Source organism: Cervus elaphus, chromosome 18 (genome assembly GCF_910594005.1).
Source record: "Cervus elaphus chromosome 18, mCerEla1.1, whole genome shotgun sequence".
Lineage (NCBI taxonomy): Eukaryota > Metazoa > Chordata > Mammalia > Artiodactyla > Cervidae > Cervus > Cervus elaphus.
The window spans coordinates 110,561,129-110,705,307 of record NC_057832.1 but is presented as its reverse complement, the minus strand read 5'-3'; the positions used below and the strand labels follow the sequence as shown (position 1 = coordinate 110,705,307).

Below are 144,179 nucleotides of genomic sequence, written 5' to 3'. Positions count from 1 at the left end.
GTGAAAAATTTTGCACCCTACAATTGATGAGATAGACTAAACAAAATCTTAACAGGGGCCAACTCAGTGGTAAGATGATAAAGCAAAAATACTTTAATGTATCTTATAGACATTGTATTTTTATATATTATAAATATGTAATATAGATACGTTTTATGTAATGTGTTTTACATAATGTAGGCATATTGGTATTTGGAAAAGTAAAGTAATTTCATTTAAAATTTGAGATATGTGGGATTCTAGGGGAACTCATTAAAAAATTTAACATTGGGACTTCCCTGGTGGTCTAGTGACTAAGACTCCATGTTTCCACTGCAGAGGGTGTGGCTTCAGTCCCTGGTTAGGGAATGAAGATTTTGTATGCTGTGTGGCTGAGTGCCAAAGGATTGATGCTTTCAAACTGTAGTGCTAGAGAAGACTCTTAAGAGTCCCTTGGACAGCAGGAGATCAAACCAGTCAATCCTAAAGGAAATTAACCCTGAATATTCATTGGAAGGACTGATGCTGAAGCTGAAGCTCCAATACTTGGCTACCTGATGTGGGAAGCCAACTTATTAGAGAAGACCCTGATGTTGGGAAAGATTAAGGGCAAGAGGAGAAGGGGGTGACAGAAGATGAAATGGGTGAATGGCATCACCGACTCAATGGACATGAGCTTGAGCAAACTCCAGGAGATAGTGAAGGACAAGGAAGCCTGGCATGCTGTAATCCATGGAGTCATAAAGAGTCGGACATGACTTAGAGGCTGAACAGTGACAACGATGCTACGTGGCGTCACCAGAAAATAAAATAAATTTAACATTATCCTCAGGTCTCTGAATGTGACAGATCTTTATTTCTTCTTGTCTTTAACACTAGTTTCTCAGCAGTTCTATTCCAATAGCTAAGTTCAATTAGTTCCCTTCCTATCATCTTGTGAAATTCAATAGACACAGAAAAGATAAATCTGAAGGTCAGGTACAGAGCCTCTTTCATACTGTGAATGTATTAAGCAGGGTGTCATCAGCATCATTAAGATTTTTGAGTTCTATGTGCAAGATATTAGATTAAGCCTGGTGGGAGGGGCAAGTTGTACAGAGGCTTAAGTCTCTATTTCCATTCATTTACTTAGTTGACAAATATTTGTTGAGCACCCATTATGCAGGGCTTCCCTGGTGGCTCAGTGGTAAAGAACCAATGCAGGAGATGCAGGTTCGATCCCTGGGTGGGGAAGATCCCCTGGAGAAGGAAATGGCAACCCACTCCAGTATTCTTGCCTGGGAAATCCCATGGACAGAGGAGCCTGGCAGACTACAGCCCATGGGGTCGCAAAAAGTCAGACGTGACTGAGCACTCACAGGTCTTAAGAAGGACATGATGGCTGGTGAGCTAGACCTCCTGCTTAAATGAAGATTGGAAAAGCTGCTGGATTTAGGGTGTGAACATTTTGGTTTTCTGTTTATACAGAAAATCAACTGGGATGGAGATTATGAGTTTATTTCCTGGTATATATACACAACTTGAGGGTATTAAAACTAGGGGATTCTGGGTGGGGTGAGTCCACACAAAATAACAGAATAAGGAAGTCCCTCCAGGGGGGAAATAAGAAAGTCAGACTAAAGCTGATGGCTTTGGGAATGGATTAAAGATATTCTATGAACCCCCATTTTCTATTTAGAAGTAACATTTTGAATGCCTAAACCCTTGGGGTAAATCTGGTGGTTATGTCATCAGAGGAGGTGGGAAAAATAGGAATAGTCATTAAAATAACGAGAAAGAATGAGATGAGGAGAGAGACTTGTTCAGACACCCAGAAGCCAGAAACTTGTTCAGGCTTCAGGACAGCCCGGGGTTTTTGCTTGCCCTCAGGACCCAGTGGATTTGTTTACTAGTTGTTACCCCGGGGGTGTTGATGAAGGGTCATATTTATGAGCCAGAAGGGCAGTGATAACACGATCTAAACCCTCTTCCCAAGGAGATCATCAGTGATAACCCAAGGCTGCTGCTTCCAGACCAAAATTCAGAACAAGACAGAATCCAGGCAGTATTCTACCCTAAAGAATAGGGACTGCTTTCCTCATGGCGATTATTTAGTTCAATCTCTCCCCCGCCCCCCGCACCTCCCCCTCTCCTCCAAGGGCAAGTAAGTGACCATCCACCACTCTCTGTAGAGACTAAGTCACTGCAATGGATGGCGCCCCAAGCAGGGTCCAGGAAGACCAGCGTCAGGCACTCTCCAGCCTATTCAAGGGCACACCGACAGGGTGATACACACACAACTGCTCCAGGCCGGACACCAAAGCCCACGGCTTCAGGGGATCAGGCCACATCCCAAGTGCAAACAACGCGGGCAGCCGCGCCTCCCCTTTTCGGCTTCACTCGCAGCACGGCGGGAGCTCTGGCCGCACTTCGGGGGTTATGTAACACCTATCTCTCACGGTCTGCATGTCCAGGGACTTTCAAATTAATGGTGGCGAGTAACAATTCACGGTGGTACGGTCATCCCACGGAATCCTAGGTGAGAAGGCACAGGTAGACAGATGCAAGTGGCTGCGCGTCCCGGTCACCGCACTTTTCCCCATCTCGGAGCGCGCAGATGCATCCGTGAAATCTCAAACCCGGCACGCAGTTCCGCGAAGCCGGTAGAGAGGACGCCTCCTCGGGCGGGATCCGCACTCAGCCGAGCGGGGTGGGAGGGCGCTGGGCGCTGGGCGCGGGGCGGGGCGGGGCGGCCGGGGCAGGTGCCGGCCTGGGGCGGCGGCGGCGGCGCAGCGGGTGCGCGGAGGCCCGGGCGGCGGCGGCGACGGCGGCGGCCGGCAGCCCGCCCGGCGAGGGGAGTTCCCGCAGCCCGCCCCTGCGCCCGCCCCTCGCCGCCCGCGGCTCCTCCTCGCCGCCGCGCCGCGCCTCGCCTCGCCATGGTGGAGCGCGGAGACGCGGCGCCGCTGCTGCGCTGGGCCGAGGGCCCCGCCGTCTCCCCGCCGCGGGCCCCGGTCCCGCAGGCTGGAGGCCGGGGCTGGGGCGGCGGTGGGGGCGGCTGGGCGGCCGCGGAGCCGCCGAGGAGGCGGGAGCCCGAGGAGCTGCGGCAACCGGGGCGCCTCGAGCTGGGCGACGTGGAGGAGGACCAGGTGGTGGCCGTGTTCGTGGTCACCTTCGATCCCCGCTCGGGTGAGAGCCGCCCCGGGACCGGGGCGAGGGTCGCCCCCCAACCTGGCCTCGGGGACGGCGGGGGAAGGGCTCGCTGCGCGCGCACCCGCACACCTGCACCCCTCTCCCCGCCGGCCGGGGCCCCGCCGGGGAGGTCAGGGGTGCCTCAGCGGGGTGGGGGCGTGGGGCTTTGTTCCCTGCGCCCCCGGGCCCCCTCTCCCGTTCCTTCCCGCCTCCCGGCGGGTCCCCAGCTGGCGCCCCAGTCCCCACAGTCTTGTTTGCACTTCTCGGGTGATAGAGGATCCTGTTCGTGGCCACGGGCACGCTAGCTTTTGTTTTCTTTTCGGGCTCGGCTAATCGGTTTCTCCTGTGAAGAGGAGGAACGCCCCTCCACCCCTCCAGGTGAATTCCTTCGGAAACAGACCGTCCTAAACCTCCAGGTTCTCTGCTTCCCGCCCTCGCTCCCCATCCCTCTCCGCCTGGTAACTTTGTGAGCGCCCAAGTTCAGTCTCTCTGACGGCCTGATTTTGAGGAATTAACGCCTGGAGCATTAAGGGATGGCACGGAGGGATTAAGCTGGAGACGGATTAAAAGAGAAACCTCCTCGGTAGGCTCTTTGCGGGTGTGTTCGGAGAGTTAAAGGGTGATCTCGCCTAATCCTTAGCCTAACCATCGGGTAAGGAAGTGTGCGTTTTACTGGTGAGCGAATTCCTGGGGTTCAAAAGTGAAGGCGTTAACTTGTTGTTCAGTCGCTAATACCTCCCTCGGAGAGCCTCAGGTGGTCGGGGAAAGGCTCTGCTCCCAGGAGTGGAGAGAGGAGAGCTCATGGGTCTGAAAAGTGTTAGTCGCTCAGTGGTGTAGGACTCTTCGCAACCCCACGGACCTGAGCCTGCCAGGCTCCTCTGTCCATGGAACTGGGGTTAAGAAAACCCAGATGTGCCTTTCTGTTCTCAGTCCACTGAAGTTGCTGGAATGTGGAGTGTCTAATTATGTGGACTGTCAGCTTTTTCCTCGAGTTCCCTAACTGGTCCTCCAAGGATGAGCTGTAGAAACCTTTCTGAATAACTTGATAGGGTGCGATGGAGTGAAAGGAAACGGAAAAGGGGTGAGGATCTTGGGATGTCAGAAGATGGGCAGGATTAGAACCCAGCAAGGCCCAGGAAGAAATAGGAACAGCTGTGGGGAGACTAGACCTTTCTGACTCCTGGCGATTCCTTGGCCCCTTCCCTGTGGCTTTCAAACTTTTTTGACTGTGACCCAACATATGAAATTCATTGTACATACCAATCAGTTTGCTCCATACATACATATGTAACTGAAATTGAAGTTTCATCAAACAGAATTAATCCCTTTTACATGTAGTACATACTGTCATTTTCTATTTTTTGTTTTTTAATGTTCACCACATCGGCTGCTTAACTGACATATGGTTGGGACTCCCAGACAGGAAAACTGTTCTTTTTTGACTGAAGTAACCTTTATCGCTAAAGAAAAACATACTATTTTGTAACTCATAATATTCCTTATTCCTGCAGTAAATAGATGTGCGCATCAGATTCTTTCTGAAAAGCGTTTACGAGTAACTAGAAGAAATGGAGAGGGAGCATTCACAGGGTCTGACTTAGCAGTGGTCACACTGGTGGTAGAGATGAGAGGGGAAGATGAGGAAAAAAAAGAAACTTCTGGGCTAACCACAGGTGGAGTTAATCATACTGAAAAGCACCTCAGAGCTGGGCCCCGCCCCCTACCTCGTTAGTCACAGCTGGTGACGTGGTTTTGTGGGTATGTGTGTAAGTATTTGTGTGTGCAGACAGGTACACGAATGTGTATTTGTAATGGCTTTCAGATTAAGATTAGTGTAGAAAGAAGGGATTTAACAGGCATTTGGACACTTGCTTTGTGTAGGCGTTTTACATTTCATTCTCACCACCATTCTAATTGGATGATCATTTATACCCCATTTATACATGAGCAAACAGAACAAAGATGATTAATTTGGAAATATTAACTAGCTGATAAATAGGTGGCTGTGAGTCTGGTTGTCTTTAAAGTATATACAACATGACCTGAACATCTGCCCTGGTAACTTTTTGTCTTAACTGTGTGCAGAGAGGGGAAAGGATGGGAAGGAGTTGGGTGGGCAGGAGACAGAGTGTGTTTTTAATTATGATTGATGGTTTTGGTTTTGTTTTTTTGGAAAGCTGCTGTTTCCTGCCCATAATTCTCTTTCCTCATCTTCCTAGTTCCAAATGGCACTTTACTTTCTTTAAAAAGAAAAAAAAGAAGAAGAAAATTCTGATAGTATCTGTATTGAGTAAAAATTGTGTGATGAAGCACCTAAAAGTAAAAGATGGGATGAATGAATGCTTGTGGGGTTTCCGGGACCACAAAGGTCAACACTGGGGTGAGGGCCTCAGAGAGCCTGTGGCGGGTCCCTTGTGTGAGGGTTGGGGGAGTCTCGGTCTGAAGAGGTGACACTTGGGCCCTCGGATGCCCGGGGAGTGGCCGACGTCACTGGGGCCAGGCTTCTGTCTCCCACTTTTAGTTGAGTGTCTCAACCTTTATCCTGCTATGGAGGCAGGTCTGCTCTGTGTTGCTGTTTAATCTTGGTCCACCAAGACTTTTGCCTTCCTAAACCTATGATGCCCAAAGTAGTAAAGTGAATACTGGCTTCCTTACCCAAATCAGAACATATCACAGAAGTTCTTACATAGGAGGAACTGTCGTCTCTATGACTGCCCATCTGCGCCCCATGTCTCCCACTGTGTCCTCAGCATCCTCCCCTCAGAGCTTCCTCCCTTGTCCCCAGACTTCCCCAGGCGCTTACTGCCCAGGCCGTGGGTATTTCATTCATCTTCCCTTCTGCTGCAGGTAACAACACGTTGGTGCATGTGCCTGCGAGAGTACAAGAGGGGATGGGCAGGAGAGAATCTACCCCTGTGGGTCATCTGTCAGGGCCTGAGTGGTCTGTGTGCTGAAAGGGAATCAGAGGGAGGAGTGGACCCTGGTTACACGTGGGCAAACACACACACACATACACTTGGACAGATGAGAGGGAGGAGGGGACTCTGGTTACACACACACACACACTCTCTTGGACAGAGAATGCTCAGTGATTCTCAGACTGCTATGTGGGAATAAGAGAGTATATACTTTTGGATACAGGTTTGGGGTTGAGCATCTATAGGAAGAATCAGAGAAGAGGATAGGGGCATAAAGAATGTTACTTTCATTGGAGCTTCAGTTTGAAGATTATGGTTGTTGGGTCCGTAGATGATGTGAGGACCAGGGCTTCAGGGTCAGGAGAGGTAGAGGCTCCCTGTCTCTGACATGCACTCTAGCTGCCTCCTCTTTGTCTCTCTCACACACACTCACTCGCTGACACACTCAGTCTTTATCTGGAGCAGGGAGTCCCTGGGATGGTGGTGGTGCCGGCCATCTGGGCTACAAAGCTGCTATTGAAAGCAGGCCCAGATGCTGACTCTGCGAGCTGGGTGGGAGAGATTGGCAGCCAGAATATTGCTTTTTTATTGTGTCCAACCCATCATTTAGAGCTTTGACTCTGTTCTTTGGGTCTCTAGGAACTAAATTTTCTTCCTCTGCCTAATTAAGGGAAAAGGTAAGGTCATGCTTGGAAATCAGCCTCCCCCCTCCCCAACCCTCTCTATGAAGGTGACATAGCAGTCTCGCCGTGCAACTGAGGGCTTGTGTATGGGCCTGAGGCAGGTAGAGCTTTGAACCTATGGTGGATGATACCTGTGATTCAGCTTTGCTGGACTGTTTGTTTATAAGAGATCCACTTTCAACAGCTCCATTTTCCACAGAGTTATTTTGTGGGTGTCCAGGGGAAGTTCGTGTGTGTGTGTGTGTGTGTGTGTGTGTGTGTGTGTGTGTGTGTGTGTGTGTGTGTGTGTGTGTGTGTGTGTGTGTGTGTGTGTGTGTGTGTGTGTGTGTGTGTGTGTGTGTGTGTGTGTGTGTGGCTGAGGGGTAGCACACCTGCCGTGTCCAGGGGAAGTTCGTGTGTGTGTGTGTGTGGCTGAGGGGTAGCACACCTGCCGTGTCCAGGGGAAGTTCGTGTGTGTGTGTGTGTGTGTCTGAGGGGTAGCGTCTGAGGCATAACTTGGGCTGCCCAGGTCATCTGACTCGTGCAAATAATAAATGGCTCCAGCCACTGGTGGGAAAGTGACAGAGGAGAATGAGAGTGGAAAATTTGGAGTGCAGTTTTGAAACAGGAAGAACAGTCCTAAGGATGGCCGGCTCATAGAGGCCAAGAGAAGGCTGCTCCTGATAGCCAAAGCAAGCAAGCCTCTTCTAGTGATGTAATTTGGCCATGGCCTTTTTCTCTACTTTCGATCAGAAGTCAGTGGATTACAACTGGTAGATTTCTTTAGTTCCCATATTGGCAGACTCTTTCCCAGGCTGTTGGTGATTCACCTACTTGCGGTTTTCAGGGAAAAGTCAGTTGGTGACCATCTGCTGTGACTTCTGTTTCTTCTCTTGAAAGCTGGTGGAGACTCGAGTAGGAGGGGAAGTCATAACACCCACCGTTTACCAAGTGCCCACCGTGGACCAGGAATTATCTGATCCCTTCAGCAGCATTCGCAGTCATGAGGCAGACAGAGGCACGGGGCCGTGAGGTCATCTTAAGTCACAGATCAGCGGTGGGGGCAGAGCCCAGAGGCCAGCTGGCTCTGCCTGCATCCAATGTCTGTGGTCCTTCCCACATCACACCACACCACTGCCTGGTGCAAAACGATACGGCGTTCGTGAAATGGAAAGTTTCTTCCATGTAAAATTAATGCATTGGAATTCAGCCATGGATGGGCATATGGCTGACTTGAAATCACCAGGATTAATTTCTTCCTGCCTCAGGTTTCTTTATCCTGACTCTTTCTTCCTTGGCTCTGATAGACTCTTATCCTAGGTGATGTTATGACAATTCAAAGCTACGTAAGACCCAGTCGAATGATATGGGCTGTTGACATTGCTGGTGTTAGAATCCGAACACTGTAAACTTCTGAGGTTTCGTCCATTTGGGATTGGGGGCCTACTGCAGAAGTGCGGACCATGAGCACTCCTGGATTCTTGCCTTTTTTTCGTGAGACGGGATTTCTTTGTACCTCTGGACTGGAATGAGGGCCAGGAATGTGTATGCTGATGGGTGGAAGCTGAAGGAAAGACTGAAAATCAAGGCACATTTCTTCTGAGAGGGGAGAATTGGTACAGAGCTCCCCGCTTGAGGTCAAAGGTCAATAGGACCTTTGAGTCAGCCACTGATTATGAAATCAAGAGCTCGGGAGGAAATTGTTGGTTGGGGACTGCCCAGCAAGGAGGGAGAAGAGGAGGAAGGAAAGTCATGTATTTCCCATTAGAAAGAGATTGTTTTGGTTCAAGACCATTGCTTTCTCCGCTGTCGGTTTTTTGAGATCAGCTTTCTCAGAGGCAGCAACAGTGGCAGCTGATGTCTCTTCCCTCTGGAGAAATGGTGGTTGATGAAGTCCAAATATGCTGGGGCGAGGGATGGTCACTCCACATTTTGACCGAAAGAGAAGATAGAGGCAGCCCTGTTTGTAGGAGATAAGACAGAGTACATCTCACCTAGCGCAGGAGCTTATGAAACATGAGCCCTGGGAGGCCCCAGCCCACCAGGCCATGAGGTTCAGACCGTCTCTGCATCCACAACCAGGCTCAGCATTGTCCTCTAGCTTCCCTGGGTTAAGTGAGCTGCCAACTCAGTAATCTGTTAGTGCAAGTTCCTTGGCCCCAGCCTAGCATCTGGCAGCAGGCTGCCAAGTTATGTTCCACCAATATTTATTGAATGACTGGCTGAAGGTACACAAAGCAGATTGCCATGTCTGTTCTTCGTGCTGTTATGTCCATCCCTCCACAGAAGTTGTCTTAGCAGCTGGAGCCTAGGCAGGGCCCGTGGGTACCTGTGATGGGCCCAAGGCAAGGGGGGACTTGGGGATGGAAGGAGAGCAAGTTGGGAAATAAGGCACCTATTCATGTTGATCGCCCCCTCTCTTTGATTGCTTAGCCCTGGGATCAGTCCTTCTGTTCAATCCTGCCAGGCCTCACCTCCCTGGGTGGGTTCCTGAAGTGTGGTGAGGAGATTTGGAAAACCGAGTGGCTTTGCACGTGAGGGCTGAGCCTGCGGTAGGTAGCATTCTGTGTGAGGTTTTTTCTGGCCCTGCATGGCTCACCACAGGATTGTTATTTTTGCAAAATCACTTTCCTTTAGGCCTATACAAGTTTCTTATATAAATGGGTTTCTAATTTTTGAGCATCGTATTTTCTTTCTGTTAAAGAATGACCTTTAGCCATCATGCTGCTTCATCCCCCTAAATATAACTCATTGTCTCAATTATTTTTTGTTTTTGCAGAGTCCTTTATGCTTAGCTTATGGTTTTCCCCACCTCTGTTATTTCAGTTATGATCCTTTATTCATAGGATATGTTTTTTAATTTTTCTTTTGTACTGGGGTATAGTTGATTTGCAGTGTTGTTTCAGATGTACAGCAAAGTGTTTCTGTTATGCATAGACATATATCCATTCTTTTTCAGATTCTTTCCTCATATAGGTTATTATAGAATATTGAGTTCCCTGTGCTATACAGTAGGTCCCTATTGATTGTTTTATACATAGTAGTTTGTATATGTTAATACCTAACTCCTAATTTATCTTACCTCCTCACCTTTCCCCTTTGGTACCATAAATTTGTTTTCAAAGCCTGTGAGTCTGTCTCTGTTTTGTAAATAAGTTCATTTGTATCATCTTCTTAGATTCCACATACAAATATATGGCATTTGTCTTTCTCTGACTTAATCCACTTGGTGTGATAATCTCTAGGTCCATTCATGTTGCAGCAAGTGGCATTATTTCATTCTTTTTTATGACTAATATTTAATTGTATCTATTGATACATACCACACCTTCTTTAGCCATTCATCTGTCTGTGGACATTTGGGTTGTCTTGGCTATTGTAAATAGTAAATAGGGCTACAGTGAACATTGGTGTGCATGTATCTTTTTGAATTATAGTTTTCTCCAGATACATGCCCAGAACTCGGATTGCTAGATCATATGGTAGGTATTTTTTAAGGAACCTCTATACTGTTGTCCATGCTTCCCGTGTGGCTCAGCTGGTAAAGAATCTGCCTGCAATGCGGAAGACCTGGGTTCGATCCCTGGGTTGGGAAGATCCCCTGGAGAAGGGAAAGGCTACCACTCCTGTATTCTGGCCTGGAGAATTCCATGGACTGTATAGTCTTCAGTCCATGGGGTCACAAAGAGTCAGACATGACTGAGTGACTTTCACACATACTGTTGTCCATCATGGATGTACCAGTTTACCTTCTTGTCAACAATATAGAAGGGTTCCTTTTTCTCCACACCCTCTCCAGCATTTATTTGTAGACTTTTTGATGTTGGCCATTCTGACTGATGTGAGGTGGTGCCTCATTGTAGTTTTGATATGCATTTCTCTAATGATTAGTGATCTTGAGCATCTTTTTGTATGCCTATTGGCCATCTGTAGATCTTCTTTGGAGAAATGCATAGTTAGATCTTCCACCCACTTCTTTGGAGAAGGAAATGGAAACCCACTCTACAGTTCTTGCCTGGAAAATCCCATGGACAGAGGAGTCTGGCAGGCTGCAGTTCATGGGTAGCAAAGAGTCAGACATGACTGAGCAACTGAGCACCCACTTCTTGATTGGGCTGTTGGTTTTTTAATGTTGAGTTGCATGAGCTGTTTGTATATTTTGGAGATTAATTCCTTGTCAGTCACTTTGTTTGCAAATATTTTCTCCCATTGTGTGGGTTCTCTTTTCAGTTTGTTTATGATTCCCTTGCTGTGCAAAAGCTTTTTAGGTTTAATTAGGTTCCATTTGTTTATTTTTGTTTTTACTTTCATTACTCTCAGAGGTGGATCCAAAAAGATATTACTGTAATTTATGTCAAAGAGTGTTCTGCCTATGTTTTCCTCTAAGAGTTTTATAGTATCTGGCCTTACCTGTAGGTCTTTAATCAATTTTGAGTTTATTTTTGTGTATGGTGTTAGAGAATGTTCTAACATGTAGCTGGCCAGTTTTCCCAGCACCACTTATTGAAGAGACTGCTTTTTCTCCATTGTACCTTCTTGCCTTCTTTGTCCTAGATTAATTGACCATAGGTGTGTGGGTTTATTTCTGGGCTTCCTGTTCCATTGATGTATGTTTCTGTGTTTGTGCCAGTACCATACTGTTTTATTAGCATAGCTTTGTGGTTTAAAGTCAGGGAGCCAGCTCCATTTGTCTTTCTCAGGATTGCTTTGGCTATTCAGGGCCTTCTGTATTTTCATACAAATTAAAAAAAAAAAAAAAGCTTGTTTGTTGAAAAATGCCATTGGTAATTTGATAGGGATTATATTGAATCTATAGATTGCCTTAGATAGTATAAGCATCCTAATAGTGTTGATTCTTCCAATCCAAGAACATGGCATATCTTTGCATCTGCTTGTGTTATCTTAAGTTTCTTTCATTAGCATCTTACAGTGTTTTAGAGTACAGATCTTTTCCCTCAGGTAGGTTTATTCCTAGGTATTTTATTTTTTTGATGCAATTGTAAGTGGAATTATTTCCTTATTTTCTCTTTCTAATCTTTTGTTGTTAGTGTATAGAAATGCAGGAAATTTCTGTATTAGTTTTGTATCTTGTAACCTTACTGAATTTGTTGATGAACTCTAGTAGTTTTCTGGTATTACTAGCATCTTTAGGATCTTCCATGTATGGTATCATGTCATTTGAAAACAGTGACAGTTTAACTTCTTTTCCAGTTTGGATTCCTTTTATTTCTTTTTTTCCTGTTTGCCATGGCTAGGACTTCCAAAGCTACGTTGAATTAAAGTGGCAAGAGTAGACATCCATGTCTTGTTCCTGATCTTAGAGGAAATGCTTTCATGTTTTCACCATTGAGTATGATGTTAGCTGTGGGTTTGTCATTTATGGCCTTTATTATGTTGAGGTAGGTTCCCTCTGTGTCTACTTTCTGGAGAGAGTTTTTTTTTTTTTTTTAAATTCATAAACTGGTGTTGAATTTTGTCAAAAGCTTTTTCTGCATCTATTGAGATGATCATATGGTTTTTATTCTTCAGTTTGTTAATGTGGTATATCACAATAATTGTTTTGTGGATATTGAAAAATCCTTGCATTCTTGGGATAAATCCCACTTGATCATGGTGTATGATCTTTTTAATGTATTGTTGGATTTGGTTTGCTAGTATTTTGTTGAAGGTTTTTGCATTTGTATTCATCAGTTATGTTGGCCTGTAATTTTCTTTTTTTGTGTTGGTTTTGCCTGGTTTTGGTATCAGGGTGATGGTGGCCTAATAGAATGAGTTTGGGAGTGTTCCTTTCTCCTTAGTTTTTTGGAAGAGTTTCATAAGGATAGGTGTTAACTCATCTCTAAATGTTTGATAGAATTCACCTGTGAAGTCATTAGCCTTGGACTTCTGTAGTTGGAAGTTTTTAAATCACAGTTTCAATTTCAGTACTTGTGATTAGTCTGTTCATATTTGCTATTTCTTCCTGGTTTATCCTTGGAAGAGCATCTCGTTGCGACTTTTTTTTTGTCTTTGGATATAGAGTATCTTTTTTGATAGGTTCCAGTCTTTTTTTTTGTTGATAGTTGTTGAGCAGGTAGTTGTGATTTTGGTGTTTTTGTGAGAGGAGGTAAGCTCAAGTCCTTCTACTCTGTCATCTTGTCTTCCTCTCATATGTTGAATTTTTTTACACCTTAGGAAAATTTAAAAACCTGTATATCCCTCACTTAGGTATACCCTTCACTCCCCGTTTGTTGACATTTTGCCATATTTGCTTTATCCTTGTAAAGTCAGTTCCACCATGTGAAATATGCATTTCTAAAAACCACTGTGCTAAGCAAATCCTGCAGTAAAAACCACAGGGCTTGTGGGGAAGGTGGGGTGACGGGCACAACACTTAAAAACCTTGTGAGTAACACTTTAAAGATGGGAATGTAATAAAAAGTGGTAGGATGGCTGTACATATATTAAATAGTTAAGAAATACATCACTACTTTAAATATGGCACTCTACTTTAAAAAAAAAAGATGTGTGGTTTGCTTACAAAGGTGGTTGTTGGAAGGGTGGAGCTTGTGAGTTATTATGAAGCAGTGGAAAAGGGCTTTGTGAAATTGGATAGAAGGTCGTAACACTAGAGGAGTTAAATGTGGCTCAGAATACACATGGTGAACCGAGGTAGCAGGCAGGGGTTTGAGTGATGTGTTGGAATTCATCTTGTGTATTTCTGCAGCTGGGTGCAGTTTTCTGTATGTACATTGTAATCCTTGAGATCAAAATCATGTATCAGCACACATCAAATTCTCTGTGATCAAACTGTTAATATGTCAACTGCTTTGGAACAAATTCAGCCAGCATTATAGCAGAACTGAGGATGTGTAGATCTACTTTTTTTCTGAACTGTTTGAAAGTAACTTGCAGGCATCATGGCATTTCATTTCTAAATACTTAAGTATAAATCTCCTAAGAAAAAGGCCATTATCCTGCCTAACCACAATATCATTTCTACCCCCAGGATAATTAACCTAGGTTAGTTCATTTATTAGCTTTTTTAATTAATACATTTTATTTTTAACAGTTTTAGGTTTATAGGAAAATTAAGCAGAAAATACAGAATTTCCATATCATATACCTTCTTCCCTTACCCACCCACCTACATTACCTGTTATTGACATCTGGCATTAGTGTGGCGTATTTGTTGAACATATGTGTGTGCATATTGTTGAACCAATATTCATACATTATTATCAACTGAAGTTCATAGTTTCATTAGGGTTCATTCTTTGTGTTGTACTTTCTATGGGTTTTGAAAAATGCACAGTGTTAGTTTATCTACCATAACAGTATCATACAGAATAATTTTACTGCCCTAAAAATCCTCTGTGCTCTGGTTATTCATCCCTGATTACCCCCAGATCTTTTTTTTTTTTTTTTTTTTTTTTTACTGTATGTCGTTTTTCCTTTCCAAAATGTCATATAGTTAGGATTATACAGAGTATATCTTTTTCAGACTGGCTTCTTTCACTTAGCAATATGCTTTTAAGAAGTTCCCTGCATGCCTTTGTGTGGCTTGATGGCTCATTTCCTTTTGTTGTTGAATAGTGTTTTGTTGACACGGATGGTTAAGAATCTGCCTGCAATGTGGGAGATCTGGGTTCGATTCCTGGGTTGGGAAGAACCCCTGGAGGAGGGCATGGCAACCTACTCCAGTATTCTTGCCTGGAGAATCCCATGGACAGAGGAGCCTGGCGGGCTAAGGTTCATGGGGTCGCAAAGAGTTGGACACGACTGAGTGACTAAGCCCAGCGCAGTGTGTTCTATATGGATAGCCCACAGTTTTTTAATCCATTCACCTTTTTGAAGGACATGTTGGTTGCTTCCAGTTGTTGGCAATTGTACGTAAAACTGTTGTAAACATCAATGTACAGGCTTTTGTGTGGACATAAGTTTTCAACTCATTGGATAAATACAAAGGAGCATGGTTGCTGGCTTTAATTTTGTAAACTAAACTGTCAAACTGTCGTTTGAAGTGGCTGTACCATTTTGCACCCCCACCAGCAGTGGACGAGGTTTCCTGTGGATCCGCATCCTCGTCAGTGTTTGGTGTTTTCAGCGTTTTGAATTTTGACCATCCTGTGTATGCTTAGTCACTCAGTCGTGTCCAACTCTTTGCGACCCCAAGAACTGTAGCCCGCCAGGCTCCTTTGTCCATGGGGGTTCTCCAGGCAAGAATACCTGAGTGGACTGCCATTTCCTCCTCCAGGGGATCTTCCCAAGCCAGGGGTTGAACCCAGGTCTCCTGCATTGCAGTAGGATTCTTTACAGTCTGAGCCACCAGGGAAGAAGCCCTTGGACTTTGACCATTCTAATATGTGTATAATAGGATCTTGTTGTTTTAATTGGCAGTTCCTTGATGATGCGCTATTGAGCAGGTTTTCACGTGTGTGTTTGCCATCTGCCTATCTTCTTTGGTGAGAGGTCTATTTAGATCTTTTGTCCATTTTTTAAATTGAGTTGTTTTCTTATTGTTGAGTTGTAAGAGTTCTTTGGGTATTTGGATTTAAGCCTTTATCAGATATGTTTTTGCAGATATTTTGCCCCATCATTAGTTTGTCTTTTTATTCTCTTAATAGCATCTTTCACAGATGAGAAGTTTTTAATTTTAATGAAGGACAACTAACCAATTTTTTTTTCGTGGATGATACTTTTGGTGTTGTATCTAAAAATATTGCTAAACCCAAAGTCACCTAGATTTTATCCAATATTCTAGAAGTTTTATAATTTTGCATTTTACATTTAAGCATACTATTCACATTGAGTTAATTTTTGTGTAAAGTGTAAGGTCTGTGTCTGGATTCATTTTTTTCATATGTATGTCCAGTTGTTCTAACACCACTTTTTGAAAAGACTGTCTTTTTTCCCATTTTATGACCTTAGCTCCTTTGGCAAAGATCAGTTGATTGTATTCATGTGGGTATATTTTGGGGCTGTCTGTTGTCTTCCATTGATCTTTTTGGGCCAATACCACATTTCTGGATTCCTGTAGCTTTATAGTCAGTCTTAGAATCAGGTAGTGTTAGTTCTCTTCAGCATCATGTTGGCTAATTTCAGCCTTGTGCCTTTCCATGTAAACTTTAGAATTAACTTGTCAATATCCACAAACAGCTTACTGGGGTTTTCATTGAGATCACATTGAATCTATTAGCATTAGCAGATGTGAAATTCCCTGTGGGCACATTATTCTCAATATATATCAACTGACACAAATTCAGGAAGCATTGTATCAGAACTTACTAAATGCGGATATAAACTCTTTTCCTCAACCATTTGAAACTAAATGCAGACATGACTTCACTCCTTTCAGTATAAACGTCCTGAGAAAAAGGGCATTTTTCTACCTAACTACAATATCTAGGACATCCCTCGTGATTCATTGGATAAGACGTCACCTTCCAGTGCAGCGGGTACAGATTCAATCTCTGGTTGGGGAGCTAAGACCACACATGCCTTGCGACCAAAAAACCAAAAACATAAAACAGAAGCAATATTGTAACATATTCAATAAAGACTTTAAAAACAGTCCCACGTTAAAAAACAAAAACGTTTTAAAAAACCACGCTATCATTACCACTAGCTTTTTAAAATCACGCTTGTCCTCAGTAAAGCTGGGTTTTTGTTTTAATGTTCATCCTGTCATATGCTAAGCACTGTGCTCTGTTGGGACATAAAGATAAACAAACAGAGTTCCTGCCTTTAAGAAGTCCAGTCTCCTGGGGAGACAGACATCTAAGACAGTGATTGTATTAGGCTGGGATGAGGGCCATAGTAGATTTATCTACTTTCCTTTCATTCAAGGAGTATGTCAGCAGAAATGTTCTTTCTGTGGGATAAAGAACTGTTCCCAGAGTGGTGTCCTGGAGTCCACACTCCATTCTGTGATTCAGCCTGACCGTGATGGACCTTCCTTCCCAACCAAGAGGGGCTTGCATCCATCTGGCAGTGAAGGATGAAAATAGCAGAGTGTCATTCCCTTCATCTGATTCTTTCAATTTCTGTATGAGAGTTGGCCAGGCACAGAAGAATAGGAAAGAAGCTATGAGAGCTAGGCTGAGGAATTGGGGGCTTTATTCTTCAGATCAGCTGTATTAAGCTGTATAAGCTACATTAATATATGTACTAACGTATATTAAGATATATGTTTGGCCATGAATACCAGAAGTGTACGTGCTCATTCGCTCATTCATGTCTGACTTTTTGCGACCCCATGGACTGTAGCCCGCCAGGTTTCTCTGTTCATGGGATTTCCCAGGCAAGAATACTGGAGTGGGTTGCCATTTCCTTCTCCAGGGGATCTCCCAACCCATGGATCGAACCCATGTCTTCTGCATTGGCAGGCAGATTCTTTACCACTGAGCCACCAGGAAAGATGAATACCAGAGACCCAAATTAACAGTGACTTAATCAAGATAAAAGTTTAGCTTTCACTTAACAGGAGATCAGTGGTCCAGGGCTGGAGTGCCGGCTCAGGTCCATGAGGTCATCCGGGGACCTAGACTCATGCTGGCTATCGCTCCATCATCCCCGCTGTGATATGTGGGCTGATGCCCTCACCTGTGTGATGCAAGATGGCTTGTCTCTACATCCACATGCCAGGCAATAGGATGGAAGAAGGGGGCAGCATGCGCCTTTCTTTTAAGGCATGTTTTAGAAAGACACACCTTATTTCTGTCTAGATCCCATTAGCCAGAATTTGCTTGTGTAGCCATACCTATTTACAAGAAGGTGCAGAGAAACATAGTCATCATTTGGAAGACCATATGCCATGCTAAGAATAAGTTTTATTCCCTATAAGAAAGGTGGAGTGATATGTACTAAGAGTCAACTTGCAGCCCCTTACATACTAGTACTTCTTTTATAAAAAAGAGCCTTCTGTAAGATTGAACCCTTCAGATGCTACTTAAAAATAGGTTTATCAGCAGAATAATTTTGGAATTTTAAGCATGGTATTGATCTCATAGATATTCATAATGCGGAATAGCATTAAAGGCTCTGAGAAGTTCTGCAGTAAAAGAACATGTCTGTCTTTGTTTAACCTGAAAAATCCCTTTGTATATATATATATATTTGCTGAAGCCCTTAGCTTTGGGAAACACTGCTTTGGGAATTATTGAAGTTTTTTCTTAGTTTGCAGCAATGCAAACATTTTTACAAGACTTTCACTCCCAGGGATTTTGTCAACAGAAACGTGTGCACATTGTGTCAGTCAAAATCAAGGTTTAGTCAAAGAAACAGAACCACTGGAGATAAATAAAGGGATTTATTGAACTTGTGCGTTTGTGGGAGCTGGGTAGATAGTCTGTGTAAGGCTGCTGTCTTTGTATCTGATTGCGGAGCTGGAGGTCTCTTGAGTAAAGCAGAAGAAATTGGAAAAGGAGAATAAGCTGCAGCTCATGAGAGTGGGTGGGAACGACAAGTCAGGCTGTCATTGCCTCCAGTTCTAATGACGTGGTGTCCTGACCCGATGACGCTGATGCCCTTCCTTGTGGAACTAAGCGTGTACCTGGGGAGTGAGTCAGAAGCCGAAAGAGGGTCCAGGGAAGGGAGATCCATCAGCAGCAGACCTGGTGCCCCTGCCCCACCAGGGTGTGATGAGCCTACACGATAAGCAACAACAGGTGTCAGCTTACCTGAAGCTCCCTCACTGACCTTCCCACAGAAACATAATATGGCTTCACTTCCCCTTCCCCGTCTCAACTGAAAACGTACAAAGAAGGGAATTCTGAGAAATGTGTATTAGCCCAGCCCGGTCATGCGTTACAAAGCTACTGCATGTGCAGTCACCAGATGACAAGTATGGAATTGTTTACAGCAGTGCTGTTTCTAATGGCTTCAAATAAGAAATAAGCTAAGTGTGCGTCAACAGTTAAGTAGATATGTAAGTTGTGTCACTAGCATAGGGTGGAAATAATAAATTAACAAAATGTTGCTATATGCATCCCCATGGATGAATCTTGCAAAAAATATGGAGCAAAAAAAAGACACGAATACAAATGATGATTGCATTTTTGTAAATTTCAAAAACAGCAAAGCTCATTTGTGGTGTTGGAAGTCAGGCTAATAGTTAGCCTTGAGAGAGGGCTAGTGACTCAGATGGGTTTCTGCTGTACTGATAATGTCCTGCTTCTTGGTCTGGGTTCTGCTCAGCCAGGTATGTTCACATTGGGAAAACTCACTGTGCCACACAGTTCTGATCTGTGCACTTTTCTAAACTTATCCTTCTGGACAACGTTTAGCTGCATTAATGTTTTAACAAGTCATTGAGTGCTCATGGACCTGCTGGATTAGAGGAAGGGAATTAAGTTAGAGCAAGTTGATCCCTCGTATGGAGTGGCATGGGGGCATGGAACAAGGCAGCAGATACTAGAAGAAGCAGATGTGAGAGGACAGGGTCTCCTAGAGGGTCACTGCAGGCTGTCCCTCTCTTCGGCTGGACATATGTTGCCATCATGAAGGGTTAGGACCCTGGGGACTTCCCTGGTGGTCCAGTGGCTAAGACTCTGTGCTCTCAATGCAGGGTGCCCAGGTTCGATCCCTGGTTGGGGAACTAGATCCCACATGCTGCAACTAGAGAGCCTGCATGCCACATCAAAGATCGAAGATCCTGTATGCTGCAACTAAGACCTGGTGCAGCCAAATAAATAAATAAATATTATTTTAAAAAAGAGTTGGGACTTTGTACACAGGAGGCTTATTAGCAGATGCAGCCACGTGGCACAGATCATAGATCTGGAGTAGATCGTGTAGATTTGGAGTGGGTCTCAGCACATTTGTAAGTTTCCTGGGTTTCCTGAGGTACAACGCAGGGTGGAAGCCACTGGACTTAAGAGACAGTAGACATGGATGCTAAGAGGAAAGAGAGGCATGTCGGGGGACCTTGGTGCTGGAAACCTTTCTCCCCATGCTTACCCCTGGTTCAGCATGCAGCATGCTTTTTCTTGTCTTTAACCCTGACAAATACGTTGGTCTAGCCTTTCTGTTGTGTGAAATCATAACTCCTTTTTCCACGCTTTTTGTTTTAGCTCATCATTGGGGTTTATGATTCCTCTCTTGAAAACACATTACTTGAAAGGGCTGTAGGCTGTGAATATAGAATAGGCTGAGTCCCTGTGATGTCCACCCGGTTCAGAGCCTGGGGTGTATACAGTTGGACCTCTGATGCCCTAAACAGTTATCTGAAAAGCATTGTTGTCTGGGATTATTAATGGTATTTCTGTTGCCTGGGAAATTAGGGTTTGCCATGTTGATGAGCAGTTTGTTCTAAAATGAAATCTTTACAAGTATCTTAATATTTTTATTTGGAAAAATTTTGAGTATGCTAGAAAACAGCAGGGCATATGCTGTAGTGTCCTCCCAAGCCTCTAGGAAACACTGGTCTTGTGAAATTCTCCGATTCTCTCAATCTGATGGAAGCTTGTCATTGTTGTATTCTAAAATCCCGTATTATACTCTGTCATGGAATTTAACATAACCTCCAGAACTGTAATCACCCGTCTCCTTGTTTATCTCTTTATCTAGCCCTGGAATCTAATCTGTTTGAGTTCAGGGACTATGTCTTATTTGACTTACAGCTCTAATGTCTGGCTCAGTAGAAACTCAGTAATTAGGGATAAGCGAATGAGCCCTTAAATTCTGAAAGCAAAGCACTGGTGTCTGGACCTTGGAGAAGAGCCTCATTTGAGGAGGGAGGAGAACTAGGGAAGGCAGCAGAGCTACACTGACCAGAAAGGAAGGAAAAGAACCAAGAGAGTGTTCTATCATGGAAGTCAAGGAAAAAATGGGAGAGACTTTTGAGGAATTATCAAATGCCACAATGAAACCAATGAAAATTTGAATTGAAAAGAGTTTGGGGGACTTCCCAGTGGTTCAGCAGATAAGACTGCACTCCCGGTGCAGGGGTGGGGCTCAGGTTTTACCCCCGGCTGGGCAACTAGATCCCTTTTGCTGTAACTAAAGATCCTGCATGCTGCAACTAAAACCTGGCGCGGCCAAATAAGTAAATTTTAGAAATAAATTTAAAAAAGAGTTTGGAGGTTTGTCAAAATCATTAGTGGCTATAGGAAAGCAAGATGGAAGCAGGATCTTGAGGGGTTAAGGAGAGAGTATGAGACCAGGAAATGGAGGTGGAGGGTCAAAACGTGTACCTAGATGTGAGGCTACAAAACAAAGGAGATGGGGAGGTGGCCAAGCAGAATGGCAGAAGCAAACCCAGCAGCCTCGCTAGGAAGAACTGTGTTCATTCAAAGGCAGAGATCAGAGGTGTCTTCAGTGCCCATCTCCCGGCCCGCAGGATGACTCAGGCACTCTGCCAGCCTGTGGCCAGTGGAGGGATGAGGCTGCATTTTGGTGGCTGAGTCAGCAGTTCATTTACTTGGAAGCCACATGCGCTCGGCCCTGCACTAAGCCCTTTGAATGATTTTTGTCTGTTTCAAACTTGTGTCTTCCCTTTCCTGCAGGAAACATGGTGGAATGGTGCTTACCCCAAGATATTGACCTTGAAGGCGTGGAGTTCAAGTCTATGGCCAGCGGATCCCATAAAATTCAGTCTGATTTCATGTAAGTGGTGCTGATTGCCAGTCTGCCCTGCATTGTTTTCTCTCCTCCTCTGCTTTCCCCAGAGAATAAGAGCTGTCATCAGGGCATCTTTAGGAAGTGTGTATAAGTGCCCTGAAAATATATGTACCGGTTTGTGTGTTTATATCAGTTTTGTAATAAGAAGCTCCCAAGCTTTTGTTAGGTTCTCATGACCCGAAAACGTTAAGAAGTCCTGCCATAGAGGTTCTTGCCTTTTCTAAGAGATGATTGATCCTCGCTTCAGGTTTGGCTTTAATGACCTCGCTTGAGGTTTTGGTTCCATTTGGGTTAACTCAAGACATGTATGTGCTAAAACTTGAAATTTCAGCTTTAAGTAAGGCTAGTTTGTAGTCCTGTGTGGTTAAGATTCTTGTGAGGAACAACTGGAACATATGGGTGACAGAGTAGCTTTCATCTTCTCATTGGGCTGAAACCGTGACAGGCACTTGTGAGAAAGGGGAAGGAAAACAAGTGACGGCTCTGGTCAAACGTTCTATTGAAAACATCAGAGACTCAGGAAGCGAGGAGAGCATCAACACGGTTTATGCTAATAAAACAGAGGTCACACATCAAGTCAGCTGTTATGCAGGAAAGGAAGGTCATGGTCAAAGGCAGTTGATCTGGGGTCAAGGGCAGCTGAACAGCAGGCTTTTCAGAGAGCAAGTCCTGGCTCCAGTGGGACAACCCTTAGTGAGTTCCAGTTTTTTTTTGAGCCTTGATTGTCCCATCTGTAAGGTTGAATGGCTTGGGCTCATTGTCCCCCTGAGATCCGCCCCCTTAAAAAAGGTTTTTCTCAGGCTGAACTTTCTCATGTAGAGCCCTGGACACAGTTATATCTTCTATTTGGGATGCCTCTCAAGGGACTTCCAGATGCTCCTGGTGGTAAAGAACCTGCCTGCCAATGCAGGAGACATAAGAGATGCAGGTTCCATCCCTGGGTGGCGAAGATCCCTTGGAGGAGGGCATGCAACCCACTCCAGTATCCTTGCCTGGAGAATCCCCATGGACAGAGGAGCCTGGTGGGCTACAGTCCATGGAGTCGCAAAGAGTTGGACACTGAAGTGACTTTAGCACACCTGTCAAGGGAAAAAACCAAAATTCCTGATTTTGAGCTATGCTACATGTTGGGTCTCTTTTAGCTATTTCCGGAAGGGGCCCTTCTTCGGCCTGGCCTGCTTCGCCAACATGCCGGTGGAAAGCGAGCTGGAGCGTGGTGCGCGGATGAAGTCCGTGGGCATCCTGTCTCCATCCTACACCCTGCTGTACCGGCACATGCACTTCCTGGAGAACCAAGTTCGGTGCGTGGGCCACGGGGCGGGAGGCGGCGGGCCGGCGGGTGATGGTGATGAGCCCTCGGGGTTAAAGGTCGTGCATCGATCAGAGCAGTAGGTGCCTCTCCGGGAACTTCCGTGGCCACGTTTCATGCCTCCGGCGGTGGGCTTTGTATTTCAGCCTGCGTCCTGCGTACTGATCCTTCACACTCGAGTGAAAGCTGGGGTCTATTTTGCTTTCAGTTTAACACTATCATCAGTTTTGTTTAATCAATTTGTTGACATGTACAGTGATCTTTACTTCCCCTCAACCACAATTAAACCTCCCTTCCAACTCCCACCCTCAACTCTTTTAAGACCTCATCATTTATTATTTGGAGTAATCGTTATCATGGGAGGGAATTAATAGGAAGGGAATTTTTAACAGAAGCTGCAAAACTGTTACTATTTCATATTTTTCCCCATCATGTGAGTAACCTAATTTTATTTCAGATTTTTGAGAAAGAAGTCTATCACTAATCCCTGAAGCATTGTTAAAATTTTAGCACATTTGCCTCTTTTCTGGTATGCGCGTGTGTGTGTACTTTAAAAAATTATTTATATACTTGGCACCATACACTATACATACTTTAACATCCCATCCTTTTAAAATGTATCATTATTTTAATTTTTTATATAACTGTCTTTCTTGATCAGCATCTTTGGAAGAATATGAAATGTAGTTTGCGGGGAAGATGTTTATTATTTAAAAATTAGTTAAAAGTACAAATGAACTTTTAAAATTCTCCCAAATCTTAGCACTTAGTAAGATGAAATATCCATTGTCAATATTCAGTGAATGTCATTCTAAAAAACATAATTTTCCAAAAGTAGAATTGGTTTAATGTATTTGTATATATCAGAGGAAAAGAGTAAGTGAAACTGAAGAAATTGTCAAACTTTGAGTATTTTTTTCACAGTAAGATGTATTATTTCTTGGAATATTCTGCCCAAGTTAAAGACAAGACTCTGAAAAACATGAAGATACAGTGTTATTCTTATTGAGAAATGGCATATATACAATAAAGTATACAAATCTTTGTGTAGGTGCCATTGGTGTTTTTAGGTTGTGTTTTAGGTGTAGACAGTCAGTTATGTTATACTTTTCCCCATAACTCCTCCCCTAATTTTTTTCTTAACTTTATATATTGTGAGGTTTATTACATTTAGCTCTGTAATCATAATTCCCATGATTCTTAAGTCTCATTTATGTGTTTACAACCACATCCCTGGCTTAACTGTGACTTACTGAGCTCCTGATACATTTCTTGGTTGGATTTTGCCATCAAGCACTTTTTTTTTGTCATAAAAGGATCGTGGGTGCTGCCTCCTCTGAAATCTTGCATGCTTAATGCTGTTGGTCTTTCCCCTTTACTCTTGGCTTGGGTATAAGATTCTTATATCTTTTCTCTTCTCTTCTCAGGATGCTGTAAATACTGTTCTGCTGTCTTCTGATATTGGTTATTTCAGAAAAGCCTCTGTTGTCTAGGTCCCTGTAGATGCTTTATCTGTGATGTTTCTGAACTTTTTTTGGTTTTTGTTTTTTGTTTTTTCTGGAATAGTTCTTCCTTTTTGATCCAGAGACATGATTTAATTTCAGGAACCTTTTCTTCTACCATGAAATACTCAACTTTTTCTCTGCATTTTTCCTTCTTCTTCAGGAACACCAGTTATGCTCAGGTTTTCTTGCCATTGTCCTGCATATTTTTCATTTTGATGGTTTAAAAAATTATTTATTCATCTTTGGCTGCACTGGGTCTTCTTTGCTGCGCGTGGGCTGTCTCTAGTTGTGGCGAGCAGGGGCTACTCTCTGGTTGGGGTCCACGGGCTTCTCACTGCAGTGGCTTCTCTTGTCGAGGAGCATAGGCTCTCGGGTGTGAGGGCTTTGGTCGTTGTGGCATGTGGGCACAGAAGCTGTGGCTCACAGGCTCTAGCACACAGGCTCTGTAGTCGTGGTCCACGGGCTTAGTTGTTCCACAGCATATGGGATCTTCCCGGAGCAGGGATCAAACCCGGGTCCCCTGCATTGGCAGGCGGATTCATAATGACTGGGCCACCAGGGAAGTCCCTGATGATTATTTTAATAGCTGTCGAATGTTAGAGCTGTCCCATTAATCCACTCCCTTATCCCCTGTGGTTGAGCAGTTGGCATGTTTCTAATTTTTTTTTTAACTGCTCCTCTACATTTTGGAGCTGTGATACATACTTTTCTGTATTTGAAATATTTCCTGAGTTTTGTGTCTCAGAAGTAATACTGAGAAAAAGAACATTTTTATTGGGATCTTGACACTTTAAAAAAATTATTACTCCTTTTGAAAAATTAATTTCCCAAGGAGGCAATACATTCTCATGGTTCAAAAGCTGAAAATTATAAGGAGGTATTATGTTAGTTAGAGTCCTGGCTAAATGGTGGTTAACAGAGGCCCTGAAATACGCTGGTTCAGATAAGACAGAAGATTCTTCTCCATGAAATGGCCTAGAAGTAGGCAGGTGTTCAGGGTGGGCAGCCTACGTTCCCACAATCATCCGGGGCCCACACTGTTCTCCTAGGAGAGATTTTTGTGTTCTCAGATGCCCTTCTCACCTGTTGAGAGCTGCTCACCACCACTAGATCTGCATTGCAGCCCACAGGTAGGAGGGAAAAGCCAGAGGTTCCATACATAACTTCTCATAACCCACGGTCAAGTCTTCAATCACAAAGACACAGCTGACAGCAAAGGACGCCAGGGAGGGTCGTCTCTGGCTGGGGGGCCTTGTGACCAGTTAACACGGGGTTAACTGTTCAGTATAGGAAGAAGAATGGTCTTAGGGGAAATTTTAGCAGCCTCTGCTTCAGTGTGCCCCCCTGGCAACCCAAGTATCTGTGTGTACTCTTCTTCCCACACACAGAGCACATTCCTTCCATCCTGAGACATCAGAGTCTCATCCAGTTAATGCTGGCAGTCTAAAATCTAAGGTATCTGTGTGATATGAGGCAATCAGGATATGGTTCCTCTTATTCTGAAAAGCTGTGAAGGAACAGTCAAGTCCTCCACTCCCCACCTCCCAAATGCAACATAGAAGATAGAGTAGGAGCCGTAATACAAACTCCTGTTTGAAAAAGAATGAGAAATACGAGCGGTCATTAGATCATAACGATAATGGAATTCTGCCCAGCAGGGATGGCAAAGACCTCCTGTAGTCACAGAGCAGGAGCTTCTGGCTACACTTTGGTTCTGCTCACTAGAATCCCCTTGTCCATTTTCCTCCCTGGCTCCCCACTTTGCCTTCTAGGGGATTCTTTATCTGTTTCCCACTGTAACTGCTTTTAAATTGAGCTTTGGAGAACTTTGGAGAAAGCTGCATAGCTTAAGAACATGTTTCCTGTGTGTGTAGGTCTGGAAGTCTAATGGTTTCTTTAAGGGACCAGAAAAGTCCCAGGCTTACACAAGGCCAAGCATGCGGCAGTCCAGACCCCTCAGAAACTCAGCAGGCTCCTGGGCTGTTTGCTTCCAGTCAGTTCCAGGTCAAAATACCCACTGCCAAACATCTCTCCTGGGTCTGAGCTTTTAAGTCAGCGCACTGTGGAGTAGTTCCTGCTCTTTGCTCGTGGCCAACCCATCTTTGCCTCATTTTAATGGCAACTGTCTTGAGACTGTAGCCTAAATCTGATCTTTATAAATGAACTTACCTTCATGTCTGGTGGAGAATAGTTAACTGGAGAATTTCTTGGAGGCTTTGAGAGAAAATCTTGGCCTCCTGCTTTTTGGGTCCAGAGAAATTGGTTTTTCCAGTCCCATTGAGTCCCAAATGTTTTGAGTCGCAACTAATTCATATTCTGGAACTCAGAATGTACACCCTTATGCTATATTTATTTCTGCTTGCACGCTGACCAGTTCTTGCTTGTTTTTATCTTAACTCTTGTAGTAGCTCATTAAAAACATTGAGGAGCCGTCAGTACCCTGTTTCTCACTGTTTGCCCTAAAGGCCCGAGTTCAGATGACACATGGCTTATCTTACAAGTTATTGACGCTCTAGTGAAGTTTTTTTGCTGCAGTAATAACAAGGATTACCAGCTTGTCAGTCTGCAATGTTTATTTTCTTACCATTTTCCCTTGCCAGCTGCTAAGCCAATGCACTATTGTTGATCATGGAAACTCATATCTACATATCATTTTCTACTTTAGCTGAGTCCAGGCTAAGTTGCTGTAAAAAAGAGACCCAAAATACAGAGACAGAAGTACAACTTTTCTGGCATGATAATTCCAGAGAGAGGGAAGTAGTCTGGTGTGGCAGACTTTGTTCCACTGGGTCATTTTGGGACCCAAGCCTTTCTGTTTTGTATCCTGCCATCTCCTAGAATATTGTCCTCACCCACATGGTAAAAACTGATTCACCGTTAGCAGGTCGTGTCCCAGGCTGCCAGAGGGGGGACATTGCAGGAATCCTAGAAATTGAACACGTAACTTCTGCCCACATTTCATTGGCCAGGTTTTAGTTACTAGCCCCACCTAGCAGCAAGACAGTTTAGGAAATGGGGTTTTTAACTGGCTGGTCATGTGGTCAGCTAAAATCTGAAAGGTTCTATTACTAAGGGAAGAAGAGAGTGGCAGTATCAACCACTGGCATTAAAAAGCAAAACATTCAGAGTTCCCACATCCATCCAGTAATCCTGGTCATCGCGCTCATTTCCCTTGCATCTTTCCTAAGCTCTTTGTTTATACATATACAAATACAAATGTACATTCTTATTTTCCCCCTTTCATACAAAAAGTAGCATATTATACACATTATCTGCACCTTGCCTTGTTCATTCAACCGTGTATCTGGGAGATCTTTTCATATTCATACACAGAGACCTTCTTCACTGTTTCTCACGGTTGTATTACAAAAGAACCTTGCTTGCTTTATCAGGTCTCTTCAGTTTAGTTCAGTCAGTACGTCATGTCCAACTTTTTGTGACCCCATGGACTGCAGCACGCCAGGCGTCCCTATCCATCACCAACTTCCAGAGCTTGCTCAAACTCATGTCCATTGAGTCAGTGATGCCATCCAGCCATCTCATCCTCTGTCGTCCCCTTCTCCACCTGCCTTCAATCTTTCCCAGCATCAGGGTCTTTTCCAATGAGTCAGTTCTTCACATCAGGTGGCCAAAGTACTGGAGCTTCAGCTTCAGCATCAGTCCTTCCAATGAATCTTCAGGACTGATTTCCTTTAGGATGGACTGGTTTGATCTCCTTGCAGTCCAAGGGACTCTCAAGAGTCTTCTCCAGCACCACAGTACAAAAGTATCAATTCTTTGGCACTCAGGTTTCTTACTGATAGACATTTGGTTGTTTGCAGTCTTTTTCTGTGGTGCTGCTGCACTGGATACCTGTGAGCAAGTATCCCTTCACACATGAGCAGTATATGTGTACATTAAGTTTTTAGAAATGAAATTGGTGATTCAAAGGGCATGTGTATTTCTAATTTTAATAGATACTTTCAAGTTGCTTTATACAGAGATTGTACCATTTCACATGCCCAGCAGTAGTGCAGGAGAATACTGTTTGCTCACAGCATTGCCCACACAAAAATACAACTTTGGATTTTTGGCATTCTGATGCATAAAGCACAGTTGTTGTTTCTGTTCTCTCGGTCATGTTTGACTCTTTTGTGACCCCATGGACTGTAGCCCACCAGGCTCCTCTCTGTCCATGGGATTTCCTAGGCAAGAGTACTGGAGTGGGTTGCCATTCCCTTCTCCAGGGTATCTTTCCGGACCAGGGATCGAACCCACATCTCCTGCATTGCAGGCAGATTCTTTGCCATCTGAGCCACCAGGGAAGCCATAAAACACATTATAAATTTACATTTTTCTTAGGAGTGAGGACAAGCACCTTTATATGTGCTTGAGGTATTTATATTTCTTTTTCCATGAACTGTTCCTAGCCTTTGCTACATTATATTTTGGTCATTGGTCTTTTCTTATTAATTTACAGTTCTTTGTATAGTATGGAGATTTATTCTTTGTGATATAAATGGAAAATATTTTTCCACTTTGTCATTTGTCTCTCTTAAAAAATTATTTGTTTATTTAGGCTGCGCTGGGTCTTTGTTGCTGCCTGGGCTTTTCTCTAGTTGCTGAGAGTGGGGGTCGCTGTCTGGTTGGGGTGCGCAGGCTTCTCACTGCAGTGGCTTCTCTTGTTGCAGAGAACAGGCCCGAGGGTGGGTGGCTTCAGCAGTTGCAGCTCCTGGACTCCAGAGCACAGGCTCCATATTTGTGGCACATGGGCTTTGGTGCTCCATGGTATGTGGGATCTTCCCAGATCAGGGACCAAACCCATGTCTCCTGCATTGACAGGCAGATTCTTTATCACTGAGCCAGCAGGGAAGCCCGCTGTCATTTGTCTTTCAACATTCCTTTTTGTTTGTTGTGCAGATTTTTCTTCATTTTCTTTTTTTCTTCACTGTATTCAGTACTTTTATATGGCTTAGAGATTTTGAATCATAACTAGAAAGGTTTTCCAGCTTGATGATTAAAGAGAGCTCAGGTAACATGAGAGAAGGACTTGCATGAGAGCGTATGAGGAAAGAACATAGTGATAGAAGCCCAGGTGTACCCAGGGATAATACATGATTGTAGCAGTGACTTCTATAAAAATTCACTAACTTGTTTTTTTAAAATACTGAATCTATGTTTTATATTTATTTTTACGTATGATACCCTAACCTTTTTTGTTAGTATTTCATCCACAACTCTTGACGTCTCTATCTCCCTAATTAGTCTTTCCTATGATTCTTTTTTATTAATCAGAATATATTGGAGAACTGTTTTATAATTTTAAAGGATTAGTCAGAAAAATGAAGAGGGCGTGTTATAAAATAAAAGGGACTTAAACACATAACCACATTTTTTATCTTGCTTAGATCATGATAGAAACTACCAACTGTAACATTTAGGGGACAGTTGATATAATTTGAAAGTGGACTGCGTATTAGTTTGTGTTAAAAGCATTATTATTTTGTTGGGTGAGATAATGGCATGGTAGTTACATTATTTTTTTAAAAGATTTTATTAAAGATGCATACTGATGTATTTATGGGTAAAATGTTATAAGGGATCTGCTTTATAACATTTCAGGAAAAAGAGTGATGGGCATTGGGAAGGATAAAGTATAGCTGTAACAACCATATTGATCAAATATTGACTGTTGTTGAAACTAAGTGGTGGATAACGGGGTCTATTATTCTCTTCTTTCTACTTTTTGTGTATGTTTGAAATTTTCCATATTGAAAAATTTAAAAAGACTAAATAGAAAATTAACATAGAGTTATTACAGAAAACTGAAAAATGGGCAAAGGCTAATGGGTTAAAAATGAACATGATCCCACCAGGCAGACCTATCTGCTGTTAACATTTATATCCTCCTGGTCTTTTCCCCATGTGTAAATATGTCCATACACATTAATTTTTTAGAAAAGAAGATTGAGGTCACTCAGTGTCTAAATATTCTAACTGAAAGATATTTAACCTTTTACTGTATCATGAACAAGAGTCCTTATCATCATTCTGGTGGTTTCCAAGCATTTGGGGAAGATCCCCTGGAGAAGGAAATGGCAACCACTCCAGCATTCTTGCCTGGAGAATCCCGTGGACAGAGGAGCCTGGCGGGCTATAGTCCACAGGGTCCCAAAGAGCTGGACACGACTGAGATGACAGAACACAGCACACAAGCATTTCAATATATAGATGTATCACAATTTAACTGTTTCACTGTTTTATTTGTAAGATTTTTTTTTTTTTTTGATGTGGACCATTTCTATAGTCTTTATTGAATTTGTTACGATATTCTCTTTTATGTTTTGGTTTTTTGGTGAGTCATGTGGGATCTGAGTTCCCCAACCAGGGATGGAGCCCACACCCTCTGCTCTGGCAGGTGAAGTCTTAACCCCTGGACTACCAGGGGAGTCCCTATTTCACTGTTTTTGTAGCTTTTAGGTGGTTCTTATTTTTCACCACCATGAACATGAATATCCTTACGAATAAATCATTGTTCGTATCCACATATAGATCCTTAGGCCTTGATCCTGAAAATGGAATCATTGGGTTGGAGGGTACATCCAGGGTATGCAGTTTTACACAAATGTCAAGTGACCTTTCCGAAAGACAGTACTGCACCAGTGATAAACGGGAATGCCTGTTTTTCTGTACTTGCAAGGCCAGAAGACAGAGTGGTTCAGACTGGTCATGAGTGTCAGAAGTGAAGAAGTGGCATTGCTGTGCAGAGGTATCCCTGATGCTTACACTGGGCGCGTGATGGCCCGGTGTGCTGGGGGAAGGCAGGGCTAGTCGTGGTGAGTGTCTGTGTGGCCGTACAGCTTACGTCATATTAGTGAAGGGGCTGTGGGCTTAAGCAGCAACCCAGTGTCTCTGGTTCTTGAGAAGAATCCTTGATGTGACTCAGATCAGTAGCACACACACTGCCAGTTACCCTCTCGTTTTTACGTTGTCATGGCTCGTGGGCGGTTCCTGTAGATGCTCAGCCTGTGCGTCTCCATCTCTGCCTTGTATGTATCACCCACCTGAATCATCTTTGAAACCCAGCTTATCTTCTAAACTCTCAGGCTTGTTTCAGTACTTTTTGGTTTATCTTGGTGTTACGGTTTGATAATCATTCTTGCTCAATTGCAAAATCTATATTGTGTTTAAATTTTGAGGCTTTCATAAAACGGCTGTGTAACACGTATCCGGGAACTGCCAATTTATATTTATGTCTGTGTCCGTGTCCATACTCCATGTCCCTGCTTCATTCTGTTCCATCAGCCAGTGGTATCTTAGGCTGTCAGAGGACAGGATTCTGAAACTACCTTTTAGTGTAAGAGATTCTAACTTTGTAGTGAGCTTTTCTTTAGACTCTTGGTTCAAGTATAGAGTTTGATGGAGTCAAACAGGTAAGACCATTAATTGAGAAGCAAATCAGCAAACAATGAACCTAGAAAATATAGCCAAGATGATAGTATTAAAAATACAATAAAATGCTTCCCACTGTTCCTTTTAAGGAAATTAGGTCTTAATAAAATTACCCTTGAACTTAATTGTCTACATGCTATTTTGTAGTAATAAAGCTTTTGTCCCTTTGACATATCCTTGAGGGTTGTCTAAAGTCTGCCATCTTCTCAGAATAGCTGGACACAGCTTAGCCCTCATGGGTTTCCTGTCTAGACTGTGAACATTTGTAAGAGTGAAAGAAAGGATTATAGGGACTTTCCTGGTGGTCCAGTGGTTAAGATTCCACACTTCCAATGCAGGAGGCGTGGGTTTGATCCCTGGCTGGGGAACTAGATCTGACATGCTGTGCAGCCCAATAAAAGAAAACCAGAAGTGATTATAAGCACACACACCCTCAGAGTCATTTATTATTACATCACACGGCTGCTTCCTTGTGCAGAGGTTAAAGTGTAGGAACCACCGAAGTAGAGAGCTGTCACTCAGAGAGGAGTTTATTTTAGTAATGATTTTTTGGGGTGTACTTGGTGATTTTTTGTTGTTGTTTGTTTTTAAAATGTAAATTTGCCCAAAGGTCTCTTCCAGGGCTTGCCCTGAATCTTCCCCTGTTTCCCTACTGTTTCTAAGCCTCCCCTGTGCGCCTGGCTAGATGCTGCCCATGTGCTAGGGAGGAAGGAACCTGGGGTTTTGTGTGCTGTGCTTCGCCCTTCAGCCGTGTCTGACTCTTTGCAACCCCATGGACTGTAGCCCGCCAAGCTCCTCTGTCCATGGGATTTTCTAGGCAAGAATATTGGAGTGGGTTGCCATTTCCTCCTCTAGGGCATCTTCCCACCCATCTTCAAACCCATGTCTCCTGCATTGGCAGGCGGATTCTTTACCACTGTGCCACCTGGGAAGCCCGCCAGGTATTCTATAAGAAGCTGAAATAGATCACAGACTGTCCTGGGCGCTTTTTCTACTCAGCTCCATTTTCACCTCACAATACTATTGCAGTGGTACTGTTATCTACGGGAAGAAAAGCAGATTTCGGAAAGTTCAGTACTGTCACTGAGCGCTCACAGGGAAGAAGTGGCAGCTTTAGCCTTGACATCAGGAGCCGTCGGTCCCTCTGGAGCAGGGATGGGTGGGGAGCAGCAAGGTACCTGGTGGACCGTGCAGATCTGGAATCTGAGCCTTGCGTGACGGTGTTTGGGCGAAGCCAGCAGTGACAGGCTGGGGGCATTGCCTTCCAGTTGTCATTGTGCCAGGGCCAGCTGTAATTAGGGGAGCCTCCCCTGGCTCAGAAAAACTCTATTTTGATTCTCTTTCATTGCAGTATGATGGAAATTGTAGAGTTCTAAGGCCATTTAAATGGACTAAAAAAGTTTTAGTTGTTTTTTTTTTTTTTTAATTTTTTCTTCTGTTCGTGTCCTAAGGCTGCTGTAACAAAGTACCACAAACTAAGTGATGATTGAGAACAACAGAAATGTATTGTCTTACAGTTCTGGAGGCTGGAAGTATAAAATCCAGGTGTCAGCAGGCTTGGTTTCTGCCCAGGGCTCTGAGAGAGAATCTAGTGGTTGCTCCTCTCCTGGCTTCCGACGATCTTGGCTGTTGCTGGCTTGTAGATTTATCACTCCGATCCTTCACTTGCACACAATGTTCTCGCGTGTGTCTGTGCTTCCAAATTCCCCCTCTTACAAAGATACCAGTTGGGACTTTGCTGGTGGTCCAGTAGTTAAGATGCCACACTTCCACTGAAGGGGGCACAGGTTTGATCCGTGGTCAGGGCGCTAAGATCCCGTATGCAGCGCAGTGTGGCCAAAAAATAAAAAACAAAGACACCAGTCATTCTAGATTATGACCTCATTTTAAATTCAGCCTCTGTTACACTTTCAGCAAACATAGTGCCAAAATGGTACCCATGGTCCTCCTGTGCTTGACCTGAAGGCAGGATTGGATTCTCCATTGACCAAATGGTCCAGGGCCTTAGTGTAGCTTTCTTGGCTTTGGGATCAGTTGACAGAATTGCCCACAGCCAAGTCTCTGCCACCTGTGCAGGATGGAGTGGGGGGAGAAAAGGTCCTGAGCTCTTTATTACTTGGTTCAAACATAAGCCCTTTGTGACCTCCAATAGTTGTTTTCCATTGTTTGAGACGAGCAAGAAGACAAACTTGCTCTCTAAACAAAGAGCAGCTTTTAAGCAGGGAATGTGTGGTCTTCCAAGTTTCCCCCTTCTCATCACCAACTGCCATTCTCTGGGAAGCATCCTTCACTCCAGAACAATGGACATTAGTTATAGTCTGTTAATTCCTCCTGTTTCCCACGAGAAGGAGCTTGTGTCCACAGCACTGTCAGGGAGTTTCAGAGCCTATCTTAGAGCTTTTGCTAAGGAACTTGTAACATCGAAGGAAGTGTCCTAGGCAACCTCTGGAAGGGAGGCTTTTAGTTTATCCAGGCTTTTGCCCTCCCCCACCCCAAGCATTGCTGCCCCTGGGGCCGGGCAGTGAGGGCAGGGCTGCGGTCAGAGCCGTTCTCACTGTGCATGTGTCTCGTGCAGACACCAGCTGGAGACCCCGGGTCATTACTCTCACCTGGCTGCCTTCTATGAGGACAAGAAGGGGGTGCTCCACGCCGGTCCGGGGAGAGGTGGCAGCCTGCCCCCCGTCTACTGGCTGCCTTCCATCCACCGATACATGTACCCCGAGATGAAGGTAGGTCAGCCAAAGCCTCACGCAGTCCCGGGCTTGGGTCTGGGGACAGTGGTTGCTGATAATTGTTTTCATGAATAAGGAAATTTGTGTCTTGGGCTAATGCCCAAAGTCTGCTTTTGATAGAATAGGATTGTAACTTCAGCATTTGGTTCTTATTTAAAACATAAGGCAAGTTATCTTAAACAATATGCTTTGTAATACTTCCATAATAGTGGTGCAAAGCCATATGGAGGGCCCAGTTGTGGTGGACTTCTGGGGGTGACGAGTGGATCTGATTCTTGTGATTGCTTCGGTTTTAAAGGCAGACATTTGAACTAAAAGTGAAGTGTTTGAACAGTTGAGATATTTCTTAGTTACCGTATTTTTAATATTACTTTATTGTATATTTTTTCTGAATTACTTTGCACTAGAATATGTTTATTTACCATTAAGAGAAGACCCAAGCAAGTGTTAGATGTTGGGAGGGTACAAAGAGCCTCCCCCTTTCCCTTCTCTGCCAGCTCTGCCCTCCCCATCCTCGTTCACTTCCTCCTCCTCCATCCCCCTCCTCATCCCCCTTGTCCTTCATCCCTCTCCTCCTCCTCTATCCCCCTCCTCATCCACCTCCCCTCCTCCATCCCCCTCCTCCCCCCGCAGCCTCCTCCTCCTCCATCCCCTTCCTCCTCCATCCTCCTTCTCGTCCACCTCCTCCTCCATCCCCCTACAATCCCCCTCCTCTTCTTCCATCCCTTCCTCCTTGTCCACCTCCTCCTCCATCCCCCTACTCGTCCAGCTCCCTCTCCTCCCCCCCTCCATCCCCCTCCTCCTCCCGCAGCCTCCTCCTCCCCCATCCCCTTCCTCCTCCATCCTCCTCCTTGTCCACCTCCTCCTCCATCCCACTACCATCCCCCTCCTCCTCTGTCCCCCTCCTCCTCTTCCATCCCTTCCTCCTTGTCCACCTCCTCCTCCATCCCCCTACTCATCCACCTCCCCTTCCTCCATCCCCCTCCCCTCCTCCATCCCCCTCCCCTCCTCCATCCCCCTCCTCCTCTTCCATCCTCCTCCTCCTCCATCTCCCTCCTCCTCTTCCTCCACCCCCCTCCTCCTCCTTCATCCCCTTCCTCCTCTTCCTCCATCCCTCTCCTCCATTTCCATGCCCCTCCTCCATTGTCCTCTTCCATCCCCTGCTCGTCCCCCTCCTCCATTCTCCATCCCCCTCCTCCATCCCCCTCCTCCTCCTCCATCCCCCTCCTCCATCCCCCTCCTCCTCTTCCTTCATCCCTCTCCTCCTTCTCCATGCCCCTCCTCCATTGCCCTCTTCCATCCCCCTGCTCATCCCCCTCCTCCATCCCCCTCCCCATCTTCCACCCCCTCTCCTTCTCTAACCCCCTCCCTCCTCCTCCACCCCGTCTTCCTCCTCCATCCCCTCTCCCCTCCCCTACAGGTGGCCACAAGATACTTCAGTGCAAATTTCAGGCTCCCTGGTAGAGAAATTATACCATGAGTTTGAGAGGACTCTGAGAAGGCATCTTGGAAGAGGCACTTAAGGTATTTAACGGGGGCAAAGTGAGGGATGCTAAGTCCAGGCTGAGGGAAGGCATGAGCCACAGTGGGGGCCATGGTCCAGCACTCTGCCAGCACCTTCTGTGCGTTAGACGTTCTGCGGACTCTCTCTGTGTCTGTGGCAACTCTCTTTAAAGTGGATTTTTTTTTTTTTTCAATCCATGTTTTAAAGGTTCAGTGACTTGCTTAAGGCCTTACAACTAGTAGGAGATAGAGCCAGGATATAAACACAGGCCTGGTGCCAAGGCCGGGGCTCAGTCCCTCCCACTCCATTGCCTTGTGGGGATGTGCGTGAGAAATCACAGGGCGAGTTCATGGGCGTGAGAAGACTGGTTTGACTGTGATGAATATCAGTGTCATCTGGCCAGGAGAAAAAAGTGGAAAAATAGGTTGCAGTCAGATTGGAAAGAACCTTAACTGTTAGACCATGGTATTTGAATCTGAATAAGTACTGGTTGGGGTCTCGTTAGGAAAACACAAACTATGCCAGGTATTTCAAACTGATTCAATACAGAGAATCGGTAATACAGGAGTTGGAAAACCAAAGGCACAGAGAGGTAACAAAATAACCTAAACACTAGAAATACAGACAGTGGCGACCACCCTATGTTGGTTACCTGTTGCTGCATCAGAAGTTGCCCTCAAATTAATGGTTTAAAATGAAAGTGAAAGTCACTCAGTCGGGTCTGATTCTCTGTGACCCCATGGACTACAGTCCATGGAATTCTCCAGGCCAGAATACTGGAGTGGGCAGCCTTTCCCTTCTCCAGGGGATCTTCCCAACCCAGGGATGGAACCCAGGTCTCCCGCATCGCAGGCGGATTCTTTACCAGCTGAGTCACATCTCTCCGTTTCTGTGAGTCAGGGATCCAGGCTTTGCTGGGCCCTCTGCAAGACTGCAGTCAAGGTGTCCCTCACGACTGGGGGCTTATCTGACAGCTCAGCTTGGAGAATATCCACTTGTGAGTTCACATAATTGTTGGGAGGATTGAGTTCCTTGAGGGCTGTTGAACTGAGAGCGTTGCTGACTGTTTAGTGCCCCCGACAATAAACAAACACGTTGGGTCTCTCCAACATGATGGCTTCCTTCATCAAAGCCAACCTGTGAAAAAGTCTGCAGGCAAGGTGGAAGTCCCAATCCGTTGTAGTCATTGTGGAAGTCACAACACTGTAGTGTTGCCATAGTCTGGTGGTTAAAAGCTGAGTTACTCAAGAGGAAAAGAGGATTGCATAGATAGGCAGTAGATAACCAGTGAGTGGGGGAGGGGTTGGTGGTATACCTGGGCTTTTTGAGGCTGCCTGCCATGCATCCCCAGGGCTGGAGTAAGAAAGAGGGGAAAGTGACAGGAAGTGACATCTGAACTGCAGGAACTCAGAGGAGGGGCTCGGCGGAGGTGGTTCTCAGACCGCTTAGGGAGGCCCAGTGCACCTGGGCCTGGTGTGGGCAGGGCTTGCCTAGGGCCGGGGATGCCAGGAATAGCTGGAGTCTAGAATGGAGGTGTCCTCTGCCCCTGGAGCGATACCAGCGGAAGCTGGACCCTGAAACTGGAAGCCTCCCCCCACCCTCCAGTCTCCAGGCACTGCCCCCCATTGGCAGAACCAGCCACCAGGCATGAGAGTCCGGCAAAGGTAGTTTGAAGATTTCCCGGGCGTGTGCTGCGAGGCAATAACTAAGAAGCTGTCAGAGGATCATTAGGGCAATTCCGGGCCTGTACTGATGAAAACCTACTTTCTTTCTCTTCACTCCTAACTCTGACCCTCTTTTTCCTTCTGAGTTCAAGGCTGTCTCCAAACCCACAGGGAGGTGACCAGCATCTGACCTGGGTGCCCTAGATTCTTCTCCCCAAGATGCCAAGAAGGGGACCAAAGGGAGAAAAAGTGAAATCACCTCTGTTTTTTGCCTTATTGTGGGCAGACATTGTTAAACCCTGGGAGATGCAGGGAAAAGGATACCTTAATAGGTTGCATGTAGAAATGTGAACAGTCTTCTTTAAAATAAAAACAATTTGTTAGTGCTTTATTAAAAATCAAAATATTCCACCCTTTGATCTGATAGTCCCACTCCTAGAGATCTGTCTTCTATCTGTAAACCACCAGAGTGTCATGATGTCTGTATGAACATGTTTAATTCAATATTGTTCAGAGTGGTAGACAAATAGAACACTCTGTACATTACATAGCCATTCAGAATAATGAAGTAGAGCATAACTAGTTGACAAGGGATGCTTTACTAGGAAGTATTGTGAGAGAATAGCAAAGAGCTGAAAACTATATATGATGTTATCACTTTTGTAAAATAATCACTGCCTTGGGTATGTACAAACATGTAGATATATCCATATACACACATGAACATATATACATATATGCATCCATGTCCACATACGCACATGAACATGGAAAAAAATATGGATGGGTGTGATATAGGTAATTAACACATATTATCTTGGGGTGAGGTGGCTTTGGAGGGACAATGCTTATATATGTAAAAGAGGAAAAGACCAGGGGAAAAAATGACAGTACTAATTAACATGGTATATTTGATAGTCTGTTCAAATATATCACACATGTGTACATATGAAGAAATTGTTATGTAACCTCTCTATTGAAATATAACATTTGTTGCAACTGGTTGAAAGCTGTAAGTTTACTATAGGTCAATGAATTTTTTACAAAGTGAACAGATATATAAAGAAAATCATAAAATAAACTTATAAAGTAGAGGTCAGATCTAAGCAGAGGGAAGGAAAAACCTGGAAGGTAAGAGGAAGGCAGGATGATGGAGACCTCTCTGAGCAGCCCAACAACAGCTAGTAAATGCTCCCCCAGGGAAATAAGGGAGTGAGAGAGAGAAGTCGGGGGACTGAGTCCCAGGAGTGGATGGATTTCCTAGGGGGATGAAGGTGAAAGGTGAGGGATGAAGTGTGAATCTGAGGGACCTACCAGCGACAGTTAGGGAGTAAGAAGAGGATGGGGTGCCTGACATGAAAAGCTGGAGGGAAACCTAACGGTAGGAACTGTGCAAGTCCAGAAGAGAAGGTTCTCTGTAAAAGCTCCAAGGCCCAGAGAAGGGAAATGTGTTGAGGTGAAAGCACAGGAGAAGTGTGTGGTATCATGCAGTCGGGGTGCAGCCTAGCACCGTGTCTCAGCAGAGAGAACGCCCCCTCGCTGGGCTGCTGCCCGTTTGCCCTGGCACAGGCCATGCCCAGCGCCCCAGCTACTTGTGGTTCCCAGAAAGCAGCTTGTTCTCATACCTCAGGGCCTTTGTACACTCTCCTGCCGCCCCCTGCCCCTCTTTCAACGCAGCTCTCATCAGGCTGGTGTGCCTGCTTCTTCCACTGGCTTGTAAACCACACACTTTGTCCTGGAAGTGACCTTCCAAAACATTCACAGAGCACTTGGCTTGAAGCCTGGTGTCTTGTCAGTGACAGTTGCGTCGTGTGGCTTTCCCATGTGCCAAGTGTTGCACACGAATTTTCTCAAGTGTTTCTTCTAGTCGTATGAGGGATGTGATGATATAGCCCCATTTTACAGGTAAAGAAAGTGAACCAGAAACGTGGGCTGGCTTTCCTGAGGTCTCCCTGTCAGTGAAGGGCAGAGCAGAACCCCGGTCTCCGACTTCCCCTGGGTCAGACAGAGCTCATGCAGTTGCTCCTGGAATATGTCCTGGCTCCTCTGCCCGCCTGGGAGGCAACCCTCAGGGTTGAGGGGTCCTGGCATCCAGCACTGAGAGGAGGTGGGGGTGGAGTTGGGACAAGGGGATGGAGTTAGGTATGGGGGTGGGGTTAGGTGCAGGGGGTGGAGTTAGGTGCAGAGGGTGGGGTTAGGTTCCAGGGAGTAGGGTTAGGTGCAGGAGGTGGGGTTAGGTGTAGGTGGGTGGGGTTAGGTGCAGGTGGGTGGGGCTAGGTGCAGGTGGGGTTAGGTTCAAGGGAGTAGGGTTAGGTGCAGGAGGTGGGGTTAGGTGTAGGTGGGTGGGGCTAGGTACAGGTGGGGTTAAGTGCAGGGGGTGGAGTTAGGTGCAGGGGGTGGGGTTAGGTGTGGAGGGTGAAGTTAGGTGCAGAGGGTGGGGTTAGATATAGGTGGGTGGAGTTAGGTGCAGGGTGGTGGAGTTAGGTGCAGAGGGTGGAGTTAGGTGCAGGGAGTGGGGTTAGGTGTGGAGGGTGGAGTTAGGTGCAGGGGGTGGAGTTAGGTGCGGAGGGTGGAGTTAGGTGCAGAGGGTGGGGTTAGGTATGGAGGGTGGAGTTAGGTGCAGAGGGTGGGATTAGATATAGGTGGGTGGGGTTAGGTGCAGGATGGTGGATTTAGGTGCAGGGGGTGAGGTTAGGTGCAGGGGGGTGGAGTTAGGTGCAGGGGGGGTGGAGTTAGGTGCCGGGGGTGGGGTTAGGTGCAGGGGGTGGGATTGGGTGCGAGGGTGAGGTTAGGTGCAGGGGGATGGAGTTAGGTGCCGGGGGTGGGGTTAGGTGTGGAGGGTGGAGTTAGGTACAGAGGATGGAGTTAGGTGCAGGGGGTGGGGTTAGGTGCGAGGGTGAGGTTAGGTGCAGGGGGGTGGAGTTAGGTGCAGAGGGTGGAGTTAGGTGCAGGGAGTGGGGTTAGGTGCGGAGGGTGGAGTTAGGTGCAGGGGGTGGAGTTAGGTGCGGAGGGTGGAGTTAGGTGCAGAGGGTGGGGTTAGGTATGGAGGGTGGAGTTAGGTGCAGAGGGTGGGGTTAGATATAGGTGGGTGGGGTTAGGTGCAGGATGGTGGATTTAGGTGCAGGGGGTGAGGTTAGGTGCAGGGGGGTGGAGTTAGGTGCCGGGGGTGGGGTTAGGTGCAGGGGGTGGGATTGGGTGCGAGGGTGAGGTTAGGTGCAGGGGGGTGGAGTTAGGTGCCGGGGGTGGGGTTAGGTGCGAGGGTGAGGTTAGGTGCAGGGGGGTGGAGTTAGGTGCCGGGGGTGGGGTTAGGTGCAGGGGGTGGGGTTAGGTGCCTGGGGTCCCTCTTCCAGCGGGGTAACCTGTAATCCGTTCCCACATGTCACCTTGCACGGGAGCTGGGTCCCTGTACGTTGGGGTGTCACCTCGGACAGGTGACTCATCCTTTCCTTCCTCCCTGTGCTTAGTCACGTTGGGAGCTGAACCGTCTCACTAAGGTGTCTGTCACCTGGGCGAGACTCAAATATTACAATCCAGTTTCTCTTCCTCTGCACCGCTTCCCCAGGTGAAGTAGTTAATGATCCTAAACACTCACTTCGGTGCATCCGGAGAGCTGCTGAATGATAGAATTCTGGTTTAAAGATAGGACTTTCAAAGTAAAAAATACTGTTTTATGTAGAAGTAACCATCCCTTAGTGTATCTTTTTAGTTATACCTTGGGGTTTTTTTTGTTTTTTTTTTTTGGTGGGAGGGGTGGTTAGCACACACTTGTATTGAATATTTTTCACAATATTTCTAACAAGCTTTTCTTCTCTCCCCCTCACCCACCTCTGTTAATTTTTTCAGATCACACACCCAGCTGGCTGCATGTCTCAGTTTATTAAGTTCTTTGGCGAACAGATCCTCATCCTTTGGAAATTTGCCTTACTTCGAAAGCGCATTTTGATATTTTCTCCCCCTCCAGTGGGCGTTGTGTGCTATAGAGGTAACTAGAAGCCAAGGTCAGGGACACTGCCCAAACTCCCTGGACAGAAACTGCTCCCATTCTTTCCATTGTTGACCAAGGTCAGAGGGATTGATCCGTATCAGGGGCTCACTGATTTGAAGCCCTGGAGGGCTGCGGTTGGATTGATAGCGTAGAATGTGGACTCTGGCAGTAGGGAAGATGGATCGGGTGGCAGATGAGTAGTCTGGAAAGAGACAAGGGCCTGGGTTAAAGCAGAGAGGATGGATTCCAGATATAAAGAGAGAAATCTGGCAGAGGCTGGTGTCAGATTGGGTTGTAAGGTTCTGGTGTGTGTGAGAGGTCAGGGCGGAAGAGTCTAGGATGCCAAGGACGGTAGGGCCACCAGCCGGGGAACTGAGGAGGAACAGATAGGGAGCGGTGTGATAGAGTCCACTTGGACACTATATGTGTGTGCAGCTCTGAGACTTTCTTGAGGTGGACGCTAGGCAGTAATCTAGTTGGGTCAGGACCTTGGGGGACAGGCCGGGCTGTCTGTGCTGTTACTTGGAGAGAGTGTGAATCAGGAGGGATGTGTCAGCGTGGAAGATGCTGGCCCGGGAGGTGAGCTGGAGGAGGAGGAAGACAGAGGAGGCCGAGGGGCGCAGTCAGGAGAAGGGAGGGGACCAGGAGAGGCACGGTTGTTGTGGGCAAGGGTTCTGAGAAGGGGAAGGTCACCAGTACCATGTCCTAAGCAAGATCTCCCGAGAGGAAGACTGACCCGTGTCTGAATGGAGCACTCTGACGATGCTGGCAGCTCAGAAGGCGGGGGGCAGGCTGGGAGGGGGGGACCCCGGGCGCCCTCACCTCCACTGTCCCGCCAGTGTACTGCTGCTGCTGCCTGGCCAACGTCTCCCTGCCTGGCATCGGGGGCACCGTGCCCGAGTCCAAGCCTTTCTTCTACGTGAACGTGGCCGACATCGAGAGCCTGGAGGTAGAGGTGTCTTATGTGGCCTGTGAGTACAGGGCCCGCCCCATCCTGCCCGTGCTTCCCCGGCAACCCTCCGGGGTCCCTGGTTCCCTGTAGGGCCACCCTGCGGAGGGTCCCCGCCTCCTGAACCCCGGCTCCCGCAGGCACCACGGAGAAGATTTTCGAGGAGAAGCGGGAGCTCTACGACGTCTACGTGGACAATCAGAACGTGAAGACGCACCACGACCACCTGCAGCCCCTGCTGAAGATCAACAGCGCCGACCGGGAGAAGTACCGGCGGCTCAACGAGCAGAGGTGGGGCTGGGGGAAGGGCGAAGGGGAGCTGCCCGTCCCCACACCCAAGGGGCTCTGGTCCAGCCCCCATGCCTGCCGCCCCTTCCCTCTGTGCACACTTTTGCCCATCGGCCCAGGGGTCAGGGGGTTGACGAAGCTCCCCAGCTATACTGATGGGTAGCAGGCATGCCTGAGCCGACTCCTTTCCGGTGGCCTCTAGGATCTGTGAAGCCCAAGGTAGCACCTTGGTATCAGTGGTGACGTAAATGGCTTCATGGCCTCCCCCCAATTGTATGACAATCAGGAAAGGCTGTCCCTCGTCCTCATTACCCAGGGCCAGGCCTAGCCCTGGACTCCAAGCCCTGTGCTTCCCCTTCTCTCCCTGCCTTTGGCCGGGGCAGGGATGGGGGTGTTGCCCTGGGTTTTCAGCCTTCTTCCTGGGAGGTAGTGGCCCATGCAAATGCCCGCCCAGTGACCTAGCCTGGGGCCTGAGGTCCTTGTAGCTGTGCCAGAAGCTGATGGTCGTCTCCTTCCCAACAGGCAGATGCTGTTATATTCCCAGGAGGTGGAAGAAGATTATAACCCTTGTGAAGAGGACCTCTTTGTGCTGTAAGTCAGCCTAGTGGTGGTCATGGGCCTCCCTGAGGGTCCCTTGGCGCTTGACGGCTTTAGCCTGGATCCCTCCTGTGTTGGGCTTCGCTGGTGGCTCAGCGGTAGAGAATCCGCTCGCCAGTGCAGGAGATGCGGGTTCGATCCCTAGGTCGGGAAGACCCCCTGGAGGAGAAGTGGCAACCCAACTCCAGTATCCTTGCCTGGGAAATCCCGTGGACAGAGGAGCCCGGCAGGCTACAGTCCACAGGGTCACAGAGAGTCAGACACAACTTAGTGACTCAACAACCACCACCTCCTGTGTTACATGCTGCAGTGCAAGGATGCCCTTCATTGCCCTTAGAGCCGGGTTCCACAATCAGCCTGAGCCCCGAAATGCTGTTGGGGGGCCCAGAAGAGTTCAAGAGCAGGGAAGGGTTATTAAGAGAAATGGGAGCCCCAGGAGTTGTCTTCCTGTTGGTCATTTACACCCAGATGTCCGCTGCATACAAGCTGTCTCTCAGGATGCAGGGGCTTGTCATCCATTGCTGCCTTTGAATAGAGCACTTTCTTATATGGAGTATTATGGGATTATCAGAAACTTAACTCTTGAATGACATTTCTTCCACCACCAGAGCAGCTGGTGGTTGGGGTCTGAGCTATGGCCTCCTCAAGGCATTGATTTCATTCATAAGTATCTGTGTGAAATAGTGCCAGGTGATAAGAACAGAAGTGTAATTGAACCGGAAACAATTCTGCCAGCCACCTGCTTGGTCTTCCTACTTGGGATGGGGAATAGCTCTTGCAGTTAGAACTGTTTCTGCCTTTGATATTGGCTTTGAGCATCTGCCTGCAATGTAGGAGACCTGAGTTCAATTCCTGGGCCGGGAAGTTCCCCTGGAGAAGGAAATGGCAACCCACTCCAGTATTCTTGCATGGAGAATCCCATGGACAGAGAAGCCTGGCAGGCTACAGTTCATGGGATCGCAAGAGTTGGACACAACTTAGCGCTGTCTTTTAATGTTGCAACAAAGGTGCAGTACTTTGATTCTGATCAAGTATACTTTCTAATGTGTACCTGCTGTTGAGATGTAAAAGTATCTGGAAGCTGAGCAGAGAGCCAGCAGTCTCGTCAAGGCTTTTGAATGTCTGTCTATTGAATCTGAAATCCCTGACTGCCCAAAGCTGCTTGGGGCACTGAGCACCTTGCTCTGTGGAATACAGATGAAAAGTCTAGACTGTTACGTTATCAGACTATATCTGAATACGGCACATATATTCATATAGTACTATAAGTCAGTGACACTCAGATATGCTCTGTGCAAATTAAAACAAAAAAAGCCATCAAAGTATTGATTTCTCACATAATTCCACAGTGGTAAGAGAACAGACTGTACGATTTCAATACCTTTAGACCATGAAATTTTTGCACCTTGTTTTATGTCCCTGGATATGTTCCAGTGTCTCCTGGTTTATAGTCTGTGGGAACTTGAAGTGAATTTGTATCCTACTGCCATGTGAAAATTGTGTAAATTTTAATTACGTTGAATTGGTTCTTAGCTTTTCTGGTCTACTATATTCTTGTACTTTTCTGTCCATTCTAGTAATTTTTGAGAGTTTGATACTGAAACTCCAACTAAAAATGTTAATTTATCTGCTTAAAAAAATAATCGTAATATATAGTAGAACTATATGTAAGTTCCACTTACATATAGTTACATATAGGACCTATATTTAAGTTCCACCATAGTGGAACTTTGTTCTGTGTTTTCTAGGTCTCCTATAAATGTTTATCATACTTTCATAATTTCAAAAAAGAAAAAGCCATCTGAGGAACACACCGTTATACACAGATGATGGTGCGCTGTGGAGATATCGGTCCCTCTGCCTGGCTCCCCCTTCTCCATCACTGCCTGCCCCCCAGGGCTGGCTTCTGACTCCCCAGTGCCTGCCCCAGTACCTCTGAGCTCCATCTTTTTTGCGTGGTTAGCTCAAAGGCTAGAGAGTCATTTTAAGAGTCAGAGTCCTTCCCTGCGTTGGGAAGCCTCGCCTCTTGTCACTGGCTTTAATTACCCACCCAGGGCTTTGAAGGTAGATTTCAGTTTCTCACATTAAGTCTTGACCTCAGAACTGCATTATCAGGTTTTTGCTTTGTTTTGTTTTTAATATTTCTCTTCCCTTTAGGACTAAGCAGAAAGAGAGGAACATAGTTCATGGGGCCTCTCTCTACAGCTGTGTTTAAACCTCTAGTAACCTTCCTGTAGATTTCTGGCAGGCAGGCCATCACTCACTCAGAGATATTGCTAATCATAGAATGGCTTAACACCAGTTCTTTGCTGACCTAAGAGGCACTTGAGTAACTCTTTTAACTTTTATCCTGTTTTCTTCTTTTAAAAGGCTTGTCTGACTTTTGAAACCATTTAAACGTATAGTGAGCAAAACAGTATAGTTTTGGTTCCCCATGTGTGGCTTACTTGGTAAACTTTTGTGCTTTTTCTGCCCTCCCTTTTCCATGTCTTGTCTTGTGAATGCAGGTTTTTCCTGGAGCAAAACAACCGGATATTTCAGACTTTGTTGGAGGTGTCCGCCAGTCAAGACAAAACTCTGACAGCTGAGCACGCCCGGGGCATGGGTTTAGACCCCCAAGGAGACCGGAGCTTTCTTATGGACTTGCTGGAGGCCTACGGCATCGATGTCATGTTGGTCATTGACAACCCCTGTTGCCCATAGGAAGGATGAGCCGCTATCACGTGGGGATGGCCTGATTTCTGATTGACACACAGGAGTATTTATACTTCCAACAAATGTAGTTTTTGCATCTCCTTTCTTCCCTTCTTCCCAAGAGGTAAGATCAGAGCGCCTTGATTTTGGAGGTTGCTGGAAGCTACCACTTTCCTAGCTGCTGCTGGGTTCAGTCTTGGGAGTTATCAAAGCAGATTCTCTCGTCTCCTCGTGATTGACTTGAGGTGAGGGGGGAAGGCCGCCTATCACCAGGAGCTCTGGACACCCTGGCTGGACTGTTGGGAAAGTCTGTCTGGTCTCTGTCATTTGATGTATCAAGAATGAGCCCACAGTCTGTCCAGCGTGGCCTTGCATATCCATCTGCCCAAAGCAGAAGCTAGACCAGATGGCCTTCCAAGGTTTTTATCAGTTCTGGGAGTCTTGTCTTGCGATCAAATTTCCTTTCTGGTTTATTAGAGTAAATCTGTGTTTTCTCTGTTCACATAGAGACTTCAGAGTGGGACAAAGGATGTTTTTGTCACCAGGTATGAAGCTTCTCTAGACAGAGGACAGGGAGTGGTGGCTTCTAAGTCAGCTGAAAACTAAAATTGTAAAAATGAAGCCTGGAAACCTTTCTCTTAAGTTAATGGTGGCCGCTCCACGTCATAGTTTTGTTTCTCTGAATTCCCTCCTGGGACGGGCTGGCACATTCCTCCAGGCCGATATCAGCAAGAATGTGTACCAGTTAGGAGCCTTCATAAACAAACTTCTTTTTAGCAGAGACAACATTCGTCGAGCTAGGCAACTGGGACCAGAAACGCACCAGACTCGTTAGAGGTGGCGTGCCGGCACCAGGGGCGCGGCTGGGAACCCCGTGTGTGAGATGAGTTTCTCTGCTGTGCTCGGACCTGGGATAGCTCCTGTTGGCCCTGCTTGTTCCCTTTGGCTGGGGTGTTCAGTGGACGTCAGCCGCAGTGAGACAACCACGGTTTGTTAGAGAAGCCTGCTCCTGTGAGTCGAGTAGAGGTCTTCTGGGCCAGTTCAGGATTTCGACTTGGGGTCCTGGGTTGTTTGTGACAAATAACTTCTTCCCCTTCACTGTTCCTACCTGACTGTGTTATTGGAATAGCTGTCTGTGTATCTGTGTCCGGGACCAAGTTCTAGCCAGGCTAGTGTCAGAGAGAAATAACTTTCAAATGGATGGATCATGTGTCTTGTCTCGAGACTAGCTTTGTAGGGCTTGTTGCTTTATTCAGAACCATTCTCACTGCAGCTCCCTGATACAGAATTCAAGATTAAAGAAGTTCACATGTGGAAATGCAGACATTGACTAATCAAGGGTAGTGTCTTTTATGTAAATATATAAATAAGTTTGGGCATTGAAATGTAAACTGTACGTTTTTCTTCTCTGTGGGTTTAGCCATCATTTCAGTAGTATATTTGTTTACAGAAGAAAAAAGGAATCCGTTTAGAAGCTGAAGCTTCACTGCCTTTTTCCTTGAAGAGTGGCCATCTCCTCTTATTCCTGGAGAAGGAGCAGCCTTTGTAACTTGGGTCAAGTAATGGTTACTGTTAGTATTATTGGAAGGTTCAAGGCTTTCTAAGTTGGGATGGGTGGTCAGAAGTAGGGGTGGGGTAAAAGGAAAGGTCAGGTTCTCTTGGAGGACAGAGGCAGGCCCTCATTCTGTGGAATCAGGGAATTTGTTGGGCAAATACTCTTTGTAAGCCCTTCTGTTCTAGAGGGCTTCTGCATGCGAATGCTTTTATTTCTGTGCGATTGTAACTCCAGGCTTAGATGTGCTGATGTACAGGTAATCAGATGAAAATGAGATTCCTGTATTTCTCTTTGAATGGCGGGCCCAGGGTGCCTCACCCCTTCTTGTAACTCCATGCACTTCTAGGCAGCCGTCCATCTGGCATCCCCTGGGCTGGGAGTGGCCCTGGGAGAGGGTGCACCCATGCGGCGGTGCCACGTCTGAAGTCGAAAGCAGCCTGTATTCGGCTGACTCCAGAGCAGAACCCCTCTGCTACCCCCCGCCAACCCGCCTCCCCAGCAGAGTCCTTTGAAGAGGGTACCCTAGCGCTGGTCCTTCCCTGCATCGCCAGCTTCCTGGTGAGGCCGGGAATCTAGCGCAGCGCCCTCTGCTGGGCTGCAGAGCACGCTGTTACCCTGTGTTACCCTCCTCACTGACATCCCGGAGAGGAGGATGGAGCCTCTAGGAGTTCACCTTTCGCAGTCTCCCTCCCCCGCTCCCCACCCCCACCTTCTTCCCCAATCCCTCGGGTGAGCAGCACGCTGGCATCACTTGCTGCCAGGTCTCTGCAAGGGGAATTTGTTGGCGAGGTACCAGGCAGGGCTCCCTGCACAAGGACAGCAGAAGCTAGGAGCCACCCAGACCTGCTTTTGTGTCAGAGAAACCATCTGCTTTTGTTTGGAAGTCACTGGAGAATGTCCTTCTCTGTCCTCTGTAGAAACAGGGCTTATTATAATACTACTGTGACCTTCGGGAGCTGGCTGGGAACCTCAGGTGTGGGTACATTGATTGATGGTGACCTTCTGTCCCTCTCAACTCTCAGACCTCCTCCTCCCAACTTTGTGCCAGCTGGCTTGGTCCTTCTGGGGAACTTTAAGTCTGATCTGATGCCAAGCTGTGCGTGTGTGTGTGTGTTCAGTCATGTCCGACTCTCGGCGACCCTGTGGCGTGTAGCCCGCCGGACTCCTGTGTCCATGGTATTTTTCAGGCAAGAATACTGGGGTGGGCTGCCATCCCTCCTCCAGGGGATCTTCCTGACCCAGGGATGGACCCCCCGGCTCTTGAGTCTCCTGCGTTGGCAGAAGCTGTGAGCCATGCCCTAAGCTGGAAACATTGCTACCTTGAGAAGTGGGGGCCACCGGGTCATCCTTGGATGAAGTTAAAAGAAATTCTAGGTGGTCAGAGTCCTTGTGGGCCTAGAATCCAGGCTTGGAGTTTGCTGATGTCTAGTCGGATATGACAAAGTTCTGACAAAATGCATTTTTTTTCACTTGTGCAGACTTGGCAGATGGTACTCTTCAGCCTTTGGGACAATGTCCAGTTGTCCTCTGGGTTAGGACTCTTCTAAAGGAGTCAGAAATGGTAGGACTTATCGTTCCCCAGACCAGAAAGTATGGGGCAAATAACAGTTCAGAATTGGCTTTGGCTTTTGCTAAGCATGAAGCACCCCTTAGGCCTGGCATAGATCCCTTCTAAGGTAAGTGCCCATACAGTCCTCAGTAAGTTATGATTGCTGTGGATTAGGAGGCTGCCTCCGTCAGTCATCATGGCATTGTGTCTTCCATTTGGCTGGAGAATGTAAGCTGAATTCATTGATACATTGATAGAAATCATTTAGCCTAGGAATTTGCATTTGTAACTTGTTTGTCCCACGTGAAAAAGATGGGAAATTTAAGTAGAGCACAGGGTGCAGATCATTCTCAATACCACATGTGAAGAGTCATTGATCAGTGTAACTACCTGTTTTAGCTAGAAGATAAAGGTAAAGATAAATGAAACCATAGCTGAACCACTTTTTCATTCTGGTGGTTATGAGGGCAAACTTGCTATTTGTCTTAATACACTGAAAGCCCTTCAAACAGAGTAAAAAAGATGAGCTTACTCACCTTTAAACCAAGGCCTTTGGGGAAGCTTTTGCAAAGGGCAGTGATGTGAAGTTTTCCTTAACCTTTTAAAGGCAGTACAACAACCCTCCAGGAAGAAGGGGATCTCAGGAACTTGTTTTTGTTTTGAAATGAAACTACCCAGGTGGTGCAAGTGGCAAAGAATCCACTTGCATCTCCTGCTAATGCGAGAGACATGGGTTTAATCCCTGGGTCGGGAAGATCCCCTGGAGAAGGAAATGGCAACCCACTCCGGTATTCTTGCCTAGAAAATCCCATGGACAGAGGAGCCTGGTAAGCTACAGTCCATGAGGTTGCAAAGAGTCAGCCCTGACTCTGGACTGCTAAGTCAAAGAAGGAAAAGAAACCAGAGAGCCCAGGGAATGAACTGAGGTGCTCTCTCCCATCCCAGGAGGATCGTACTCACAGAGGTACGGGAAGCGGGGGGTGCTGCTGAATAAGACAGTGTTCAGCTTGACCGTGAACTTGCCTTGGTGTGATGACAAGTTCTCCACCAGGCAGGAAAGTTAGTGATATGGGGACCAGTGTGTGTCAAATGGGCTTTCATCTCCCCACTAGGCTCCTGGCTCTGGGCCTGGACTCTGAACGGGCCAGCCCTCGGTCTCTCCTCTGCACTCCTGCGGTACCTGTATGTGGTGCCCTGTGGTGAGGCGCCTCAGCAGGCCAGCCCACCCCTCTCATTTCAGGAAAGCCCTTTTGTGATTCAGGTGTAGGGGAAGAGGAGCTCAGGGCTCCTTTTTACTCCTAAGTCATGGATGGATTTTTAATATTCCATTTGTATTACTAATATACCTCTGTTCCAGGAGCTACTGGAGGGCCGAGTGTGGTGGAAAAAGGCTAACTGTGAATTAAGTTACTGTTTTTCTGATAAGAAGTGGAAGTTTATTTTTATATTGATATGACTATGTGATGTATTGAGGATGCACATGTTGAAATGGAAGGAAATGTCAAAACAATAATCCTGGAAGAAATGGGCATATTGCAATTTGGAAGCAGCTGAGACCCCCCCCCCCCCTTTTTTTGTTTTTTTTTATTTAAATGTTCTGGTGAGTGAATAAGGACTGTCCTGTGAAATCTAACAGCCTTTTGAGGAGATAAAGTTTACAGTCCTATGGAGGATGACATACAGTCACCAACCTTAATAAGACTCTTTTATGAAAGTGGGTGAGTGTGATCAGGCTGATTGCTAGGCCTCTTAACTGGAGGGAGTCAGAGGTAGTTTTATAACTCACTTTAGCTCATTTTTTTGGAGCTGGAATACAGGGGCTGTTGGATGAAACTGCACATTTAGAAAGGAAATAATTTTCTAGTACTATACAGAGAACTGATGATGGAGAAGTAAAGCCCTGCTCTCATCTCTTTAGCATTTATTCTAGAAGCTCAGCACTGAATGGGCTTTTAGAGGTAATAGGATCTCAATTCAGGAAATGTATTTAATCACCATAAACAGATGGGTATGAACCACCTCTCTTTGCTCTAGAATGCTTCTTTACACTAACGGTACATCTATTTTGCTAAGGACAGTTGGGGGATGCGGAGGTGGGGTGTAGGGTTTTATGAACTAGCCAGAGATGATCCACAAAATGAAAAATCCACACACAGGTCACTGAGTTATCTGGTTGTCAACATATATCGTTGACATTGGAGTGAAAACTCCTTCCTTTGTCCAAATCAAACAAAGATTTTCAGTCTAGCCCTCCAAGACCAGTGAGTAAAGCTGTAGATTCTGTGCTTTTGAGGAGACTGGGTAGGAGACTTGAGGGGTGTGGGGTAGAGGAAAACAAAACGAACCTCCTTTGTACATCTCAGGCTTGTTGGCTAAAATTTTTTTTTTTTAATCGGTCTGACGAGTAAGTCTTTTCTGAAAAACTTGGGAGAAGTTCTGTGTTTTCCAAGTGTAAGATCAGCATAGCCTCCTCGTCGCCTTAAATGTCAAACCCCTATTTTGATTAATATCCCAGTGTAAAAGTCATAGCAATAAGAGAAACGGAATCTAGTTTTGTTTCAAGTCTTTAGCTCCTAGGATGAAATTAGTAAGACAGTTGATACATCTCCCTGAATGTCCTGCATCTGGCTCTGCTGTTCTCTCTCGTCGGTGGTAATCATTTAGAAGGCCTAAGGAAAGCTGGGGTTCATCCCAGCGGGTACATGTTTCTTGAACTGATTTTGTTCTGTGCTACAGATAACATCTGTGTATATCATATCTGTATATATCTGAACCAAGCTGTATGCAGAGAGGTTGATATAACTATATTTACAGAAAACTGTTTTTACGATTAAAATTCACATTTTAACACGAACATGTGTGCTGCACTCCTTCACCTGGCCCGAGGAAGGTGGTTTGTGATAGGAAGGAGCGGCAGCCGCAGGCGTGAGCAGAACGTATGGTGCTGACCTCCCTTAGGGTGACGGTGGAGGACACTGCAGAGGCTGGAGCCTGTCCTCCTTGAGGCTGAGGTCTGGATACACACTCTCCAGGTAAGGGAAACCAAAATTGGGAGTAACCATTCCCATTCCGTCCAAAAAGTCAAGACTGCGTGCTCTCAGGCACATCAGACGACTTCTGGAGGAGGACCCCCACCCAGACCAAGGCCTTTTTGTTTCACATCTTCTTCCTACTAAAGTTCACTTTAAAACATTATATACTGAGATGCACATACACACACACGTCTCATTTTTACCCTTTTGGGCAGTTACTTATTTTAAGGCAGTATAGAGTCAATTCCTAACACTGTTATCTCTCTGTTCTAAGCCAGGTTCCTACCTTCTAAGTGACGCGACCACATATTACCTAGCTCCTTGGGTGGTGAGAACACAGCTGATCAGTCGTATGTGTAAAGCACTGGCGCATAGTAATCACAACCGTGCATTCACACTGGCTGTGGGGTTAAGAAGACTTTATACTAAGCTATATTTAATATAACACATCTGCCCTGTTTTGAACAGAAATGCTGTTGGTTTTTCGGCGACGTCTGTCTGACATAAGGTTTGTACTAAATAGAAGGTGGGGGCGGGCTCAGGTTCTTATTGGATCCCTCTGCATTCAGGTCTGGCTGACTTGGGAGAGTCTGTCATAGTTGTGTTAAACATTCTTTACGTGGACCTTATACAGAAGGACAATGGCAAGAAGGCAGTAGATGATAAGGCAACTGTGTTCTCAGTTAAAAGTCTGAATCAAGAAAACACAATTTGAACTAGAACATATTTACATTTAAAAATGAATAAAAACACTAATCTGAATTAAATATCCTTCCCCAATCCTATGTTCCATTATTTCCATAGAAAAATTAGAATCACTAAATAAACACATACCTGCTGGTAGTCAAGATTCTGTGCTGGTCTTTGCACTCTATTATACAACCAGTATATGCCAGATTCTCTTGGCTCATGTAGAGACTGTATTTTCTCACACCACAGCACCCCCTCCCTGGCACATTTGGATCCGTCTGCTTTTTGTTTCATTAGTTTTTGCAAAAGTACAGCTTTTAACGCCACTCTAAAGAACACAGAGGTAAACAGGTAAGCATTATTTTATGGGCTTTTTAAGCTGCTTTTCATGGTCTTTTCGTAGCTGCTCTGTAATCCTTTAAGCATGTGGTCTTCCCTCTCCACAAGGTCCGTGGGTGCAAGTATATGCACTGTCCTAAAACTGATCTGCCTGAGAAGTCTGCCAATTCTTCTTCCCCTTTTCCCTTCCTTTTTTTTTTTTTTTAAAAAAAAAAAGTGCCTTAGGTCTCGTCCACCTTATTGCAGTGCATTGCCCTCTGGAGTATTTGATATAACAATGTCATGCAGTTCTTTGAGTTGCATAACAGAATCTTTCTATCCCATCTGCTTATTTATCTGTTTACATCTATAATGTTAAACACTGTCTCAGCTGTAAATAACATGCTTTTGGGAGGAGACAAGATGGCAGTGTAGAAAGGGCGTGAGGTCACCTCTTAAGGAAACACCGAATCACAACTAACTGCAGAACAGCCATCAACAACAGAACACACGCTGGAACCCACAAAAAAGATGTCCTACACCCGAAGAGGCCACAATCAAGATAGAATCAAATCCCACATGAACCGGGTGGAGACCCACAAACTGGAAAATAATTATACTGCAGAAGTTCTCCCCCAAGCGTGAATGTTCTGAGCCCCACAAAGGGCTCCCCAGCCTGCAGGTCTGGCGACAGGAGGAGGTGGCCTCAGAGAATCCAGCTTTGAAGACCAGTGGGGTTTGACTGTAAGAATTCCACTCTGGGAAGGTACAGAGTCTCACATACATGAGGATTCAGGGGAAAAAAGCAGTGACCTCATAAGAGATTAGGCCAGACTTACCTGCTAGGATTGGAGGTTCTCAGGCAGGGGGCAGGGACAAGGATACTGGTTGTGATAATTCTAGGGAACACTTATTGGTGTGAGCCCTCTTGGATGCCCCCATTTTCTCACCAAGACCTGGCCCCACCCAACAGCCAGTGCTAGGACACCTCAAGCCAACCAAGCAACAGAGCAGGAGCAGAGCTCCACTCAGCAACAGACAGCCTGCTCAAAATCCTGAGAAAACAGCTGCCCAATAAAAACAGTCCCTGACAGCCCTGCCCACCAGAGGGGCAAGACCCAGCTCCACCCACCTGTGGGCAAGTACCAGCTTCTCTCACCAGGAAGCCTGCGTAAGCCTCTTAGATAGCTGCACCTGGCAGGGGCAGACAGCAGAAGCAAGAACTACAACCCTACAGCCTGCAGAATGGAAGCCACAATCACGGAAAGTCAGACAAGATGAGATACCCCAGAAGAACAACAAGGTGAAGTAGACTGGCAATCTACCTGAAAGAGAATTCAGAGTAATATAGTAAAGATGAGCCAGGATCTCAGAAGGGGAAGGAGGCACAGATCAGGAAGATACAAGAAATAGTTAACAAAGACTTAGAAGATTTAAACAACAAAGATGAACAATACAATAACTGAAATGACAAATACACTAGAAGGAATCAATGGCAGAATAAATGAGCTGGAAGATGGAATGGTGGAAATCACTGCCGTGGATCAGAATAATGAAGACAAGAATGAGCAGAAGTGAGGACAATTTAAGAGATCTCTGGAACGTTAAATGCAAACAACATTCACATTATAGGGGTCCCATAGGAGAAGAGAAAGGACCCAATAAAATATTTAAAGAGATAATAGCTGAAAATTTCCCTAACATGGGAAAGGAAGCAGTCACTCATGTCTAGGAAGCACAGAGTGCCAGGCAGGATAAACCCAAGAAGGAACATGCCAAGACACATAGTAATCAAATTGACAAAAATTAAAGACAGGAAAATTAAAATCAACAAGGGAAATGTAACAACATACAAGGGAATTCCTATAAGGTTAGCAGCTGATTTCTCAGCAGAAACTCTTCAGGCCAAAGGGAATGACACAATATATTTAAAGTGATGAGAGGGAACCTACGACCAGGAATACTCTTCTCAGCAAAGCTCTTTATTCAGATTTGACAGAGAAATTGCCTACAGACAAGCAAAAGCTAAGAGAATTCAGCACCACCAAACCAGCTTTGCAACAAATGCCAAAGGAACTTCTCTAGGCAGAAAAGGCCACAACTAGAAACAAGAAAATTACAAATGGAAAAGCTTATCAGTAAAGGCAAACACAGTAAAGGTAGGAAATCATCTGTAAATGATTCAAATATTTCAAATATATCAAAACCAGAAATCGTGAGGAGAGCACAAATGCAGGATATTGGAAATGCATTAGAAATTAAAAGACTACCAACTTAAAACATATCATTTATATACAGACTGCTGTATCAAAACCTCATGGGAACGGCAAAAGGAAAACCTACAATAGATACCACACACAAAAAAGAAGGAAACCAAACTCAATACTAAAGTTAGTCATCAAATCACAAGAGAACAGAATAGGAAGGGAAGCCATAAAGTGCAAAGATAACCCACAAACTGGAAGAAAATACTTGCAGATGATGTGAACAAGAGATTAAGCTTCAAAATTTATAAACAGCTCATGTGACTCAAAAAATGGGGAGAAAACCTAAAAGACGACATGCAGATGACCAAGAAACACCTGAAAAGATGCTTAACATTGCTAATTATAGAGAAACGCAAATCAAAACTGTAATGAGACATCACGTCACACCAGTGATAATGGCCATCATCAAAAAGTCTACAAATAATAAATGCTGAAGAGGGTGTGGAGAAAAGGGAGCCCCCCTACACTGTCAATGGGGATGGAAATTGGTATAGCCACTGTGGAGAAGAGTATGGAGGGAGGTTCCTTAAGAAACTAGAGTTATCACATGATCCTACAATCCCATTCTTGGGTGTATATCTGGAGAAAAACGTGGTTGGAAAGGATACATGCAGCCCAATGTTCATTGCAGTGCTATTTACCATAGCCAAGACATGGAAGCAACCTAAATGTCTGTGGACAGATGAGTAGGTAAAAGAAGATGTGGTACATACAGTAGAATTATTACTCGTTAAAGAGAATGAAATAATACCATTTGCAGCAACATGGATGGACCTGGAGATTATCATACTAAGTGAAATAAGTCAAAGACAAAGATCATATGAAATAACTTAAAATACAAACTTACTTATATACAAAACACAGACCCACACAGTGAGAGAACATACTTACTGTCACCAGCAAGGTGGGTGGGGAGGATAGAGTAGGAGTTTGAGCTCAACATGTACACACTGCTCTATTTAAAATAGATAACCAACAAGGACCTAATGTTGGTTGGGAACTCTGCTCAACACCCTGTAATAACCTAATGGAAAAAGAATTGAAAAAAAAAAAAAAATACACATACATGCATAACGGAATCACTTCGCTATACACCTGAAACAATACTACTATATAAAATAAAAATATAACAACAAAAACTTGAGTTAAACCGAAAAAACAAAGGGGTTTTTCAATAAAATCAACTCAGGATAAAGAGTATTCTAATAAAATGTTAATTTTTAATTTTCAAAAATTTATATCAATTGCATTTCAATAATTTATAACATTTATTCTCGTGAGTTGACACTTGAACTAAAAAAAAGTTATTTCCATTTATACTTTTTGTTGGCAAGGTGATAGTTCCAATAAAAAAAATTTCAAGCATAAAAACATTACATTATGATAGCATTCTTTGCAGAAAGGGGTATGGAAATATACATATAAGAAAAATCGGCATTTTTCAATGACTAAACAACTTACTAGCTTATTTTTGTAAATGGATGATGAGTGTCAAACTGCTATGTATCTCAATTACACTGAAAATGTTCAAAAGAGTAATGTAACAGTTTTATTTTAAAATATCAATATTTACATGACACTAGAAGGTATGTACTTTGGCAACTAACTTCCCATGAAAAATTTTGGCTGTCAAAACTGCGAATGGTTACATGATCTTTCAAAATATTTTTAGGACGTACATGACCAGAATAACAATGTGTGTGGACCACTGCTTTACAGGACCGTCCCATTCAGTTCGGGGGATCTCTCCTAGTAGAACCACTTGGGGAGGGTGGCCGCCTTTTAAAACGTGCAGATTCCTGGGCTCGGCCCTCCAAACCGAGTTACTAGATTCGGGATGGGCCCCAACTAAGTCAATTTTCAACATGCACCCTAGGTGGTTCTCTTGCAAACTGACATTTCAGAAGCAGGACTGCAGGGTGGAGGGGTGGGGAAAGAGTATTTGACAGTATTTCAGCCATGGCTGAAGAGGGACACACCTCCCTCTATGCTTTTTGCTTGGGCGGAGTTGGAGCTCATCAAGTCGCAGCACCCGTGGAAGGGCCTGGGAGCGGGCGGAGTGGTGGGAAAGCAGGTGGCTTGCTTCCCAGGAAGACCCAGGACGGCCGCGGGACCCAGCGCAGAGGAGGATCCTGCTCCCCACCAGGGGGCGCTGTCGAGGTGGAGCCCTTCTCCGGCCACTGCGGGTGGGGATTTCCTGGAACTAGTCTTAGGAAAAGCGGTCTTCAGGAGGGGCCGGGCCATCATCACAGCGGAGTCGAGCATGCGCTTGCTGGGAAGCTGGCTGCAAAGCTGGGAAGCACTGAGAGGGGGGTTGGGGGGGGGGCGGTGCTACTTGCCGTGAACCGGCCCTTGGGGTCCTCTGACAACACTGCGGGGGACAGGGGAGGCCTCGGTTCCCTTTTGGTCCCGGGGTGGCTAAAGTGCAGTCTCGGGCGCCCACCTGCCGCCCGCTCACTGGGCCGGGCGCTGCAGCAGCTGCTCCCTCCTGCGAGGGTCACAGAAGAACTGCAGTTTCCTGGGGAGCAGCTTCACCTCCACGGGCATCGCTTCGTACTCCTCACTGTCGATGCTGAAGGCGCCCCCGGTGCCCTGTGCAGGGGGAGAAGACTCAGAACAGCTCGCGCCCACAGCTGGCTGGGATTCGTCACACTCTGAGCATCTGGGCAGGGTGTTAGGGAAAACCGCACCCTCTCTGAGGATTTAGCTTCATGTTCTTTAAAAAGAGATTTCTGTGCCTGTGTCAGACACAGGGCTGGTTATGGAAATAGGGGGGCTTCCCTCATAGCTTGGTTGGTAAAGAATCTGCCTGCAATGCAGGAGACCTGGATTCAGTCCTTGGGTTGGGAAGATCCCCTGGAGAACGGAAAGGCTTCCCACTCCAGTATTCTGGCCTGGAGAATTTCATGGACTGAATAGTCCATGGGGTCGCACAAAGTTGGACATGATTGAGTGACTTCCACTTCACCACCATGAAAAAGATTTAAGTGGCCTCTGCCTCCTCCCAGAGTATTTTGGGATTTGTGAAACAAGGTTATCATTTTCAAATGCTTATTGAAAGACAGGGTCCTGTCCTATCTTTAAGGAATTCACTTAAGATGTGTATGTCCTTCTCGGCCCTAATCTTGCCCAAATGAAAAGTGAGCAACACAGCCAGTTCTCTTGGGAAAGCCATTACAGCCCCTTGATTATTTTCATGGTTGTTCTTTAGGACTCGCTTACCTTTATACCAAAGGTATAGCACCATTAATATTAAAAATTCTAGAAAACCCTTCCATAACTCATGCGTGTAAGTCAACATTTGCTGTGTTGAAACTATGGTGCCAGCCACTGTGGGGACACCTTCTGTTTTACCTACAGTCCTTTTTGACCACCTTAGTTTAACAGTCAAGTCTTCAGAGGACATCTGTAGTTAACTTTTTTCCCCCACTTATAGGTTATTCCACATAGCTTGGCATTTCCCAGTACAGAAAAATTTACTGCCATCCTGAAAACGCTTCCAGATCATTTTTAAAAAACGTGAAGCTAGAATTCACTATGGACATTTGCAAACTGGAGAATTCTGTGGGTTGTTATAGTAACCATTCGCATAATTTACATTCAGAAAAATAAAAGCTCAGGAGACTGAAGGATCACTTTACAGAACCTTGGCTTGACAACACTGGAAGTCTTCAGGAGCCAAACTCTAAACTTTTGACTCAGAAGGGGCTTTTCTGCCATCTTTTCAGGTCTCCCTTAATATAACCCAGAGCCTGGCAAAGCACTCAGCATGTATGAGGTACCTAAGGAAGGGTCTGTTAATAGGAAAGAGGGAGGAAAAAAAACAGAAAGGAAGACCACAGAGGAGAAGACCACCAGCTGTGGGGCAGCTCACCCCTGCTCACCTCTGGAAGAAGCAAAGTGCAGCGGCTGGCCTGGAGACACTCGGTGCCCTCGACATGCAGCTTGGGATCGCTCACCTTTTTACTTCTGTTGGTACAGAAGAAAGCAACCTTGGAAACCAGTGCTGGCAACTGCACTCGGCTGCCAGAACAAAGCAGAAGTTCTGCGTGTCTTTGGGTAAAATCAAATACATGGACTCACAGTCTCTTGAACCATGGGGGTTCTGTGAATAATTTTCCCCCCAGTACTTCTTGCTTAGTGTTGAGATACATTCCAGATTGAGAAGGTTTATTTACTGAACAGAACTGTGCATGAAGACTGATTTTTCTCTCAACCGATCTTTAAGTGTTCCATGTATACCTAATTCTTGGGCTATTTAAAAATCCCAAGTTTAAAAATTGGAATGAAATGAAATACTTTAGAAAAAAGTACTAAACTTTTGATATTTGGTACTTCTTGTGAGTCTGTGACTTGAAAGAGAAAATTTTTTATTCTGATTTAAACTAGATGGATTTATATGAACAACCAACCTTAGCAGCTTTTGTATGGTTCTCCGTATTGATATAAACAGTCTACTTAGAATTTGGAATAAAACTATTAGCCTCTCTCTACACACACACACACACACACACACACACCCCTACCCACCCCCCACCCCCCATGTATATACACCCTGCAGCTAGTCAGAATCACTGGGAAATGGGTAAAAGCTAATCTATGGAAATCAGTCCATCTTCATCACTAATTGCTGGAGAAGGGATAGGTTACCCACTCCAGTATTCTTGGGCTTCCCTGGTGGCTCAGCTGATAAAGAATCCACCTGCAATGCGGGAGATGTGGGTTCAAACCCTGGCTTGGGAAGATCCCCTGGAGAAGGGAAAGGCTATCCACTCCAGTATTCTGGCCTGGAGAATTCCATGGACTGTACAGTAATTCCATGGACTATATAGTCCAAGGGGTTGCAAAGAGTCGGACACGACTGAGTGACTTTCACTTCACTTATCATTAATTAACAATAGTAATTCTTTTGATGAAACATCGTCAATTTTCTAAAGCAACTTTTCAGTGTTCTAATCAGATACTCAGAGGAAGCAGACACGCTTGATTTCGCTTCCTGTAGAGACCAAAAGGAAACTATGTTATTGCTGCTGCTGCAGATGATGACAGCAACCATGTGCACCATAATGACTTCGTCTAATTTAAGCAGTATCATCAGTTTTTCTTTCCAGTTTTGGATGTCAGCATTATAAAGGAGATTCGAATATAGCTGGTCCCACGGACTTGTGGGACACTGTGTAGCTTCTGGACCCTTCCTAGGAGAAGAAAGACTTTTTCCCTTTCTCCCTTTTACTATAGTTACAGCAAGTAAACCAAAGGCTGCAGAAGCAGCTATTCAGCATCTGAAGAACTGGTACCCAGGGCGAGAACAACACAAACTGAGCGAAGCCATTGTGCTGCGGTGCTGGCACAGAGAATGAGGCAGCCATGGAGACCCGGCCGCCGCAGCAGCAATGTCTAATCCTCACGTGGGCGCGAGAGGGAGCTCCGAGACAGAGTTCAGAAAAAATGGAGCAGACTCCAGTTGGCATGGTAACACACAGCCTTCTCAGTTGCTCTGAAGTCTGGCGGAAGGCCGAGAGCATCCTTAACCAATAAAACTCTGGCAGAGGTATGGCTTAACAAATCAGACAGGACTTGGGAGGGTCTTTTGTAGTGGAAAAAGGGAAAAAAGTCTGGAAGATGTCCAAGGTACTCAATACCTTTTCATTAATGCCCTGGGAAAAGGCAAGGTGAGCTGACATGAATGGTAACCAGTGCTGTGAAGTACTTCATGCTTATAAAGATTTTGCCCACACAGTCCCTCATATGAGACTCAAAAACAACCCTGAGAGAGAGAGGCAATTATGTTATTCCACTCCAGGATTCAGGGAAAGTAAAGGATCATGAGGCCAGTGAGTGGCAAAGTCAAGATTTGTATCCAGTAGTTCTGACCCTGAGGCCAAAATTCTGGGCAGGATACCATGCTACACTGACTCCTGTCATTTCAGTCAAAAGACCAAGACAGCTCCCAAACTCTGATCTTCCCAAAATGCAAGCGGAAGGCCAAACTAGGAGACGTGCACTATGCATGCCAACCCAAAAAACAAAAGGGTGCTACAGTTGCCAAACCACGCAAGTCTTCAGTGAGATCTCTGCTTTGGACTTTGTGCGCACTCGGATTGGTAAAGTCTGAGAATACAAACCACTTAAAGCCTCACTGCCTACAAACACCAGTCCACTTACCCTAGAGTGATGAAGTCTCCTTTGCTGACGGTGTTGGGTTCCATGCAGATGTTCATAAAGTCTTCTTTGCTCTGAAGGGTTAGGAAAACTAACGTTAATGATCTGAATTTTGGCCTATGGACCCTGTTGCCCTCTTAGCCTCGGAGGGTCATGGTCGAACTGTGTATTACAGAAGGGACTTAACTTTCAATGACTTAATCCTGAGTATATTTTCAGTCCTTCTTCTTTCTTTTTACATTAAGACCTTTACTAAAGCATAATTTATATACCATAAAATTCATCTCCATTGCTTTTTTTTTTTTTTTACTACATACACAAGCTAGGTAAAAACTCAGGTTTAGAGGTTGGTCAAGTTCTGTCACTTGCTGATAATCACAATTGTTACAGTCTTGAGGGTCCTCTCCCTGGTAAGCCTCTCTCCCAGCAACTCTCAATCCTCACTGTATGTCAGCATCACACCACACCAGCTTGATCAGCTTCTTGGTGTGAAGTATCTGGATTTTTTAACTCTCTACATGCAGACTTAGTGAGTGACCAGAGTTGAAGAGCAGCAATCCATTTATGCCATGGAATAGAAATGTTTTTAATGCAAGAGTTGTGGGTTCAAGCCCTGGGTTGGGAAGATCCCTTGAAGGAGGAAATGGCAACCCTCTCCAGTATTCTTGCCTGGGAAATCCAATGGACAGAGGAGCCTGGCGGGCTACAGTTCAAGGGGTCGCAAAAAGAGTGGGACATGACTCAGTGACTAAACAACAACAAATGTTTTTAAAATGCTGCATTCCCAACCACAGAATGTTCTAGAAGAACTAAGCTACAAGAAAGTGGCATAAAAAAAGACTTGGTTCTTTGGCCACTGCTGAAATTTACTACCAGTTGGTAGCGAGCAATACAATCTGGCCCTCTATAAATCAATCCCAATCCTTCTGGGTCTGCTTCAAATAGAATTTCGTTCTTTTTGGAAAGGTTCAAAATTCATAGCCGCAGGGTCATCCCCAGGCCTCTGCAAGCTGTCAGCCTTTGCCCAAGATTAAAGGGCTCAACCAAAGCACAACTTTACATCTCAACCAGGAATTACAAAATACAGAGGGATAACTCTGCTCTAAGGTTACCTCTTACTAAATGACTTATTGTCATCTTTGTACCATGAACTTTTCTAAGTGCTAGGGTCCCCTCAATGAACCAGAAACACGAACATTTCTGCCTACAAAGAACCTACATTCTATCGGAGAAAGCGAAAGGGAGAACAAAACACAACCATAATAAAGTAATAAATGATCACATATATTAGAAGTATGCTAGAGTATATCAGTATAAAAATAGCAAGCTGGAGAGTATGTATATTAGCATAAATGGTATAGAGTATATTAGAAATATTATAAGTACGTTATAAAAGAGATAAAAGGTGGTGTTGGTGGCATTTTTAGAGGAGCCCAGGTATGCCTCATTGACGAGGTGACCTCTAGGCAGACACCTGAAGAAGGTGCAGGAGCTGTGGAAACCCGGGGCAGTCTTCAAGAACTGTCACCAAGGTGGCTGTTAAGTTCAGACTCGGCCCCATTCTCAGAGCTTAGAGTTCAATAGATCTGGGGTGGGTCCCAAGAATCTTCGTTGTGAAAAGGTCCCAAGCGATGCCACTGCTGCTGATCTAAGGCCCACACTTTGAGAACCACTGGTCTAGGGACACGCAGTCCACACAAAGGACACTGGCAGGGCCGGGGCCTTCGGTGGGAGCAGGTCTGACAACATGGAGCCGGCACGGCTGGAGCAGAGTGGGAAAAGGAGATAAGAGGAGGCGAAACCAGAGAGCATGGACACTGGACCGCCCTACAGGGAAGCTGGCCATTAGGCTGAGTGAAGCAAAAAGCCACTGGAAGGTCTTAAGCAGAGAAATATGATGTGCTTTTTTTTAAAGGCTCTCTCTGGCTACTGTGTTTAGAGGAGCAGGAAAGGGGCAGGGAGACCACTTAGGCACCTATTGTAGTAATTGGGCTAAAATACGACCCTGGCTTGGAATAGCTGGCAGTGGAGACTGTGACGTGCTGGCAATACTCATTAACAGAAGGTGCAGCCACTAGGATTTGCTCGGAGGTTTCAGGTGTGGACACGGAGTATCCAAGATGTTTGCCCTGAACAACTAAAAGAATGGAATTACAATCAGCTGCGCTGGAGGAAGAGTGAGAATAAGGCAGTTTTCAAGGGGTGGGAGGGAAGATCAGGAGCTCAGGACATGCCAAGACTAAAATGTATATTAGACATCAAAAGGGGTAAGTGGATATATATACGAGTCTAGGATTTGACTTTTGTAAAGAGTGCAAGTGTGGAAATCAATGTATTATAATACAAGATTCAGTGAGAAAGCCTTATCTCAGTAGTGGCTGAAAAGGTACTTGATAAAATTATATAACCACTCATGATAAAAACTCTTGGCAAACTAGGATAGGAATGGAAGGGAACTTCCTTAATCTGATAAAGGCTATCTATTAAAAAAAAAAAAAACAACATCAAATTCAAGAATGAAGCAGTAAAGCCTTTTTCTCTAAATTAGGAATGAGACAAGGACTCCTGCCAATACCGCTTCTGTTCAACCCAGTACTGAGGTCCTAACCAATGTGATAAGGCAAAAGGTTATAAGGGTAAGTATTTGAAAGGAAAAAAAATCATATCAACTGCACCATTTGCAGTTGGTATGACTGAATCTATTGAAATCTAAAGGAATCCATAAACATGATAAGAATTGTAGTTTGCTGGTACAGCATCAATATAAAAAAATCAATTAATGACCATCTACTAAATCAGTTAAAAAATGACATTTTAAAAGACACTATTTACAACAACGTCAAAAATTAAGATAGCCAGGAATCTACTCAGCAAGACAAAATGTTAAAGAAAACTATAAAACTTCACTGAAAGACATTAAAAGCCTAAATAAATGAAGAGATATGCCATGTTTATATGACAGAAGAGTCAATGTTGTAGAAAATGTCATTTCTCCTCAAATTGATCTACAGGTTCAATGGAATCCTGATCGATTTTATAACAGATATTTATGTAGAACTTAAACATTCTAAGAGATTTATTGAAGTCAAACAGCCAAGAATAGCCAAGAAACCCTTTAAGAAGAAAAACAGAGGGACTTACTCTAAAACTAATTATTAAGACAAGCATAACACTAGTACAAATATAGAAAAATAAAGCAACAGAGTAGACTTAGGAACATCTCCATGTATACAAATTGTTGATGTATGACAGGTTTACTGCAGATCAGTGAGAGAGGGGGAGGGATGGGGCATATTTCAATAAATGATGCTTGGACAACTGGCTTTCTACATGGAAGAAAGATAAAATTAGAGCTTCACCCTCTATCATTCACAAAATTCAATTAGAGGTGGGAGTATTTCTTTTTAACAGATATATGAAATCTTTTGATGCAAATCATATTAACCTGGTTTTTCATTTAAATATACAACGAACATCTTTCCATGTTGGTAGAGAACATTTTAAATACATGTACCAAAATCTATTGGAGTAGGAAGTAGTAACCCACTCCAGCATTCAAATTCCATGGACACAAGAGCCTGGCGGGTACAATCCATGGGGTTGCACAGAGTTGGACATGACTGAGCAACTAAACACATCAAAATCTATTTAATCAGTTGCCTGATTAGTTTGTTTCATGTATTTTGCCATGATAAATACAGTGAACATAGCTCTACAAGAGATCCTAATTTTCAAACATTCCACACCCCTAAAGCTTCTTTCAGACTCTGAATGGACTTTTTTTTTTAAATGATAAATGAACATTTTGAGCTATTACATGGCAGCTTCTTTGTCTTTGAAAATTTTATTGCATTCGCTTTTATTTTTACAAAAAGGTTTTGGAATAAAAGAAAATGAATGCGCTGCTGCCAGTGATAAGCAGCACAGGATCATATACTTTTATAATTGGCACAAAGATAAAAAGCTTTCAGCATTCTGAATGCAGCTAATCTCGAGCCACAATCACCTGCTTGCTGAACTCAATCCATTCACTGGTATTCAATCATCAGAGCAAAGAACAAGGTTAAAGAACATGAACAAAACACTGGAAATGCGTATCATCAGAGACCGGGTATAAAGGAAATGCATAATTAGAAATCTTATCTTTCTTTTTAACAGAGTATTTTTTAACCTTAATACATTCACTTTCACCAACATTTCCAGAATCCCATTATGTAAGAAATAAGGGATTGTCTTTATATATCATCTGATTATTTTTGATGGGTAAATTTTTAGAAATATGCGTAACAGGGCCAGTGGCATGCCTGTATTTCAGATGCTTCATGCATACTGCCACAATGCCATGGAGAACGGCAGTTCCGAGCTCTCTTCCCTCCAGTAATACCTGACAGCCCATCTCCCCACCCACACTGAACACTAGCATGCTTTTTAATTTACAGCCATTCAATGTTTATGATTTTAATTTGTATTTCTTTGATATTAAGCATTTTTTTCTTTATCTATGAAATTAAGATAGACATTATATCCACCTTATAGTATAGTTATGAGGATTACATGTGATGACACTGTGTAAAATTCTTAGGACAGTGCTTATCATGTAGTAAATACCAGTGATTTTTTTTTTCATGTTTACTTCCTTTGTGAATTTCTGTTTTTGTCCTCTGCCTGTTGTTTATACGAATCCTTTGCCCATCTCTTATTGACTATCCTAACAGTTTCACTATAAAGGAAAGCTATTAACTCCGCATCTATCACATCCTAATATTTTCCCCAATTTTCATTAAAATTTTTGTTTATTTCTTTTGTATTAGAAGTATGCAAATGCATCAATGTGATTTTTGCCTCAGGTGCCAGGTTTAGTCTTGTCCTCCCAAGTTTATGTTGATAATCACTTAAGATTTCACTCCAGTACTTTCATAGTTGTTTTTTTTTTTTTACATTTAACCTTTTAATCCAACTGGAATCAATTTAGAAGGTGAAAAGAGCTATGTGATCCAAATGTTGTACAAAGACATGCATTAGTTTTACATTTAGAAAGTCACCCGACACTCTGCATATTAATACTGGAATCAAACTTCCCATTGCACTTCTCTCCCTTACTCACCATACTACATTCATACCTTCAATTCCATGTGCCAATTTTCAGACTGACCAGGTCAATTGTGAACATACTACTATGATTTACTTAAAAGCTAAACATAGTATTGGTCCATGGTTAAGAATAACTTTCCTGATGGCATCTTCATTAACATAAACTACTGAGGTTTCCTCTAGACCAGTGGTCAGTAAACCTTTACTGTGGATGGGCAGAGAGTAAATGTTTTAGGCTTTGGGGGCCATTCAGTCTCTGTCACAATGACTCAGCTCTGCCACTGCCGCCCAAGCGTGGCCACAGACAACACGGACATGGATGAACACAGCTCTGTTCCAGTGAAACTTTGCTTATGGATGTTGAAACTTGAGTTCCATAAACTTTTCACCTATCACAAAATACCATTCCTTTTTTGACTTTATTCTAACCATTTGAAAACTTAAAATCAATTCCTGGCTTGCAGGCTGTAGTAAAACAGGTAGCAGACCAGTTTGCTAACCTCTGATTTATTTCAGAATATTTTTTAGCGTTATTGTCTATATCAGCACTCTCCAGGAAAACTCCCTGCACTGTGGAAATATTTTATATTTGTGCTTTCCAATATGGTAGCTACTAGCCACACATGGCAGTTGACATGTAGCATGAGAAATGAGTTTTAAATTTTATTTTGTAATTAATTTAAACAGCTACCTGTGACTAGTGGCTACTATATTGGACAGTCCATGTCAATAGATTGGACTCAAAATATGCAAATAGATATTTGTGTGTGTGTGTGTGTGTGTGTGTGTGTGTGTGTGTATATAGTTTTCTTCCCTGGAGATCTAAATCTACATATTTAATACAGTCACAAAAATAATAGATGTTTACTCAAGCAAAAGTTCTGCAACTTTTGATTTCTATGACAAACAGGAGGAGACTAACTCCACTCCTAAAGGCCCTTTGCCCTTAGTTCTCTCAAGGCAGAAAGCTTGGTGACAGATACTTGACCAGAGCCCCATAAGCTTTTAGGCACTTCACTCAGCTGTTTCTTCTCATGCTATTATTCCTCAAAGGCACCCCACATCCTCTTGTTCCTGACCCCTCTCTCTCCCCACAGGGTAAAAATAAAAACACCAAGTTACTAGAAGAGTGTGCAGCCTCTGTAGCCTTTGTCACTTTCCGAAATGCTTTTCTAATTAAAAAAAAAAAAAAGCACACTTACTGCCAGGTCAAGCTGACTGTTCCGGGTTGTGATGGACAGTTCAAGGGTGGACAGCTGCACTTCCTTCCAGACCTCTGGGCTTACCTCTTGCGGGGCTGTGTGAATGCAACCAACACAGGTCAGCTATCTCCCACCAACATTTCAGCACTGCCACCCACGGCCAGCTGCCAGCGGCTCAGATGGCCTCCCAAGCCCGTCTGTGGACTTCCAGGCTTAATTTTCTATATCTCATACTTTTGATACATGGGATAAAGAGCCAGGTTCAGAATGGAATCTCTAGGCCTGAGACATCCCAACAAAAGCAGCTACAGTAACACAAAGGCTGGCGAGAGAAAGAGGGAGTCGCTGGGAGTCAGGAATGACATGGGCTGTCCCCGTTCACGGGACGCTGCTGCTGCTGCTGGTCTGGGCCTGTGCTGCGCACCCGAGGGCTGAGTTCAGGCTTCCCCGCTCCGGGAGGGTCGGACACTCGTGTGGGGTCTGCCTCAGGCAGTCCTGAGGTACCCAGGGCTTTCCAACCTCCAGTCCCCAGGCTGCTCACCGCCCTGCGGTTGTGCCCAGTAGGACGCGAGCCTCCGTAATATCCTTCTGTACAAAGAGGGCCGGGGTGGGGTCTCTTCTGCTCCACTGGGACATCTCTCTGTAGGTCCCGTGTAGGAGATGGAGGCTTGATGAGTCTGAGGCCACTCCTTTCAATGAAGGGAAAAAAACGTTTATCATGCAACACAACTACAAACTCTTGGAGTTTCTCAATATGAACGAGCATAGAATCACACCATAATAAATTTATCATTCATTTAGAGATGGTGACACAAACATGAGACTGATGAAATCTAGTTGCATCACAGACTTCCTTCACTTTGGGAAGCATGTTCCACTCGGAGGCCACACTGGTTTGGCCTCAAAATCCAGCCCAAGGCTTCTCGTTTCTGCTCTCAAAGGCCATCATTCTCACACCCCAGATCTGTCTTCTTCCTGGCATCCAGAGTCCAGTACCATCCTGGGTCTCATCAGTGTCCTCAAGGATTATTAAAATAATACCCGAGCCTCTCAGCCCCTCACATTGCCTCCAACCTACCACAGCAACCCATTTCCACATCCTAGTCCTTATCGGTACCCAGAACTACTCCATCTTAGAAGTCTAAAGCCCTGGTATCCCACTCGCTAGTCACTTCCCTTATTCTTCCAGTTGATATTTTTGTGCCCAGTGGCCCTCAGGGTGAACTACTCCCATGTTCTCAAGTTTCCAAGTGGTGAATTACAAAAGAGTAACAATTAATTCTGACTTCTCTCACTCCATCTCTTACTCCTCCCAGGTCCAGAAAGACCCAACCTCTTCTCTTCTTTCTCTGGAAGTGAAAGCCATTGATTCCTCTTGCAGTGGGCTCACTTAGCAGTCTCTGTCCTGATGGAGGTCTTTTAAGTGGAGAAATTCAATTTGGACTGTGAGGAAATCAGATTGTGACCATGTATCCACGCTGTGTCCTTCACTCCTGCTGACATTGATAAAGCCGGTATGTCAATTTTCATCTGCTTTGTTTCTGCATTTTGCTTTCATAACTTGGTTCAAAGTCAGGGGAGGAAGAGAGGACTATGAACTGGGGGCCCCTGAAGACCCTAACCATGCCTGGTTCTTGGAGAATCCCAGCTCGGGGCCACTCCATTTGTCCTCAGCACCAACCAGGTGAACAGGGGATTTTACATCGTCCTTCTATCACTTTTGGCCCTCATTGTCTTCCTTCTCTAACATGTACCCTGAAAAGCCTCAGTTCTGGATCAATCTGTCACTAAGTGTCTGTACTTCTACATCATGGCTCAATATTATCAGAGGGGGAGATAAGGCACTCCTGCTGAGTACCAACACAGGGAAAACAACCACCCAAGTGAGGATGCCCACATCACAACAAGTTCTTGGTCTAAGGTCTTTTGTGTCACTTGATAATCTTTCTAAACCTTCCTATTTTCATCCTTCTTCCAAATTCCCCACCCACCTCGCTTTCAAAAGATCACCTTGCTTCCTACCATTCAGAGAGAATACAAGGACATCAGGGAGAACTGCCTCACCTCTTTATAAATGTGCTTTCTAGGTTGCTTCCATGTCCTGGCTATTATAAACAGTGCTGCGATGAACACTGGGGTGCACGTGTCTCTTTCAGATCTGGTTTCCTCAGTGTGTATGCCCAGAAGTGGGATTGCTGGGTCATATGGCAGCAGATGAATGGATAAGGAAGCTGTGGTACATATACACCATGGAATATTACTCAGCCGTTAAAAACAATTCATTTGAATCAGTCCTAATGAGATGGATGAAACTGGAGCCCCTTATACAGAGTGAAGTAAGCCAGAAAGATAAAGAACATTACAGCATACTAACACATATATATGGAATTTAGAAAGAAGGTAACGATAACCCTATATGCAAAATGGAAAAAGAGACACAGAAATACAGAACAGACTTTTGAACTCTGTGGGAGAATGTGAGGGTGGGATATTTCAAAAGAACAGCATGTATACTATTTATGGTGAAACAGATCACCAGCCCAGGTGGGATGCATGAGACAAATGCTCGGGCCTGGTGCACTGGGAAGACCCAGAGGAATCGGGTGGAGAGGGAGGTGGGAGGGGGGATCGGGATGGGGAATACGTGTAAATCTATGGCTGATTCATATCAATGTATGACAAAAAAATAAATAAATAAAAATTAAAAAAAATAAATAAATAAATGTGCTTTCATCCAGACCTCTGTTTTATTGCTCTCCTGTCTCAAGGAAAAAGGTGTCCCTCCCCCTGTCCGAGGCTAGTCCAGGGCTCTGATCCACTCCCCTCCTCTTGCTCACAGACTTGGCCGAGTCAGTCATGTCTTTTGTGCCCTTTCTCTCTTCTCCTCCCATTCGCTTTTACTTTTTCTTCAGGGAGTAAACACATGAACAGCTCTCTAATTAAAAAAAAAAAAACAAAAAAACAGAATGCTCCACTGACCCGTATTTCTCAGTACTTTCTGCTGTTTTTAATCTCCTCTCCTTCAAAGTCGAGTTTCTTAAAGGAGTGGCTCTGCTGCCTCCGGTTTATTCCTGAACTTTCTTCAATTTGGCTTCGGCCCCTCCACCTAAGACGTTACCAAACCTGCAGGGGTTGCCAGATTCAATGGATCCTTACTTTCCTCTCTTTATTTTTGCTCTTTGCTGCTGCTTCTTAAAATCTCGCTGTCTTCTGGAAGTTCTCTTTTTCATCGGCTTCTATATCAGTACTTCCTCCCAGAGTCTCTCTCTGGACTTTCTGGGCATCATTTCTGGCTCTTTAAAATGATGGTTATTTGTGCCGACCTATTTTCAACAGTAACTTTAACAAACCCATAGCTCAATGCCACTCATACACTTACAACATTTAAATCTATTTCTTCAGCCCAGATATCTAAGTCATAATTGTATGACTTCACTGGTCTGTACCACTGGTAATGTTAAACTCGATATGTGCCAAACTGAGAATTTCACATTTCTTCATGAACATGATCCAACTCTAATATTATCAGCATTCATGGAAAACGCTAGTCACCAAACTCTAGCCCCTCAAACCAGAAATCTGGGAATACTCCATGCTCCTTCTTACTAAAGACGATTGTACCTCTTTAGTCAATGCTCTGGGGTCAATGTTCACTATTACCACCTTGTCGAGACCTCATCTCTCCTCTCCTCACCTGGATCATGTTAACAATCTTCTATCTGATGCCTTTGCCTGTAACTACCAATGTCCAGTCTCTTGTCCATTCTGCTGCCAAACAATTTCTTGCCAAAGTGAAAGCCTGCTCCTATCATTCCCCTGCTTAAGATCCAGTGACCCTCTAGTGCTTTAATGATAAAGGTCAGATCCCACGTCAAAACCTGCCGTAAGCCTGCAAGCCATTCCACTGTGCTGGCCATAATTAAAGACCATGCCACACCTCTGTGACTCCACACATCCTGATCCCTACACTTGGAATGCCCTTTATCTAGTCCTGTATATTTTTCAAAATTTGGCTGAAGTACTGTAACCTTCTCTGGGCTGACTCTACTGACCTTCAGTCAGAGGTAAATGCTCCTCCTCTCTGCTTCCATCTTATTCTTTCCTATTTCTCTCCTAGCATTTGCCAAACTGCTGATTTACCAGGCCCTCACTCCTGGCATCTGAACACTTCTTGAGGGCATGATACCTGTCTTATTTGACTCAGTATTCCAAATATACAGCAGGGCTTGCCACCCAATAGATATGCAATCACTGTTCGCTGTAGAAATGATAGAAACAGTTTATAGGTCCCAGATTCTACAGTTTAAATACGGAGCTACTCTATTTCTTCCTGAATACTCCATCAATGAAATTATTCCTCCAAGCAACAGCAGTCATGCATTTTACTCACACAGTTTGCCTTAAGCACAGAAAGTCCTTGCTCCCCATCATCCCAAGTTCATTTTAGTAATCACATAGATTGGTTACCCCTAGTACTTTAATGGCTTTGTTAATGAATAACTGGATAGCTCTGGGTAAAGGGAGCTATGTTTTCCAATGGACATACATTACTTCTTTAATTTCAAACCCATTCGATACTCTGAATGTTAACACTAGATAGAACCAAACTCTTTACTACATTGAAACTTCATCTGCCAATTTTCAGATTCAAACTGTAAATATACTACCTTCATGTGCATAAAAGCTCAACATGGTATGTAGTACAAGATAACTATGACTTTTCTATTAGCATTTTCTTTAACATACATTGTTGAGTTTTTCTCTATACCAATATTTTTCATCGTATAACCTACAACAGCATAGCCTGATAGAACTTTCCCTTATGATGGCAACGGTCTCACACTTGTATTGTCCAATGCAGCAACCACTACACATATTTGGCTAGTCAAGCTCGGTTTGAAACACAAAGCATTGTTTGAAGCCTACTATATTATACACAAGCCTATACGATTAGGTGTATTCAGATACAAATCTTCAGTTCATTTCTAGATATTCATTTCTAATATAGACACACTTGCAAGTAATTAATGAGATACAGGTCAACTCTGTTCAAGGTTTGTTTGGTAAGAGTGAGTGGACAAAGGGAAGTGAAATACTAAAATGAAATTAAATATGGGCTTGGTAATAGAGAATAAGTTGGCAGATGAGAAGTATCAAAACAAGAATGCCGTCTGCATTTGTGTGTAAGTAAACAGGCCCCATTTTAGGAGCATGCCATATACATCTATAGCAAGAAACTTTTAAAAATTCCAAATACACACATCACAAAGGAATAACAAAATACCAGAGGTCAAATTTCAATACTGTAGCCTGCATTTACCTTAAGAGTGCTGAAAAAGTGGGCTGCTTTGGTTTTTAGAGGCCCAAGATACCAGTACCTGAGAAAGAGCAAGATAAAAATCTGATTAGAGTATTAAAAAAAGCTATCAATGTGCTAGATACCATTCAGGACAGATAATACATTAGAATTACACCTCTACCAGGAGTGTCTGCCCTGGAGATTTGGAGATTGTGGTTTAGCATAAAGAAGTATTACAGTTAAGTTTTTAATCTGCATTTGAATACCACGTCAAACAACGTAATTAGTTATACAGCAGCTAAATCCTTGCAATTTATGAGATGTATAATCAGAGTCTCCTTGAATCTCTAAATTCACAGGTATCACTGTAATTTGTACTTTCCACCATGGAACACAGTTGAGTTCACATTCCGAATGAGTGGAGAGTGATAAAGCCACGATGAGATGCAGACGCGGGTGCTGATATATTACTCGTGAGCTAAATGGCTGCATACTGTACGCTGCGTTCTCTCTCAACACACAAACATACAATTAAAATCTGTAAATCAGCGTAATTTCACATTACTCATGTTATGCAGCTTCAACATGGCAAATGTGAAATCTGGGAGTAAAGAGGGTCTACTTCATATTGCTAAATTCCTAAAAGCTACTGAAGAGAAAAAGATGCCTGGTTGGATTCAGAAAGTGGCATAAAGTAGACTTCACTCTTAAAATGTCTTTCACCTCCCAGCCCATCTTAACCGCTCCCTATTCAATTCGAATCAACATGCATTCATTTAGCACTTACTATGTATATGGAGGAAACAGAAGCAATATAATCAGTACAAAATTCTTGCCTTTGAGGGCTTCTGAGAAGATAAGGCCCCCAAATATAATAGATAATGACAAATAAACATATTTCTATGACATGGTATAAACTGATCACTATTTACTGGTAAGGAGAGTCAAGAAGGTACAAGAAATCATTACGGGCCTAAAATCACGGGAGCAGCCACACCTGCACAACAAATGACAAGAACAAAGTGAGGGCGTGAGACCTAGAAACCTGGGTTGGATGCAGACACAAGAAAGAGGCAAGGACGTCATTCTAGGCAGGACAAGGAGTAACCGTACGGGAAACACTTAAGAGTAATTGCCAGAGCAAAAGCTTTAAACAAAGGCATGCTGCTGCTAAGTCGCTTCAGTCGTGTCCGACTGTGCAACCCCATAGACGGCAGCCCACCAGGCTCCCCTGGCCCTGGGATTCTCCAGGCAAGAACACTGGAGTGGGTTGCCATTTCAAAGCAAAGGCATAGAACTCGGTAATTAGGGATGATGATGGATTAAGTTGGTCTTGAACACCAGAATATGGAGTTTAGCCATCCAATGAGCAGAGCAGAACCATTCTAACTATTATCCCAGTAAGCACCACAAGGCTATTAATGATGGCTTTGATCATCTCATGTTTTTGTTTCTGTTACTCTGTTTGAAAGCTTACTCGATGCTTTGCTTCTTTTCCCGGGTAGCCAGACAGAAACACATCCCAGCCAAGGCAGTTTATTTCCAAACTGATTTGGAAATAAATAAATAACTTTATTCTGAACTGATACTGTGCAAGGCCAGCTAGGAAATGGCTTCTTGCACCCCCACTGTTTCTCCCGTAACACACATGGCGACTCAGTGGATGGTTCTGGTCCAGGTACAACAGCAGCCAGCATTTACAAATTCCATGCTCAGAAATCAAACAGAACATGGGCCTGTGTGTGATATTCCTCAAGGGCTGAACTATGCTTGTGCTCAATACACTTAGAAAGCAATGTAGGACTTCCCCAGCGGTCCAGCGGTTAGGACTCTGCACTTCTACTGCAGGGGGCATGGGCTCCATCCCTGGTCAGGGAGCCCAACATGGTCAGGGAAGATCCCACCATAGCACATCGTGTGGCCACAAAAAAAGAAAGAGCAATTTGCTCTCATCAGACTTTCTCAGGGGAAACTAAGCAATTCCTCTTGGTAAACTGCTGGCATGTGCGATTACAGATCAGATACAAGATGACTTGCAGAATGAAGATAACCATGCACACTTGCAAACAAAAGAACGCAGTGGGTGATGTAACTCAGTGGTCTCTCTCCTTTGACAGCCCACTGTCAGGAACGTCATTAGGAGGAATAACCATGTGGGACAAATGAGAGGAATTTCTGTAAAGAAAATGTGGCGAGAATGCCTACAAAGTGAAAGCGAGCTTTCTTGATAAAAGCTGTGTGCGAGATCAATCATCACTCATTTACACTACACTCAAAACATAAGTGTGTTGTCAAGAAGAGGTAAAGAAAGAAAATAACGCCCACCAGCCAGGAGCAAACCTCTCGCCCTGTCTCCTCCAGCCCCACCTCAGGAAGCCTTGCCCACGTGGCCTCTCCACAGCACACAGCAGAGGGCACACCCTCTTTCCGAGCTGGCAGTTTTATGCTCCACATTGAATCCTCCAAAAATAAGCAGGTTGCCATGAAAAGCCACCAGCAGCCCTCTCATCGCCTCCTCCGCAGGCCTGTTTCTTCCACCTTCCAGCATTCCCAGGTCTCTGCCCTTTTCCCTCCTCTGAAGGAGGCGGCCTGGGGTCCGTGAATCCGCTAGGCCTTCAGAAAGAACACCTCTTGGGGGAAAGGGGGCCTTCCGACCAGGGCTGTCAGAGCTCCAGGAGGCTGCAGCCCCAGTGGTACCTTGCACTTGGTACCCAGCTAAGCAGGCAGTGGGAGGAGACAACACCAGTGCCCCTCTGGTCTAGCTGAGCCGCGCCCCCCACCCCCGGTCAAATACAATATCTAGAAAGAGAGGTGGACACTGCTCATCCTGAGCTACCACTCAGCCAGTGTGGAGGAAGCTGGGACTTCCCCCAGCCTCTCTGCACACAGAATGTAAACTTCACTTCTGTTATTCATACATAATTTAACCACCGGGCCCACCGCATGTACTCCGAGATCATTGTATACTGAAACCTCAAAGACAGGGACAGAGTAAGAAGGTGTTTAAAAACCACCACTGGTTAACCCAGTGCCCTTCTACCTGCTAACTGAGACGCCGGCATCTCGGAAGGATCCCCATCGAAGGCCGGTGAGTGCAAACACAGGCTGTTCCTTTTCACCCTGGAAGTTAAATACATTTCACTTAAATTTATGACAACAACCTGGAACTCTCTACAGGTTAAGTAGCCAGCAAACGTTCATGGCCTATGTTTCGTCAAAACAAAATTCCAAAAGGGATGTTCCAAATTTAAGAAATGAACTCTTCTGTGTGCTCAGTAAAAGTACTGAAATAAAATGAAACTAATGTTCATGTATTAGGCTTCATGAATCTGCTGGCAAGAAAACATGGTATCATACTTCGGACTGTAATCACTATGCTGACTCTTGGACCAATTAGTCAGGTCAGCCAGAACTTCTCTCACTTGTTCAAGGTAACTTAAACCTGTGTTCTCTATGGAGGGCCAAGAGTTGTCAAGCAAGATCATCAGAGTTCTGGTATGTACTCCAGAATGTTTCACCTGAGTCTCTGAAGATACGGCCAGGTATTTGTCATAACAAACCAGGATGCAAAGTGATTCAGGTTTAATTCAGTGCTTTATGGCCAAATACTGCATATTACAATCACTGAATTCTAATAAATCAGTGAGTTTGGCAATAGCTATTATAGCAAGTAAACATTAACAATGCCACTGCCTCCAAGAGTTTATACTCCATGCTGGGCTTTTTTCTAGATGAAAATATACACACCTGAATTCTGAAAGGGACATTCCCTATAGCTCAGAATTGCAGCAAAAGCCCAAAGGTACCCCCACATTCTAAGGAGAGCTGCCAACTGCTAGACACAACTCCACAGAATCTGCTAACCGTGCACAGAGCCAGGTCAGTTTCCAGCGTGCCATCATTAGAACCAGTGTAAGCAGAAGATTAGGAACTAGAGGAGACTCTTGGCACTCTAAGTTGCTAGCCGAGAGAAAGTGTCTAAGTCTTCTTAGGAGAGGACGTCTGTTCCATTTTCACTCCTGTTCCCACTATGCTGAAACAAGCGAGGGTCTTCTAGGAGAACCATACACAAATAGGACCAGCCTACAGGGAAAAGACACTGGCCTCTCACTCCTCGCTTGTCTATCCATTGAAGCAGACTTGCTTTTCTGCTCTCTGTACCTGGTTGAGCAAGAGAAGAAACAGTAGAGCGAAGACAGAAATAGTAGAGCAAAGAGGTGATGGTAAGATTAAGTCATGACAGGCAAGGCAAGGATGTATTAGTCTTCTGGGTGCCAAGTGCGTACTGTGGAAGATAGCAGGGCCTGAGTCTTTCTCACTCTATTAATCATTCATTTAATCATTTTTTCCATGAATCATTAAGGATATTTATATTATACATTAGGAACTAGGAATAAAAAATGTCTGTCCTCAAAAAGCTCAAGGTATGATGAGGGGATAGAGAGACAGGCAATACGAACATGCAGTCGGTCCAAAGAATAGAGACGTGTACCAAGTAATTTGAAAGTGCAGAGTAGGTGCAACTGTATGATGAGTGAGGGAAGAGGGAGACAGATGGCCAGGGAAAACATAAGTTCTAAGACAACCATATATTTTAAAGAATAAGGTAAAATCTGAACAGCCTGATGACTAGTTAGAAGGCTGAATCAGTAGAAACCTCTCACCAAACAAAAATCCAGGACCAGACAGTTTCACTGGTAAATTTCATCAAATACTCAAAGGAGAATTAACATGAATCCTTCTCCTGCTCTCCCAAAAAATAGGAAGATTTCTTCCAAACTGACCTTATGAGGCCAGCATTACCCTGATACCAACATTAGACAAGGACAACACAAGAAAATTAAAAGCCAATATTCCTGACAAATATAGATGCAAAAACCCCAAACAAAATATTAGTAAACCAAATTCAACCATACATTAAAGGGATCAGACACCATAATGAAGTAAGATTTATTCCATGGGTGCAAGGATGGCTCAACATCTTAAAATCAGTCAATGTGATCTGACACATTGACACAAAGAAGGTGAAAATCATATGTTCACCTCACTAGATGTAGAAAAAGTATGTGATAAAATTCAACATTAATAATTAATGATAAAAAGAAAACAAACCTCTCAATAAAGTGGCTATAAGGGGAACACACTTAAGTATTGGATAAAATTCAACAATGATTTATGATAAAAAAAAACTCTCAATAAAGTGGGTATAAAGGGAACACACTTCAACATAATAGAGGCCATATATGACAAGACCACAGTTAACATCCTATTCAACAGTAAACAGCTGAAACCCTTTTGTCTAAGATCTTGAACAGGAAAGACAAGGATGTCTACCCTCACCACTTTTATTCAGCATAGTATTGGAAGTCTTAGCCAGAGCAATTAGGCAAGAACAAGAAATAAAGACATCCAATTGGAAAGGAAGAAGAAAAACTATCACTGTTTGTATATGACATGAGAGAAGTAAGAAACAAATTCAGTAAAGTTGCAGGACACAAAATCAATACACAAAAACCTGTAACATTTCTATGCACTAATAACAAAACATCAGAAAGAGAAATAAAGAAAACAACCCTATTTACAGTTGCATGAAAAAGAATAAAGTATCCAGGAATAAATTTAACCAAGGAGGTGAAATTTGAAAACTACGTGGCATTAATGAAAGAAGCTGAAAGTGACACAAACAAATAAGAAGATACTCTGTGATCCTGGATTGAAAAAATTATTGATGTTCAAATGTCCATACTACCCAAAGCAATCTACAGATTCAATGTAATCCCTATCAAAATTCCAATGACATTTTCAAAGAAACAGAATAATCCTAAAATTTTCATGGAACCACACACACACACACACACAAATGCAAACAGCCAAAGCAATCCTGAGAAAGAAGAACAAAGCTGGAGGCATTACAATTCTGGTTTCAAACTATATTACAAAACTGTAATGATTAAAACTGCATGGCATTTGCATAAAACCAGACACAAAAATCAGTAGAACAGAGAGCCCAGAAATAAACCCATACATATATAGTCAATTAACCTGTGACAAAGGAGCCAAGAATATACAATGAGGAAAGGACAACGTCTTCAGTAAATGACACTAGGGAAACTGGCAGTCATATGCAAAAGAATGAAACCGGGCCATTAGCTTATGCCATATACAAAGATTAACTAAAAATGGATTAAAGACCTGAAACAGAAGACCTGAAACAATAAATTCCTGTAAGAAAATGTAGAGGGTAAGCTTCTTGACGTAAGTCTTGGCAATGATTTCTGAATCTGACACCAAAAGCAAAAGCAACAAAAGCAAAAATAAATAAGTGGGGCTACATCATACTAAAAAGCATCTGTATAGCAAAGGAAATAAATCATCAACAAAATGAAAAGGTAACCAAATGATTGACAGAAAATGTTTGCAAATCACATATCTGATAAGGGGTTAATATCCAAAATATATAAAGAACTCATACAACTCAATAGAAAAAAGGAAGCAATCCAATTGAAAAATGGGCAAAGCATAGGAACAGATGCCCAGCATCATTAACCAGAAAAAGCAAATCAAACACAGTGAGATAACACCTCACATCTATTGGAAAGGCTATTATCAAAAAGATAACAAAACAAATGCTATTAAGAACGTGAAGGAAAGGGAACCTTTGTGAATGTTGATGGGAATGTAAATTTGTGCATCCACTATGGAAAACAGTAGGGAAGTTCCTCAAAGAATTAAAAATAGAACCATCATGTGACCAAGCAAATCCACTTCTAGGTATTTATCCAAAAACAAAGCACCAACTCAAAAGATATACACACCCGATGCTCACTGCAGCATCATTAACAATAGCCAAGACACACAAACAACTTAAGTGTCCACTGACAGATGAATGGATAAACTGTGGCACCTGCAGACGTGCACACACACACGTGCAGACATGCTCATCATTATTATTCAGTCAGAAAATAAGGAATGAAATCTTGCCATTTGGGATAACATGGATGGACCCTGAGGGCATTAGGCTAATGAAGTAAGTCAGAGGAAGAAAAATACTGTATGATCTCTCTTACATGTGGAATCATAAAAAAAACCACAAAAACCTAACAACTCCAAAAAATAAACAAGCTCACAGATGATACAGAAAGCAGACTGGTGGTTCACACAGGCAGGAAGTAGTGGGTGGGAAGTTTTTTTTAATGCAATGTATCTATATTTTTTGATTCAGCATATATACATGTGTATATCTGTATATACATCTATATCTATATGAACCCTGGATTATTTTATCTATTCATTATAATTTTTGCAGATATACGTAGGAGGTTCTCAACAGTGACCTAAGCACTATATAGGATTGAAAGAGAATGAACAAGGCTGAGTCATACAGTATTGGGACTAGGGAAGATGCATGCTAATTAAAAACAGAGAAAGAAACCAGGTCCCTCAACTGAGGAAGAATACTAGATTACAATATAATAAGTGCATACCACAGTGATCTCACCAGTCCTTCTCCTGAAAGGAATAAAAAAAAAAAAAGAACCTGGATTAGGGAGGTTGGAGAGAAGAGGAGAGAGAAAGGAAAGACAAACAAGAGGAGAAAGAGTGTTCCAGCCTAAGGGAGAGAAACAACACTACATGAACTGTATGCTGTATCCATGGGAACATTTCCCAAATGTCTTTTAAGATCTTAAATGTTACATCTGAGGATGATGATTTTGATGTCAGAAGATTCCATGTTGAAATAGGCTGGGAAATAGCAAACGCATTTGGCTTCAAACAAGTTATATTGACTGCAGTTCTTCTTAGAGTCTTTCATATGTTAATGTACATTATAAATTTCCAAAAGGAGAAATATAATATACAGTTTTCCTGAATCATTTGTGCAGCCCTCTCTGGAAAGACATCCTGCATAATTATAATATATTCCTTGGGGAAATGCTATTCTAAAGCATGTAGAGAGGCAAGCAGTTCTGAGATAAGTACTCAAGATTTCCTGACTGGTGCTCTAAAACCACTTTCCCTTTCTTCACATAGGGGGAAGAATTTGGGGACTATTCTGTTAAGACTAACTGAAAAGCCTTGTAACCTTAAGGTTGCACAGACCTGAGGTGCTGTTCTAGCAAGTGCTATAAAGGGCTCTGGACAATAGGAAAGGAGTGTGAAGAGTCTAGAGCAACAGACGGGTACAGAGCCTTCAGGATTAGAAGAGGTCTGAGGGTCAGTAGCGAAGAGACTGGTCCCAGTTAGAGATCACATGAGTCCAGGAAAAACAAGCAAGGTCAGATGCATAGCGTGGAAGCCAAGAGACAAAGCATCACTGTATCTGAGGTCAGTGAAGGTCTGGCTGATAGATTATGAGATGGAGAGGTCACAGAACAAGAATGGATACAGAAAGATGGTGCAGAGCCAGACCTTAGCAGCAGAAGAGACACGCTGCACCAAGTCAGAGGCTCCCCTGGACAGACTGACTCTCTGCGTGGAATGGCTTTGTGCTCTGCAGAGGAAAGTAACTGGGAGAGCTGGCTGCAACAGAACAGTGAAAAGAAAACAATCCCGGTCAACCAGACAGCTGCCTGATCTAGGAATCTTAGGGATTTTAGATGAAGAAAAAAGAAGCAAGGCAAAGAAAGTGAAAGTGGCTCAGTCGTGTCCGACCCCATGGACTATACAGTCCATGGAATTCTCCAGGCCAGAATACCGGAGTGGGTAGCCTTTCCCTTCTCCCGACCCAGGGGTGGAACCAGGGTCTCCCGCATTGCAGGTGGATTCTTTACCAACTGAGCCATCAGGGAAGCCCAGGGTAGAAGGAGCTCTAAAGCAGCCCTAAGCATCATCACATAAGAAGGATCTGAGCTGGGGCTTTCACAGAAGGAAGCCATGTGATAAGCCAGGAATGACAGAGTGGGGAGGGTGGGGAGCTTCTCATTTCTTACCACCTGTCCCACCCTCCTCATTTGGTTCTGGGTTGGCAGAGCCTGAGTCCAACCAAAACACCAGAAATAAAGAACCAAAAAGAATTCCATAAAACTTTCCAGTAGTTACTTTAAAGTCCATTTCAAGGCACTGTAGATATATCTATGTGGCACAGGAAAACAGTGATCCCTCCTGGACAAAGCACTGAAGGAAAAAGCAAAGGCCCATAAGACAGAAAACCCTCATTCTGTCACCAGCACAGCTAGTCTATGATTAGATAACCCTTTATTTCTTAATCTGTCCCATGAAGACACTAATACACATCTTGCCTCTCTCACTGAGTTAGAGGCCCTAAGGAGATGTGAATTCACACTCTACAATGAAAATACAAAGCACTATTAGAACTTCTAAGGGCCATTTCTTTTATCTTTGGAGAATCTTCCATTATATGTTTAACTGTTTCAGTTTGTATTTTAAAAGAAGAGCAATCTGGTATCAGGCTTCATCTATAATGCTTTCCAGCATTTTGAAGGCAATTTCCAGAAAGAAAGAAAAAAGAAAAAGACAAATTCAGCCTAGCTGGGTGCCTCAGAAACCACAGCAGGGGCTACCATACTTTGTTTTCTAGGAATTGATTTTAAAAGTTTTCTGCTTCCTGAGGTGTGTTACCAATATGTGGTAAATTTGACTCTGGTTTTATCAATTCACAGAATTGGTATATTTGAAAGAAAAAGATAAAGGAGATAAGACATTTAAATGCAAGCACAGTCAAGAATTTCCAGTTAAATCCTAATTATTTCAGAATGTATAACTTCTCACACATAAATGAGAAGCAGTAACTCACTCAGTTATTAAGTAACTCACTCAGTTATTAAGACCCTGATTCATTCCTGTGATAGTAACAATATTTTAGAATAATATCTTCATATATGCTGATCTGTAGTTTCCTTTTCTAGACTAACATTTCAGTACCTTTTGTGAAAACAATTAAGCTTTATTAGATGCTAAAGACTCAATTGCAACTTAAATCATTTTTACCCTGACCAGCAAGGTCATGGTGGAGAGGCAGATGTCACTGCATAAAGAACAAGGAAAATAAAAGGAAAACAGACTGCAAGCTCACGGGTTCATCAACTGTAAACAAGCACATAACAAACGCTATACAACAAGAGTGACATTTTAGGATTGAAGCCTGGAATCGTGACACAGTGTGGGGCCTTCTACAGAAGAAGATACTTGGAAACTTGCGTGAATATAAAATGTGCATAACCTTTGGAGGACAACCTGAATACAGCTGGTACATTTTTAAGGCCAAATCTGAGTAAAGTATGAGAGATTCACTTGTTTACAGGACTATTTGGTGGGGGGTGTGGGGATGGGGAGAAATATAGATGACAAAGGAACAGATACTTAACTGCTATCAAGCGAGAGTATCTTTTCCTTTTCAATTTCCAGGAATTGAACGCTTTTTAGAAGATTCTAATCAAGAATCTGAAATAGCTGTTGGGGCTTCTTCCCTCCAAAATTTTACCTTTGGTAAGATGTCAAACCAAAAATTTTATATGTGCAATGAACACCATTTTTACCTCACACTCAGCTTCACCATGCCAACATTTCCTCATATTAGCTTTATCTGTGTGTATACAGTTTGTAGAATTGTTAAATCATTTGCAAATAAACTGCAGACTTCATGACATTTCACTCAAAAAAAGTCAGCATGCATCTAAGAACAAGGACATATACAGACATAACCATAACACCATGGCACCATATATCATCCACATTAAAGTATCTCTGGTATCTTTTATAGCTGACTCTAATTTTTCATTTCTCTAATCCAAGATCTCATATCTTAATTATGATAATTCTTTAGTTATCCTTAACTGCTCAAGATTAAATCTTCTAGAAGAAGATTTCATGACACTGATATTTTTGAAGAAGCCAAATCAGTGATTGCTTCTAGAATGTCCTACAACTTGGATTTGATTGTTCTCTCAAGATTAGAGTCAATCAGATTAAGATTAATGTTTTGGGCAAGACACTACATAGAACGCTGTGTCCTTCTCAATGTATCATATCAGGAGGCAGACAAGTTCATCTGTCCCATTACTGGTGATGCTGTTTGATCACTTGGATAAGGTGATGTATGCTAGATCTCTCTCTGATAAAGGTGTTTTTTCCCTTTGTAATGAATTAAGTACAGTAATTTGGCATAATTTGAGACTGTGTGGATATTTGTTTCTCAATAACCTTTCATTCAATGTATGCGGCATCCACTGATGATCTCTGCTTGAATTACTTCATTACTTCATTAGCGACTGCCAAATGGTAATTCTCTAACTCTGTCATAACTTACACAATTTGGTGATTCTTCTGTAATATGACTGTAGATTCAGGATTCATCATTTTTATTTAATGTATTATAATCCACTAGCATTACTCTTTTTGAAGTTCAAACTGCCCCCAAAATGGCTAGTAGGATACCATCAAATAGCTGATAAAAGAAGAGAAGCGAAAGGCAAAGGAGAAAAGGAAAGATATACCCATTTGAATGCAGAGTTCCAAAGAACAGCCAAGGAGAGACAAGAAAGCCTTCCTCAGGGATCAATGCAAAGAAATAGAGGAAAACAATAAAATAGGAAAGACTAGAGATCTCTTCAAGAAAATTAGAGATACCAAGGGAACATTTCATGCAAAGATGGGCACAAAAAAGGACAGACTAGGTATGGACCTAACAGAAGCAGAAGATATTAAGAGGTGGCAAGAATACACAGAAGAACTATACAAAAAAGATCTTAAAGACCCAGATAACCATGATGATGTGATCTCTCACCTAGAGCCAGACATCCTGGAGTATGAAGTCAAGTGGGCCTTAGGAAGCATTACTATGAACAAAGCTAGTGGAGGTAATGGAATTCCAGCTGAGCCGTTGCAAATCCTAAAAGATGATGCTGTGAAAGTGCTGCCCTCAGTATGCCAGCAAAGCCACTGCTGTTTTCCAAATTTGGCCACAACAGTGGCCACAGGCCTGAAAAAGGTCAGTTTTCATTCCAATCCAAAAGAAAGGCAATGCCAAAGAATGTTCAAATTACCACACAACTGCACTCATCTCACACACTAGCCAAAAGTAAGTAAAGTTGCTCAGTCGTGTCCAACTCTTTGCGACCCCATGGACTGTAGCCTACCAGGCTCCTCTGTCCATGGGATTTTCCAGGCAAGAGTACTGGAGTGGGTTGCCATTTCCTTCTCCAGGGAATCTTCCCGACTCAGGGATCGAGCCCAGGTCTCCAGCACTGCAGACAGACGCTTTTCCGTCTGAGCCACCAGGGAAGCCCAAAGCAAAGTAATGCTAAAAATTCTCCAAGCTAGGCTTCAACAGTACATGAGCCAAGAACGTCGAGAGGTTCAAGCTGGATTTAGAAAAGGCAGAGGAACCAGAGATCAAAGTGCCAACATCCACTGAATCACAGAAAAAGCAAAGAGAATTCCAGAAAAAGCAAAGAGAATTCCAGAAAAACATCTATTTCCGCTTCATTGACTAAAGCCTTTGACTGTGTGAATCATGACAAACTGTGGAAAATTCTTAAAGAGATGGGATCACCAGACCAGCTCACCTGAGAAACCTGCCTGCAGGTCAAGAAGCAACAATTAGAACCAAACATGGAACAATGGACTGGTTCTGAACTGAGGAAGGAGTATGTCAAGGTTGTATACTGTCACCCTGCTTATTTAACTTACGTATATGCAGGGTACATCATGAGAAATGCTGGACTGGATGAAGCACAAGCTGGAATCAAGATTGCTGGGAGAAATATCAATAACCTCAGATATGCAGATGACACCACCCTTATGGCAGAAAGCAAAGAGGAACTAAAGAGCCTCTTGATGAAAGAGAGTGAAAAAGCTGGCTTAAATCTCAACATTCAAAAAACAAAAATCATGGCACCCAGTCCCATCACTTCATGGTAAATAGATGGGGAAACAATGGAAACAGTGACAGACTTTATTTTCCTGGACTCAAAAATCACTGCAGACGGTGTCTGCAGCCATGAAATTAAAATACACTTGCTCCTTGGAAAAAAACTTTGACAAACCTCAACAGCATATTAAAAAGCAGACATTACTTTGCCGACAAAGGTCCATACAGTCAAAGCTGTAATTTTTCAAGTAGTTAAGTATGGATGCAAGATTTGGACCATAATGAAGGCTGAGGACCAAAGAATTGATGCTTTTGAACTGTGGTGTTGGAGAAGACTCTTGAGAGTCTTGAACTCTCAAGACCCTTGAGCTGAAAGATCAAACCTGTCAGTACTAAAGGAAATCAGTCCTAAATAGTCATTGGAAGGACTGATGCTAAAGCTCCAGTACTTTGGCCACCTGATACGGTGAGCCAACTCATTGGAAAAGACCTTGATGCTGAGAAAGATTGAAGGCAAGAGGAGAAGGGGACGACAGTGAACAAAATGGTTGGATGGCATCACCACCTCAATGGACATCAGTTTGAGCAAGCTCTGAGAGACAGTGAGGGACCCAGAAGCCTAGCGTGCTGCAGTCCATGGGGTCACAAAGAGTCGGACACAACTGAGTGAATAACAATGAAGGATACCATCAGGCTGGCTCCTATGTCATTTCAGTGTTGTCCCCATGAGTTTTTGAGTAGTTCTTTGCCTTGTTCTTGCCCTGCCACTGAAAGACATCTCTGCATAGAGTACTGGTAAGTTTTATTAGGGAAAGTACTTAGAGACTGAAATCTGGGTGCCAGGTATGCTCACTGCTGTTTGGTGTCACTGTCTTAAGCCCCTTCAGTGGGCAGAGACAGCAAATGTATTTCTAGAATAATTTATGAGTTCACCTACAAATCACTAAGAAAATGTTAGGCCACCCAAAAGAAGATATAGGAAGCAACAGAAAACATTGTTCCCACCCTAAAGCTGAGAAAAACCCTGATAATCTACAGAATCATAATTTTTCTTCAGCTCTTCAGAGAGCTGTGAATACGAGAAAACAAAATAACCTGAATTCCCAACAGAAGGCCCTCCAGAGGACAGACGGGACATGAGAAGGGTTCTGCCCAAGGCAGAACATGAGATTAGGAGATAGCCACTATACAAATGCAAAAGATGAAACCAAAGTGCTTTTATTAGCTCTTTCAGTACTCAAAACCACCATGTAAGATAAAAAAATTACTTGTGGGTCAAACATAATCAACAGAGGAACTAAAAATCATGATACAACTATATTGAGAGGTGCCACAGAGGACTTCTGATACGTAAGAGAGGCCAAGAGATAAGGTCTAAAACTGATAAACCAATACATGGCGTCATGCACTTAAACTGAACTGTGTGTGCATGCTCAGTCGCTCTACCGTGTCTGACTCTTGGTGATCCTGTGGACTAGAGCCCACCAGGCTTCTCTGTCCACAAAATTTTTCAGGCAAGAATACTGGAGCGGGTTGCCATTTCCTTCTCCAGGGGATCTTGCCAACACAGGGATTGAACCTGCGTCTCCTGGATTGGCAGGCAGGTTCTTTACCACTGCACCACCTGGGACGCCTCCTACACTGAATTATACACGGAAAAATGGTTATGATGCAAATTTCAAGTTTTCTGGGGGTTTCTTAAACTACAATTTTAAAAAACAGCATCATAGGTATACTAATTAGTGATAACAACTAGAACAACCAGGTAAAATTATTTTCTCTGTGGGGTTACACTTCAGATAGGAAAGGGTAAGAAGAGGAATTGGTTTCATTCTAACATTATTTGAACTATTACATTTTATTTTTTTAAATAGATATTAGCTTGTAATTTTTCCAAATTCTGATGAAAAGACCTCCTTACCTTGATCTGTAAGACATCAAGTGGAACTGTCTCTCCTTTCACAATGGCAAGTGTAGCATCGGTAATATGTCTAAAAGATAAGAAGGAAAAATCATGTTGTGAAAAATAAACAACAGTCCCCCCAAGACACACACACACAACCATTCCTGCCCAGAGTACTAACAGTTGAATCAGGGAAAAGACATACTCCTTTGAAATACCCCCAAGAAAGTAGAGTGAAGGAGTGCAAAAGAATTGCTGATACAAATAGCGTGGAAGGCTCCGATACAGACTCAAAGAGAAGGCTTCAGCAAAGAGAAGTTTATCCAAATTTATTTATATCATTTATTTACTTCAATCATTTATTTACTTCACACTTACAGAGGGTCTACATTGTGTCCAACTCTTATCATTGGAAATTATGATAAATAAATAACATCTTTCATTCATTGTAACAAAGTCAAGCACTTCAAAAACCATATACCTTTTTACTCTGATAACTCGAAGGATAACTAAAGGACAGGACTAGTTGGCTCAGTGGTAATGAATTCGCCTGCCAGTATAGGAGACATGAATTCAATCCCCTGATCCAGGAAGATTCCAGATGCTGCAGAGCAACTAAGCCCATGTGCCCCAACTACCAAGCCTGTGCTCTAGAACCAGGGAGCCGCGACTGCTGAGCTCACGTGCCGCAAGTACCAAAGCCCATGTGCCCTAGAGCCCGCGCTGCACAACAAGAGAAGTCACCGCAATGAGAAGTCCATGTACGGCAACTACAGAGTAGCCCTACTTGTTGCAATTAGAGAAAAGTCCACACAGCAACAGACACAGCACAGCCATAAATAAAAATAAATAAATAAAATTATTTTAAAAAAGAAAAAAAAAGCTACTAAGTATCTCTGGTGGGGGGATTACATTCAAAAGAAGAAAAAAAAATAAAGGACAGGATTTGTTGAAGTTATTTTAGGAAAATATAATAAATCCTCAAAATATACACGTTAATGCTTGAATGACATTCTGGGTTCCCTAGTAAGCAAGCTGAAACTTAAGAAACAACCTCATTTACTTTCTCAAATTTCTCTTTATCCCATTTTCCCCTCCAAGACAGATGCTATGTGGGAAGCAGGTAGAAGTCTAGAAAATGAGATTCAATTTAGGAGATAGCAAGATGCATGATCACCAGTTCAGATTAATTCGAGATGAATATATTAATTTCAAAGGAAGCTATCAGAAAGAATCCTAAAGTTCCATGCTTGCTCTGAGTGGTACCTAGCACATTAAGAGGTTTAAGAAGTGCTTTTGAGAGGCTGACCTTTAAAAAATGTTCCAACCGAAAAATGCCTTTCCATATTAATTTTTTTTCAAAATTGCTTGGCAGAAGATGGTTAACATGCAACCTTAAATTTGTCATCTTCTGGCAATAATTGAAAGTTCTAAATAAAGCAGCCCTGTAGCATGGAATAGCTATTTTTTAGGATTATTTATCTGCAACATTCCGAATTCAAAATTCCTTTTTCTTCTGTAGTAATTATGGTACAACAAATCTTGACAGCAATGCAAAAAGCAAAGCCTTGTTCTTTTAAATAGCCTCAGGCACCTGCCATGTTAAGAGGGTCTACAAAATTCTGAACCCAGGGCAGACCGACTTAATTACCTAAGAGCCCTGGGGCATGCTTATAAATTAAGTTTTAAAAATCTTCAAATTATAAATAGAAGCAGCAACAACCATTTGTTTAACTGCAGGGAAAATCAGCTCTCAAGACACTGAGGGCTATCTAAGGCCTTGAGGGTGGGCGCCCAGCCTAGACCCTGGCTTTGGATAGGTGAAAGGTTCTCCCAGGAACGCCGTCTGCCTCTGCATTGCTGACATATTCGGTGATGCTGGCAAGCAGTTCGAATAATCTACACTGACAGGCGGAAAGACCAGCTATCACAAGTGATCAAGACCTGAACCAGACAGGATTTGTCTCCGACAAGCAGAAACGTTTAACTCACTGGTTGTCATATTTATTGTCCCTCAGAAATTCTAGACTGGGGAAAAATATACAGCAAAATGAAATGCCACGTTCGGCTGCAGGAAGACTGGTAAAGGGCTGGATACTCCCAATTAGATGAAGACTTGAGGCATGAGGGACGTTTTAATAAAGACCTGGTATTAGTATATGTCTACATGTAGGCCTAATCTGTGATATATGGACCAAGGCTTTTATCTAAAACAAAGAACTGAATTGTTAAAAGATATAAGATGACTCCTAAAATTAAACAGCAATAATAAAACCATAAAACCAGTCTATTCAAAATCCCCAAGCAGAACTGGACAGCCACATGCAAAAGAATGAAATTGCACCACTAGCTTACACTACACATAAAGATAAACTCAAAATGGACTAAAGACCTGAATGTAATAAGACCTGAAACCATAAAACTCCTAAAAGAAAACAAAGGGTAAGCTCCTTAACGTAAGACTTGGTGATGATTTCTGAACCTGATACCAAGAGCAACAAAAGCAAAAATAAAAAAGTGGGACTACATCATACTAAAAACCTTCTGGAGAGCAAAGGAAATAAGCAACAAAATGAAAAGGCAACCTGATGAATGGGAGAAAGTATTTGCAAGTCATGTATTTCTAAGTGGTTAATATCCAAAACATATAAATATCTCATACAACTCAACAGAGGGAAAAAAAATTCACTTGAAAAATGAGCAGATGATTGGAGCAGACATTTTTCCAAAGACATACAGACGGCCACAGGTACATGAAAAGATGGCCCGGAATCATGAAACTTCAGGGAAAAGTAAATTGAAACACATAGAAATATCCCCTCAAACCTGTGAGAATGGCTATTATCAAAAAGATAAGAGATAGCAAGTGTTATAGAGGATGTGGAGAAAAGGGCACCCTTCTTCACAGTTGGTGGGAATGTTAAATTGGTACAGGCACTGTGGAAAACAGTATGGAGATTCCTCAAGGAATTAAAAACAGAACTACCATACAATTCAGCAATGCCACTTCTAGCTATTTATCCAAAGAAAACAAAAACACTAAATCACAAGACAGATGCACCATATTTGTTGCAGCATTATTTACAATAGCCAAGATATGGAAACAAGCTAAGTGTCCACTGACAGGTGAATGGATAAAGGATCTGTGATACCTATATGTTCATGCACACACACATAGTATTCAACAACAAAAAAGAATGAAATTATGCCATTTGCAACAACATGGATGAACCTGGAGGGTGTTGTGCTAAGTGAAGTCAGACAGAGAAAGACAAATACTATATGATCTCACTTATATGTGGGTGGCATCTTAAAAAAAAAAAAGTTCATAAATGACACAGGACAGATTGGTGTTTGTCAGAGGTGGGGTGTGGGAGGTGGGCAAAATAGGTGAAGGGAGTCAAAAGTTACAAAATAAGTAAGTCCTGGGGATGGAAGGTATAGCATGGCAAGGAATGCTAATACTGTGCTGTATGTTTGAAAGTTTTAAAGACGGCATATCTTAAAAGCTCTCGTTGTAAGGGAAAAAATTCTGTAACTATTGTCTGGTGGCAGATGTCAACTATACTTACCCTGGTGGTATACACATATTGAATCATTGTGTTGCACATCTGAAACTAATATAATGTCATATGTCCATTATACTCTAATTTAAAACAACAATCCCAAAGCAGAAACAAAAAAATAATCTGAAAGAGAAAATCACCTGCGTACTGTTATTGTCGCTGATTTTGGAAGGTTATAAACAGAAACGCCTTGAGAATATTTCAATTCATTCATTCAATAAACACTATTCATTGACCTCTCCAATGTGTCACAAAGCCTTAGAGATCAGGCATTTAAAATGGATGGCCAACGAGGACCTACTGGCCAGCACAGAACTCTGCGCAATGTTATGTGACAGCCCGGACAGGGAGTAGTTTGGAGAAGGGATACCTGGATATGTATGGCTGAGACCCTTCACTATTCACCTAAAATTATCACAACATTGTTAATCGGCTATATCCTAATACAAAATAAAGAGTTCAAAAAATAAAGAAAGATCAGGCAACCGACAACGAGAACCTGAAAATGATTTGTCCATGATTCTATTTTTAATCAAAGTCACAACTCAAATTCAAGATTCCCATCTTCTTGAAAAGACTCGATTTTTGTTTACATAATGCTTTCAAAAGAAAAGTGCAATGGTAACAATTTGCCTGACTCCTGAAGACAACGGTAGACTCACAGCAATTTAATTTAGATGTCAGGGCTGCACTGCTTTCTGTCTACTTTCTCTGTACTGTTTTCTACTTTGGGCATTCCCTAAAGGAGGTAACTATATTTGGCTGTTTTAGCTACTTATATTATCAAGGTAATGGAGCCAAGGCTGCTGGCTCAGTCTCCACAGGGGATTTGCTATTTGTCATCATGCATACTTAACGCAAACAAATGAGCACTGCGAATCTGTCTTCACCAGAGAATCTTACAACACAAAAGCACACAAATAGTATGCTTGGATCAGCAGCAGCGCTATCTTAAGAGACAAAAGGACATCAGTATTCATAGCCATACCTCACCTGGCGACTTAATATTAGATCACCAGGGTCCCACCACCCAACAGAGAAACTTCCCCATCAACCAAAAGCTTGAACTCTGATCTCTTCCTCCTTAATGATCTGAAGTTTCAGGCTAGCAAAACTCAGAAGGAAAACTGTATCACACATGTGGATCTGCCATTCCCAGGCTCTCTCACCCACAAATGCTACCATCCCACATTGACGACCTACTGGACTTTGTTTCCACTTTCAGCAAAGAGTGTCTGACTCAAACTACTGGTCTGGCCCAGTGGGATGAATCCGATGGGAATCTTACTGAAGGTAGCCTGGGGGGAAGAAAATGAGAGGCAAGTTTTATTGTTATGGTCAGAAAATGAGATTGAACAAAGAGGCACAGACGTGTCCATAAAACAAAGTAAGTGACCCTGGCCCTGCCTCCCTGTCTTCCTTCCCACGCCCCTAGACCAGCCATCGCTGAGGAAGCAGTTTCTAGAACAAGGCAGTTCATGAAAACAACAAAACTTCAAATTTAGAAGAAATACTTCAATACTCACTAATAGCAATGGGTTGAAAGAAATTCGGTTAAGAAAATGAATGTCTTGGATATTATATAGCTGCATGACTGTGACAGACTGTATTACGTTGCCACACTATTTGACAAAGTTGCAGATAAAATTCAATTAAAAATGTCTAACATTGGTATAGTGACTGAGGACAGGTGAAACTGCCTTGTAAACTATTGCAAGTATAAACAAGGCTATGAGAATATGCAAGGTCAAGTAGCAGAAGAATGGCATAGCAGAGGACTCAATTAAATGCTACAAATACTAACAGATACTGTAAGGTTCTAAAGACTATTTTGAGCTCAATCTATTATAACCAAGGGACTGCGAAGGATCTTCTTCCTTGTGGTTACTTTCTTTTCTCTGTTGTATTTCTTATTTAAAATACTTTACTGTAGAAAAGTGGATAAGATAATCTCAAAACACCCATGTAACTAAGACCCAGATTTGGCAAATATTACATTTTGCCCTATTTGCTTCAGTTTTAAGAAAGAAATTGATGCAGATGCAGGTCAAGTCCCTTCTTACTCTCTTCCTCTTTCCTTTCCCCAAAGGAAACCAACCATCCATTATCATAGACATTGTACAGTTCCTTTCCACCCACGTTATTATCCTTTGACTACAAAGTTGATGTGTCCATCAACAGTATCTTTGTTCTCTGAATTTTAAAACTTTGTAGAAATGCATTAACATGCTTTGGCAACCTAACTTTCTTATTGAATATTTTTTAGATTTACCACGTAGATGTTTGTAAGCCTAGTTCATTCATTTTAACTGTTGTGTGGCTTCCAACATATGAATATACCATGGTTTATTAATGAAGGAATCCTTTGAGAAAAAGATTTTATAGGGAAATTTTATAGTTTAAACAACTCTTGGTAAAAAAAAAAAAAAATCATTGGATATTCTAGGTTCCCAAAGCAGAAAAGTCCACCATGGGTTAATAGAAGTGTTCTATGACAGGCAGATTTTACTTTCTAAAATCCAAGGAAGCAAAACTTGTTCCCACCTTTATTAAAACATAAAATAGGGAGGAAGGGAGGGAGGGAGTGAGGAAGGGAGGAATAAAGAAAGAGGAGGAAAGTAAAAGTCAAAATGCAATTATTCTTAAAGCTCACCTCATCTGCTCTTCGAAGAACTCCAGTAATAACCTAAAAATGTTTTTAAAAATTATTATAAACACCTTGTAGTTCCTTTATCATAAAATAATTGGATTCAATTTTCATGGACCACAAACTTGTTCCTGTTTTCTTCCTAGAAACTATGTCAAAAGATGTATTGGTTCTTAAAACACAAACCATTCTCCAACAGGATCAGAACTAAATTAGGTTTTATTCTTCACCTGGCATCAATAGGACTATAAAGACTAAGATAAAATAATTATAAAACCTCCACATTATATTAGCAAAATTACATTTTAAGTTCAATAAGATGGGTCACTCAGAAGCCTGCTCTCAATAAATGTTTCTTATCGATGTATACAAAGACAAGGGGAATTGTGTTCCCTCTATAAAAAGACATTTTTAATTTGAATTTTTGCATAATTTACTTTTCACTTTTAAACTATAATGCACAAGTCTTGTAAAAACTGTAAAAAATACCTGAAGAAAGAATACTTCCTCATTAACCCACCAGACATCATTAGTGAGTTGTCTACATTGTTACATTTCTCTCCAATTCTTTTTTTTTTTTAATTGGGGCATAGTTTTATGAGTAGATCATACTAGATACACAATTTGGTATCTTTCTTAAAAACATTTTGTAAAGTCAAGGCTGATGCCAATCTTCTCCCCCATCTCCTGCCTCCCTGAATTTTGGGATTAAATGGGGCTCTGATGTGGCCCACTTCATTCTTTGTTGGCATGCTATCTGTTTTCCTCACACTTCATTAAAAAGCCATAAAAACAATTACAAGATCATTAGCACAGCCTTTTAAAAAGCAGCTTACTAAGGCTCACATGGTTGCTAAATTAAACACAGGACAATGCCCTGCCTGCTGGCAGCTCTTGATCCATAAACACCGAGGAAACCACCAGGCAGAGGCAAAAGAGGAGAAACGAGGTTCGGATGCAACTTTTACACAGGATGGGGTGACTGAGTGGGAGGGGCCCCCCGCACTGGGCTCTTCAGGGGCTTCCAATACATAATGAAGGTTCTAGTCTATTGCCCTGGAAGAGAAGAGCATTCCCAGGGCAATACACTTACTGTCCCAGGCAAGCAATATGGAAAAGGGATTGCAGAACAAAGGCAGTACACACACTAGAACATGGAAACCTCTGCCTCTAAAGGTACCATTAGGAGATAACATTACCTAGGATGGAAATGATGTGAGAATGGACAGATGCATTCTTTTAAAAAGGGAATCATTATTTAAGTTTTACAAGAAACCTTCCCATAATTAAAACTATGATTCCATAATAAACAGGGCTACTGCAGAAGAGTTGTAAAAATGTAAAAAGCATTTCACACCCAGCACCATTTTGTACCCTGTTTTATTTCACTTTATCCACCTTCAATTTGATAGAATGGAAACCCTTCTATGTGCTGGGTTCAGAATTTATACAAAGCAATGAAATAAAAGTCCATAAGGAAAAATGTAATGCTATGCTTGCTTCACAGAGAAACAATGCTAGAAAGAATGGATTACTAAGAAATCATTTCCTTAAATGATAATCACTTTATGCCCCTGCTCTAAGATCTCACTTCTATTTTCCTCATTTTCAAAATGGCTTCAGACAGAAAAGCAGCCATACCTCTTGCAAAGTCCCGTCTCCTCCAGCGACAATGATCACATCTGTGTTTTCCATCAGTTCCAGGAGTTTCTTGGCTTGGCCCTCATAATCTGTCTGCAATACAAAGGAAGCCTTTGGTAAATGTATCATCCTAGAGCCACAAGCCCAAAGGTCTAAAAATGTAGAAGTTTCTTTACAGTTTTGCACTGAATCTTTTCTTAAATCCTACATAATAGATGCATATGAAAAACTAAATAGCTGCTAAAGCAACTAGATATGGTTTTTATAGTTTTATATGTTTAGAGCTGGAAGGGACCTCAGAAACCATCTAGTCAGCTCCTTGCTTTTAAAATAAAACTCAGACTCAAACTGATGTGTCTCAGTTACAGTTAGCCAGTCAGGGGACTCATTTCCAGGCCAGTGCAAATTCTATTACTTCATTTACCCAATGACTTTCATCTGAAAGCAAGAGGTCAAATGTATATGCAAATAAGGAGAAACAAATGTAATGAAAAAAGCACAGATTTGAGAGCCCAAGAGACCCAGATTAAACCCCAACTCTATTTTTTAGCTGAGTGGCTTTAAACCCTCAAGATCTTCATTTCCTTATCAATGAAATCATGTGTACTGGAAGAAAGGGTAAGAGATTTCCTGTAATACTGTTGGAAAGCAGTATGAAAAGCAAACAGTGAGGTACCTGTTCTTAACTGGTACTGTGCTAGATAATGGCTTCCCCAGTGGCTCAGCTGGTAAAGAACCTGCCTGCCAATGCAACAGACGCAGATTCAATCTCTGGGTCGGGAAGATCTCCTGGAGAAGGAAATGGCAATCTGCTCCAGTATTCCTGCCTGGAAAGTTCCATGGACAGAGAAGCCTGGTGGGCTACAGTCCATGGGGATGCAAAGAGTTGGACACGACAGAGTGACTAAAACCAAATATTGGATTTTAACAGATGTAAAGGTAATGCCGTTAATAATAAGGAAACACTATCTCCTGTGGACACTTTACTAGACAAACTAATAGGCAAAAAATTAAGAGACTGAGGTTTCAGATGGGCTACATCTGGGCCACAGTCAACACAGAAAAAAAAAATGAAGTCCCTACACTAACATCATCTCATCTCATGATGAATGGCTCTACTTCTATCCTGAAAAACCAAATGACTGGCTTTGCAGTTATACATTTGCAAATACATCTTTTTTTCACACTTAACAGCTTATTAGAAAGGATACAGATGAACAAATGAAGAGGTACATGGGGAGAACTGTGTAGGGAGGGGTGTCCCATGCCCTCTCTAGCACACCGCTTCTCAGATCTCCACAGGTTCACCAGCCCAGAAGCTCTCTGAGCCCTGTCCCTTCGGGTTTTTACGTTGGTTTCATTACATACCCATGGTTGATTAAATCGTTGCCCTCTGGTGATTGAGCTCGATCAATCCAAATATTTCATTAAAAAAAAAAAAAAAAAGAATATATATTGATCCTAATTTAAAAGGAAGCTTTGTAAACATCCCAAAATAGGTGACCACTGGTAATCTGCAAGGGTTCTCCAAGAACAAGGCATCTCAGACTATTCTCTTCTTCGACAGATTACTAGATAAACGATACGGGAATCCAAACAGACATTCTATCTGGTCCTCAGCAAGGCACCTGGCAAGCTGTTTGATCATATCCTTGGGAACAAGGTGGAGATAAGTGGGAACAATGCACTAGAATACAATTGGGTGAACTGATTACCAAGTGAAATGTCTATGCTCAAAGTAACACGCACCCAGTAGAGGAACATCAAATTGTAGGTAGATTCCTGATGGCATTTCTTTAGGGCTCTCCGTTCAGACTTTTTCTGCATGACACTTGACCAACAGTGAGAGGAAAGGTCATTTACTGAATATATAAGTGATACAAACCTGACAATCTTGCCCTTCCTGACTTCTCCAACCTCATCCTCTCTGCCTGTCTCTCCTTGCTCATCCTCCTCTAAACTACACTGGCCTTCTTACTGTACCTCAAGCACCCACAAATACTCTGCAGAGCCTCTGAACGTGCAGTATGCTGGCCCTGGATCCTCTCCCTCGCCCACTTGCATGACTCTCTGATTTCCTCCAGGTCTCTTTCAAAGGGCATCTTATAAGACCAGCCTTCCTTGGCTTCCTGAACTAAGCTAACACCCCCATTACTTTTTTTATCCCTCTTGACTTTTCCTCTTGGCACTCACCACCACCTGACAAATCGTAAGTTTATTTATATATGTTTATCATATGCATCCCTTCTTTTCACACTTTAGAATTTCTCTGAGGACAGACAGGGAAAATGTTTTGCTCAGACTCTATCCTCAATACCTAGAACAGAGTTTACTTTATACAAGGTGCTGTTGTTGCTCAGTTGCTAAGTAATGTCTGACTCTGTGACCCCATGGACTGTAGCCCACTGGGTTCTTCTGTCCATGGGATCTCCCAGGCAAGAATACTGGAGTGGGTTGCCATTCTCTTTTCCAGGGGATCTTCCCGACCCAGGGATCAAACCCACATCTGCTGAATTGGCATGTGGATTCTTTACCACTGAGGCACCTGGGGTACTCAAATATTTGCAAGAAAAAAGTGAAAAATAGGAAAGAGTACATGAATGAAAGAATCAAAATTTCAAAAGACATTGACACATTTAACAGACCATAATTTAAAAGATTACATTAATAGGGATGATATATTTGAGGCTCTAACCTTAAGAGGAAAATTCTAAATGCACCAAACAGAAAGGACAAAGAGTGGCCTAAGGATGCAGAAAACTCAAATTTTATACCTTTCATAAAAATTAACTCAAAATGGATCACAGATCTAAATGCAAATAAAAATCTATAAAATTTCTAGAAAATAACATATTAGAGGATCTAGGTGATCCTGGGTTTGGTGATGAGTCTTTAAATAAATCACCAAAAGCAAACCTAAAAGAAAAAATTGTTAAGTTGGACTTTCTTAAAATTAAAAAGATAAGTAAAAATTATACCAGGCAAAAACTAACCAAAGTAAGCCAGTATGGTTACTAATAACGCTAAATAAAATAGACCACAGTAAAAGACAACGTTAATGCTAAAGGGTCACTCTATGATGGGTTCAAAATGCAAGAAAAATGAAATAACTTGAAATGTGAATTCATCTACTGACACAGTCTTAAAATATAAAAGAGCAAAAGTGGATAAAACTACATTGAGAAATAGACAAATCTATCCAGGGGGATATTTCTAACACCTCTTTCTGAATAATCTATAGTTAAAACAGAAGAAAACAGTAAGGATATATAAATTTTGAGCTACACAATTAACAGACTTGACTTACTGGGCATATATTGAACATGGTACCCAGTAACTGATACCTCCTGTTCTTCTCAGGCATACATAAAAATTTATGAAAACAAACCGCATGCTAGGCCATAAAACAAATTTCAATAAACTTTAAAATATTGGAATTATATAGACTATATTCTTGGACTATAGCACAATTAAATCAGAAATCATTAACAAAAAGATGTGGGAAAATTTTATATTTGAAAATTTTAAAACATGCCTAAATAACTCACAGGTCAAACAAAAATCATGATGGAAATTAGAAAATATTTAGAAATGAATGATAATGAAAATATATCAAAACTTCTAGGATGTAGCTGAAGCAGCAAACACTAGGAAAGAAGGGTGAAAATCAATGAAATAAATATTCAAGTTAAAATGTCAGAACAGCAGAAGCAGAAAAAAAAAAAATCCAAAGAAAGTAGAATGAAGGAAACAGACTGAAAATTAATGAAACAAACATAAATAAAGGGATCAACAGGCCAAAAAATGGTTCTTGGCAAGGATTAAATTGACACAGCTCTCATATGACTGGGAGGCAAAAAAAAGATGATATGGATAAAAAATAAAACATAGAGCATGACAATGATTTATTTCAGATGGTACAGAAATTTAAAAGAAGATTTTATGAACAACTTGATTCTATTAATTTGAAAACTTAGATGAAATGCACAAATTCCTTTAAAAATTTTAACCTTACCAATATTAATTTAATAGAACATCTTGATGTACTTCTACAGGCACTAAAGAAATTTAATACATACATACAAAAAAATTTCCCTTCAAAGAAAGCTCCAAGCAGGCCCAGGTGGTTCTACTTTTGAGTTCAACCAAACATTCCAGGGATAAACAGTATTAGTCTTAAGTGACCATTCCCAGCTCTCTTATACGTAGTCTGCAGTATACATTACAGGTTCTAAAATAAACATCAGTATTCTTCCCCTCTCTCCCATCCTGGAAGACCATGTCTCAGACACGGTGGAGTTCAGCACTGCATGGTCAATTGGACTAAATGACCATTCAACCTCTAAGATTTAATGAAAGTGTGTAATATGAAAAATCAGTAAACCACAGACTTAAAAAACAGGTAACACAGTGATTTTTACCAAATACATACACCTGTGTACACACCGTACATACAGCACTTAAAAAGTGGAGCCTTGAGGCATCTTCTGAAGTACACAGTTCCCTCTCATTTATTTTTGACCCCCTTTCTTCATGTCGAAATCTCAAAAATTCTAAAGCTTTACCACTTAAAATTCCTCACCAGAGATAACTCCTCACCAGAAAGAAAATGTTTACCTGTCTGCCAAGAAATTAATTACTCAAACTTGAAGTTGTTTTTTTTAAAGAGTCAGAGGAATTCTTACAGCTATAGCAACTTTTCATCTTCTAAGAGACAAGCGTTCCAAGTCCTATCTTTCAGAGGAAAGGAACCCAGTTCACGGCTTCATTTAATCCTATTCTGAAAATGAAAAGCTGAGAGTGGTTGGGAAAAACAATATAATTGTATTAATTATCAGAAGAAGAACACAATGGTGATTTCTCTGTTCTTACCTCCTTACATGATAAACAATTTCCGCTAAGAAGTCAAGAGAACAGGATATGTTATAAGGAGGGGTGGCTTGGATAAAATCAACACTCTAGAGCAATTCTCACCTTAACGATAGTAACATCCATGCCAGATAAGTGTAAAATCGGGGCAGCATTTTTTTCAAATAGAGTCCTGGCTTTGCTGTAAACGAAGGAAAAAAATACAAATATTTTAACAGGAGTGATCAGGAGGGAAAATAAAGAGCCCAACCATCTTCTCTAGAATAGGACAAGGAACAGCCTAGAGAACACAGGTTTCCTCTATTTGTTCAACACAGGAAGACTAATGATGAGTAATGAGTTTCTCTGGGTAGAAACACGGACTCTCTCACTCTAGGGCCTCCAGGAGCTTGCCCCTTTCCATATGGGATGCTTACAGTTCACATTCTAGCTCCTCCAGAGGAAAAGGGTACACTAGATATGGCTCCAGTCTAGCAACAATGTCTGATTCATTCAACAAGCACTACCGACCTTCTACTGTGTGCTAGACACATCTAGGAGCTGGACAAACAACAGGACAAGGCAGACAAACATAGGTGTAATTCAGGTACAATGCAACAAGCCCTCGAGGAGCTTCTTTATAGTCCGCTGCTGGACTGAGAATATATTTAACATTTTTTCATGTGGCCAGAGAGAACAGATTGAACCAAACAGAATATTGCTTAATTCTGACTCAGTGAACACAACCTTTGAAGGAAAGAGATATCATTTTTAACAATTTCAAATACTAGGGGTATCTCCATTTCTTGAGTTTTAAGCCTGTAGTGAAATCCCTGGAGAAACAGCAAAATTCTTTTCCACAGAGGCATAATTTCTGCTGGGAGAGGGAAAAGTTCTAAATTACCTAATCTTAACATGGGATAATTGGCAGTTTGTCTAAAACTCCAAGGGGCTTCCCTGGTGGCTCAGCTGGTAAAGAATCCACCTGCAATGCGGAAGACCTGGGTTCGATCCCTGGGTTGGGAAGACCCCCTGGAGAAGGGAAAGGCTACCCACTCCAGTATTCTGGCCTGGAGAATTCCCTGGACTGCACAGTTCATGGGGTTGCAAAGAGCCGGACATGACGGAGCGACCCTCACTTTCACTTTTTAAAACTCCCAGTCATGTGCTTTTCAGGGTAACCCTGGCACACGGTCCACACCTCTCGTGGGGACTTCCACATTCTGTGATGAATAGTGGGTTCCCAAGACAGTCTTCAGCACTAGACTGGAAGCCTTGCAAAAACACACACCAAACCTTATTAATCCTTGAGCCCTGTGGCCTTTAGCATTATGACTGGTATACTTAGAAGGTTATTTAGTAAGCAGCTGGTACATTAATACACTTATGAATGAATGAATAATCCATTCCAAATGTAGACAGGTGTATTGTGAGGAAAAGGAAGTGAGACAATTGTGGTATCTTATAACAACAGAAATAAAGCGCTCTTAGAGTGTGTGTGTTTTAAAAGTATACACAGCATTCTAGTAGTGACCCTTGTCCAGTTCAGGTCAAGATTCAAAAACAAGAGCCTAGAAATCAAGGGATGCAGAAGCTGCAGAAAGTTTCCAACCACACAGTCTCAAGGTTGAATAAATGTTAAACCTATCAATCAGCTGACTTGTCTTTTACCCAAATATTTTCAACTATCATATCACAAAACAGAAACAAAAACTAGCACTTTCAAAACAATCAACACCAAACATCTAACTTTTACATTCACACTTACCCAGTCCTCTATCAAAAAGATTATTTTTCTTATCAGTGAGGCATGCTTTGAATTTCTTAAGAATATTTTATACTAGAAAGAGATGCAAAAGTAGTGAATGAGGAACATGTATAAAGTTATGCACAGACCAAATTCAACATTCTTTAAAAAGAAGCAACTACCAAATGGAATATAGAACATAAAACATTTCTGATTATGAATGAAAACAGAAATTGAGAAACGAGTAAATTTTCACAAGAGCCAAAAGAACAGCTTGAACCAAGGGCCCACCTAGGCAGGTAATAAGCAAACCAAACAAACCCATCCTCCCTCTTCTACGGCTCTGAATGCTTATCAGAATGAATGCTGCTGCTGCTGCTAAGTCGCTTCAGTCGTGTCCGACTCTGTGCGACCCCATAGACGGCAGCCCACCAGGCTCCCCCGTCCCTGGGATTTTCCAGGCAAGAACACTCGAGTGGGTTGCCATTTCCTTCTCCAATATTAGAATGAATGGGAAAGGCTAAATGGAAACCCCTCCTTCCCAGATCACCTTTTCTGGGGCTTACACCAACAATAAAAGACTGAGCTGGTGATACTGTAAACACTTCTTGCAGGACTGCTTTCATTAACGGGCTGATAAGAAAGGGTCAGGTGGAAGTGGATCAGATCTATCTCTGGGAGGCAGTAACTCTGGAGAAGTCTCAAGTGGCTGTATTAATCACTTATAACACACCTGGGGGCTCCTCTGAGTTAGCTTAAGAAATAAGGTTTGCAAAAGTACAATGAGGTATCACCTCACACACAGTCAAATGGCATCATCAAAAAAATCTACAAACAATAAATTCTGGAGAGTGTGTGGAGAGAAGGGAACCCTCTTACACTGTTGGTGGGGATGTAAATTGGTTCAGCCATCATGGAGAACAGTATGGAGGTTCCTTAAAAAACTGAAAACAGAGGTACCATATGATACAGCAATCCCACACCTGGGCATAACATACATTTGGAAAAGATGAAAACTCTAATTTGAAAGGATACATACGTGCACCCCAATGTTCACAGCAGCACAATTTACAACAGCTAAAACATGGAAGCAACCTAAGTGTCCATCGATAGATGAATGGATAAAGATGTGTTGTGTATACACATGCATATGCATGCACACACACACACACAGTGGAATATTACTCGACCATAAAAAGAATGAAATATTGTCATTTGCAACAACATGGATGGACCTAGAGATCATCACACTAAGTGAAATAAATCAGAAAGAACAATATTATATAATATTACTTACATGTGGAATCTAAAAAATAAATTTATTTTAAAAACAGAAATGAACTCACAAACATCGAAAACAAGCTTATGGCTACCAAAGTGGGGAGGGATAAATTAGGAGTATGGGATTAACAGATACACACTATTATATATAAATTAGATAAACAAAGAAGATTTACCAGTGTATTGGTTTTTTTTTTTTTTGGCCAAGCAGCATGTGGGATCTTAGTTCCCTGACCAGGGACTGAAGCCAAGCCTCCTACATTGGAAGTATGGCATCTTAATCACTGGATGGCCAGGGAAGTCCCAACAGAGATTTACTGTATAGCACAAGGAACTATATTCAATGTATTATAATAATCAATAATGGAAAAGAATCTGAAAATAAAATATGTATATATAACTGAATCATTCTGCTGTACAGCTGAACCTAACACAATACTGTAAATCAACTGTAATTTTAAAAAAAGAAAAAATATCTGAACATTTGGGTCTTTATTCATGTATTTATGTGATGCTACAGGTACAGAAAATCTCTAAGATGAAAGTGAAGACTTTTTTTTCCTTCTAATGTTCCATATAAAAGATTGAAAAACAAGTGTTAAAAAAAAAACACAAGTGTTACCAGTCAGAAATGTATTATTTATTGTATAATTAAGGGTGAGATAGCACCAGAGCCAAATAAAAACCTTCTACACTACAGCAATTTCCAGGTTCATGCACACACAAAAAATAATTACTCCTTAATGTATTATGTATTAATGCTAAACACAGCTATCTTATTTCCTAAAGCTCTAATGTAGTTTTAAACCAGTACTACATAATGAAATAGCTACATGATAAATTATAAATTATGTGTCAGGGCAGAGCCAAGATGACAAAAATAGTACAATTAAGTAGCAAAAGCTATTTCAGAATGACTGCTTCCTAGAAGCATGCAGGGATTCACCTTGTCAAAGTGGACCACGACTTTAGAAAAATTTTCCTTACCCTCATCTGCAGATAAAGGTATCATACTTTTCAACACTAACTTCACCTTTAAAATCACAAATACATTTCCATGTAAAAGTGTAAACAGATCCTAAAACTGCTTTTAAAAAAGCGTCTTCATTGTTTAAAAATGCAAATATCTCTTAGATGTAAAAATTCAAAATGACTGATTATAGCTTAAACAATTGCCATATAGATCATCAAAACTGGCAACTTACTAAGTTACTAGGTCTCGAAAGGAATAGGACCTGGAACAGTTACATTAATGCGGACAGAAGGAGAGGTCCAAGGGTGGACAGCCAAGCAAAGAACCTTTTGAACTCAGCCTACAGGTCAGTAAGGGCTTCCCTGGTGGCTCAGTGGTTAAAAAACCCGTCTGCCAATGTAGAAGACGCAGGAGGCTGGAGTTCGATCCCTGGGTCGGGAAGATCCCTGCAGGAGGAAATGGCAACCCACTCCAGCATCCACGCCTGAAAAGTCCCACGGACAGAGGATCCTGGGGGGTTACAGCCCGTGGGGTTGCAAAGAGCTGGCCATGACACAGTGACTAACACTACAGGTCTGAAACAACAAGAACAGCCGCTTGTATTTCTTTAATCGAATGCTAATTATGAAATGGAAGGAATGCAAAACACTTTAGAGGCGTTATCTCATTTAATCCTGAAGGATTACATGGTAATTTTTATAAGGTATGTGCCATTATTTTCCCATTTTACAGATGAGTATAAATTGAGGAGTAAAGAAACTAAAAAGCAACACCCGCAGCATCACAGAGCAGAAGAGAGGATACAGACCTGGTCCTCCAGACTCTCAAACTCACATCCAGGTCCCTGCTGGCTTCTCCCAAAAGCCATCAGCGACTATTTAGCTGTCTTGGGTATTTTGATTGTGTTCTGTTGGTATTTTTGTTTAGTGCTGGTTTTAAACAAGAATGAGGGAAGCCCCTGGTGGTCCAGTGGGTAAGAATCCACCTTGCAATGCCGGGGAAAGTGAAAGTGAAAGCCGCTCAGTTGTGTCTGACTCTGTGACCCCATGGATGATACAGCCCATGGAATTCTCCAGCCCAGAATACTGGAGTAATGCTGGGGGCACAGGTTCAATCCCTGGTTGGGGAACTAAGATCCCACGAGCCACAACTAAGACCCTATGCAGCCAAGTAAATAAATATATATAAATAAATATTGAATAAGAACGATCACAAGGGCTTATGATAAGCATGTTTAGGGGGACAGGAAGTGGCTCCAACAAAGGTGGGCAAATCTGATTCAATTAGGTAGCACAATGGAGCCGATTTAGGCAATCTGGAGGTAAGTATCTTAAATTGCTGAATTCAAAAGAAATAAGGCATGGCTAGTGCTCGTATCTGTGAAGCCACACTCACTACCTCCCTAGAAAAGACAAGAGAAAGTTATTTCAGAACTCCTGCTTTTCTTTCCAGACAACGTCAAACTTCCCACTTAAGAGCCTCTCCCAACTATGCTTTTTGTTGTTGTTCTCATTATCTTAATTCCAATTGATTTTGACCTTATAGAATCTAATCTAATACAGATTTATTAATTTTCTGATCCTCAAACAGGACAAAAAGAATTATTCTGGTCCTCAGAAAGAATAAAAAGTATCACTCCCCGCCCCCCCCCCGCTTCCCCAACCAATTCTTTCTATTTAAAAAAAAATTTTTTTTAGGACTTCCCTGGTGGTAGAGTGGACAGGAATCTGCCCGCCGACGCAGGGGACATGGGTTCGATCCCTGGTCCGGGAAAATTCCACACGCCGCTGAGCAACTAAGCCTATGAGCCACAGCTAAGGAGCCTGAGTGTCGCAACTACTGAAGTCCATACCCCCGCCTTGAGCCTGTGCTCTGCAACACGAGAGGCCACTACAGTGACAAGCCCAAGCGATGCAACAATGCGTAGCCCCTGCTCACTGCAACCAGAGAAAGCCTCCATGCACAGCAGCAAAGACCCAGCACAGCCATAAATAAATAAAAAATTTTTAAACGCAATCATAATTTTAAATGATTTCTTCTAAAAACTATCAAAAGTCCTTTTCAACTGAATGACAGTTGTTCCCAACTAATAATATAAGAGAAAAAGTTTTTTATTTTGCTTACAGGACTTTTAAAAAAATTAAGACTGTAGCCTGCCAGGCTCCGCTGTCCATGGCATTTTCCAGGCAAGAGTACTGGAGGGGGATGCCCTTTCCTTTTCTAGAGGATCTTCCCAATCCAGGGATTGAACCCAGGTCTCCCACATTGCAGGCAGACGCTTTACCCTCTGAGCCACCAGGGAAGCCCAAGTTTATAGTAAAAAACAGTGGACAATACAGAGTTCTCACATAACTCCCTCCCTGATCCCCCCCACACACACACCACACACACTCTCTCCCTCCCTTTCAATATCCTGCACCAATATCATACATTTGTTATAATAAATGAACACGTGACTACCAACCAAGGTCCCAACTAGTCTTCACATGTTAATTCTCACAACTGCCTCACATGAGCCCTCCAGGACTGTCAGAACAGTGACACAGCAAGGGACCTAAGTCAGCACTCCTATCTCTAACCACATTCCCCCACCACCACACGGCATTTCCTTAGTCAGGAAGACCAAGTGTCCTCCCAACTGACCTCCAAGACCTAACTCTACATTCACTGCTTTGGAGAAGAACGTTTCTGACCTCACAAGGCCACAGTACTCTTGCCCATCTCCGAACATCTCACCTTACAGCAGCAGAAGCTGTTCCCAAGGGGGCTAGGACCAAGCAGATAAGACTGATTTGAATGTGCTAATTCTGCAATAATTATTAAAATTCAATTAGACAATTTGACTAAGCATCAGTTAGCTTTACAGTTATGTCCCCTTAAACCGTGATTTCTACAATACAATTGAATCTTATGGCTACGAGAGCAATGAACCTAGTGCTTCCAGTTCCACAGACTCAACCGGCTGCCTGACGCTGTGACTCTTTGCCCCTAGAAAAACTGAATTTGTAACAAATCACAGACTGAACTACCCTTTGCAAGCTGCAGGGTTGAGAAACACAGTTGCCTTCTTCACTTGCGCATTGGGAGGAATAAGTTGATTGCCAAACACCTAAAAAGGAACAAAGAAAAGTTTTCAGTAAGTGTCCTTTTATTGAGTTAGTGAACACATATATTCTTTCATTCCAAAAGAATTTATTTCTGGCCTCTACCCTGAGGAAGTCAATGTTCTTCCAAGATTTCATACTGACAACCCCACCATAAAGCTGCATGAATCCAAAAAGAATGACACCAACAAATTTTACTTATAAAACAGAAGCGGATTCACAGACTCAGAGAAGGAACTTAAGGTTGCCAAGGGGGAGGAATGGGGGGAAAGTATAGTTAGGGAATTTGGGATTGACATGTACTCATTGTTATAATTAAAATGGATAACCAACAAAGACCTACTGTAACAGCACAGGGAACTCTGCTCAATGTTATGTGTCAGCCTGAATGGAAGAAGGGTTTGGGGGAGAATCAGTTCAGTCACTCAGTTGTGGCCGACTCTTTGCAACCCCATGGACAGCAGCACAACAGGCTTCCCTGTCCATCACCAACTGCCGGAGCTTGCTCAAACTCAAGTCCATCAAGTCGGTGAAGCCATCCTCTGTCGGATGAGAAGGGGTTCTCTTGCCTTCAGTCTTTCCCAGCATCAGGGTCTTCTCCAATGAGTCAGCACTTTATATCAGGTGGCCAAAGTATCAGAGTTTCAGCTTCAGCATCAGTCCTTCCAATGCATATTCAGGACTGATTTCCTTTAGGATTGACTGGTTGGATCTCCCTGCAATCCAAGGGACTTCTCCAACACCACAGTTCAAAAGCATTGACATGTAAGTCCACGGCTGATTCATGTCAATGTATGACAAAAACCACTACAATATTGTAAAGTAATTAGCCTCCAACTAATAAAAGTAAATGAAAAAAAAAATGCATTGATTCTTCAGTGCTCAGCTTTCTTTATGGTCCAACTCTCACATCCATACATGACCACTGGAAAAACCATAGCCTTGACTAGATGGACCTTTGTTGGCAAAGTAATGTCTCTGCTTTTTAATATGCTGTCTATGTTGGTCATAACTTTCCAACCAAGGAGCAAGTGTCTTTTAATTTTATGGCTGCACTCACCATCTGCAGTGATTTTGGAACCCCCCAAAAATAAATTCTCTCACTGTTCTCATTGTTTCCCCATCTATTTGCCAAGAAGTGATGGGACCGGATGCCATGATCTTAGTTTTCTGAACGTTGAGTTTTAAGCTAACTTTTTCACTCTCCTCTTTCATTTTCATCAAGAGGCTCTTTAGTTCTTCTTCACTTTCTGCCATAAGGGTGGTGTCATCTGCGTATCTGAGGTTGTTGATATTTCTCCCAGCAATCTTGATTCCAGCCTGTGCTTTATCCAGCCCAGCATTTCCCATGGTGTACTCTGCATATAATTTAAATAAGCAGGGTGACAACATACAGCCTTGACGTACTCCTTTTCCTATTTAGAACCAGTCTGTTGTTCTATGTCCAGTTCTAATTGTTGCTTCTTGACCTGCATAAAGATGTCTCAGGAGGCAAGTCATGTGGTTTGGTATTCCCACCTCTTTAAGAATTTTCCATTTTGGGGGAGAATAGATACATGTATATATATGGCTGGGTCCCTCTGCTATTCACCTGAAACTATTGCATTTTTAATCTGCTATACTTCAAAACAAAATAAAAAGTTTTAAAAAAAGTGGACCATTATTTAATAAAATATTATTAAATAATGAATTATATAATTAAATATAATTAAATATGAATTATACGAAAACACCTACTTCATTCACTTACTACAGGTAAGTAACTTTTCTTTTCTCTATAAGATATGGTGAGGTTTATTACAACCAATAAAGGCATAGTCTGTCACAAGGGAAGTTTGTCTTTAGTTTTCAGAACATAATCATTTTTCCTTTTAAGTGAAATGCAAGTCACTCAGTTGTGTCCAATTCTTTGTGACCCCATGGACTATTCAGTCCATGGAATTCTCCAGGCCAGAATACTGGAGTGGGTAGCCTTTCCCTTCTCCAGGGGTTCTTCCCAACCATCTAAAGCTTATTAATGAAAAACCTTTGTGTTACCAATTTACCTTCATATCTTTATACACATAAAAAATAAATCTCATACTCTAGCTGCCTCCTTTCTTTGCAACCCTGAATGATAACTCAGTAGCATCAACTGGTACAGGAAAATAAATATAATTAATGTTTACTAAGTGGAAGGACTAATGCTGAAGCTGAAACTCCAATACTTTGGCCACCTGATACAAAGAGCTGACTCATTAGAAAAGACCCTGATGCTGGGAAAGATTGAGGGCAGGAGGAGAAGGGGATGACAGAGGATGAGATGGTTGGATGGCATCACCGACTCAACGGACATGAGTTTGAGCAAGCTCTGGGAGATGGTGATGGACAGAGAAGCCTGGCATGCTGCGGTTCATGGGGTTGCAAAGAGTCGGACACGACTGAGCAACTGAACTCAACTGAACTGAAGTGCCTAACATTTGCCACTTCCACACATATTGTTCTTAGTTCTCAGAAACCAAGTAGGAATTAAATATTCCCATGTCTACAGATGAGAAAGCCAAGATTCAGAAAAATTGAGTCAAAGTGTTAATAAATTACAAGTTCAGAATTTATATCCATCTAACTTCAAAATCCAAGCTTTCACTCTATCAGTTTTAAAGAGAAGATAATGGATGAGACAAGAGTTCAAACTCATAGAGGATAAGATGTAAGGGGTTACGATGGGGACTGATCAGAGCTGCCACTGCTCCATCAGGATGGTAGAAGATGGTCAACAAAAAGGAGAATAGGGAAATCCTAAAGATGATTTCTTAACTGGTCGGGTCTTAACTGGTCGGGAAGCAGGTCTGGGCCAAGAAGGTAGAATTCAAGTACAGAAGTACAAAGCAAAGAAGAAAAATGAAAGTTATACCAAGTATCTTATTAAGTAACTGATTCTGACTCTACCACCTCCCTAACAGCCCACTGGAGATCCTTTCTCATTACTGTCTATTACTTGCTCTAAACACAAAAATAAACCTCTACTGCTGAATACTTCAGAAGGACATATTGTTTCTTTGTAAAAAGTTTCTGGTACATCATAATTTCTACTGTTTTCACTCTGAGTTAGACCTTAATATAATATTGTAATTTGTTCTTCTTCTGTCCATACTATTTCTGGAATTTGGCCAGGAATGACTTAATTAACCGGCCAGATTCCAGATCTATAATTCTAGATTATTCCTCTTGGTCCTGGGTTTATAGCCTCTAGAAGCCTTAGCTACCTGCGACTTAGGACTCGGGTTTATAGTAGATTAAGGAGTTTACATGAGACTATAATGAAGTGAGCTTAAAAAAAAATCCTATTTTATTCAAGAATTTAGACTGAAAGGGGACGGACACAGGAAAAGTAACTAGAAGGAGTAGACTGTAAGGATGAATTCACTTGCTTTTTTCAGATGCGAGGAGCTAAATGGGTGTTGGGAAGTGGAGAATTAGAACAGTGGGAAGAGGGAAACATGCAAGGGAAGAAACAACAGAAGGAACAGGGCCATGAAAAAGGAGGAGGAGAGGGAACTCAGAGCAGAGGTGAAGGTATCAATACTTCACACAAGAAAGGGAGTGCCGTATCCACTCTTTGCTCAAGAGCAAAAGGCTTCCCCGTGCATGATTTTCTACTTACTAATGGAAAATTAGCTTGGGGTGAAGATCACCTCAAATTTAATACTAAAGTTTATTTGAATTGATTTCCAAAACAACCCAGAGCCATGAGATGAAACAACAAAGCAATCAAATTCTTAAAACTCGGATTTAGAACAGTTAGGGAATCCTGAAAGAGAGAAATTTGTTCACACTGTCTATTATCATTGTCATCCATGAAGACACTTCAGAACCTTTTCTGCCTCCTACTTCTACTAAACACATCATGCCTTTGTCATTTTTTAATTTCATGTTTCTTTTTTGGTATTTCTGACATCATAAGCTTAAGTGACATACAAAAAGGCAACTTAACCATGCAAATTCATCTGCAAGTTATAATGTGCATATTGGGGGGGGGGGAAGAAATGTGATCTTAAACTTGAAAGGATGAACAATTCAACTCTAACTAGATAGATGAATATTTAAGTGCAATACCCTGAGACCGGGAATAACAATGCACAGGCTATGACTCAGCTGGGCTAAAGAGACAGGCTTTAAAAGTACGAATCAACAGTTTTAAGAAGATTTGACTTTGAGAGGTAACAACTGCTCTGAACTGATATCCTTGGGGCTTATTCGGCTTAGGCATGAATCGGGCTTTAGCCAGAGCTTCCAGGCCACCTGCAGACATGAACAAATTCCCAGAAGGCCAACCAGTCCAGTTCTGTGTTCTTTGGACTAATCCAGAAGTAAACAAGTCTGAAGGGGTGGGCGTTGGAACTGCTCTTCGCCAGATGGTTAACTTCCTCGAGTTCTATTCAGAATTGGCTGGCAGCCTGATTCATCCCCTGATAGTGGGGGAAAAAACAGCCAAGCTGCACTGATGCAAGGTGCTGGGCAAGTCCCCTGGAACAGCCCGAGATTTCTGCACGGTGGAGATAAGGCGGGTTTTAATTGTTTCATATTAAACAGCATTACCTGAGCTTCTTGACAGGCTGCTCTCCTTAGTAGGTTATCACTATCAAAGTAAATAAAAGAGAAGGAACGTTAGCTTTAATAAGTAGGTTCAAATCCAAACAAATCATCACTTTTTAAAGTACATATAACTCTTTAAAATAGTCAAGTGAACGTTTCTTAAGACCTGTAACAAATCATGGGCACATCTGAAAGGTACTTTCTCCAAATGAAATCCATGTTAGGTGTTCCCACACAACAGCAGGCAGAATAATCCTCATTCCCTTTAAGATGTTCACATCCTAATTCCCAGAATCTGAAAAGGTTACCGTATGTAACCTTATGTACATACTACCGTATGTAGTAACAGGGTTTCTACAGACATGATTAAGTTAGGGTCTGGGGATGGGAGAGAATTCTGGATGACATAGGTGGGCCCAATGGAATTGCAAGGGTCCTCAAAAGCAGAGAAACTTCAGTAGCAAATATGACCAGGAAACGATGGTCAGAAAGATGCAACCTTGATGGCTTTGAAGATGGAAGGTGGCTTTAAGTCAAGGAGTGTGAGTACTCAGGCAGGAGAGGGGCTCTCCCCAGAGCCTCCAGGAGGAATGCTGTCCTTGCCAACACCTTGAAGTTAAACCCAGGGAGCCCTGTGTTGGATTTCTACTCCACCAACAACAAGGCTTCTGCTTAGTCATGTCTGACTCTTTTTGACCCCACGGACTATAGCCTGCCAGGCTCCTCTGTTCATGGGATTCTTTAGGCAAGAATACTGGAGTGGGTTGCCATTCCCTTCTCCAGGGGATCTTTCCAACCCAGGGATCACAGCCCCATCTCCTGCATCGGCAGGCAGATTCTCTACCACAGAGCTACCTGGGAAGCCACAAAACTGTAAGATGATAAATTTGTGTGGTGTTAAATCTCTAAGTTTGTGGTAATTTGTTAGGGCAGCAACAGAAAAACGAATGCACATACCCTGCGTTTTTCTTATTCAGTAGAAATTACTCAGGTCATTTGCCAGAAATAAATTTGAAATATAGTTGCTTCTGCTAGCGTTTTCTCTAAATCTCTTATTTTTTATATCACAGTCAGATACACAATTATATCATAAATGGAAAATTCTGGCGTGAGGCAAAATTTTAGCTTGCAAAAACAAAACGTTCTATCAGAATATGCTCATCTATTCAGCATAAAGCTTTCTAAAATGTGTTTGGGCCACTTATACCCGAAGACCACTTTAAATGGCTGACTGCCTACCATGCTCCAGAATCTTCTCCTTGTAAGAGTCCATTCTAACACGGATTGCTGGCATCATTCATATAGTAACTTCAACCTGGCTAACAACAGTTAAGAAAACGAATACCCAGAAAACATGAGCAGTAAACAATTTAGAGGGAAGAGTTAAAAGGAGAAAGGGTTATTTTACTTAAATTTTCTGTCTAGACCTTTCTCATAACATCAAAGATCTTGAATTTTGCAACTTTACAGTATAGTAAGTCCCCTACATGCAAACAAGTTACGTTTTGAGGGTGCATTCCTAAGTCCAGTTTGTCCGTAAGTCCAACCAAGCTACCCTAGGTACCCAACTAACACAGGCGGCTATATAGCACTGCACTGTAACAGGTTTATAATACTTTTCACACAAATACTACATATTAATTAAAATTAAACTTTTGCTTTTCGCTTTAGTTGCAGTCAAAGGCTATGGAGTTTTCTTCCAGAGCCAGGCTGCAGGACAAGCCCGATTTCACAGAGCCATCAGCTTCCAGGAGAAAGCACTCCCTAAGAGGAAGTATCTCTGCTGCCCACCTGAAACCTAGGGGCAGTGACAACGTCCCATTACAATCACAATGACACAATACCTCAAACCCTGATGGCTCAGTGGGTAAAGAATCCGCCTGCAATGCAGGAGGCCCCGGTTCGATCACTGGGTTTGGAAGATCCCCTGGAGAAGGGAAAGGCTACCCACTCCAGTATTCTGGCCTAGAGAGTTCCATGGACTGTGTAGTCCATGGGGTCACAAAGAGTTGGACACGACTCAACAACTTTCACTTTCAGTACCTGAAAAGCACATACAGTTCTACAACAAAGATTTTAGGGGGACCGATCCCTTGTGATGTCTACCCCACAAGGCGCCTTTACAGCCAGGCTCAGCCCCCTTGCTTGAGCGACACTGCTCCCTACTAGCCCACAGCAAAGGGAGTCCTACAAGTTCATCTCCTTCCCCCACCCAAGAGTACAAATGCTTTGTTCTTTCCAAGCCTCTCCATCAACTACTCTCAGTGAATTATTCTAACGTCAACAGAACATGCACGCAAGATGAGGCAGATTCAGGGTACAATCTAGTAAAATATTTAAAAATAGTTACATATCAATAACCCTTTGTAATAACCCTTCACACTCATGCCCTTCTGTACAATGATGAGGCAAAATACAGAGCCCTCTGTATCCGTTGGATCATAAAATACAACTAGGTTCCTTGTAGTCACCTGAGCATTCTCAGCAGATTTAACCCTGGGTCTAGTTTCCAGACTGCCCAAGTTTCCATTGCCAGTCTCACGGGACTGTCTTCCTCCTCCTCCTCCTTGCCTCAAGGTGTTTTTCCTAGTAGACAGAATGACCTGTGCCTCGTCTTATCCTACAGAGACATCCTGTTGATTACTCCGTACAAACACATGCTGCTATAAAAGCTGATTGCCTATCTCTATATATCTGTCCGTTTCCCCCAGCCAGCTCCTTCTTCTACGAGGGACAGGCCTCTGAAGACACCAGGACCCTCTAGGTCATTAGTAGACACCACCTTCCTTACTGCATTTCAGCCACGCTGACGCCTGTGGGCCCAGCTGAAAAGGGAAGACCCCCAAACAGATACAGGAATATGGGTAGCATCTTGGATCATTTTTTCTCAATTATTTTTTTTGCTAGAAGTAAAATTCTGATGGTTAACTTGTGATGAAGTGTATTGTTAAAGATCTCAGCTCTCTTGAGCTTACTAATAACTGCTTGATGTATCAGCGTGCTATTGAAAATCAAAAGGTATTTTGATAGTTAACGTCCTGGATTACAACGAGCTAAATGGAATATGTGCACTGCCAACGCCACCTGTGAGAAAGACAGAATATGTACCAATTTAGACATTACAAAAGAAATCCTCATTATAATCACACTTAGCTTTTTAAATATCAAAAAATGGTATCAACTACCTTGATCACGTTCTCTGAACCAAGCTGTACCTAAAACTCAAACTTATCCTCAAAAGAAAAGATATTTCTCCTATTGACATATTCTGAAGGTCTACAGCAAGTTCTGAAAACTATTTCAAAAAAGAAATTTCAAGGATGTTTTCCGTAATGGCAGCATTGCTGCAATAAAACAGAAAATAACTTAAAATCCACAGAGCGACTACTGTGTGCCAGATACTATGGCAGTTGTTTTCATAAACCTTTAGTCTTTGTAACAACTTTGCAGGGCTTCCCTGGGGGCTCAGCTGGTAAAGATTCCACCTGCAATGTGGGAGACCTGGGTTCAATCCTGGGGTTGGGAAGATCCCCTGGAGGAGGGCATGGCAACTCATATCCAGTATTCTAACCTGGAGAATCCCCACGGACAGAGGAGCCTGGCAGGCTGCACTCCACGGGGCTGCAAAGAATCAGACACAACTGAGGGAATAAGCACCCAACCACCTTGCAAGGCAGGTGGTATATTCCCATCTTACAGATGAGGAAGTCCCGGCTCAGAGAAAGAAAACTGACTTGTCCAAGAGCACGTGTTGCTAAGTGGGAGAGCGGGCTTTCAAATGCCTTAATGCTGCTACTTCTTAATTCCAGACCATACTGAATGGGCAATATTTCTTTGGATGCATACTTTACAGCACATTTATTAAGCTATAACATCACTTCCTAGTCCCAGCTAACATAAATCTTAGAATTTATATTCATATAGTTTTTTTGTTGTTTTTTTTTTTTTTTTTTTTTATAAATTCAAGTGCAATAAAGCTCCCAAAGGGAACTGGTGAAACAAACTGATTTAACACAAAAGTGCCAGGTACAGCACCACGAACAAGACTTGGTCCTGACCTGAAGAAGCTTGGGATCTAGGAGCAAAGAACAGCACTTGGTAAATATCAGTGATATAGTAAAAGACATGTTTCTTGATAGATAACATGCCAGGCACAGTGCTGGGTATCTATGACATACAGGTGCATAACGACATTCCCCATCCTTGTGAAGTCTATAGTCTGAAGAGGGAAGAAAGACAATTTGCTAGGCAGTCATCAAATGATATGACTTATATGTGCTCCATAAAAGGAGTGTCTAATAGAGGTATCTAACCTCGTCTTGAGGGAATTAGAGAAGACTTTTACATGGATAGTGAAGTTGAGATCTAGCAGAGAAACAGAAAGCAGACAGGCAAAGACAGGGAGGAGAACGCAGGCAAAAAAGGAAAAAGCATGGGAGAAGCCCGCAGGTGCCAGGTCACAACCAAGGCCAGAATCGGAAGCAGCTCAGGACAGCTGCAGCAGCACACCAGGGAGGAGCCAGGACAGGTGGCCTCCAAGAGCCTGCTCGAACCTATTTAAGGGATGTGGGCTTTACCCTGGGGGCCATAAGAAGCCATTACAGGGTTTTAAGAAGGAAACTGACATGACCAGGGTGACAGCGCAGAAGGATCATTCTGGCTGCAGTGTCAAGAAGGCGAGGGTCAAAGATAAGACTGAATCCAGGGAGACCAGGGAGGATTCTTCAGGAAAGCAGGTCAGTGAGGGTAAGGACTAGAACCAGGTAGGTGGTAGTGGGGATGGAGAGAACACAGATTCAGCAGAGGTTGAGGAATGAACTTAAGGGCTGGCTCATGGGTAGGGGGAGGTCAGAGACCCCTTGACCTTCCAGCGGAAGGTGTCACTTTCACAGAGATGGAAAGCAACACGAAGGACTGGTTGAGGAGGGAGGAAGCTATGTTTGATCTGGATCGGTTGATGTGAGACAACGGTGAGAGACTGGGGGTGGGGGGAGGACCCAGGGGACAGGTAGAAATACACGCCTGGAATTCCAGACAGAGCTCTTGACTAAAGATGAACATGGCTGGACTTTCCTGGGGGTTAAGAATCCGCCTGCCAATGCAGGGGACACCGGTTCGATCCCCGGTCTGGGAAGATTCCACATGCTGTGACAATTAAGCCATGCATCGCAATTACTGAGTCTGTGCGCCATAGAGTCTGTGCATCAAGAGGAGCCACCGTAACAAGAAGGCCTTGCATGGCAACTAGAGAGGAGCCCCTGCTCCTGCAGCCAGAAGAAGGTTGTGAACAGTAACAAAGACCCAGTGCAGCCTGAAAAAAAAAAAAAAAAAGATATACACATAGTAACAGGAGGGATGAGAGGGCAGAAGTTCATCCCTATGAGCAGGTGAAAGCCGGAGAAGCAGGAAGAGAGCGCCTGCACGTCAGGACCCTGGGCAGAGAACAGCAAGTGACTCAGAGAAGTGGAGACCGCCTCATCTCAAAGCCAAAGGAAAAATGTGGGGGATAAGGCTAGCGCCCTTCCCGTATCCCCATCATGCTCTCAATGCTGCCCCTACTCTTGGCAAATGGCATGCTTTGCTGTTCCTAAAAGACACAAAGGACTTCACTTTTCCCCTCCAGGGATGTGATCGTTTCCTCCCCTCTCTCTTCAAAAAAAAAAAAAATCGAAGACCAAACAATACCACCCTCGTCCTTACCCCGCCACACACAGCGCGGCTTGTCTTATCTTTCTTCCTTAACGATAACTGTCCAGAAGTCATGGATAATTCACCATTTTCTCTCCCACAGCACAGAGCACAGATTGCTATACGCAATCTAAGATACTCAATAAATAACTATTTAATAAATAAGTGGCAAATGTTTGAACAGCAGAGATTGACTCATTGTGCTCAGACAGGCAGACTTTGTTCTGGAGGAGACACTGAAAGTTATTCTCTGCAGGAGAATCTGGTGTTCTTGAAGAGGATGCTGTTTCAGGGTCATGATCACTGAATGGCAAGAGGAGGGCTCACTGTGGGGCGGGACAGGAGAGAAGGGGAAACTCCAGTCGTAAGAGTGAAAGAAGTGAAGTGAGAGTCGCTCAGGCACGTCCAAGTCTCTGATCCCACGGACTATGCAGTCATATATAGTCAACACAGACACACAGTCAATACAGACGTACTGCACTCAATACGCCAGTAAATTTGGAAAACTCAGCAGTGGCCACAGGACTGGAAAAGGTCAGTTTTCATTCCAATCCCAAAGAAAGGCAAGGCCAAAGTATGCTCAAACTACCACATAATTGCACTCATTTCACAAGCTAGAAAAGTAATGCTCAAAATTCTCCAAGCCAGGCTTCAACAGTACGTAAACTATGAACTTCCAGATGTTCAAGCTGGATTTAGAAAAGGCAGAGGAACCAGAGATCAAATTGCCAACATCCGTTGGATCATCGAAAAAGCAAGAGAGTTCCAGAAAAACATCTACTTCCGTTTTATTGACTACGCCAAAGCCTTTGAGTGTGTGGATCACAACAAACTGTGGGAAATTCTTCAAGAGATGGGAATACCAGACCATCTGACCTGCCTCTTGAGAGATCTGTATGCAGGTCAAGAAGCAACAGTTAGAACCAAAAATGGAACGACAGACTGGTTCCAAATCAGGAAAGGAGTATGTCAAGGCTGTATATTGTCACTCTGCTTATTTAACTTACATGCAAAGTATATCATGAGAAACGCTGGGTTGGAGGAAGCACAAGCTGGAATCAAGATTGCCAGGAGAAATATCAATAACCTCAGATATGCAGATGACACCACCCTTATGGCAGAAAGCGAAGAAGAAATAAAGAGTCTCTTGGTGAAAGGGAAAGAGAAGAGTGAAAAAGTTGGCTTAAAGCCCAGCATCCAGAAAACTAAAATCATGGCATCCAGTCCCATCACTTCATGGCAAATAGATGGGAAAACAATGGAAACAGTGACAGACTTAATTTTTTGGGGTTTTAAAATCACTGCAGATGGTGAGTGCAGCCATGAAATTAAAATACACTTGCTCCTTGGAAGAAAAGTTATGACCAACCTAGACAGCATATTAAAAAGTAGAGACATTACTTTGCCAACAAAGGTCCGTCTAGTCAAAGCTATGGTTTTTCCAGTAGTCATGTACGGATATGAGAGTTGGACTACAAAGAAAGGCTGAGCGCGGAAGAGTTGATGCTTTTGAACTGTGGTGTTGGAGAAGACTCTTGAGAGTCCCTTGGACTGCAAGGAGATCCAACCAGTCCATCCTAAAGGAGATCAGTCCTGGGTATTCATTGGAAGGACTGATGTTGAAGCTGAAACTCCAATACTTTGGCCACCTGATGCAAAGAACGGACTCTTCTGAAAAGACCCTGATGCTGGGAAAGATTGAAGGTGGGAGAAGGAAACGACAGAGGATGAGATGGTTGGATGGCATCACTGACTTGATGGACATGAGTTTGGGTAAGCTCCAGGAGTTGGTGATGGACAAGGAAGCCTGGCATGCTGCCGTCCATGGGGTCACAAAGAGTCAGACATAACTAAGCAACTGAACTGGACTATACAGTCCATGGAATTCTCCAGGCCAGAATACTGGAGTGGGTAGTTGTTCCCTGCTCCAGGGGATCTTCCCAATCCAGGGATGGAACCCAGGTCTCCCATATTGCAGGCGGATTCTTTACCAGCTGAGCCACCAAGGAAGTTTAAGAATACTGGAGTGGGTAGCCTTGACTGGATCAAGAAGACCCAAGGGGGTGGGTGGATGTGGGTGTGTGTGTTTGTGGGAGAGGGTCATGGAGCTAGAACCCTCTAGAAAGACTAAATCAGGAACTCAGAAATTCCAGACTGCTAATAGGTCAAGAATTTGAATATGAACCAAAGACATAGCCACCAGGAAAAAAACAAGTATTGTATATAAATTCCAAGCCCACACTCCTTCCACTACAGCATGCTGTCTCCCGAGAGCACTGAAGTTTAACACAATTTAAAAGAGGTGCTGCAAAATGTAGTCATATCAAAAAGGGTCCCTGAAGATCTGCTCAGTACTAAAATGTGGGTTCTTATACAGAAAGAAATTAGAAGCTTCTGGATTAGAAAATGAAGAAAAAATCTGCTGATGTCACCCTGCCTGAGGCTTTAAAAGAATTTGAACATGCCTGATACTGCAGGAAATGGGATGCTCTCAATTTATTCTGAGCCATAAATGTTTTATTTATTACTTTAGGACTGCAAAATAAGATAAGCTGTTACTTCAATAACAACTCTACATGGAGAGAAAAATTACATTGATCCATCCTATTCCCCCCCCTCAAAATACTTCTCACTATAGTCTAGAGGCAAACTGTACAGCAATTTCTACCACCAGCTTTCCCCTTGAGGCATGCAAAGAGAGTTTCTGCTTTACACAAAACTGATTTCAAGTTCAAGCCCCTACTCTTTGCAACCCCATGGACTGTAGTCCGCCAGGCTCCTCTGTCCTTGGAATTTTCCAGGAAATAATACTGCAATGGGTTGCTGTTTCCTGCTCTAGAGGATCTTCCCAACCCAGGGATTGAACTCTCGTCATCCAAGCCCAAATTTCATTTCCCGACAATTGACATTTTTAAGGTTGGGAGAGTCCTTAGAAATTATCTAATCCAATGCTTTTCAACCTCCCCCAACGCAGCCTGATCCCCATCAATCAAATGACATGGCATTCCATTAATAATCAAGTTCACTACAGCAGTGATCCTCATCTGGGCAAAGAGACACACACATACCACCCCCCTCCACACACACACACATACAACACATATAATTCTAATCCCTACACCCCACGAGATTCTGGAAGGTTCACTCCAGCAGGGACTCCTTCAACAGTGCCATCTCCTTCGAGCTCCTGAAAAATAACCGACTGACCTAGTCTGCGAAACTTCTGATCTGGGGATCCGCCCACTGTCAGACAGAAGTTAACTCAAAAACATGGCACTAGAACTTAAGCCTTCTCATTCTCAACAATGGTGGTTCTTCTCTCGACACTCTGCATCTACTCTGTTCTCTAAGGCCAAGCCCAAATAACACAAAAAGCAGTCAACACAGCTCCATCCACTGTCAAACTACTCACAGGTATATGCCGCCACTATGCTCACCTCAATTCACAATGGATCGCTAGAGTGATTACTTTATGGCCTGCAAACAGGCTTACGAAAAAGCCCAACTAAATCTAACCCCACTCTATTCATTAACTCAAGAACACTTATTAGCCAAACAAAGACCCAATCTCTGTGCTCAGTGGGAAGGCCCTGTCTATAGTGATGGCTAGAAGCTGCATGAAGCTCTGGGTAAACTAGGGCTTATTCTTTCTTACTCTCTGAAATATAGAATTCCAAAGCCAACTTCCTCCAAGCTTACTCATTCATCGTTTCAGTCTATGCTCATGTGTACTTCCCTGGGAGCTCAGCTGGTAAAGAATCTGTCTACAATGCAGGAGACCTGGGTTCAATTCCTGGGCTGGGAAGATCCGCTGGAGAAGGGATAAGCTACCCATTCCGGTATTCTTGGGCTTCCCTGGTGGATCAGATGGTAAAGAATCCACCTGCAATGTGGGAGATCTGGGTGCGATCCCTGGGTTGGGAAGATTCCCCAGAGAAGGGAATGGTTACCCATTCCAGTATTCTTCCTGGAGAATTCCGAGGACAGAGAGGCCTGGTGGGCTACAGTCCATGCGGTTGCAAAGAGTTGGAGACAACCGAGCGATTTTCACTTTCAATGTGCACTTAAGTGGACCACTTCTAATATTTCAAGTAACTTCTTATTCCTCAGGTTTACTCCACAAAACATTTCCTCTCTAATTCAAGACGGGAAATGACTTAATGAAAAATAGCATCCCCTGAGGGCTCCGCTCACACAGTAAGTGAATCATTTGGGTCTGTTCTGTAGAAATTTCCATCGACCAGAGAGATGGAAATGTGTTCTGCAGGTTATTTCCTCATTCAAGAGAAATAGACATGGAGGAAGCCTAAATCTTCCTTTCTCATCTTAGAACGTGAAATTATTCTATTTTCACCCTCTTATTCGAGCCTCGGCTTTTCATAAAATACCAACTGCTCCAACTCCGCTGCCCAAACACTCACAGAGGCTGAGGTCTGAGGACCATCTCCAGCTGGCTGCTAGGTTGTGCCCAAGTGTGGGCCTTGGCTGCCACTGAAGGGAGTCTTGGAGCTGCTACCGCTAGTCACTTTTTTTTTTTATGATTTCTACCCCTACCTAATTCTCACAAATATTCTGATTTTCTCTTGTGGTTCATTTACTTCTTTTGCTTTCTGTTCTTTTTCCATCCATCCACTTCCACCCAACATGCCAACTTAAACATTCTGTGCCACACAGCTTCCTTCACACACGTATGACATTAACTTTAGTTCACAACCAAAATACTAGTTCTTTCTGTTCTATCAACCAATACATATTTATGTATATAATTACACACAAACACACACGGAGTGTCAACTATGTCCAAGGTACCCTCAGCCATCTGCATAGAAAGAGAAAAGACAGAAAAGGGATGGCATGGAAATTGACAGGTGTTCAGGAAGAAGGGCTTCCCAGGGGGCTCAGTGGTCAAGGGTCCACCTGCCGATACACGAAACATGGGTTCGATCCCTAGACTGGGAAGACGCCCTGGAGGAGGAAGTGGCAACCCACTCCAGTATGCTTGCTTGGGAAATCTCACGGACAAAGGAGCTGGGCAGGCTACAGTCCATGGGGTCACAAAGAGTCGGATACGACGTAGCGGCTACTCAACAACCTTTAGGAAGAAAGCACAGGAAGAGAGAGTTCCTTTCTATCTCCCCCACCTCCCTCAACGACATATCCTGTGTAAGTCGCATACAGAAAGTGGTTATTTACTTTGGGCTCCAGGATTCAGGAGAGATCTGGACAACTTCTGACCTGTAGACACACAAACTCGCAGCTACTGTCGTCAGTATTTGTGCTGGTCCAGGACAGACAGTATATGAGATGCCAGTGACCACCTGGAGAGGGGTCAATTTTAGCATCACCTATGATTATTCTCTCTGCAGTGCTTGGAGCGGCTGAAACCACTGATATAAATATCCCTAAAAATTATGTAAAATTAAAACCAAATATAACATAAATATCCCTCTGTCGTTCCAGCTCAGTGCCCCCGCCCCATCCCACTTCACCTTCTACCAGTAAACATATAGAAAATACATGGAAAGGAGGCAGAATAAACAATGTAGACTTAAAAAAAAAAAAAATAAACAGCACCTACTGATACCTCAAATTTCAGCATCAGATTGTGCTCAGAGAAAGAGAGAGAGAGAGAGGAACTTTGAGATGGCTAAAAAGCAAAACAAACTGCTTCCTTCAAACTGCAACAAAATCTAGAATAAGGAAAAGTCATGAGGGAGAAGAGCCTCGCTACCTTCTACTGCTGCTCAACCAGCCGGGCTCGGGACCACTGACTGCAAAGTCAGAGGCTAATCTGAATGGATGTCCAAGTAAAACGTCTGCTTTGTCAGAAACCCCAGAGATACTGAGAAATAATGCACAAGGCATTACTGGAACCATAACCTATACCAAAAGAAACAGCCTGGGTCTGGTCAAGTGTGGCTCCTGCATAATTTCCCCCTGGAATCTGACATTCCCTCTTGGACATCCCGTCAAGGTCTCAAACTCAACATATCTAAAAGTGAATATAAATGTAACAGCCTCCTTAAACCAATTTTCCCAGGCAACCTTCCTCTTTTTGTATCACCAATTATCCTAGTTGTGGTTCAGTCACTCAGTCGTGTCCGACTCTTTGTGATCCCATGGACTGCGGCACACCAGGCTTCCCTGTCCTTCACAATCTCCCACGGCTTGCACAAACGCATGTCAATTATCCTAGACTTGAAGCTAAAAAAGATTTCTCCTAACTTCCTCTCCTTTAACCAAACAACCAATCATCTTGTAATTATCACAGTTAGCATTTACTGAAGTGCAGCACGTGACATGCATCACGTCATTTTTTTCTTTTTTTTTAAATTCCTTTTGGCTGTGCCACAGGGCGTTTGGGATCTTGCTTCCCTAACCAGGGATCGAACCCACATCCCCTGTGTTGAAAGGGCAGAGTCTTAACCACTGGACCGCCAGGGAAATCTCTGCACCATCTCATTGAATCCTTACAGGTAACCTGCTTAAACAGACCTCACTGTTCCCATTCACCAGTGAGGAAAAGGAGGCTCAGAGGTCAAGCAACTTGACATGGCCAGTAAGTAGCAAAGCCCAGACCAAACAGAAGTCTGCTGGCATGGCATCCCGCACTCAATCATTGCTCACAGTGCCACAACTTCATATCTGCCCTTTTATTTTCCCCTCCTAACGCCAGCACTCTGGCCTCTGCTCTCTTCTATGTGAAGTACTGAAATGCCACTCCCCCGCCCTCGCAGTCTACACGTTTTTCTCCCTCCTAGGCAGCAGAAATAAACTTCCCCCCGCCTCTTTGTTCCAGACATCCTCCTCTCCTTGAGCTCCAAAGACTATACACTGCCTAGAGTCAAAGCCTTCCACCACCTGGCTTTCCCCCTGTTCAACAGAAGAAAAAAGAAAAAGTGAGGTCATATTCTTCGCCAGTCTCCAAGAACACACCATACACTTTCGTTTCCTGCCTATGCTCAGGTCATGAATCTCAACCAGAATATCGTTCCATCCATTCTGCAAGGACCCACTTGAGACATCTTTGCTACAACACTTTCTCCAATGAGGAAAGAAGAGAAGAAGGACAGCAATGCCTCTGATGGAGAGCCTGCTTTGTGCCAAGCCTGATTCTAAGAAAATCTGTGTGATAGCCCAGTGAGATGGATCAACCATGATCCATCTTTGCTTACAGGCCAAGAACTGAGGCACCTTATCCAGGGTCACAGATGGGTCAGAGTAAGTCAACATTCAGATCCATCCAGCGGCCCCCCTCTTCACCAGGTTACTCCAGGGAACGCTCGGAAGAGATTTCTCAGCCTTCTCACGGATGGGTCAGCCTGATCACATGTGAACCCACTGATCAATTTAACATCCTCCAAAGCAGGACAATCAGACACCACGTACTTCCTGATGGGATACAGTAAGATCCACAACACGCCTATGAAGCGCTCTCGCCACACCAACTAAACCTGATTGGAATCACACCTTCAGAACAGTGCTCCTCAGACTTCACTGCGCAGGCAAGGGACCCTGCGGATCCGGTTAAAATGTGGGTTCTGACTCAGCAGGTCTGGGCTGGACCCTGGGGTTCTGCATTTGTAACATGCTCCCAGGAGTGACTTGTTCCACTGGACCATGGCTAGTGCTTTGAAGAGCAAAGATCTAGAAGTCGGAACGGGGGACTTCCCTGGCAGTCTCGTGGTTAAGATGTTGCTTTCCAAAGCAGGGGGCTCAGGTTCGATCCCTGGTTGGGGAGCTAACATCCCACATACCTTGCAGTCGAAAAACCAAAACAAAAAAATAAAAGTAATATGGTGACAAATTCAATAAAGACTTTAAAAAAAAAAGCAGCAGGGAACTAATCACCAGTGTACAAGACCCAGGCAAGACAGAGGAACAAGTTAAACAACTCACGTCTGGGACTAGAACAAAGGGAGGGAGGAGCCACTTGCCTCAGGTGCAAAATTTAAGGGAACACCACAAAACATAGGAACGGAGACAAACACTTTAATACATTATTTTTTAAAAAAATCAAAATGATGAACACAATATCAGAGTTTTAAATACAGGCTCTGTATTACTGATTCTTCTTTTTGCTTCAGGCTCCAATATGACTCTGCCCACCATTGAACCATGTACGTTAACTGTCAAATCTAGAGGATGAAAAATTCTACAGGGCAAATGCAGACATGCCTGGTTTCTAAAACAAATAAATCCTATGAGAGGAGGAGGGGGTGGGAGTTTATGAGGCTTAAAAGATAAGACATCAAGTACACTGTGTGGAACTCGTTTCGATATTGATTTGAACAAAACCATAAAGCAGAAATGGGCATCAACAGGCAAAATGTAAACACAGACTGAATATTAGAAGACATAAAGGATGTAGGGGGGCTCCCCTGGTAGCTCAGTGGTAAAGAACCCGCCGGCCAATGGGGCGGACTCGGGTTCAATCCCTGGGTTGAGACGATCCCCTGGAGGAGGGTATGGCAGCCCACTCCAGTATTCTTGCTTGGGATATCCCATGGACAGGGGAGCCTGGCAGGCGATAGTCCATGGGGTTGCAGAGAGGCGGACACAACTTAGTGACTAAACTTAAGTAGCAACAGCAGAGGATTTTTAATGTTGTTAGGCCCATGTTAATGGCGTTGTGATTCTTAAAAATTCTTTAACTATTAAAGGTACTAACGTATTTATGGGTATAGTTACAAGATATATCTGGAATTTGCTTTAAAATATTCCAGAAAAAAAAAAAGAAAAAACAAAAACAGAGGAAGACAGAGAAAATGAGAGTAAAATGCTGGTATTTGTTGAAGCTGAGTGCTGATATATGCGGATTCATCACACTCTTTGAATTTTTATATGTTCTAAATTTCCATAATAAAGAAATGTTCAAGTAATGTTTTCCCTTAGGCACCCCAACCAACTGACTTTGTAGCACAGGACGCAGCACACAGTGCCTTATTCATCCAAAGTAAAAGGTGTTGCTCTTTTTGATGTGTGCCAGAAAAGTGCGATGATCTCATTTAAGGTCACAATAATGTTGTGAGATACCACGAGGATGCGGAAAAGTGACGTGGAGCAAGCTTGAGGAATTTGCCCAAAGTCACACAACAGCAAGTGACAAAGGCAAGGGCTCGAGCCCAAACCCAGCTGACTTGGAGAGAAGCTCAACCTGAAGCACGACGTTCTATCATCATCTTATGCCACGTGGGGCTTAAGGCCTGGGAAAATATGTTTGCAATTTGTCACCTAAGACAAAGGGGCCACTGGGAGAGGTGACGAGGAGGACCTGGTTTTGAATCAAGGTCCTGACACTTACTAGTTGTGCTCAGTCGTGTCCAACTCTTTGCAACCCCATGGACTGTAGCCCGCCAGGCTCCTCAGTCCATGGGGATTCTCCAGGCAAGAGTACTGAGTGGGTTGCCATGCCCTCCTCCAAGGGATCTTCCCAACCCAGGGATCGAAACAGGCCTCCTACATTGCAGATGGATTCTTTACCGTCTGAGCCACCAGGAAAGCCTTTACTAGCTGTGTGACCCTGGGCAAATGACTTCATCTTGCTGTCCCTCAGCTTCTTCATCTGCCTAGGGCTATTAATCTCACACTAGCCTGAGATTAACAACCATCTCATAAAGTTGTTAGGAAGATAAAATGAGCTAATAAATGTGAAGTGCTTAGAATAGTGTCTGACACGTGACAAGCTCTAATGAAGTATTAGTGATCCTCATGATTAACACCACTACGTTCTCAATAAAGCTGAACAACACTGAACACACCCCTTGGGCCAACTCATAACCATTTAGTTTTACTTGCAATTTTTAGTTTTACTTCTAGGCAATTGTTTTGACCACAGAATTGAAAGGTGGGCTCTTATCAATGCTTATAGTAATCAAGATTAATGTATCATAATCAAGATTAACGTTCCTATGTTCAGATGGAAAAAAATTCCAGTATTAATAAAAACGTTGGGACACATGGCCCAGGACCAGTGCTACAATATGACGTCTGCTTTGCAAGTTTCACGTGGAGGGATGCACAATGTTCGTGGGATTGAAGATTCTCCGAGAAGATACCAGGAAGTCTGGCTGAGTGGCTATATGCTCCAGAAACAAACAGGAGGAAGTCCCGGGTCACAGGCTAAGGTGGGTGGCCGAACTGGTGGCAGAAGCACAGAGCCAAAGGACAAAGCTGAGAACCGGGAGCCGGAACTGAGCAAGAGCAGAGCTTCTGTCACCTGCCGAGCCACGAGGACTAGTCGATAAGCTGTGGCAAGCCTCACCAGCCAGAATCTCGAGGAGAGAGACCAGAGGCAGGATGAGCAAGGACACGGTCCCCGAAGATGAAAGGATCTGAGCTCAAACCAGATGGACAAGGATTCAGACACGGCTCAAGGCTTTTTAACTACTTACGCCCTGCCTCTTTTGTGGTTATGTTCTGTCACTCTTGAAATTACACTTTTCTAAGCTATCTTGTTACACATGAAAGGTGAAATAAATAAAAGGCTGAGATCTCATTACACCATCTGGCCGATCTTCGTCTTCCTTCCCCACTGTCTGGCTCTCGAATCACTCATTGCCCAGTTACCAGCAGTAGTTCGTTTTAACTCCCAGAGTGAGTGAGTACCTGTTACATCAAATTAATTCAGAGTTACTGGCATGTATGGAACCCTGACATCAATCAGGCACTATGCTAAGAGCTTTTCAGTTACCTCAAGCCTTCAATGATCCCATAAGGTACTGTTATTATCCCCACTTTACAGATGAACCTGAGGCTCAGAGAGCCCAAGGTCAGACTGTTAGAAGTGCCTCCTTTCTCATGCTACTGTCTGTTAGCAGGATCCTTGCCGCTGAAAGGGCTCCAATGAGAGAAAGACCATTGCAGGTAACCGCTGACAAGATGAAGTGAACAACCTGGAACACAATCTCCCCCAGGGAACCCAGAAAGCCTGGGGAGAGAAGCTGAAGAGGAATGAGCAATACTCAAATTCTCTTTACTTTCCGCAAAGAGGGTCATTTCCTCCTCTTCAATTGCTCTTTCCAGAGTCCTGAAAGCAGCCCCTGCTGCTCCTGTCAACTACTGCAACCTGCTGTGGGGGACAGTATGCAGAGGAGAATATCACAGGGTTTTTGTTTTTTTTTTTTTTTCCCCTTGAAACTGAGGAGAAAGGAGAAAAAAAGAAGAGAAATTCCCACAGAAGAAAAAACTATAAATACAGCAACATGAAATAACACCCACAAATAAATAATAACTGTGCCCAAAGACAAAGACAGCAGTCCAAAATCGGATGGATAAAAATAACATATGTCATTTTTTCCAAAGCTGTCATACACACACACACAAGCTTTTCCTTACAAATGAAAGTGAAAGCCGCTCAGTCGTGTCAGACTCTTTGCGACCCCATGGACTATTAACAGTCCAAGGAATTCTCCAGGCCAGAATACTAGAGTGGGTAGCCTTTCCCTTCTCCAGGGGATCTTCCCAACCCAGGGATCAAACCCAGGTCTCCCACATTGCAGGAGGATTCTTTACCAGCTGAGCCTCCAGGGAAGCCCACCTATCAAACCAGGGTCGTTATTTAATCATAAAGTCAACAATGAAACACAGTCAATTATTCTCACTGGTATGTGAATCCCGTATCAGGAGACACCAGTTTCCTTCCAAAGGAAAGGAAGTCAAATATATATAAAGTAACAATTTGCTTGCTTTTAAAAATGAGGAATGCAAAATATTATAGTCGCTAAGAACAAAAAACTTATAATTCTGTGTAAGTATAAAATAATTATTTTATGCTTATCTTCTAGAATACTACTCAGCCAAAAAAAAAGAAATGAACAATATGGATGAATCTCAAAGCCATTATGCTAAAAGGAAGAAGCTTAACAGGAAGAATTAAAAGGAAGAAGCTAAAAGAATACAGTTTATATTATATGATATCTCTCATACAAAGTTCTAGAAGTAAAAAAAAGATTAGTCTACGGTGGGGAAGAGAAATTAGAATAATGACTGCCTCAGGGTGTGGGGGACAGGGAGTGATGGTGAAGGGACGTAAGGCGAGCACCTGGACAGATGACAGCATTCTGTCTTACTAGGAGTCTGGGTTACACAGGTGTCTGCAGCTGACAAGACTCAGCGAAAGCAGGCTTAAAACCTGTATATTTCACTGTATGTAAATTTCATTGTAAAGGGAAAAAACAGTATAAGCAACGCTTATACTAAACGCTAAACCCTAACTACTGAGCCACATGGTTGGGTATTCAGGTAGAAGTACATCGATGTTGACAAATTACTTGGAAATGAATCAGAAAGATCGAGAGGACGGACAGATGGATAGCGAAGTGACAAGGCAAATACAATGAAGTCTAGAATCCAAGAAATAGGTAGGCAGATGTTTATTGTAAAATGCTTTCAAGTTTGCTGTACCTTTGAAGATTTTCACAGAATGGAAGAAAAACAAATGTACTCATCTGTAAATTACAAACAGGTAAGGAAGCTTAAAAGGGGCAGGGGAGGGGGGCGGGACTGACTTCCCTGATGCAGTGGTTAAGAATCTGCCTGCTAAGGGAGGGGACATGGGTTCAATCCCTGGTCCAGGAAGATCCCACACGCTGCGGGGCAACCACTGAGCCTGCCTGCCTCGAGCCCGTGCTCTGCAAAAAGGGAAGCCACCACAATGAAAAGCAGCCCCCGCTCGCAGCAACTACAGGAAGCAACAAAGACCCTGAGCAGCCATAATAAATGAATAAAACTTTTATAAAAGGGGGAAGGGGGACACGGAGGAAAAGTAACAGGCCGAGAGAAAGGGTAGGAGCAGTGAGTAAAAGGGAGGAGGGGAGTCAGACCAGAATATGAACAGAGGCCACAGAGAACCACTGAGAGCATGAAGGAACAACCAAGAGAGCCCAGAAGGTTCTGAAATGAGGGCCGCGTTCCCGGGGCTATGTGTCCAGTGTGCACCTCGTCTCTACTAAATGCTAATAAATGCATTCTGTCTATTGAATAAAGGAGCTGATTCCATCTGAGCAATGAAAAATGAAACGGGAACATAATACAACAGTTCTAGTAAAGCTGCATAACAAAGGCATTTAAAAGGTAACGTCATTTAATCAATGCAGCAGAATTCATATACTGAAGTGAGCATCGCTGTCCAAGGTGGTCAATAGGAAAGAAAGCACATAGGATTTATCATAGAGCATGATTAACCTGGGTTCAAATCTCAATTTCACCAATAAGCAGAGAGACGATTTTAGACAAGTTATTCATTTCTCTGAGCCTCAATGTCTTCATTACATATGGAAGTAACATTCTCTCTCCCACAGGTCTAGCTTGAGGATTACAGGAGACCATGTACATACATGGGAACAATGAGCCCTGCACCAGCAGCCCAGCAGGCATAGGGTAATTACACACGTTGCTTTCTTTTATTCTTATTCAATAATGCTTTACACAGCCTGGTGACACGTTTTTTGAGCTGCTGGCCAAGTGAAGAAGAGCAGAAATATTCCAGGTAGAGGGGTGAACACAAGCAAAGGGACAATGAGTCACATAACAGGGAGGTCTTTTTCTAGAGACTTCCGGAACACAGAGGTTGAGTGTAAGTGCTGTGGAGGGAGGATGAAAAGCAATCAGAAAAAGGCTGGAGAGGAAGACAGGGCAGGATCACGCAGGCTCTTTTATGCCATGCTAAGGGGTTGGGTCTTTTTGTTCCAGGCTGTGGAGAACCATTTACAGGTTGTCAGTAGAACAGTGACGTGATCAGAGTTCTCTTTCAGAAAGAATATTCTGCTTGTCGACTGCATGGTACAACTCCAGGGATGCACCTCACATAGGATGTCAAGGGAAGTAAGACATGAACTAGAAAATACTATGACTCCAAAATCTAAGTATCCCACCTGAAAACCCTGCTGTGGTTACGATCACCTAAGAAGTTTATGGGATGAGGACAGGACCTAGGGACACCGGCATCTAGGGCACAAGCAGGGCAAAAAGACACCCTAAAGGCGGGAACTCCCTGGTGGTCCAGGGGTTAGGGCTCAACTGCAAGGGGCACAGGTTCGATCCCTGGTTGGGAAACTGAAAGAACTAAGATCCACCATGCCACGTGGCATATCAAACAATAGGAAAAAAAAAAGATGCCCTAAAGGTAACTGAAGAGAATCAAATGTGGCAGATACCGACTGAAAAGTATCTACTTTATTTAACAACTAAGAGGCTATTAATGACCTCGTCAAGAACAGGGTCAATCAAATGATGGGATAGAAAACCAAGTTTTACTAAGCTTATTCTAAAAAGAGGGAGAGGCATGCAAGTGTGAGGCAAGCTGTCAGGAGCGGTGTAAATGGGAGAAAGAGGGCGGTAAATAAATGGGAACACACGGCTGAAATGACACATCTCAGCTCTGAACAGTTTGACAAATGGGGGGAAAGAAATAGGAAGGATGGGATTCAAGATACAAGTGAGGACTACTGATAGCATGTATAAAACAGGTAACTCATGGGAATCTACTGCACAGCAAAGGGAACTTGACTCAGTGCTCTGTGGGAACTTGAAAGGGAAGGAAATCGAAAAAGCAGGGGACATATGTATACACAGAGCTGACTCACTTTGTTGTGCAGCCAAAACGAACACATTGTAAAGCAACTATCCTCCAATACAAATTTAAAAAGCTACAAGCAAGGAAGAGGATAACCAACAGAGGAGGAAGAACTGGGTCTATATGAGGGTTGGAGGGGCTGGCCCTGGGCAGGATACAACTTCATACAACGAGACAAAAAGAACAGACATGTGCACACAGAGGTAACTGCTGATGTTCTTTCTCTTTGAAGTAGGAGTTCAGGTTGTCTAGGAACGAGCATAAAGAAGGTGAAGCAGGAAACTGAGGAAATTCATGACTATTTCAAAATAAATTTGTGAAGATGGAAGAGTAACCTGACTATGGCTTGAGTGTATCTTCTTCAGGAGGATATTCAAAAGCCTGGGTTTGTGAATTCAGAAGGAGCCAATCAAAATGGTTGAGATTTTGCTCTCTGAGAACTCAGACCTTCTTTCTTTTGTTTGTTCTTGCCTCGATAAATAAAATATATGTCAAGTACTTTCTATGTGCTGGCCTTGGGGATGACATTGAGAAAGACAAACAGGGCCCCTGCCTGCAGAGTCTTATGATAGAAGAAACAAACAGAACAAAAAAACTACAACAGTAATGAGTATTACATGGAGTTGGACCATAAAGAAGGCTGAGCGCCAAAGAATTGATGCTTTTGAATTGTGGTGCCGGAGAAGATTCTTGAGAGTTCCTTGGATAGCAAGGAGATCAAACCAGTCAATCCTAAAAGAAATCAGTCCTGAATATTCACTGGAAGCACTGATGATGAAGCTGAAGCTCCAATACTTTGGCTACTTGATGCAAAGAGATGACTCACTGGAAGAGATCCCGATGCTGGGAAAGATCAAAGGCAAAAGAAGAGAGTGGCAGAGGATGAGATGGTTAGATCGTATCACCAACTCAATGGATGTGAATCCAAGCAAAGTCTGGGAGATAGCGAAAGACAAGGAATCCTGGCATGCTGCAGTCCATGGGGCTGCAAAGAGACACAACTAAGCGACTGAACAACAACAATTACACAGCAGTTCATAGTACTATGGAGAGAATGATGAGAAGACTGCCTAGTCTGGAGGGGGCAGGGAAGAAGTAACATTTGAGACCTGGGGAAATAGTAGTTGGCTGGGGAAGAAGAGAAGGGAAGAGTGTTCCAGGAGGGAACACTCCTGGAGGCCCTCCAAGGGACCCTAAAAGAAATGGGACATGGCATTTTGGAAGACCTGAATTGGGCTGGCCAAAAAGTTTGAGTTTGTCAGTAATATCCTAAAATGCATATGGAATCTCAAGGGGCCCTGAATAGCCAAGAGAATTCTGAAAAAGAGGAAAGTTAAAGGTCTAATACTAATTTCAAAATACATTACAAAGCTTCAGTAATTAAGACAGTATGGTACTGGCAGTGTTGTGCAAAGCAGCTTAGAAGCAGGCAAGAGTAGATGCAAGGAGAACAGTCAGAAGGCATTTAGTAAGAATCCAGGCCAGAGATGATGGTAGTAAAGACAAAGGTGGTGACAGTGAGGAAGGACAAAAGAAAACTGAACAAAGTTGATACAAAAGAAGCAAAGTCACTTAGAATGCCATAACCTGAATGTGGGAAATAAGACAGAGGATGAATGGAGAATGATGTTCAACTTTTCCGTTTGGGAAACTACATGGATGATGAGTGGTACCAATCACTGAAAAGGAACAGGCTTGCCAGGAAAGCTTTTGATTTTATTTTTAATTTTTAGTCTGTTGAGTTTGGAGGCACCCGGGAATTATCCAAGGAGACAAATTGTAAGCAGCTGAATACATGCAGAGGTCTGGAGCTCAGAAGAAGAGGTCTTTATGGAAATATGAACCTGGGGTTTGTCTATCTATAGCTGACAGTGACGCCACTGCAAGTGGATGTGACTGTATAAGGAAAGGGTATAAAGTGAGCAGAGGACCTAGGGCAGAGTCCTGTGTGTGTGTGTGTGTGTGTGTGTGTGTGAAAGTCACTCAGTCGTGGTCAAATCTGTGCAAATCTGCATGGGGTTCCATGGACTGTAGCCCGCCATGTTCCTCTGTCCATGGAATTCTCCAGGCAAGAATACTGAGTGGGTTGTAATTTTCCTCCCCAGGGCATCTTGCCAACCCAGGGATTAAACCTGGATCTCTTGTGTTCCGGGCAAGATTCTTTACCATCTGACCACCAGGGAAGCCCTTAGGACAGAGTCCTAGAGAACTATTAATACTTCTCTAATGTCTGAGTAGAAGGGAGAAGTGAAAAGTGAGATTAAACAGCTAGAAGAGTAGGAAGAAAACAGGACTCTGGCAGTCAGAAGTCAAGGGAAAAAAATGTTTCAGGAAGAGTCAACTGTGTCTAAAGCTGAGCAGTCAAAAAGGATGAGGAATAAAACTGGCAAGACTAATTCTAATGAAGACCAGACAGGATGTAGTATGGGCAGGAGGTAGGGAAGCAGAGGGAATCTATTCAAAAAGATTTAACTTAGAAGAGGAGGAGGAAATGAGATTGTGAAAAGGCCAGGGAGAACATATGAAAAACGGTGTTGAGAAGCTGTGTAATACGTTGGATAGAGGAACCAAGGACAGAAGAAAGTGAAGAAGGCAGGGATGAGTGATAGATTGGGAAGAAAATGGAGGGCCCAAGGGACACAAAGTTGATAACACTGAAAAAGGGGAGAAAAGGAAGAAAACTGGAATAACAGAAGGCTGACATGAAAGATTCAGATGCCGAAGTTCCATATTTCAAGAGAGGAACAGGGACAAGTGATAATAAGGTTCAGCATTCAACCAATGAGAATGGATGTTGAAAGAGGCAAAGGCTTACAGTGACAGGAATAGATGAAGTCAGGGAAAGGAAAGACAAGGTGCTATTGGATGGGTCATTCACATAAACACTCAGGGCGTTCAGAAAGATAACAAGACTTAAAAAAGAGAAAAGAATATTGATAAGGCAGGCTTTGAAGTCTGAGTCTAGTGCAAGAGATGAGACTCCAGAAATCTGGGAGGTTTATGGTTTTTATGGTTTTATGATATAGTCAGGTGTTATGAGCCTCAAAAGAGAGGAGATTTTTTTATAAGATGAAGAAAGAGTAATGGTTTGGAAGAGGTACTGAGAAGCTAAAAGAATGCCAACACATTTGAAGGTAAGAGTAGCTTCTACTCAAGAGAGTTCAGGGGAAGATTTTCTCAAGGAAAAAAAACTAGGTTAGTATAAAAAAAAATTGTGTTAGGACTGTTATGTGAAAAGTTGGGGGATATATACATTTTTTTTAAAAAGGACAATAGAAGGAGACTACCTCAATACAATAAAGAACATGTATTAAAGCCCACAGCTGACATCATATTCAACAGTGAAGGTCGAAAGCTTTTCCTTAAAGATCAGGAACAAGGCAAGGATGCCTGCTCTTACCACTTCTACTGCATATAGTACCGGGAATCTTAGCCAGAGCAATTAGGCAAGAAAAAGAAATAAAAGGCATCCAAATTGGAGAGGATGAAGTAAAATCATGTTTGCAGATGACATAATCTTATATGTAGAAAATACTGGAGATCACACACACTCACAAAATCAGAATAAACAAATTCAGCAAAGTTGCAGAATACAAAAATCAGTCATGTTTTCATATGCTAACAGTGAACAAACAAACAGATAAACAAATGGCCAGCAAACATGAAAAAATGTTCAACATCACTGACCATTAGAGAATTGCAAATCAAAACCACAAAAGGCCATATATCACACCCATTAGTATGGCCAGTAATGGTGGCCGGGGTGGGGGGAGCGGGGGCAGTGTGAAAAATAAGCGTTGATAAAGACGTGGAGAAGTTGGACCCTTGGGCAGCTGGGACTGTAAAATGGTACAGCCACTACAGAAAACAGTATGGAGCTTCCTCAAAAATTAAAAACAGAAATACCATTAATCCAGCAATCCTACTTCTGGATATATATCCAAAAGAACTGAAAACAAGATGTTGCAGCCATATCTGCACACCCAAGTCCAATGGACTAGCACTATGCAACAGCCAAGAGAGGGAAGCAACCCAAATGTCCATTTGTAGATAAGTGGATAAGAAATGTGGTCTAAACATACAATCCAGCCTTAAAAAAGACAGGAATCCTGCCATATGCTACATCTATGAACCTTAAGGACACCATGCTAGGTGAAATAAGCCAGTTACAAAAGACAAACACTGCATGATTCCACTCATATGAAGTATCTAAAGCAGTCAAACTTACAGAAACAGAAAGTGGAATGGTGGTTGCAAGGGGCTGGAAGGAGGACAGAGACATTTCTGTTCAATGGGCACAGAGTTTCAGTTTTGCAAGATGAAAGAGTCCTAGAGATCTATTGTATGACAAAATGATATACTGCATGCTACTGAGCATACACTTACAAATGGTCACAGTGGTAAATTTTCTGCTAGTGATTTTTATCACAATATTTTAAAAGGGGCGGGGGTGCTAAGTTGCACCACAGCATGCAGGAGAGAAGTTGAGAAAAGCAAGCTACGCAGGACAACGGAGGTCTGCATTCTAAGCAGTGACCCTGAAGGTCAAAGGTAGAGACAGCAAAATGAAGCCTTCAGGCTCCTGCTACACTTCCGGTTCAAGCTGTTTCAGATCCAATTAAGAATGAGGCCTCTGACTCAGTGCTAGAGACTTAATGGGGCCTTTTTAAAAGTCTCAAGACTACACTATGAGAAGTAACTATGGTACCTTAAAGACATCCTGAACAGAGGACACAGTTATTTCCTCAGACCTTCACCCCACAGTAGCAACAGCCATAACCCTCAGCGAGGGTGGACTGTTCCGTGTTGCCCGTGAAGGTGGGGTGGGGTGGCGCGCTGTCAGAGGCTTACCAGTGTTTCCCATAGACCCAGTGGCCTCCCCATGTCAGCAGGCAGATCCCAGCTGTCGTTTTCTTCCAATGATTTCGAAGTGTTTTAAAGAACACAGTCATCTTCTCTTAGGGATTTGCTAGATCAGTAGAGGCAGAAAAGAAAAATATAATTATCCAGGGAATCATGTGGGCCCTACGCTTTCATCCTCTCCCTTCTTTCATCCTCTACATGTCTTCCTTCCTTCCTCCTTTTCCTTCCTAGACACTTCATCTTCTTACCTGCCCACCTACATTTCCTTTCTTTCTTCACTTCTTTCCACCTAAATTATACTTATTCTTCTTTCATCACTTTTTCTTAGAAGGAAGAGGAAAGGAATTCTAGGAGTCCTGTCTTCGCTTTCTTTTTACAGTCACTATACCTGTTTAAAAGTATCTGTTTATCCATTATATATAAAGTGCTTCTCATCAAACTAGTAATCAAATCAGTGATGTAAAAGGGTTATTTAAAACAGAAAACAACCAGGCCCTCAATAAAAGAACATTCAGAGAAAACTCAATGAAGAGGAAATGTACATAACTGTAAAAATGCTCAACTTCCAAGGTAATCAAAGACACGCAAATTACAAAGAACTATCTCCATTCACCCATAAAATGAACAAAATTCTAAAATGATTGTATTCACTGATGACAAAATGAGACAGACACTCACAAACTACTATAAGGAAGGTAAATTAGCATAACTTTGTGGCAACCCACTCCAGTATGCTTGCCTAGAAAGTTCCACGGATAGAGGAGCCTGGTGGGCTGTAATGCATGGAGTTGGAAAAAGTCGGACATAACTGAGCCACCGAGCATGCACACTCAAAAACAAACTCATGTCAGTGTATGGCAAAAACCACCCAGTATTGTAAAGTAATTCAGTTCAGTTCAGTCACTCAGTTGTGTCCGACTCTACGCGACCCCATGAACCGCAGCATGCCAGGCCTCTCTCTCCATCACCAACTCCCGGAGTCCACCCAAACCCACATCCAATGAGACGGTGATGCCATCCAACCATCTCATCCTCTGTTGTCCCCTTCTCCTCCTACCCTCAATCTTTCCCAGCATCAGGGTCTTTTCAAATGAGTCAGCTCTTTGCATCAGGTGGCCAAAGTATTGGAGTTTCAGCTTCAACATCAGTCCTTCCAATGAACACCCAAAACTGATCTCCTTTAGGATGGACTGGTTGGATCTCCTTGCAGTCCAAGGGACTCTCAAGAGTCTTCTCCAACACCACAGTTCAAAAGAGTCAATTCTTCAGCACTCAGCTTTCTTTATAGTCCAACTCTCACATCCATACATGACTACTGGAAAAACCATAGCCTTGACCAGACGGACCTTTGTGGACAAAGTAATGTCTCTGCTTTTTAATATGCTGTCTAGGTTAGTCATAACTTTCCTTCCAAGGAGTGTCTTTTAATTTCATAGCTGCAACCACCACCAATTAAAAAATAAATAAATAAAAACAAAAAAGTGAAAAAAAAAAAAGTGACCATATGTACTTCTGTTTTTCTTCACCGCGCTTATCATGTGGTGGTCCGTATGTGTTAGTTTACTATCCCACTGGAATGTAAACTCCATGAGTAAGGACTTTGACTGCTCTGGTTTACTGCAGAATCCCCATGTCCAAAATAAGATCTGGCGCATAACAGCCATTTGATAAATAACTGTGGAATGAGATGGGGTTCAAGACATGCTACCCCAAACATGGCACATTGTGAGGATGGATATCTTACTCAGAAAAGGTTTGGAAAATAGGAGAAGCAGGAAGGTCACTCTGACCATCTCCCCACCTTGCTGTTTCTTAAACAGATCATAAAACCCTCCAGTGAGCGGTGCTTGCTTTGTCGACAAAGACTCCTTAACACGCAGGCCTCTCTAAGGTTTCCATCTGCTACAATTACCTCATACTCTTTACACTATCATGCTTCTCCACAATGGTCTATTCAAACCCCTGGGTCCTCATTTCCTTATGAAGGCTCTCATATCATGTAAAACTTACACTAGATAACTTGCATGCTTTGCTCCTGTTAATCTGTCTTTGTCAATTTAATTTCCAGACCCAGGTAGAGACCCTCTGAGGGTCAAGGAACACTTTTCCCCCACCTACATTAAATTTTTTTTCACTAAGAATTTTTGATGTAGAAAAAACTAAAAAATATAATTTTAAGTAAAATTAACAGGATTTAAAAGTCTTATGTAATTGCCATTTACCAATTTTGTTCAAACACAAACATAATTGAAAAAAACAGAAATAAACACACGAGACTTTGTAGTAATTCCCTCTTGTGAGATAACAGGTGGTATTTATGTTTCAAATTGCAATGTATTTTTTAAATTTTCTGAAGATAAATTATTTTCTAGACAGAACCTTTTTAACTGAGGTAAATAGACCAATGCTGATGGGCGTGGGGGCAGCACGGGAACAGCTGCTTTTGCTGATTCTAGTTCTTTGGCAGGACTAGTGGTAAAGAGCCTGCCTGCCAATGCAGGAGATGTAAAACATGTGGGTTCGATCCCTGGGTCAGGAAGATCCTTTGGAGGAGGGAATGCAACCCACTCCAATATTCCTGCCTGGAGAATCCCATGGGCAGAGGAGCCTGGCAGGCTACAGTTCACAGGTTTGCAAAAAGTTGGACACAATTGAAGTGACTTAGCACAAGTTAGTTCTTTTATTACTCCATTTAACCACAGGGACTCTCTTCTTGACCAGAAACTTGAATCAGGCTCTGAGTTCTGCTGGACTAGGACTTACCTTGGGCTTCCCCCTAGGCCCTTTTAGAATCCAATTTGAGCAAGACTCCTACTAACGTAGTTTAGTGAAAATCTCCCATCCACACCATTGGAATCTGACCACCCTGGATATCTTATCACCCTGGTCTGCCTTCAGCAAGGATTCTACTGGGTCACCTAGTAAGAGTCCCCTTTACCCCTGACATTTCTTTAGCAATTTTCCATCCACTGATGCCACCCTGCTCCTTGGCTATGAACGCCCATTTGTCCTCACTGGAGTCAGGGTTGAGTCCAAGCTCTTCCCCTCAGTCCAAGACCATGCCTGCAGTGGTTTCTACATCCACCCAGATGCCTCTCCCCACCCTGGAGTGAAGTCTGTCTGACCAGTCTTTAACAAGTGTCACTACTTAATTTTTTCTTTACCGCCACCACTGGTTAAAATTCCTAAGACCAGACACATCCTTATCACCAGTCACGTGTGAAACCCGTGCCAGGGAACCCACCTTCCTGTGAATCAGGGCCGCAGTGCAGGATGGCACATAAAGGAAGCCAAAAGCACATGTGATAATTAGATGCCTCTCCATCTGGCCTGAGAGCGCTCATTCATTCAACGTGCTAGGCTCTGGGCTGGCTGCTAGGCAGAGAAGCACAAGTCTCTATTCTCAAGTGCTGGCAACTGTGAAAGCCCCAAGTACAAAACAATTACATAACTTATGGTTGTAACACAGGGGGAAGGCTTTTGAGGGCTAAGTCAGGGCTCTGGGAGAAGCCACAAGAATGACCTAATGTGGACTGAAGGTGACAGGGTGGTCCATGATTGGGGAAGTCTTCCCAGAAGGTATCACACGTACCCTGGGTCTTGAATAATGAGGAGAAACGCCAAAAAAGCAGCTAAGGAGACTTCTGCGCACAAAGGCATCAATGACAGAAAGGTATAATCAGAGAAACACAAGTGTGTCGTCAGGTGTAGATAGGAAACAGGATCAGTCTGGAAAGTGAGAACAAGGCCTCTCAAACTCTAGTGTAAATCTTGTTAAAACTCAAAGAACTTGTTTAAAATCCGGATTCCTGGGCATGACCCCAAGATTCTGACTTATTCTGGTCGGGCTGTCAGTGAAACAGACCAGTACCTGTGAAGCTCCTCAGCACAAAAGCCTGTGTCCCCCACTTCTTGACCTTCCCCAAGTTCCAAAGGGCAGGTTCAAACAGCTGCTAATCAGGGAAGGGAGGGGGATAGAGAGACAAGGGAGGAGAAATTAAAAAAAACAAAAACAAGACAATAGTGCAGCCTTGGGGGGCAAAGTCCTGGTTCTGCCTCAAGTGATAAACAAGATTCCTGGCACTTTCCGCAGAACTAAAACCCCCAACAAATGGAACATGTTAATTACTTGATGAGGTATTCTTCATCCCAGAGAAGGTCACAGTATGATAACCTTGAGAATCACAGAAGCGCATCAGAAACCCACCTGAGGCCAGATTAAAGGAGAGCAGGCCCTGCACAGCTGATCCTTATTAACAACCCTGCCTGTAAACCATTCCTATAAAACTCCTCACCAAGTCCCCCAGAGTTGAGACACACAGGTTTTGAGGGCACAATCCCGCTGTGTCCCCCTTTGCCTGGCAAAGCGATAAAGCTATGCTTTTCTTCTTCACCCAAAACTCTGCCTCCCAGATTCGATTGGGTACCTGCGCAGAGGCCATTTTCAGCATCATCATGTTCATTATTAACCAGTACTCCCGTGCCGCTCACGGAGGTCAGCACCACACTCTGACAAAAAGTAGTTTGAAGATAAAGGATGGGGAAGGTCCAGGAGGTTTGGAAAACATCAGGCAGGACCTCCAATCCATGCTAAAGACTTTGGAAATTATATTGACGATAATAAAAAACCCTGAAGGGATTTAAGTAAGTGAGGGACAGGATCACATTTGGACTGTAGAAAGATCACTTTGTAGCAAAACGGAAAATGGGATGGAAGAAGCTGAGCTGAAGCTACAAAGAGCCAGCAGGAAGTTATTACAATCTCTAGACACATAAATGAAGGAAAGAACAAAGGGGGATGAACTTGGCAGCACTGAGTCATCAATTAGGGCTTCCCTGGTAGCTCACACCGTAAAGAATCTGCCTACAATGCAGGAGACCTGGGTTCAATTCCTGGGTTGGGAAGATTCCTTGGCGAAGGGAATGGAAACCCACTCCAGTATTCTTGCCTGGAAAAATCTCACGGACAGAAGAGCCCTGTGGGCTACAGTCCGTGGGGTCGAAAAGAGTCGGGCACAACTGAGCAACTAACACGTTCATCCGTGATCAACTGATTATAGGTGGTGAAAGAAGAGGTACCAAGCCAGGTTAGTACCTGGGCAACTTATTGAATAATGATTTCAGTCATGAGATCTGGGAAGTAGGTTCATGAAGAAAGGTGTTATATGTTGTGTAGGAGATGCTGAGTTTGAGATTCCCATGGGGGATCCAATGGAAATGATCAATGGGTATGTGGACTTAGCAGTTAGAAGCCAGGAGAAACTGGATAGAAGATATAGATTTGGGATTCAGTGTGCGGGAGGTCAAGATGGAGTGCAGATAAAATACCCAGGGCAAGGACAGAAATTAGAGAACAATTTAAGAGTTTTAAGAGTCTGTTTTAAGGCCACCCATGACCCACTGGAACTGCCTTGCGTCACAAATGAATGGGTCTATGCATTATAAAACTAGTGCAGAAACATGCAAGCAGCCTAGAGCAGCGGAAAGAACACTGGTCTAAGACTTCGGCTTAGATTCAAGTCCTACTTTTGTCACTTATTGGCAGTGAGAGCCTGGGTAAGTCATTTAACCCATCTCTTATGTTTTCATGAATAAATGAGGATCAGTTCAGTTCAGTCTCTCAGTCGTGTCCGATTCTTTGCGACCCCAAAATGAGGATACACCTGCTCTGATCAACTCATTTGGCGGTAAAGTTACCATTGTACCAGGTGTGGAAGCACTTTGTAAATATCTCCTTATTTAGGTCATCATCACAATATGCAACATGTGAGTTACCAATGTATATGCTTTCTAAGTACCCAACAGAATTCTTATTCCCCAATCACAGTAAAATATATATATATTTTTTTATAAAAATAAATTTATTTTATTTTATAAAAAAATAAAAGTTGGCATATAATAGCCATTGGAGAAATAATGGCTGCACGGCTCCTCCGAAATGCATGTTTGCTTTTCCCCTAAGAACTCCCAAATTCCAATTGTATTCGACCCCCCTCACAAACGGTGGGGCTTTCCTTAGACGTTGAACCCTCACAAAACAGGTTCTAACAAACAGAACCTAGTAACGCGGCTGAAATGAATGAATCAACCGTATTTTGCAAATAAGTTAGCTGAATCGCTCTCTTCTCCCCAACCCACCCCCCACCTTACCCCCGTCCCCAAGAAAAGGAAAGGGTCGCACAAGTTAGCGACAGCTCTGGGGCCAGAGCCCAGGACATATGCCTCCCGCAGGGGCAACAGGAACCCCGCCATCCGATGCTCGGAGCTCTCCCAGTGCCGCTCCGCCCGGCCCTCGCTCCCACACCCTCCGTCCGCAGCGGCGTTCCGACAGCGGCCACCTAGGCCCGGCCCCCGGGGCTCCGCCCCACACCCCCGAGTCCAGCGTGTCAGCGCTTGCACGGTCCCCGAAACCCGGTCCTGGCTCCCAGCGCCAGCACCGCCGCACTCACCACGGCTGGTCCCGCTCGCCGCCCTGCCTTTCCTGTGTGCTCCCTTAAGAGTCCCCCGCTCTTTGAAGGGAAACAGCTACCGCCGCCCTCGGGTTCCGCCGCGGGTTCCTGGCGCGCAGGGAGGGCGCGGTCTGCAGGGGCCGCCGCCGCGAGGGGACTGCTTTCGGGTTTTGATCAAACATTTATTTGATTTCCATCCTTGTGGCTCAGACGGTAAAGCGTCTGCCTACAATGCGGGAGACCTGGGTTCAGTCCCTCTGTCGGGAAGATCTCCTGGAGAAGGAAATGGCAACCCACTCCAGTATTCTTGCCTGGAGAATCCCTTGGAACCGAGGAGCC

General features: G+C 43.2%; 2 protein-coding genes and 1 non-coding gene across 4 annotated transcripts; 2 read left to right on the top strand and 1 right to left on the bottom strand.

Annotated features, from left to right (window-relative positions):
- The first annotated feature begins 2,402 nt into the window (after positions 1-2,402).
- On the top strand, positions 2,403-51,944 carry DENND11 (DENN domain containing 11). Of its 2 annotated transcripts, none has more exons than XM_043872301.1 (9): positions 2,403-2,497; positions 21,214-21,313; positions 22,471-22,629; positions 34,149-34,302; positions 41,317-41,455; positions 42,298-42,429; positions 42,548-42,698; positions 43,218-43,286; positions 45,800-51,944. In XM_043872301.1, exons 2-9 carry the CDS (start codon positions 21,219-21,221, stop codon positions 45,993-45,995), a joined length of 1,095 nt encoding a protein of 364 aa, XP_043728236.1. In that variant the 5' UTR covers positions 2,403-2,497; positions 21,214-21,218; the 3' UTR covers positions 45,996-51,944. The 2 variants fall into 2 exon arrangements, with proteins under 2 accessions (XP_043728236.1, XP_043728235.1); XM_043872300.1 differs by lacking the exon at positions 2,403-2,497 and adding an exon at positions 2,865-3,144.
- Positions 19,232-19,304, top strand: TRNAE-CUC. The gene has a single exon. It is a non-coding gene; the product is annotated as a tRNA-Glu (tRNA).
- Positions 51,945-56,597: 4,653 nt separating the features above from the next.
- AGK (acylglycerol kinase) lies at positions 56,598-143,939 on the bottom strand. The gene is made up of 16 exons (XM_043872331.1): positions 143,841-143,939; positions 137,380-137,497; positions 112,269-112,308; positions 107,616-107,695; positions 100,712-100,787; positions 95,738-95,830; positions 94,103-94,135; positions 92,653-92,747; positions 87,902-87,971; positions 76,192-76,271; positions 73,173-73,230; positions 68,394-68,541; positions 67,853-67,947; positions 61,563-61,633; positions 59,282-59,366; positions 56,598-57,989 (listed from the first exon to the last, which is right to left on the bottom strand). The coding sequence occupies exons 2-16, from the start codon at positions 137,478-137,480 to the stop codon at positions 57,852-57,854; spliced, it is 1,263 nt and encodes a 420-aa protein (XP_043728266.1). The 5' UTR covers positions 137,481-137,497; positions 143,841-143,939; the 3' UTR covers positions 56,598-57,851.
- Positions 143,940-144,179: the final 240 nt, after the last annotated feature.

What these genes read in the sequence shown, in the direction of transcription:
- AGK (XM_043872331.1), bottom strand. Translation starts at nt 137,480, where the DNA reads ATGACTGTGTTCTTTAAAACACTTCGAAATCATTGGAAGAAAACGACA. An exon ending in ACAGTCAGCTTGACCTGGCA is followed by an intron (nt 61,634 to 67,852) that starts GTAAGTGTGCTT and finishes CTAACCCTTCAG; the next exon opens with AGCAAAGAAGACTTTATGAA. An exon ending in GGAGACTTCATCACTCTAGG is followed by an intron (nt 59,367 to 61,562) that starts GTAAGTGGACTG and finishes CTGTACCAACAG; the next exon opens with AAGTAAAAAGGTGAGCGATC.
- DENND11 (XM_043872300.1), top strand. Translation starts at nt 2,895, where the DNA reads ATGGTGGAGCGCGGAGACGCGGCGCCGCTGCTGCGCTGGGCCGAGGGC. An exon ending in CACCTTCGATCCCCGCTCGG is followed by an intron (nt 3,145 to 21,213) that starts GTGAGAGCCGCC and finishes CCTTTCCTGCAG; the next exon opens with GAAACATGGTGGAATGGTGC. An exon ending in ACATGTACCCCGAGATGAAG is followed by an intron (nt 34,303 to 41,316) that starts GTAGGTCAGCCA and finishes TAATTTTTTCAG; the next exon opens with ATCACACACCCAGCTGGCTG.